At 38.3% G+C, this 144,179-nt stretch overlaps 2 protein-coding genes and 1 pseudogene across 4 annotated transcripts in view; 1 reads left to right on the top strand and 2 right to left on the bottom strand.

Moving 5' to 3' along the window:
- Positions 1–25,770: 25,770 nt before the first annotated feature.
- Positions 25,771–26,744, bottom strand: LOC117703925 (aldose reductase-related protein 2 pseudogene; annotated as a pseudogene).
- Positions 26,745–49,869: 23,125 nt separating this feature from the next.
- Positions 49,870–104,515, bottom strand: LOC143441153 (uncharacterized). Of its 2 annotated transcripts, none has more exons than XR_013108378.1 (4): positions 78,803–78,876; positions 66,951–67,150; positions 50,541–50,633; positions 49,870–50,104 (listed from the first exon to the last, which is right to left on the bottom strand). XR_013108378.1 is itself a non-coding variant. In XM_076928238.1 (4 exons), exons 1-3 carry the CDS (start codon positions 104,494–104,496, stop codon positions 50,551–50,553), a joined length of 369 nt encoding a protein of 122 aa, XP_076784353.1. In that variant the 5' UTR covers positions 104,497–104,515; the 3' UTR covers positions 49,870–50,104; positions 50,541–50,550. The 2 variants fall into 2 exon arrangements, 1 of the variants encoding a protein (XP_076784353.1); XM_076928238.1 differs by lacking the exon at positions 78,803–78,876 and adding an exon at positions 104,411–104,515.
- Positions 104,516–129,995: 25,480 nt separating this feature from the next.
- Positions 129,996–144,179, top strand: part of Zswim2 (zinc finger SWIM-type containing 2) — a 22,010-nt gene continuing 7,826 nt past the window's right edge. The window contains exons 1-6 of one of the 2 annotated variants that reach the window (XM_034496365.2): positions 129,996–130,230; positions 131,447–131,523; positions 132,762–132,802; positions 139,254–139,464; positions 140,674–140,925; positions 143,607–143,691. In XM_034496365.2, coding sequence (XP_034352256.1) covers positions 130,066–130,230; positions 131,447–131,523; positions 132,762–132,802; positions 139,254–139,464; positions 140,674–140,925; positions 143,607–143,691 — 831 coding nt within the window. In that variant the 5' untranslated portion in view covers positions 129,996–130,065. The remainder of the gene's footprint in view (positions 130,231–131,446; positions 131,524–132,761; positions 132,803–139,253; positions 139,465–140,673; positions 140,926–143,606; positions 143,692–144,179) is intronic. The other variant, XM_076928962.1, reaches the window with a different exon arrangement.

Here is a 144,179-nt window from a genome sequence, read left to right as displayed (position 1 = left end):
GACCATCCCCAGATTTTAGCATTCAAAGAAAAGTTTCTGGATCTTATTCCCTACTGACGTCAAGGGGTTATTGCAATTAAATCCGCCACTGAACCACAAAAGCAGCCATTTCCTATGTTTAATATTGCTGTGGTTATATTCCACTAAATCATTATTCATTAAAATGGGCAATAGAGTAGCGCAGACAGGCTATAGTTAACTGACCTTTCGTTTGGTGGAAAGAACATGAATTGTTTTACTCCACTCTCCATAACACTTACTATAATGATAAAGCCCTCTACTACTTGACTTACTGCCAGTGTACTTAACCAGATTCAGATGCTGCCAACGAGAGAAGGACCAACACTATTGCTGTTGCAATAAAGTATGCAGGGGCATGCTACATTATATACAAGTTGTTTGAAATGTAGCATACGAAATAATAATGGATAAGTTATCAATTGTGTTCCTACAAAGCTTAATAAGAGAAGTAAATATCTTAATTCCATGTAATTATTAGTGATATATGGGATAAATTAAGTCTAATATAGAAACACTTACAGTATTATAATTATAAATTTAAATTTACAAAGTGTAGTAAATCATCCTCATTCTCTGTTTCCTTGGTTAGATACATATTTATATTGATAATAGCTTATAGATAGGGTCTGGGCCCGAGCACTGAGAAGATCCCAGGTGGCAGCTCTGTCCCCAATCTCATAGAACTCAGAGGAAACAGGTCTCCAAGGAGCTCTAACCAGGGCAGTATCTTAGTTAAGGAGAAAGCAACACCAGCCCCAAACAGGGAGTAAATGGGACCCATTAGGACCCAGGAAGTTATTTCTGGCCGGGAACACTGGTTCCTTCCAGTCTGGGCCCAAGCACTGAGCAGATCCCGAGCAGCAGCTCTGCCCCCAATCTCATAAAACCCAGAGGAAGTAGCCTCCCAGGAGCTCTAACCCAGGCAGTAACCTTGGTAAGGAGACAGCAACACTGGCCCAAAACAGGGAGTAAATGGGACCAACTGAGACCCAGGAATTCACTCCTGGCCCAGAGCACTGGTTCCTTCCAGTCTTTGCTGGAGCACTGGGAAGATCTTGGGCCTCAGCTCTAACCCCAGCAGCAACACCCAACCCAAACTGTTCTGACACGACCAAGATAATAGGAAAGACAGGCTCCAGTCAGAGACAGCACAGGCAGCACTAAGAAGATCCAGATGGTGAAAGGCAAATGCAAGAACATAAGCATCAGCAACCCAGGGTACTTAGCATCATCAGAACCTAGTTCTCTAACACAAGAAAGTCCTGAATTCCCCATATCACCAGGAAAGCAAGATTCAGATTTAAAAATCACTTTGAATGATGATGATAGAGGACTTTAAAAAGGACATAAATAACATTCTCAAAGAATTTGAGGAGAACACAGGTAAACAGGTAGAAGCCCTTAAAGAGGAAACACAAAAATCCCTTAAAGAATTACAAGAGAACACAACCAAACAGGTGAAGGAATTGAACAAAACCATCCAGGACATAAAAATGGAAATAGAAACAATAACGAAATCACAAAGAGAGACTGCCCTAGAGATAGAAAACCTAGGAAAGAAATCAGAAGTCATAGATGCAGGCATCACCAACAGAATACAAAAGATAGAAGAAAGAGTCTCAGATGCAGAAGATATCATAGAAAATATTGACACAACTGTCAAAGAAAATGCAAAATGCAAAAAGTTCTTAACACAAAATATCCAGGAAATCCAACACAATGAGGAGACCAATCCTAAGGATAATAGGTATAAATGAGAGCAAAGATTCCCAACTTAAAGGACCCGTAAATATCTTCAACAAAATTATAGAAGAAAACTTCCCTAATCTAAAGAATGAGATGCCCATAAACATACAAGAAGCTTATAGAATGCCAAATAGACTAGACCAGAAAAGAAATACCTCCTGTCACATAATAAAACACCAAGTACACAAAACAAAGAAAGAATATTAAATACCGTAAGGGAAAAAGACCAAGTAACATATAAAGGCAGACCTATTAGAATTACACCAGACTTCACACCAGATATTATAAAATCTAGAAGATGCCGGATAGATGTCATACAGACCCTAAGAGAATACAAATGCCAGCCCAGGCTACTATACCCAACAAAACTCTCAATTACCATAGATGGAGAAACCAAGATATTCCATGACAAAACCAAATTTACACAGTATCTTTCAACAAACCCAGCATTACAAAGGATAATAGAAGGAAAGCTCCAATACAAGGAGGGAAATTATACCCTATAAAGAGCAAGAAAGCAATCCTCTTCCAACAAATCCAAAAGAAGATAGCCACACAAAGATAACTCCACCTCTAATAACAAAAATAACAGGAAGCAACAATCATTGTTCCTTAATATCTCTTAACATCAATGGACTCTATTTCCCAATTAAAAGACATAGGATATGTAAACAGGACCTAGCATTTTGCTGCATACAGGAAACCCACCTCAGTGACAAAGACAGACTTTACCTTAGAGTAAAAGGCTGGAAAACAAAATTTTAAGCAAATGGTCCTAAGAAACAAGCTGAAATAGCCATTCTAAAATCTCCAGCCTGAGAACACAAAAGGAGGGCTCCACCTGTATAGGTAGTTGAGGGTGGCCTTGCCAGGCATTAGTGGAAGTGGACAGCCTTGGTGCCTGAAAGTTAGAATTCCCTAGTGTTGGTGAATTTTGAGAGCGGGGAGGTGGGAATGGGAAGATGGTGGAAGCACACCTTCATAGTAATTGGAGGAGGGGGGATGGGGTAAGGGGTTAGGCATCAGTGGAAGTGGACAGCCTTGGTGCCTGAAAGTTTGGATTCCCTAGTGTTGGGGAATTCGAGAGCAGGGAAGCGAAAATGGGAGGATGACAGGAGCACACCCTCATAGAAACTCCCAGAATTATATGGATTAGACATAACAGAGGAAGGCCGCCAGAAGACTAGATTCCAGAATTCAAACAAAAAATTATCTTGATACTAAAACTTGTTTTGAGAATTGTATATTGCAAAATACACAGGTGTATCTACTCATCAGACAAGCTGAGCAGACCTGCTTGAACCTCTGATGTCCTAGAATTCCAGCTAGATGCAGTGAAGACACAGCGTCAGAGGCTTATCAATTTATTCTTCTCCCTGCCCCTCTTCTAATATCTCAATGCCCATAATCAACCTGAAGAAGTTAATAAAGAGTTGGCGCCCCTATTCCCTGGGCTTGGGGACTAAGGTGGTTAATATTGGGCTGTCTTTCTAGGGAAAAGCAGTGGTTTTGGTGGAACAGGGAGGATTAGCTAGGATTTATTGCATAGCCATAACCTATTGGTAGAAACAAGTATAATTGTTATTAAGATAAAGTTATAATTTCTTAAATGGTACAAAATTTACTTTGATTTCAATGTTAAGGTTTTCATTGGTATGAGCTTCTTATTAATATAAAAGTGAGATTAAAATGGTTACTCTCATAGGCATTGTGCCTAAATAACACATTTAGGAATACAAGGCTTAGACCCAGTCCTTCTTTAACTTTTCTAACCGATTTGAGGTGGTTAGACTGTGAGTTAAGGGACTATAGCAAATTCATGGCTCTGAGTTTATTGTTAGCGTGTTTTCTATATTTTATTTAGAAATAGTGGAGAGGAGTTAACAGACAACAGTCCAGATTGCCTTACATGGATAGTTGGTTTTCAAAATGTCAGAAGTCCACAGAATTGATATTACAAACATTTCTGTATTAATGTTCATTTTGATTAGAGACCTGTCTGCTCCTGACAGCTTCCTGTCTTGGATTCTAAGAAGAAATTGAGCATCTTTGGAGTTACTCCAGTTGTGGTGAGACAGCCACTAGGCAAGAATTGCCTCTTCATCTACAGACAAATTACTGTCCAGAAAAGGACACACTTGCAGAATAGTCGACTGATTACATCTGCCAAGACAGAGTAATCAGCCCTTAATAATTCTGCATCACTGGGTCTGTCAGATGATCCTTGGCCAGAAGGCTGAAGATCAGATGCTCCAACGTTTTGTAGTATAGGGAGTGTCCAGGTGTTCAGAGGTCTCTATAAATTGGCTAAGTTTTAGAAGCTATGCTTTGTGCTTCCCATAATTTCAGTTAACTCAGTCATTCTGGATTTCTGATGGGGTTGAAGACTTATAGTCTCATAGCCAATCCTGGCTATTTTCTTTGAGAGAAAAGATTTGAGACAATGGTTTTCAGCTGACATTCATTCTAAAGCCAAGAAAAAAAAGCCAGGTTCAGAACTTAGTCTCTTAGTTAGGAGAGATGACAGAGGTTCTGCTTAGTCAACAAAATGATGGACTGGGCATTATGTCTCTCTTGTACCTTACTGACACAAATTGGTATAGTTATGCTCTAATTGTATTTTGAGAGAAAAGTTTTATTTTAACAGAAAGGGTGATATGTAGAAGGAGCTAAGGTGGGAGGAGTAAGGAGAGAAAGAGCTAGGTGACGAGAGGGGGAGACATGGAGGCGAATGTTCGAGTGTCTCCTACGGTCAAAAATAGTTGATATATCTAGGTTGGGTATTGGGTTACACTTCTGACTGTATGGGCATCTTGTTATTGAGTATTACCAAACTTATAAAGCCTTTGATCAACATTTTTTAAAATTTGCATAAAATCAAAAAGGAGAAGGAAGGATGGGCTAGGGGTTTTCTAGGGAGGGGAAATTGGGAAAGGGGATGGCATCTGAAATGTAAATAAAATATCTAATAATAATAATGAAAAAATTGAAAATGATTAAAGGGAGGGTTTAGAGTACAGAAAATGGAGAAAAATACATTTATATTATAATTATAAAATTAAAAACATAAGAAAAAATTTTAATGTTTATAAAACTTCACATAATTTTTAACCTATACATTCTCTATCTCTATCTCTATCTCTATCTCTATCTCTATCTCATCTATATATCCATATCTATCTACCTAGCTACTATATATCTACTATATGTGTTTGGAATATATACATGCATGTGTACATGTGTTAATATTGTTACGTAAATATTACATAATCTTAAAATATAAGCATATTATATGTTATATAAAGTATTTTAATCCTTATATCTTTTACTGAAATTGTTTATATATTCTTTGCATATTTTTTTCAAATATTGAATAAATTAAAGAATGTTTTAAGTATAACGTATTAGTTAGGTGGCATAGAAACACCATGTTCACCTTTTTTGTTTTATGGATAACACTTTAGTCAACCATACTTCTTAATATTGCCGTCACTTGTGAAATTAAACTTCTATAGAAGATCAAAAAATAGCTTATAGGTAGATGATATTTTAAAATCCATCTTAGTAATATTAATAAACAATTAAAATATTTCTAGTTATCAATAAATGGTTCTTTTTATAAATGGTTCTTAATTAACTTATTAATTTCATTAACAGTGAAATTTACATGGCTTTGTCTGTTAATGATCTGAAAAGAAAACAATTCCTGTTCTTAGGACCAATTTCTAAAAAGTATTTTTCTGCTAATGGGAACCTAAAACTACCAATCTGAGAAAAAAGGCAAATGAACAATTTTTTTCATGCCACAACTATTTTTTAAAAAGCCGGTATTTCTGAAACCTAATTGAATACTTTGCAGAAATAAAAATACACAAAATGTTACTATAACTATAAAAATATTTAAATGACTTTACCCATGCAGTAATAACCAGAATCATTTGTCACCTTTCATAACAAGTGAACCATAAGAACAAAGATGTATGGGACTGTGTCCCCAAAGGAAGTGCCTCTGTCTGCAGGCTGTTTGTAATCCACTCCCTGCCAGTTCACCAGCCTCATCTCTTCAGGTAGGGAAGAAACTCTCACTGACTCACCAGCATATGGAGAAGTAGCTCAGAGAGACAGACTCTGAATAACCAAAGCAAGAGTCAGAATGGACAGTTTCTATTCCCCTAATAAATGCTGACTGTTCTTTGGCCATAGAAACAAGTAGCCATTGATCCAAGTGATCAATGACAGTCTCACACCAGTACACAGTCCTCTGTGCTTTGATCAGAGACACTGTGTCTTCGCAAGCTCAGCTTTTCTGAAGACAGTAAAATCAACTTTCTGTTTGAGATGCTGAGTGGTGGCCTCGCCTTTGAACAGGTGGCATGTATTAAGTTAAAGGAAAGAAAAGTCTATTGGCATTTTTCTTAAGAAACCTTAAGAAATGTGCCTTAGAGAATGAAAAGGACTTTCTAGAATTAAAATCATGGTTCTGCTTTTAATTTTAAGTCAGCATAGTGAGCAGAAAAGAAAATGAATGCAATGTAAAATTAAATTAGTGATTTAAGTAGATGAAGCACAGAAGCAAATTATAAAACTAAAGAATTGTACAATAAGGTAAATTAGTGTTCAGAAAGCCAAAACTTCTGGGTATCGTATAGGTAATCTTTTCTTTTTCTTTTCTTTTATTTATTGAAAACTATATTTTCCCCTCTGCTCTTCCCAGTTCCCCACAACCTCCATTCCCACCTGGATCCATCCTCTCTATGTCTCTTATTAAAAAACAAACAACAGGCTTTTGAGGCATTAAAAAAAAACAAATAAAATATAATGAGATAGAACAAACACTAACACATCAGAATAGGACACAACAAACAAACAGAAGGAAAAGAGCCCAAGAAAAGGAATAAGAAACAGATACAGATGCAAAGACACACTTGTTTACACACTCAGAAATCCCATAAAAACAGTAAACTAGAAGACATAATGTATATGCAACTGACATGTATATATGTAAAGACATATATACATATTATGTATATTATACATGTAATACATGCATGCATGCATATTAATTTTTTAAGTACTGACATGAGATTATGAGATGAAGAACCTCCAAAAATGTTACTGAGTTTCTTTTTCTGTTGGTTATGTTCTGCTGGACATGACAGCTTACCCTGAAGAGTAGTTTGTTTCCTCAGTGAGATTCTTACGGCAGCAACTGAATTTTCATTTGCAAATAGTTGTCAGTTAGAGACAGCTTTTGGGTCAGGGATGGGTACATGTGTTTACTTCTCCTTTCGGCTGTAGGACTCCATCTGCTGCAGACCCATGCAGGCCCTGTGCATGCTGCATGTCGTCAATCCTGTTGGTTTAGAGGGTGGTGTCCTCCTACATCTTACTCTCTGCCTTCTCCTCCTTTTCTTTTTTATTTTATTTTACTATTTTTATTTTTTCTGTTTTTAAATTATTATTATTTTACTTACTCACTTTACATCCTACTCACTGACCTCCTTCCAGTCACTCCTCCGCACAATTTTCCCCCTGTTCTTCCCTTCCCTTCTCCTCTGAGGTGGTGGGTCCCCCTGGGTATCCCTCCACCCTGGCACTTCAAGTCTCTGTGAGGCTAAGCAAATCCTATCCCACTGAGGCCAGACAAGGCAGCCCAGCTAGAAGAACATATCCCACTTACAGGCAACAGCTTTGGGGATCGCTCCCACTATAGTTGTTCAGGACCCACATGAAATCCAAGCTGCACTTCTGCTACATATGTGGGGAGGCCTAGGTCCAGCCAGTGTATGTTGTTTGGTTGATGGTTCAGTTTCTGAGAGCTCCAAGGGTCCAGGTTAGTTGATTCTGTTGGTCTTCCTGTGGAGTTCCTGTCCCTTTAAGGGCTGCAATCCTTCCTCCTCTTCTGCCATAAGAGTCCCGAAGCTCTATTCACTGTTTGGTTGTGGGTGTCTGCATTTGTCTTAGTCAGCTGCTGGGTGGAGCCTCTCAGAGGACAGCCATGCTAGACTCCTGTCTACAAGCATAACAGAGTATCATTAATAGTGTAGGGACTAGTGTTTGCCTATGGGATGGGTTTCTAGTTGGGCCAGTTATTAGTCTCTGTTCCATTCCCCCACTCTGCATTTCTTATAGACAGGATAAATTTGGGGTTGAAAGTTTTGGGGTTCCTGCCTGGCTACAGGAGGTGACCTCTTCAGGTTTCATATCCTCAATGTTGCGTATCACAGTTAAGGATACCCCCATTGATTCATGGGTGCCTCTATTATCTCTGGTCTTTGTCTCTTCCTGGAGATGCCCCTACCTCCCCAACCCCTTTAGTTGCAGATTTCCATTCATTCTCAGGGATGACCATGGCCATCCCACCTGTCACTCCCCACACTTTATCCTGCACAACCCCATTCCTGTCCCCATCCTCTCTCCCACCCAGTCACCTACCTCCATCTGCCTCTTATGACTATTTTATTCCTTCTTCTAAGTAAGATTCAAGCATCCTCGTGAACCTTCCTTCTCAGTTAGCTTCTTTGGGTCTGTGGAGTTTGGCATGGATATCCTGTATTTTATAGCTAATATCCACTTATAAGTGAGTACATATCATGCATGTCCTTTTGGGGCTGGGTTACCTCACTCATAATAGTATTCTCAAGATCCATCCATTTGCCTGCAAAATTTATAATGTCTTTGTTTTTCATAGCTGAATAGTATTACATTATATAGATGAATCAAAACACTAAAGTTAACAAAGGAGGTAAAGGATCTGTGCATTGAAAAATAGTACAAAATTGAGGAAAGAAACTGTATCCATTCCTAGATTATAATAATTAATTTTATTTAATAGCCAATAGTACCCAAAGTAACCTTCAGATTTAACATTAAAGGCAATATAACAAATTAACTTTTGTACACTGTAATTAATTTTACTTACTAGTCTAGAATTAGGCCAAGATCAAAATGAAAAATGATTCAGAATACCCTGTTTCAGCATGTAGCTAGGTGGTATTTAGACTAATAGAAAATAAAGTTATGTACATAGAAACAAATATGACACAGAGAAGAGACACCCCAGTTCTTTACAGCGTGGTTTGACTTACTGATGATTGTAACAATTAGCCTACTATGATTATTTGAAACTCTATTGCTCATTACAAGAGGCCACTACAGTCTGTGTACACTGCAGGTTCGCATAGCAATGTGTGAAGAAACAGTAAAAACTTAGCAAGTATAATCCTTCTCAGCATTCCAGTGTCTTTCAAAGAAGTAGAACAATCTTAAAGTACATATAGAATCACAAAGCTCTCAAGTAGTCAAAGCAATTTTAAGGAAGAATAACAAGCCAGGTGATATCACATCCCCATAGTGTGGGGAACAGAGTGGAATAGTTCCCTAAAAATATACACATGGATGAAAAGCAACAACAACATAAACAGAACACAGGCTCTGAGAAAAGCTTGGATACATCTATTAACCAAACTCCTAAAGAGGCACCAGAACTATACCATGGGTAAAAGAAATCTCTTCAGTTAGTAGAGCTGAGAAACTGGAATCCCACAGATAAGAGAATGCGTTATATTGTATTCAACAATGAACTCAAGTGCCTGACATAGTGGCACATGCCTATATTCTAGAACGAGTGGGGATAAAATAGGGTGGTTTTGATTTGAAAGGCATGCTGAGCTATATAGGGTAGTCCTATAACAGATTTTTAATAAAATAAAAATGTTCAAAATGGGTTAAATATTAAATTATTAGAACATGGCCAAGAGAATGGCCTATGGTGAACAATGACTTGGGGACATATGAGAGAGCTACAGGGGAAAAGGCAGAGGGCATTTACCTCGGAAGCATTTTTTCCCCTGATTGCTCTTAGATGTGATTTCATGCCTCCTGTAACAAATGTTTACATACAATGTGTAAAACATGCTTATTCTTGTTGGATGTCAGATCATAGCTACAAAATCCAATCTGGTCAGTGTATCCTAAGTCTAGATATGGCCTTCTTTCTGCCTTGCTTTTGTGCTTCTCAGATTTTAATCTATAATGTGTGTCATGCAATTTTTTTTAAATTGCTCTGTCCTAGAAAGTTTAGTATGTGCTTCCTGACATTTATGTACATGTTTTAATGATCATGTGTTTCTGAACTCAGACAACTATCCTTGGATCATGGCTTTCTTTGCTACTTTTGTGTATAAAAGTGCATTAAAACCGAGGTAAAGCTGTCTAAGCATTAGACTGTAGTCTGCTCCATTCTTTCATGTCCTTGATCCCTGGCCCAGCAGACAAGTTCTGCACAGGTCTGCTGAAAAGTCGACAGTAAATGTAAAATCTGCCAGTGTAGAAGTTCTCAGAGTTCATGAGGTAGGTTTCTTAACATCGGTCTTGGCAATAACTTTTCAGAAACACCACCAAAAGCACAGGCAATTAGATAAAAAAAAAAAATAAGAAAGACCACAATCAAACTAAGTAAAATAAAAAAGAATCTATAGAAAGTTGAAAATATTTGTAAATCTTCTACCTGATAATAATTAATAATGAAAACAAATAAAGAACACAATTAAACAAATAGACAATGTTTCGAAAAAATGGGAAAGTGGTGCTGGCAAGAGGCCTTAGGGCACAACAATCAGTTATGTCCAATCTGGACCACCTGAGTTCAAGCCCCAGAACTCATGTGATTCCCACAACTTGTCTTCTGACTTCTCTATGTGCACCATATCAAGTACATGCAAACACACACACACACACACACACACACACACACACACACAGATACACACACATGAATAGAAACTTAACAGACACAGAATCCAAAGAATACATAAAAATATACAAATACCTAGTATCCATAACCATCACAGAAAAGCAAATCAAACCCCAGGGGTACCCCACCTCACTCTAGTAATGATGGCTATTGCAAAAAGAGTAGAGACAACATGTGTTAGCAGAGTATGTCAAAAAGAGAATCCTTACTCTCTTATAGCTGAGATGGAAATTAGTACAGCCATTACAGAAAAGAATGCAGAGGTTCCTCCAAAAGTGAAAAGTAGAATCACAACCTAAAAATCCCAACACTGGATACATCCAAAGAAATGATAGCAACTATTTTGAAGTATGATCTGTATCTTCCATACATATTATATCATTATTTATAACAGCTAAAGTATTGAAACAATGTTACTGTCCATTGATAGGTATGCAATATTAAGACAACAAAGAGGAGTAAGGGGGTGAAGAAGAGATCTTGCCATTTTCCATAACACCAATCTGGAGGATATTATATTAACAGACATTTAAAAATGCAGAATAACCAATGCTATAAGATAAATTTTTATATGAATCTGATAGGCAAAACAGGTAGAAGCCAAGCTTAGTGTACATTTTCAGGAACGAGAGTATTTTGAAATCTGAAGGTGTTCATTAATTTGAGTTTATCAAAATTTCAGTTTGATATGATGAAAAATTCAGCCAATGGATAGTTGTGATGGTTTTCTACCTGTGAATACATTTAGAACCACTGGTTGAACACTTAAAATAGCCAGTTTTATGTATATTTTATCATGAGAAATAATATCTTTAAGAGTTCTGCTAGTATGTGTTAAGAAATAAGCCAGACTCATTTCCCAACTAGCTGGTTCATAACTAAGAGCAGATCCCAAGTTTCTTGTTAAAATAATGAGATTGAACAAAGAATATTGGGAGGAGATACCACCTCCTGACTGATGGCTGCTGCCGCCACACATAGTATGTGGCTACTTGTTTGCTTGATTTATTTACTTGAACATTTGAATTACCTGTGGCATCTTTCTTCTTGAAGGAGACATACTTTCTTCTGGTTAATGGATCCCTTCAGATCTTCAAGAATGTATTAGTGTTTCAGATCATTTGTTCCCACAAAGAAATAATAAGAGTAAAGCAAGGAGGCAAAGAACAATTAAGGAATACGTGGACAAACCAGAGGACAGACAACAGGTCAAAGGATCCAAGGCATGTGTTACCCCGTGTTAAAATTCAGACACAGAAGAGAGAGAATTTCAGTTTTCCAATAAAGAGCTGACAGGATACACACTAGAACAAAGACATTCATTGTCAGCTCATTGGTAACAAAGAAAAAGCTCCAAGAATGTAGACATGATATGAACCAGGACTTTCTCTTCTACTTTATTCTGTTTTCAGTCTTTTCATGTTGTATTTCTTTCCCTAGGAAGACATCTATTCAGCACAGATAGGGAAAAAGCAACCGATGAAAGAAATGATAACATAAGTCCAGCTAGGTGAAACAGTGTATCTTGGGCTTCTTTATAAGAACATGGGTGAGGAAATATTTACAGAAGAATAGCAGACTCGTAACATTTACATTACCGAAAAGTCTTACTCAACATGGATGACTACATTACAGAAGCTGCACTGATGAAGGTCGTCTTCAGTGCAGCTTCAACATCTTATACACTCTAACGCAATCCTCCAAGAGTATGTGAAACAGGGGCAGGTAGGGGCAGAGAGAGGCTAGACTCACAGGTAAAAGTCTGCTGACTGTTTTCCCTTCATCCTATTGGTATTTTAACATCTTCATTATCACTGTGATACACTCGCTGTTATTTTACTTATTTCATTTTCATGACTACTGGGCCACGATATTCTGTAAGTCACCTCTGAATTCTCTGCTCCATGATGACAAATGTCATGTTGTGTCCAGAGGAAACAATTATTCTCCAACACATGTCTGTTGTGTTCTAAATGACTTGATCTTCAAGATGACACTCAACGAGAGTATTCAGTAATGCTCCGGAACTCATGAAGATGAAGTCTCTGTGTACTCACCTAGCCCGTCTTCTTTGCTCAAACTCGGTATTTTATTGATATACTCCAAATTATCATAATGCTTTATTCTTCTCTTGTACAATACTGTGGAATTTTTTTGTTTACTTCTAAATTTTGGTTATATACTCGACACAGAGGTAAGCTACTGTTTTTTAATTTCCAGGAAAGATAAAAAGCTAAAACCTTTGAAAGTAAGATGTCTACATTTATTAGGTGAAAATGTTATATATGCATATATACAACTTTAACTCCAAAATACCCCTGTTCTCAGGTTCCTAACATTTAAACTGAGAAAGATATCTGTTTGGCAGCATGTCTTGATACATTTTTTGTGAACAAAACATATGACTAATAAGTCAGTTAGGAAAATAAGTTAATAAAATTCAAAACTTCTTATAGCTATTGGTGCTATGCATTGCATTAGTAATATTCAGATGTGTCCCTTTAGAAAAACAATGAAATTTTATTGTAGGAATACAGACGTATCTGTAGTTGTGACAAATAAGTAATGATTACACAAAGCATAAAAATGAATTTTCACCTTACTTATACCAAACTTCAGAGAAATTTCAAAATGTAACCTAAGCCCAGGTTTTTGTCAAAATTCTAACTAATCTTTCCCAGTTGAACAATCTCTCAAGTATCTATTTACATTTTTACAATTTTTTTGTTATAAAAATTCAAAATCAACCAACACCAAATCAACCATGGAATCATTATTAAAGACAAGCAAGTAGTGATGAGTTTATTGTCAAATTCTGAATGATGGCTATAGGCTTTCCAATATTCATAGTTTTAAATACTAGCCTAAAACTTCATAGATTTTGTTGTAACTCATTTCCTCCCTTCCTCTCTTTTCTTCTCTCTCTCCCTTTTTCCATCTCTGCCCTCTCCTCTTCTTCCTCCTTATTCCTTGAAAGTCAACTGTGAAGATCAAGTGGCCTCACTATAAAGCATTACCACTAGAGTTTACCTAGCACTTACTTCCAATTCATTGTACTTAAGACATTAGGAAGTATCTTCACCACACTCTCCCTAAAAGCCACCATTAAACAAAGATGAAATTCTATTTCAGTCGAACTGACTAGGAATTTACATTTGATGCTCTTAATTTACATTTGATACTCTTAATGAATATGTACAACAGATCCTTAGGCTTACTGGCCAGAGAGTTTATAAAAAATGCCATATTATATTCTGCTAATACTCCAACTATAGTACTGTGGATTGCACATAATCCCAATGCAAAAATCTATTCATCTTACAATGCCTACCAGATGTTTAAAAGAGTCACTGAAATCTTTTCCCCTGCACTTAAAAAGTGGAGTCACTCAGACTCATTTGTTCCAGATTTTTCCTAAGACATGACTAGAGCCATTGTTCTGTATTTACAGCAGCTGTGGGTCCTGGCCTCTCTCAAGATGCTCCTGTTCCCACCGTAGTGTTCTCCAAATGTTTGCAAGGGCTGTGTGGTAGAGAGGGGAAATCACCTCTTCTGTCAAGCCTCCTGACATGCAATGCCAGCTTAGAGACCAAGTAGAGACCTTAATAAGATTTCATGGAATATTCTACTATAAAATAAGACCAAATAATATATAAACATAAATTGCTGCCACATATATTTGTTATTATAGCTTATGTGTTGAGTGTTATTTTTAGGTTTCTTGGAAGGTATGCCTTCTTTGTCAGCCAGTCTCCTACCTCACACCACACAGGGGGTAAGTGATATAAATTATACAGATAAATGTGAAGCTAAAACCATGATGATTGTTAAAATAACTAACAATTACGTCTGTAAATATGGCATAGGCAAAGACATTTTAAAGAAGGGTGTTAGTAAATAACCTGTTGAATAATAAAGTTAGGTAAGACTTTATCAGAAAAAGAAGGTAGGGGGAGAGAATGACCAGAATATTGAGAATGCATACATATATGAAATGGTAAAACAACAAATCTTGCTAACAAAAAAATCTTGATTTTCTACTAGTTTCATAATGAAAGACTGTTTTTATTAAATAATTTATTTATTTTAAACTCCAGATTTTATTCCCCTCCCAGTCCACCCTCCTACTGTTCTGCATCCCATACCTCCTCCCTGCTCCCTGTCTCCATGAGGATGCTTCCACCCCCATCCCCACCCAACCAGACCTCTAAACTCCCTGGGACCTCCAGTCTCTTCAGGGTTAGGTGCATCATCTCTGACTAAACCCAGACCCAGCAGCTCTCTGCTATATATGTGTTGGGGGCCTCATATCAGCTGGTGTATGCTGCCTGGTCGGTGGTCCAGTGTTTGAGAGATCTCAGGGGGTCCAGGTAAATTGAGACTGCTGGTCCTCCTTCAGGGTCGCCCTCCTCCTAGCTTCTTCCAGCTTTTTTCTAATTCAACCGCAGAAGTCAGCAGTTTCTGTCCATTGGTTTGGTGAAAATATGACTCTTTCAGCTGCTTGTTGGGTCTTTTGGAGGGCAGTCATGGTAAGTCCGTGTTTGTGAGCACTCTATAGTCTCAGTCATAGTGTCAGGCCTTGGGACCTCCCCTTGAACTTGATCCTACTTTGGGCCTGTCCATTTCCATCCCTGAAGTTCTTTCAGACAGGAACAATTATGGGTCAGAATTTTGACTGTGGAATGGCGACCCCCTCCCCCATTTGATGCCCTGTCTTCCTGTTGGAGGTGGTCTCTATACCTTTACTCTCCCTACTGCTGGGCATTTCATCTAAGGTCCCTTTGAGTCTTGAGAGTCTATCACCTCCCAGGTCTCTGGTACATTCTAGTTGGTCCCCCCAACCTCCTACCTCCCTAGGTTGCCTGTTTCCATTCTTTCTGCTGGCCCTCAAGGCTACAGTCCTTTTCCTTCACTCAATATCAGATCAGGTTCCCCTCTTCCCCCAACCACCATCCACTTTCCCTCCTTAGTAGCTCCCTCACTCCTCACTTGTGATTGTTTTTTTTTTCTCCCTCCCAAGTGGGACTGAGGCATCCTCACTTGGGCCCTTCAGCTTGTTGACCTTTTTGAGTTCTGTGGACTCTATGTTGGGTATTCTGTACTTTTTTACTGGCTAATATCCACTTATTAGTGAGTACATACCATGCATGTCCTTTCGGGTTTGAGTTACCTCACTCCAGATAATATTTTCTAGTTCCATCTATTTGCCTGCAAAAGTCAGGATGTCCTCATTCTTAATAGCTGAGTAGTATTCCACTGTATAGATGAACCACATTTACTGAACCCACTAGTAGGGAGAAATTTTCTAAATAGAACTCCAATGGTGCATACTCTAAGATCAAGAATTGATAAATGGGACCTCATGAAACTGGAAAGCTTCTGTAGGGCAAATGACATAACCAGTAAGACAAATCGGCAACCTACAGATTGGGAAAAAATGTTCACTAACCCCACATCCTATAGAGGGCTAATATCCAAAATATATAAAGAACTCAAGAAGCTAACCACCAAGAAACCAAACAACCCAATCACAAAATGAGGTATAGAGCTAAACATAGAATTCACAACAGAGGAATCTCAAATGGCTGAGAAGCACCGAAAGAAATGTACAAAGTCCTTAGTGATTAGAGAAATGCAAATCAAAACGACCCTGAGATTCCACCTTACACCAATCAGAATGGCTAAATTCAAAACCTCAGGCGACAGCACATGTTGATGAGGATATGGAGAAAGAGGGACACTCTTCCATTGCTGGTGGGATTACAAACTGGTACAACCACTCTGGAAATCAATCTAGAGGTTCCTCAGAAAAGCGGAAATAAATCTACCTGAAGACGCAGCAATACCACTCTTGGGAATATACCCAAAAGATGCCCCACCATGTCACAGTGGCACGTGTTCTACTATGTTCATAGTGGCCTTGTTTGTGACAGCCTGAAGCTGGAAATAACCCAGATGTCCCACAACAGAAGAATGAAAGAATGTTTTTAGAAAATTACATATTCATTATGGTTGAAAGCTAGCTATAACTTTATCAACAAAACTGCATTTAATCTGTTACTGGTAGAGTGCAATAATTTGGAAGGATTTAATCTATAATTGTAGAAGCTTGCAGTTAGATTGGATGCTTACAAGAAATTTGCTCATACAGTTAAAAGAAATTCGCATCACTTCCCCAAATGATGGAATCACCTTGTTTATCTGTTATTAAGAACCCAATGCCAAATAATAACAAATTAAAATAGAAATCTTTTTTCAACTCTGGGGAAAAAAGAAAAGAAAAAGAACTATTTTGTAAAGAGAACATGAACAATATAGACATATGAAAAAGGTTATGTCCTGTAATTCAATAATACAATACATTTGAGAATGAGAAAGCCCAGTGACGCTTTGGAACAGGAAGCTGCATGAATGAACCATACATGCGTGAACAGCTGCCCAAGATCTTTCCTCATTAGCCTATTATTGGGTAAAATCAGAACTAAATGACTCACATCTTTAATAATGCCTGAAATTTGGTCACTGGGCAATGGCCCAGTAGGTAAAGTCCTTATCCCACAAGCAGAAGGTCCAGAGTTTAGGCCCCAATGCCCATATAAAAAAAAGGTGAATGAGGTAGCCCCTCCATAATCCCAACCCTTTGGCGACTGATATGGAAGGAGACCCAGGAAAAGGAAGCTAGTTAAATTGGCCAAAAAGAGCATTTTCTGCATTCAGTGAGAGACTTCACCTCAGAAAACGAACTGGAGAGTGATGGAGGTACATACCTGACATCAATCCACAGGAAGATGTGTGCACACTCACCTGCACACACACACAAGTCTACCCATGTGTAAATATACATACATATATTATATTATATTATAATATATATTACATACATACATATACACCACACATAATATTATAAATATAATTTATAATGGTAATTTATTATATATCACATATAATATAAATACATATAAATATAATATGTTAAATATAAATATTTAATGATGTGTATTAAATTTTAATATATAGAATATATTATATATTCTATATGATATATGGAATATATTAATTATAATTAAAAATAGAAATATATAAACAAAAATTTCTGAATTACAAAAACATAAAAGGCAACTTTTGGAAAGAATTTGGAGCAACTTATATTCACAGTATTCCAGATGATGGTACAAAATTGACGCTATCTCTGAGAAAATATATGGAAGTTTGTTATAAAGTTAAATTTACATTTACCCAAATTATCTAGAAAATTTATTCCTAGATCGTTAGTTATCTAAGAAAAATAACACATTTTTCAACAGCAAACAAAATTTTGCAGAATCTTTGGTCATTATAGATTTAAACAGTATTATAGCAACATCTTAAGGGTTCATCTAAAGGTGAAGACATTTTTTTAAATGTGGATTCATGTCAAGAACCAAAAAGGATCCCAACAATGCTATCACAACAAGGGAAATGATTTTTAAATGTATGCTCATTCTTAAAAGGCATTCAGTATGCACTACACTGTTACTGCAGGCAACACTATCCCAGGGTTAGAGAAGTCAGGAGACTCATCACTGTGGGGTGAGTGCAATGAGTGGAAAACATGCCTTTCTATGTCAGAGTTTATCCTATCTTTTGTTATATAAAGTATAATAGAAGGGTGGTTAAGAAAAGTACAATAAAGAAGCCAACATAATGAATAGACAAGGAAAACAGATGAGGTTCCCACTCACTCACCTAGCCAAGCTCAGAGTTAAGAGATTAAAGGACATAAATATAATCATAGAAAGATTCCTCGTCATAACAGCACAGAGATCATTAAATAACTGTAAAGTCTGAGTTTCCCTCCTCTTTATTTTCCTGATCAGAGTGAGCCACCTTGCATGAAGCTTACCATTGGCATATTCTTCCTTCCAAAAACCACCCAGAAGTCACTGGCTCTGCCTGTCCTGTAGGGAATGTAGATATGTGCAGAATAATCTGTCCACAGAGATTTGGACCATTTGGTTTTCAATAATGCTACAAGTCAGGTCTTTAGTAGTATTATATGCTGTGAGGAAAACCATGTGTGGTCCAAATCTATTTTCACAGACTCTTGAAGCATGGTGTCATGCCTGCCTGGCTGCCCCAGAAATTTCACTCAGCACCTACTCACGTGGAAGCTTTATGTTGCTGGTCAGTAAGTATCTCAAATGTCAGAACTGCACCTAACTCTGACACATTTGAGCATGTAGTGCTTTGGTAAAGGGCGTATAGCCAGCACCAGAGTTCCAGCCTGAGCAAGACTCCTGACACAAGCCAATTCTCCTACTCCTAGACCATACACTTAGTTTAGTTACTAAACTACCACTTAGACTGGGAAAACTGCTTGGAAATTAATGATATTAATGGCTGCTTTAAGGAATTCCATAATCCTAAGTCTTTTGTAGTTGAATTCATAACCTAGTTCTCTCTCTCTGATCATATCTCAGTATGCTGGACAGCACAATAGTCATCTCTCTTGGTTATCTTATCCACAACGAGGCTTTCAGGATCCGATGCCTAAACAGGTGTGTAGAAGCAGACAGGTTAGACATGGAGCTGTTTCTCTTTATTACTTGATAGTTGTTTTATAAGCATTCTAGGAAGGACCTTGGCTGTTTTAACTTACTCCCTAAACTGAAGAAAAATAACACCCACCTGTCTAAATAGATGCTAGCAAAACAAAACCATGCAAAAAAAAAAGTTCTCCCTCGAAAATCAAGTCTGTGAAACTGACTAAGAGAGAGTCATTCAAGTTTGTATTTTGGTCAGAGAACTTAGGTCTTTTAATGGCTTCAAGTTTTTCCCATGGGTGATTGATTGTCTATTGTTTTGGGGCATTTGTTTGGTGGAGTAGGTTCAGAATAGGAATCCAGAAACCACCTAAACCTAACTTTTGGTTTTCTTCCCTTCCATTGTTCCCAGCTTTAAAGGGAAATAAAACAGTTGTTTGGAGGTTAGAGTTTTTCATTTGTTTTTTTTTTTTTTTTTTTGGCTCGCCTCTTGCTTTATTTGCTTTGTTTTGGTGTTTTAGCTTCACCCCATCAATGTTAGGCAGAAAAAAAAAAATAGGAAAGAATGAATACCACATTTTTCGCTAGTGGACCCAGTTACGGGGGGGAAAAGTAGATTCCCTTGAAGAACGTGGGAGTTCTGCTAGGAGCCTTCTGGCTTACAGGAAACTCATCTTAAGTTTTAAGATCAAAACTGGACATCAGCTGACAAAACACAGAGAAAGGCCATGCCTGTTGTTTGTTTTTGGCCTTTTACTCTTTTTAAACAAATGGCAACTCTCAGTGTGTGAGAGAGTGGGGACTTCTTCACTCATGTTAAACATTGCCTTTGGGAGGCAGGGTGGTGCTGAGAGAGAGCAGGGGAATGAGATGGGAGGGGAATTCAGTCAAGCCAAGGGTCCCTTACACTCCCCATCTCTGCAACCATATACTGCTGTCATGTTCTTGACTTCTAGTCTCCTGTTCGTTAAACTGAGTTTATTGTTGTACCTGTCTAAGTTGCTCTAATAAGAAAACCAAGCAAATAGTAATTCTGCTCCTGACAGTAGCTAGCTTTCTATTTTTCTTTCTTTTTGAAAGAATTTACTTATTTATTTTTATCACATGTATTTTTTATAGTCCTGTTGTTATCCCCCTCCCAGTCTGCCTCCCATAGTTCCTCATCCCATTCCTCCTCCCCCTGTCTCCAAGAAGATGTCCTCACCCTCCACCACCCAGCCAGGCCTCCCCACTCCTTGGGGCCTCAAGTCTCAAGAGTTAGAAGCATCTTCTCTCACTGATACCAGACCAGACAATCCTCTGCTGTATGTGCCAGGGGCCTCACATCAGCTAGTGTATGCTGCCTCCTAAGTAGCTAGTTTTCTAATAATAGAATGTTTATTTCTGGTCATCCTATGGTTTGTAATTTTAGCTTAAACTCTAACAGTTGTAAATTGTGATGGAATTATTCAATTATTGTTTCTGTCATCCAGTTTAGAATTCCATGGATTTATTTGGATAAGTGCCAAGCAAAACATGGAATCATTCATATTACCTAGAAAGAAAAAAAATGTTTTATTTAAAGCTTCCAGCCCAAGCATGGTAGTTCATGAGTATTATCCTAGCACTGTAAGTTAAGACAGGTGAGTCACTATTAGTTCAAACCCAGGCTTAACTACAGAGTGAGTTCTGGGCAAGCCTGAACTATGAATAAGACTCTATCTAGAAATGCATTTATTGCTTTTTATTTATTTATTTCATAAACAAAAGTTCTACATTTTGGGATAGAAACTAGAGTAAAAAATATAATAAATGAGAGCCGTAAAAACAAACAAACAGCTCCTGCTTGAAGGCTAGGGATGAGAAATGACACAGAGAGACATAGCCTTAGTATGGTTCTTCTGTTTGTTTCTGCTTTTTATTTTGCTTTGTGTTACTATGCAATAAATAAAGACTTGAAGCAGACTTTGGGGACTTTGGAAACTGCTGTGCCTCCTAGTATGAGTGCTGCAGGCTAAACTGAATATACACAAACTGCTGAGAACACAGTACATGTGTTTCCTATACATTTTATGCAGCAAAATTTCTCCAAATAAAGCATAAGTAGATTAGAAGGTAAGAACACATGCTTTAAAAACAAGAAAACTCATTTGACAAAATCTGAAATTAGAAACCAAACCAAAGCAAAGCATCTGCCTTTCTGTAGCAGTCCTGTGAGCTTGTGCGAAGCCATAAATAGTGTTTCCGTCTAAACAAACACTTAGGCGACAAACTTCTAATGCAGAGCCATCATCCCTGGCTTCTGATCTCTTCCTTCTGGGGCACAGAGCTCTCTAGGCCATAGCTCACAGGCCTTTCTCCATCTCTGTGACTACTATAATATAAATTCTAACATATGGAAACTTTTATAGTCCTTCGTGTTAACGAGTCAATCTGATTTATATCTCTTGACCCCATCTGTGCTTGTTCCCCCCATAACACAGAAAGACCTCTTCACATTCCAGTCACCGTGAAGTGAACTCTAACAAAGAAAAATGTGTCTCTACTGTGGCAACAATCTAGCTAGCAATGTAAACAAACCCAACTGCTTCTACCTGAGGAAGGCAAAGAGAGGGATGAAAAGGCTGTTCTGCACTCCACACACACATATCTACCAAGGACAATAAAACCAGAAGATTTAAAAGGCTATATTCAGTAGCAGTGCTTTAAACTCACAGACCACATGAAGCTCATGAAGAAAGAAGAACAAGTGTGGATGCCTAGGTCTTTCTCAGAAGGAGTAACTAAATACCCAAGGGAGCAAATATGGAAACAAAGTGTGGGACAGAAACTGAAGGAGGGGCCGTCTAAAGACCATTCCACCTGGGTATCCATCCCATGTGCAGTCACCAAAGGTAGACACTGATGTGGATGGCAGGGAGTGCATGCTGACAAGAGCCTGATATAGCTGTCTCCTTAGAGGTCTGCCAGAGTCTGACACATTCAGAGGCAGATGCTCACAGCTAACCACTGATCTGATCAAGGGTTTCTCAATGGAGAAGTTAGAGAGAAGACTGAAGGAGCTGAATGGGTTTGTAGCCCCATGAGGAGAGCAACAATACCAATCAACCAGAGCTCCCCAGAGTCTAAACCACCAGCCTGGGAGTACATAGGGAGGGACCCAAGACTCCATCTGTACATGTAGGGGAGGATGGCCTTGTCAGGCATAGGTGGGAGAGGAGATCTTCGGTCCCATAAAAGCCTGAACACTGAGGGGGGGCGGGGAATTCCAGTGTGGGGAGGGGGGAGGGAGGGGTAGGTGGGGGGCACATCTTTATAGAAGCATGAGGAGGGGGGATGGGATAGGAGGTTCCTGGGTGGTGGGGGGAGTGGGGTAAGGGGATAAAATCTGAAATGTAAATATAATATCCAATAAAAAAGACAAAAAAGTATATCAATACTAAACTTGAAAATGTTCAACAGGTACACTTAATGATAAATTTCTTACACTGACTGATAGCATCTAATTTTCATTTGCTATGGCAAAAAAAAAAAATGTTAAAGGAGAAGAGGTTTGTTTCCCTTTTGTTAGTATGAGGAATTCTTCTAAGGGATAATGTCATGCACATTTTAAATGAATACTTCAAGAAGAAAATAAATAAAGAGGTTAAGGACCAAGTTGTACTACACCTGACACACTACAAAAACAATTGCAAGTACCGTACCGTGTCTCTGTGATAGACACAACCTGTGCTTTACTGACAGTATAAGCCCAAGAAAAACATAGGCACATTTTTCAAATAAAATCAGTTTGTTCATTTAGGATAACTATTTACAGAAGTGTGATATATCATGCATGAATATATAGATAGTATCTATAGTTCAAGCTATTCCAATACCAACCCTTTGTACTTTGGTGAAAATTTAAGCTGTTTCCTTTTAATATGATATTAAGGCAAAAGTTTATCACCAGACTCTATTGTGAAGACAGTATTGTGAAGACAGGCTACTTCAACACAAGGAAACTAAATTGTTTCCTTGTGTTTCCACCCAAATCATGTTTAGTCATAAGATGAAAAAAAAAATCCATACCATATTTTTTTTCTTATTGCTGTGACATTATGCTGAAAAAAAAAAGCAACTTAAAAAAACTAGTTTATTTCAATTTTTATGTTGAGGGGACAGTGGAGTCTTGCCCTCAGGAAACCGTTCTTACTGTCCCAGTGCAGGGCAAAAAAAAGTTTCTCTGTGACTGTGGTAATCTGTTTAACAATTACCGCCATATTCACACCCGTATTGTCAGAAATCCCAGACTCACTTTGTTCCTCACCAAACTTCACATTTAACGTCACCTTTCTGCCCTGTTTGAGGCTCTCTCACTGTAGACATGGATACGTTTAGGGAACACTAACAGCAGCACAGCCTGAATACTATGCCAACTAAGAATTCCCTCCTGCTAACAAATTAGTTCATTTTTATGTAATTCAGCCTCATTTATGTTCTCAGAGCATGGGCAAGATATTGCCAGCTGCTGTCCCAGAGTATAACATAAAAAGTCCCTGGTCTGTTCCTCCAGAGAGTCCTCTCTTACTCCCCTGTATAACCTCTTAAGCTGACTTTCAACCATCCCTGTTTATCTCAGTGTTCTGTTACAACTCCCTACTTAAATGTTCCATTAAACTCTGCTTATACTGTTCTGGGGATTTTCTGTCCCACAGTTCTGACGTCTGACATGTTCCTACCACAAACCAATTCCTAAGGCATAGAACCACATGGTCGGGTTTATCACTAAACTGTTCCATTTCTTATTATGAATTCTTTATCTTGGTTACTTTTCTCATTAGTGTGAGAAGATCTCTAGTAAACTCAACAGATGAAAGGATATACTTGGGTTCATGTTTGAGGAGTATATATCATTATTATAGGGAAGGCATGGTGGGAGTGTGCTACCATTGGCTATAGCATGTCAGAGTCCAGAAGTAAAAAGATGAATGCAAGTCAGATCACTTTTGCCTTTATATTCAGTCTGTGATCCCCAGCCTATGAAATAAATAGTGGTGTCCACATTCAGGGCAAGTCAGCATCTTTACAGGCTGGCCCATACATGTGTTTCCTTGATTATTCTTAATCTAGTCAAGATGACATTACAGTGAACCATCAAAACTAATTCAGAGCTTTCTAGAGTTTGCTATAGAACCAAAGTATAATAATTATTTTATAGGGACAAACTAAGTGCACATAAAGAAGTATTGATGCTCTAATTGGAGTCCCAATTTAGACTGTGGTATCTGGAAATACTGATAGATAATAGCAAAACTTAAAATTCTCTATATGTTTTTAATTAAAAATCTTTCACTTAACTTTTTCTTGATCCTCCATTTCAACACAAGTTTAAATATAAATCAATTTTTTAAAGTGGATTTCAGGCCATTGTTTTGAAACTAAATATAGCTGATCTTCATCACTGTGAATTCCTGATTAGTCACCCAAAATGTACATGTTGAAATTTGTATTGCCAGTACATCAGAAAGCTATCATATTTGGAAACAGAATCTTTTCAAGGAAGGAATTAGTTAAGATGAGGTCATGCTAAGGAGGAAGTGGGTCTCTTAAACTAGAATAATTGATGTCTTGGTAGAAAGGGAAAATCAATACAAACACACATGCAAAAATAATGCCAGGTAAAGATAAAGGCAGAGATAAGAGTGTTGCTTCTACAAGCCAAAGGGTGTCAGGCCAGGGAGACAGCAAAGCACATAAAGGCACTCGAAGCTAAGCATGGTGCCCTATAATGGCTTTGTCAGGACCTTCAGGGTGGAAGGATTGAACCAAGTCCTGAAATTGCCCTCTGACTGACACAAATACACATGTGTAATTCAATTATTTTTAAAAAGTGCCAAAGATTTCCAATCACTAGAAGGTGTGAGAAAACGTATACTAGATTGTCCCCTGCAACTCCTCAGAAGGAGTAAATGCTGCTAGCCTCCTGACAGAATTCTAGCTTCCACAACAGTGAGGAGTAAGTTGCTGCTATTTAAGAGAATAAAACTGCAAAGTGGTATTTAAGCCACACAATTTGTTGAACTTTGTTACCATGGCGATAAGAAATCTATAAAAACTGCCTAACAAATTACGTCTAGGTCTTTAGGTAAATTTTTATAAATTCATTAAGCTAAAACAAACATTTGCATGAATCCATTTTACCTAGTACACAAAAACATTTCTTGTGCACATTTCAAATTAAAAAGCTATGTGGACCCATATGTCAGTTTCATTTATATGTGTGCAGGCGGGGGGAGGGGTTGTAGGTATGTGCATGTGAGTACAGGTGCCTGTGAAAACCAGAGATATTGGGTCCCCTGGAGCTGGAGTTACAGGTAATTGCGAGCCTCCTAACGGCAGCGCTAAGAACAGAACTTTGGTCTTTGGTAAGAGCAGTACATCTGCTTCATGGCTGAGACATCTCTCCAGCTTCATTTTTTTTATGTTTGTTAATGTTACGATTCTTTATTATTTTATCTTTATACCCTCAAATGTTACTAGAGTTCCCAGTTTTTGACAAACATTTGGTCAGATCAAATAAGTGAAGGAGAGATACCTCGCTTCCCCGAGGCACTTTGGCTTGCAACAGTCTGTCCCTGGTCCAGTGTGGGGATTTAAACACAGCCTTGCCTACTGCATGGTGTCAGGCAGGCTGGGCTTAAACGGGACTCTGAGAGTGAGGTGTGCAGCATCAGAGAGGAAAACTCATGGACTGGTTCAGCTTCAGTATTCTGCATCATAGGGATATTATTCCATGTTTACTGTCTCAGGCAGGCAGGCCTTCCAGTTTCTGTTGAAGCTAAGGATAGTGGCCATCTCCTCGTCACTCAACTGGAAGTCAAAGACCTAAATGTTCTCCTGTATACGCGCTGGCTTCACAGACTTCGGGATCACCACCACATTCCTCTGGATGTGGGAACAAATCAGAACCTGGGCTGAGGTTTTCTTATGTTTGGCGGCAGTCTCTTTAATTTTGGGGTCCTCTAGTAGTGAAGGGTCCTCTGGCTTGGCGCTAGGCCTGTCTGGGGAGCCCAGGGGACTGTAGGCTGTGACAGTGATGTCTTTGGAGTGACAGTACTGGATCAGTTTTTCCTGGGTGAGGCACTCGACCTGGTTGGTCACTGGCTTATGTTTCAGTCCAGGCTTGTTCAGGAGTCTTTCAATCTGGAAGTGGTTGAAGTTGGAGACGCCCAGAGCTTTCACCATTCCCTGGTCCACCAGTTCCTCCATACCCTCCCAGACTTCCAAGAACGTTGTTTTACTGGTAAGGATATTGCCTTGATCATCTTTGGGGAATAACTCCTTTCCCGGCTGAAGTCCCTGTGGCCAGTGAATAAGATAGAGGTCCAAATAGTCCAGCTTCAGATCCTTGAGTGTCTTCTGAAAGGCTTCCTTTAGCAGTTTTTTCTCAAAGCAGGTGGGCCACAACTTGCTGATGAAGAGATCCTCTCGCCTCACAGCCTTCTCTTTGATCTCTTGGATGGCTTCTCCCACCTCCTTCTCATTGCAATATGCATACGTGCAGTCAATATGGCGATACCCAGAGTCAATGGCCGCCTTCACAGCTTCCTTGACTTGGTTTGGGGTAGACTTCCAAGTTCCCAGACCCACAATGGGCATCTTGGCTTTGGTACTGAGCTCCACGAAGGTGGCCATGGTTGCTGCCAAAATCTTTCTGTGTCCTGGTTAAAGAGGCGGATAGATCCAGCCTCATTTTTTAAAGCACTATTTTATATTATGTGTACAAGTCTTTTGCCTCTATGTATATATCTATGTGTGTGTGTCACATGTATTTCTTGTGCCAGAAGAGAGTGTTAGCTTATTAGAATTGGAGTCTCAGATGGTTGTGAGCCACCGTGTTGGCAATACAAGATTCTCTTTTTAAAATATAAATTTTATTGATTCTTTGTGGATTTCACGTTGTGAACCTCAATCCAATTCATTTACCAGGCCTTTCATATCTCCCTTCCACCCTTGTTACCTCCCCCCCAATAAGAAAATGAAAAGTAAATATTAAAAAGCAAAACAAAAATCTTTCTGTGGAAGCTGCCATATGTCACAGTGTGTTTTGCCCAAACAGCTTTACTTGCAAATGTTTATTGTAATGACTCATTGTCTGGTTCGAGGCCTCTGGCTTCTGATATACCATCCATACTGGACCCTCACCAAGACTCCTCTCAGATATCCTGCAGTCGCCTTGGGTCATGGAGATCCTGCAGCTTTGGCTCTGCAGGACCAGCCCATTCACATCTTCCAGCAGCTCATAGATAAAGTAGATGTTGGGGTGGATCAACTCTAAGCCCTGGATCTGGCCCTGGATGGTCAGCCCACCAGATCTCCAGAGCCTATGCCAAAAGGGCCAGCTCTCCTGCACTGCCCAGGTGAGGGGCAGATCTCTAATCTGAAATATTCTGAACTTGGATGTTCATTGAAATGTTTTCTATGTCTTTCTGACAAACACCAAGTGCACTGACTCTGAAGAAAACAGTGCCTTCTTCACCAAGAAGTCACCATAGCATTGACATGCTGCCCGTGCCATGAAAGATTCAGTCCCAACCCTTTAGCAGGAAGTGTTAACATAGTAACTAGATATGCAGGAGCTGGAGGGGGGGATGCCATGTACAACCAACTACTTTGCTGCTGAGATAACTAGAGAAACACTGTGATAGTTTGGTCTCCTGATGGTTAACATGCCCCTTTGTGAATCACTATCTTTGAAGAGGCAATTAGGCTCTTACCACCATATCTGAAATGAAACCATTAAGACCCTTTCTAAATACCATATATGCTTGCCAACAATTATAATAATAAATAGGAAAGAAAAATCATAAGGACACCTTGACCCTGGAGCATATACCATAGAGTAAGGATAAAGGTACTAATTGTGGTCAAAATTGGGAACTACTTGACAATGATCATGAGAGGAAAAAGACCAGAATCCAGTGCACTGCTACCCACCTCCATGTCAGTCTACTCCAATTTTTTTTCTGGATTACACTTTGCTTTGCTAAATAAACTTCCATTTAAACTATATTTCTTGGATAATATTTTTTCTTTGACAAACAGAGAAAAAAAAACTTCACCTGACAACATCTTTCTTAATGGTGTAATACAAATGACTAGCAAATTACTTCTAAGTATTTAAACAACTCTTGTAAACCTATTGCTCCAAAGACAAATATTATTAGAATTTCAACATTTTAAATACAAAAATCAATTTAATGAGATTATTGTATTTCAAGAAGGACATGCATATTTATGTTTTCTAAACTAAAGTGTTTAAGCTTACCTGAGCAAGAGAAGTGTCTTGCTCAGTTTGAGATGCCGTAGAAAAATATCTGAAACTAGATATTCCAAAGATGGATTTTATACAGTTCTAAAGGACAGTTGTTTAAGACCAAGGTACTAACAGTTTCAGTATTTGGTAAAGACACTCTCTTTACTTCCAAGATGAACCTTTTAAAGTCACACCTTTACAGAGCAAAGGGACTGGACTGGCATAAAGATGAAACCTAGCCAGTTACATTGTAAGCTCATGTGCTAATGACTTCTGAAAGACCATGCCTAGTTCTGTTGTACTAGGGATTAAGTTTCAATACAAATTTCAGAGGAGATGCAAATTTGCTAATGAGAGCAAGAAGAATATTTATTGCTTTAAGCATTGTGGTTTAATGTAAAGAGATTGGAGACTTCATACCCAGGATTAAAAGTGTTTTACTACTTTCTGGGTTGAGGACCTTTATTTTCTCCTTAGCTACTGTTCCACAATCACCTTATTGAAATTGATGGCATGGTAACTGATTTGCAAGAATCAGCTTGTCAAATAGGTAGGGACCAAAGAAAATGTCTTAATAGTATCTGACTTAATTGTGCACAAATTCTCAGCCTTGGGCAAGCCTGATCCGGTCCAGTGATGAGGAAAAGTCGCAGGCATTATGAAAACTCAACCTCTCCCTTCCTGAGGATTCTTATTCAGATGAATCTTGCTTTCAATTCCCAAGTTAAGAAAACAATGAAACTACTAAAACACAAGACTACTGTGAAATACAGGAAAATGACTTAAAAATAAGAGCCTAAGAGTCAATCTCACAAAGACTCATAAGTTAGTGTGCAAAGATGGATCTGTGGAGGAAGCACTGCTCTAAACAGGTCTGTGGTCTAAACAGAAGAAAAGTGGTCCTACCTGAAGTCTTAAAGGCTGATGTTTTTGCTCTTTTGCATTGGATTAAGGCAGGCATATAGGACATGTATGTCAAGTGAAATACTGTAAGGCAAGCGAGTCACTGAAGAATTGCAAAAGTAGCTGAAGCCAGGGCATACACTAGAATCAGATCTGAGGCTGGAGAGGACATAAAGTAGGTTTGAGAAGAGTCTGAGGTACTCATTTGCAGCTGTATATCTGAAATGCTTCCAGGGCATATTGTGGTAATTATGCCCTCACTTCTCACTCTAGAAACATTTGTCTGATTTGTCTGGAGGGTTAACCTGTCAAATACACTTTTTAGAAACATGTCAAGTAGCAGCTTGGAATGTGGAAAATTTTGATCACAGGGAAACTGAAATGTCAGAGACCCAGAGACCCCTAAGGCCAGTCTGAGGAGTTACAGGTTTCCTGTGAAGGTGGTGGCACACAACAGAAATACTGTCTTCTTCGGAGAGACAACTGCTAAGCCTGAGACCAAGGGCAGAAAGAAGACAGTAAGAGTTTTCTGGGATGGTGGGCTCCGACAATTTCAACTGTGACTCACATGAGAAATGAGTATAGTATCCTAAAACTCTACTTCCTCTTTGCCTTCTCAAACACATACTCCTTAATGATCCCAGTTAAAACAAACATAATGGGTGCCTTCATATGTGGAAAGACCTTGAAAGGTTTGGGTATGAAATGTCCCTCAAAGGTTCACAGGCTGTAAAGGACTGGTCTCCAAAGCAACTGCATCAAGAGGTGGGGCCTTGGAGACTCTGATCTCATCAATAGATTGATTCACGAGTTTAAGCTTAATTTTTTAGAGAGGGACTGCCAAAAAAGCCTGTACCTTCTCTACATCTTCCTGACCCAACCCCATGGTGTGTGTGTGTGTGTGTGTGTGTGTGTGTGTGTGTGTGTGTGTGTGTCTGTCTGTCTGTCTGTCTCTCTCTCTCTCTCTCTCTCTCTCTCTACTTCCTGGCCATCATAAAGTTAGCAGCTATGCCTCCATCCTTTGCTCCCTGCTACAGTGTTCTGGGTTACTTCTGAAACTGTCAATCAAGCTATTTCTTTCCTCATTTTAAGTTGATTTTGTCAGGTCAGGTATTTATTGTGGTAATGGAAAAGTTAACTAACATACCTCTAATAGAGTTCTGTTTGAATACTGGTTATATGTACTGACATTTGAAACAATTGACTTAAGATAACTACCAACTTCCTAGCTTTTCAATAAAAAAAAAAAAAAAAAACTATATGTCCCTAAGACATGGGTTATAGGCAAATGAAGGAAAGGAACATTTGGGAGGGAGAAGATTCACATTGGCTACATTAATGATTTTCACCGACAATGCTTCATTTGCTTACTTTTTATATCATTCAAATAGGTAATTATTATTTATAAATAAACAAGTTATAAATATAAATATTAAGAAATTAAGGCTCACAAACATTTGGTGCCTTAAAAAAATTATACAGGCAAAAACTAGAGAGGAGTTTGAAACTCAATTTTTTTTTTTTTAGCTCTTTTTGCAAGAACCCCTTTGAGGTTAACCTTGCTTTAAAATATAAAAGCTGGGGATATACACAAACAGCCCTATTAGACATCTAGCTGTATGCATGGTATAACAGGACCAATGCTCTGTCAATTTAATTTTATAAAGTACGTATTACTTACTGGTCTTTATTTGTATAACAACTGTTCTTCTTATGAACTTATATTCTTATTAAAATAATAAACCGAATCATAATCCTGTTTGTTCTCTAGAGCCGAAAATGAGATTCCTGGACTAAGCTTTCACCGTATTTACCTTTTACATGGGCCTTTTTAACTGCAAGGCTCTGTGGAGACCATCTAGTGAAGACATCCTGCTCCATCCCAGATCAGAAAACTAATCTTACTTGTGTACTGGCAGAGCTGGGTGTGTAGGAAACCCTAGTAAATCATGTGTTCTGCCTCTTAAAATTTCCAATTATTATTAAACTACACTCGCAGACCCCTCCGCAAACATTCCAGTTATTCTTTCCAGACATAAAAAGGACATAAGTATCTCCCAAGTGCCCCCATCACAAAGAAGAACACAAGCAAAAAAGATCCAAGTACAGGAGGAGGAAAGGGTGGAGTGGTTAACATCCTCCTTCTTCCTCCAGTGGGTTCAAAGATGAGTGTTTCTGCCACTCCTACCTCAACCCAGACAAGATTATCTATATGTGGGGACCACCCTGTGTTATCTCCATTTCCTGCAGAAACTAGATTGTTATCTCTCATTTCATGTTTACTCTTAAGAGCCACCATCCCAAAACAGTTGCTTTCTCTTTTACCCTTTGGGTTTTCTTTTTCTTCCCACCTTATGAAACAGCATTTTATATATAGTAGGGCAAGGCATGTTTGTTCTGGCTCTGTCTCCATCAGGATGGCACATCTTCATAGTCCTTGCTTGTAAGGGAAAAGAGAGGAAAAAAAAAGAAAAAAATATATTCTGTACCGGTTATCAATTTAATTTGGCATTTCATATTTGAAATTCTTATAATCAAATGTATATAAAGAAGCCAAAAATTTTAGTAACTCAAATCCACTAACAATATATTCCCTGAGGTAGAAGCTATAAATTATACTCACACAAACTAATTCTAGAAAGGGAAAACAAGCCTAAACTCTGTATGGCTACATGTTAACACATGATTTTTAAGGCAAAGAAGAATGGTGCTTCCTAAGCCTTCTCCTTTCAGGTTCTTCAGAGTTCTGTTTAAATATGGATCAAATAGGAAGAGTGACTTTTATGTACAGACAGCAAACCTATTTTCTGAAAAACCTGTTTTCCAGCCAAAGAACTTGAAGAACCTCTGCAAGCCAGAAAGCGGGGACGGTGTGCAAAGGCCAGGCTGTTGAGTTTTTGTGTTTATTGACTGTGCCAATGGCAGCAGCAATGAGGTCTAGACTCCTCAGACCCTGAGGCAGGGGGTGTGTCTAAAAAAATGAACATGGCTACTATGTAGAAGCTGTGCTGCAAGAATCCCCATTTTTATTTTCTGTGTTTTCTTTCATTACTGCACCTCCAGGATGCTTCACAAGTGTATGGGAGCCGACACTATAGAGAAGGCTTTCTTTCTGGCCTGGCATACATATTGTGGGGTGGGAAGGGGATCCAGAAATCACAGAGTTAGAAAAGAAAAGAACAGAAAGGAAAGAAAAAGAGGAAAGAAAAGAAAACTCAAAGGAGAAGCAAGAAGCAATTCCCAGGCTCACCCCAAACTCTACCTGGAACAAAAAAGTGTGGCAGAGGCTTTGAGAATGGTCCTGTTGACCAGCTCCAGGTCCCATGTAAATCCCAAGTGCCTCTCATAATGATCAGATTTACCATACTCCGGAGGCAAAGAGAATTGAAGCTATAATCCTAGCTTGACTGGCTGACTAGCAAACCAAACCTTCAGCCTTCAGAGGATTTTCATCAATGTGTGAAACTGGAAAACATATGGCTTAAAGTCGTAAAGACATAATAATAACTAGGAAAACTGAGCCAACATTCCAAAAAGAGAAAAATCAATAGATGTCAAACTGAAGATGATGACCCAGATGTTGTAATAAAAATTTTAAGGCATTTAATATAACATTTCTCCATGGGACAAAGAGGAACACCACTGAAATAAACAGAAACAAAGCCCTTAACAGATAAATAGAAAATGCTATTTAAAAAAGAAGGAACCAGGGAAAATCTAAAATTTGATAAATGTAGTAACCTTAACTTTCAAAATCTATAGATAGATTCAGTAAAATAATGGAGAGAACAATATCATGCCTTGGGTTCAAAGTACATGGATCACAAATTTCCAGTAATCAACAGAGCAAAATTGAAAAAAAAAAGTTGACAGGTGCTACTAAAGCCTGAGGATAACATCAGGGTAAAATCTTCACTTTGTGTCACTGGAGTCCATTAGACAGAGGACAAGGAAGATGACAGAGCATAGTCGTAAGGCCTGGTGGATGAGAACTGGCCTCCCGAGTCTCTGAAAAACACATTTTCAATTTTAAAACACGAGAAGCTGAGAAAACCACAAAAAGTTTACCCAAACAAAGGATTTAATGGAAATTATACCAGTGGAAAACTTAGAACTGTAGAACTGTGGGAAAAGCAACAAAAATGGTAAGTATGTGAATAAATACAGTGAGTTATTTTTTTTATCTTAGTTCATTAAAACACATATGAACTTTGAACTCAGCATTTATGAGACTTTACATGAAGATTTCTCTGTGTGTACTTGTAATTCACATGACAGAACAGATAGAAAACCAGAAGAAACACAGAAACCATGAGCAGAAGTCAGCCAACATAACTTGACTGAAATGTAGAGGACATTTCATCCAATAACACCAGAGTATGCATTTCTCCCAAGCCCACAAGGAACTCTCATTAAGACAGGCCCCAAAACTAATTTTAATAAAGCTGCAGTAATGTGGGTCATGTAAATTATGTTCTCTAAATATTAGTAGCAGAAAATAGCTATAAATATTTAAAGATTAAAAGATTAAATAATCCACAGGGCAAGCAAGAAGTTATGTAGGAACCTGGAAAATCCTTGAATTAAAGGAAAATGCAAGTTAGCAATAAAAAGCCCGAGATGAGGGGCTGTTCTCACAGAGACAACAAAAAGAGCAAGGGTGCCCCTTGCTTCAACAGTTCAGACGAAAACCACTTCCTTGACAGATAAAAGTGATCAAGACTCAGTAGTAACATCCTAGATTTTCATCTACTAGAAAATTGATTTTGTACTTGTAAAACTTCCATAAATGAAATCTCTAGTAAAATTTATCCAGTTTATCCGATTTATTTAAATTTAATTTTTAAATGTATTTAAAATTTATCCAATTTATTCCACTGGTAAATGCTGCCAAATATTTAAGAAAAAGAAACAGTGGTAATTACATACCCTCTCTTGTAAAGACATAGCTAGGGATTTTTCTCAACTTATATTATAAAGCAGGATTACTGTGGCATTAAAATCAATCAAAACCAGCACCTAAAGATTGTAGAATACTATTCCTGATGATATAAACCAAAACATTGCCAACAAGCTTAATCAGGTAGCATATCTTTAAAAATGTGGAAAATTAGAATCATGAATTACCAGTTCACATCTCTTACAAGTGTTTATAAAATCAAATGAAATTAACTCCTTTGGGGTTTAAATTTTGTTTCTCCCTTTATTAACATTACAAGAACAAATGTGGTTGGAATCCTATTTGGCTGTGTTTTTCCACTTCAATGTTTTCCACTTTGCTTCATAATCATGTTTAGATGTATTTCTCATAAACAATATATAACTGGATTTTTGAAAATCCGATTTGAAATGGCCTCCTGCCTTTTAGAGGTAAAATTAAGTCATTAGCATTTATTGTTATCACAGTTCTCTTTAGACTTGTTTTTAATCTTATGTTTATTTTACTTCTCTAATTTCCCTTTATTCTTCCTCTTTCTTGAATTGAGCCTCGGAGTCTGACTGGTTTATGTTTGTTTTATATTCTATTGCTTTCTGTATAATGTTTATCCCTAAACATTTGGCATGGATTCTTGACCTCACAGAGTGAAAGTTTTTTCAGAGTCATTCCCTGTTTCCCTCCAGAAAACAAAAACCTGGAAAAGCTTGAGCTCCAATTTTATTATTGTTGTTTGTGTTCATTAATTTATTCTTTGACAATTCCATTCATATGCACAGTACATTCTGGTCCCTCTCATCCCTCCACCCTCTTTATCCTCCTTCCATTCTCACAAACCTTTCCCCTCTCTTCCTTTCATGAAATCCCCATCCTACTTTTATGTCTTTTTATGTTGTTTTTTGCTTTATGTCCCACTAGGTTTAACAAGATACTCACATGTGCATAGATGTAAAGCTATACATTGGACCATAAGTAACTCATAGGTGGCCACATCGCTGAAGGTAATGATTTTGTCTTTTGCAGCACCCCTCTGTTGGGAGCCGACTTTAGTAGAAAGTGGCTAGATCAACTTTGCAGCCATCTGGAACCATATACCATGATGAAAGACTTGGTTGTTAAAAGCCTATAATAGCTGAAGCACACTCGGATAAATATATTGTTTATCCCACATAGCTTATTTTGCTGTTTAGTGACCTCAGCTGTATGGTGCACATGGTAAATTGTTTTCACCTGTGTCCTCCTGCTTGTGTATATAAATACCTCAGAATTCCCTTCAATAGAGAGAGACTCAATAAAGGAGACTTGAGAAAATAGAAGAGAGACTTGATCACACCCTGCCAACACACCACTAAAACTTGTTTTGAGATTTGTATATTACAGAATACACAGCCTTGGTGAATGAATCTTCTTATCACCTGCATGTTCACTGATGCCCTGGACTTCCAGCAGGATGCAGTTAAGACAGACGTCAGAGGCTTATCAATTTACCCTTTCCCTCATCCCTCTTCTAATGTCTCAACGCCCATGTTCAGCTTGAAGAAGTTAATGAAGAGTCGGTGCCCCAATTTCCTGGACTTGGGGACTGAGGTGGTTAATATTAGGCTGTCTTTATCTGTATAATTGTTAACTAAGCTGATGCAAAATTCATGGATTTCATTGGTATAAATTTGTGGGTACAAGGCTTAGACCTTTCACTTCTCCAACAGGGGAAGTTGTGTGTTGCCTTAAAGAGTGTTGCTTTTATATCAACAGTTTAGATATTAAGTCTCTTGTCTCTTGGGTTCATGCTGTTCAACAAACTGATGGCTTTGGTAAACCAATACAGGTCCGATATTACAGGCTGGAAGTAGGGGACTCTGACAGGCACGGTTTCCATAAGTTTTCCCAGCCTTCCCTTTTGAAAAAAATTTAAAAAGGGGGACCTGTTGGGAGCCGACTTTAGTAGAAAGCGGCTTGATCAACTTTGCAGCCATCTGGAACTATATACCATGATGAAAGACTTGGTTGTCAAAAGCCTATAACAGCTGAAGCACACTCTGATAAATATATTGTTTATCCCACATAGCTTGTTTTGCTGTTTAGTGACCTCAGCTGTATGGTGCACATGGTAAAGTGTTTTCACCTGTGTCCTCCTGCTTGTGTATATAAATAATTCAAAATTCCCTTCAATAGAGAGAGACTCAATAAAGGAGACTTGAGAAAATAGAAGAGAGAATTGATCACACCCTGTCTTGTCTCCATTCTTCGAGTCTCTTGCCCCAAGAGCCCCACTCTCTCTCTTGATCAGAGCACTTAGCCCCAAAGTGTTGAGGCAAAGCGTTGAGGCAGAGTACGGGTGCCAACACCCCTCGACTGCTCCCCTGAATGAGGAGAGCTCCTGAATCACTCTCCCATCTATGACTAAATGCCTACTAGCTCAGGTTTATGCAGGCCTTATGCAGGCAACAACTGGTAGCTCATGATGATGCCATGCCCATATGACAGCATTTTGATTTTTACCCATCATTTGGCTCTTACATTCTCTTCATCCCTGCAGTATTCCTGACCATTGGAGTAGGTAACATGAGCATCTTGTCTAATGCAGAGAACACAACATTCACTTGTTCTCATGTTGCAGCCCGAGCTTCCCCACGCTTGGGGGCCAAAGTGTTGTGGACTGCTCTGTCAATGTTGGAACCCTCACTGCCAAAGCCTTGGGGGCTAAATCGTACTGCCCCAAGCTGCTCCAGTCCACAGGTTGGGGTTCAGCAAGAAAGAGAGTGAGGACAGACTCAAAGAATGAAGACAAGGCAGAGTGTGATTCAATCCCATTTATTCTTCAGATTCTCTTCTTCTCCAAGTCCCAAGTCTTGAGTTCCTAGTCCCTAGTTCCTAGTTCCTAGTGCCTCCAAGTTCCAAGTTACTTCTTCCAAGTGCTAAGTGCCTAATGTCTAATTCCAAGTTCTTCCCCCAAGTGCCAAGTGCCTAATACCTAATAAGTCTTCTTTCTCAATGCCTAATTCCTACTCCAAGTTGTACTCTACTCTTCTGTCTGCCTCTTGCCTTTTATATGTCTCACTTCTAAGCCACGCCTCTAAGTCACACCTTTAAGTCATGCCCTTAGGCCTTGTCTCTAAATCGGACCTCTAAGTCACACACCTTTAAGTCTCACACACCCAAGGGAAAATCTTGGGTATCTAAAAACAAGATGTTATCAGAGTGTGCTCAGCTGTTGTAGGCTATTGTAATCAAGTCTCTTATCAGGGTATATGGCTCAAGATGGCTGCAAGGATGATAGCCACCTTCTGTCAGCTCCCCACATTCTCACTTATAACTTTTGCAACAAGTCTTTGCAAAAGGAGCCCTGTCTTTTTAGATTTATTTATTTTTATGCGTGTGAGTGTTTTGCCTGTGAATAAATGTGCACCATATGTGTGCCTGGTGCTTGAGAAGGTCAGAAGATGTCAGATCCTAGAGCTAAAGTCACAGATGGTGCGGTGCCATGTGGTGATAGGAACTAAACTGTGGTCCCCTGCAAGCAAGCCAAGTCCTCTTAATTGCTGAGCCACATATCCATCCCCCAGAGCACTACTCTGAAGGCAATCAATCACTCATTACCATTGATATTTTTAGTATTGCATTTTGCATCCGTTGTTCATATAGATTGATCTACAGGTTACTCAACATCTTTCAAAGCAAATTAACCCCCACATTAATCAGTTTCTTTTTTCTTGCATCTTATTCTATCCTATCTATGCTTCCTTCTCTTTTAAAATGCATCATTTAATGTTTCTTTCAATAATGTCCTGAGTAATAACTCTAATTAATATTTTCAGTCTTAAAGTATTCTGAATAGGTTTAATTTTTTCTTCTCTAACAAGATGTTTATTGGTCTTGAGCATGGCGAGAAGATTTTGAACCTCATGGCTGATGTGAGAACATTATGGGTTCTAAACCTCAGTGTTCTTACTTTCCAGCCATTGTCATTCAGCTCTGAAAAGATCACTAAGTTCAGTTCTTGGGAAACCAACACTACCACATCCCTCTTAACCCACTGAATAAGGAGGGCTAAAAGAAGGGAAGGAAGATTTTTGTGGGATGTACAATTCACAGATCAAGACTCAATTTCTCCACACATATATCTCCATGTATAAGAAATACAATATTCTTCCTTCTTGAACTCAGGAAAGGTAGATAAAAAGAAAATCACTAAAGCAAATTGGAGCTATCCAAACCATGATTCCTCTATGAGTCAGCGATGACTTCCTTTCAGCTAAACTTGGCCGAGGTATTTATCTTTCAAGATGGACCCGATGTGACAATGATAGGAGAAATCACTAAGAAAGAAAGATCAGTGAAACCATTAACACTTCCGAAATTTGGTTTCCTTTAAGCTATAAGGGAAATAAGGTAGAAAAAAAAAGATAAGTATGAGTGTTTTAAGTAAAGATATCTAGACAGTGGAAGACCATTATTTTTATAATGCAAATTTAGGTTTTGATATTAAGTTTAGCTTTTCTAATTGTAAATTATGTAGCATTTCTGATCAAAAGATACAGTTAATTTTGCATTTTCCTAGACTTTGATATGCATTTCAGGCAAAAGCCAGACATCAATAACTTTGCTAGGACATAGCTGCAAAACTGTCCATGGGTGTTACTAACATATCAAAACAAGACTGGTCCATTATCACATAAAATACACAAACTCGTAAGAAGGAACATTTCCTATATATATTTATTTAACTATAATCTAAGGTAGTCCTTGTTTGTATTACATTAAAACTGAAACCAACCAGGGAACCTCAAGTAACAATAGAAAGAATGGGACTCTTCCTTTAAAGATAATTTTCTCCCATCAGGAAATTAAATGTTTCTCCTGGCAGCAAATAAAGTACACAGAAGAACGTAGGCTCACACGTATACCTCCTCAAAGCTAATCACAAGCCAGGGTTATCCAAGGTTCAGACCAAAGGGAGGGGTAGCCTCAGTCTTCCATGTTACTTGAGCATATACACCAATTTAGAAGTAGTAACTGAAAAATGATTGTGGTATTAGAAAGGTTTTGTTAACATTGTACATGTAACAAATGAACACTACAACTTTTACTATGTGTAGAACAGAATGTCATCTTTTTAAAAAATTATCTTTAATCTTTTTTTTTACAGTCCATACCTTATACCTGTCCTTGTCCACCTTCCCACAGTTCCTTATGCCATTCCTCCTCCCCCCAACCCCTCATGCCCCCACCCCACGCCCACCCCTGTCTCCAAGAGGATGTCCCCACCCCACCAGACCTCCCCACTCCCTAGCGCCTCAAATCTCTCAAAGGTTAGGTGCATCTTCTCTCACTGAGTCCAGACCAGGCAGTTCTCTGCTGCATATGTGTCATGTGTCGTGAGCTTCATTATCAGCAGGTGTATGCTGCCTGGTTGGTGGCTCAGTGTCTGAAAGATCCCAGGAGTCTGGGTTAGTTGAGACTGCTGGTCTTCTCCATGGGGTCTTTTTCCTCCTCAACTTCTTCCAGCCTTTATTTTAAGATTTTAATTTTTGTTTTTAAGCATGTGTATATATGGAGGAGTGGGGTATGTGTACTTGAGTTCAGGTACCCACCGATGCCAGAAAAAGGTGTTGGATTCCCAGAAGCTGGATTTTAGGTGGTTTCGAGTAGCCTGATGGGTGCTGGAAACCAAACTGGGGTCTTCTGTTGTTGGGGTCTACATGTTCTTAGCATCCTCTCCAACCCTAGGAAAAAATGTGTCTTAAAGATGGACCAGAGGAGAAAATGAGGAAGTGCCCTTAGGGTCCTCCACTAGTTCTTAAATCAGTTTCCAACTGATCTGCAATATTGCTGGGTCTCTGTTTCTCAAACTATAAAGACAAAGATACCGCATGGTTTCTAAGATTGTTGTGTGAATGAAATGGTATGTGTCATATGCTCTACATGTTCTCTACTGCTGTACAAACATCTGTCTGTAGAAAAGAGGCATGCCTGAAACTCAACCACAGGAGCACGTCGATGTTAAGCAGGAACACAGTACAGAACCTGAGGCTGTCTCTGCCTCCTGAGAGGTGATGTGGGTAAATGAATGTCTCCTTGCTATGAAATCCAGGCTCTCTGAACATCACTAGAGAGACATCTAGTGTTTGAAGTAAGAAGAGAACTGGGATTTGTTCATTTGTTTTGTTTTCTAATAGAATAAAATAGTCTGTGTTCAAGGAATGAAGAATGCAGTACAAAAACTTATATCAACATTACACATCCATGCCCCCTATATACCATAGCAATTTTAAGACTTTTATGCCTAAATTTGAAATCATAATCAGATATTTTAAAGGAGAAAGACAAGGATGTTAAAAAAAAATCCTTGCAACTTCCTCTGTAAGGTATTTATTACCCAGAAAGAGTTTGGACAGAGCTGAGAACATAGGGGTCTGGACAGAATTACAGAACAACAAAGGGAAATCTCTAAAGAAAAATCGTTTGTACTGCTTCTGTGGATACAATGTGAAGAGACCGAAGGGAGACTCAACAAGAGTTCAGGCTCTTAGTAATACATCTGCCATAAATCAACCTGCTAAATATTACTGAGAAAACTTCAAGAGTAATTCAGCTTTTAAGTTTTAATAACTAAACATAAATGAAAGCATTGTTACAGTTCCAGCAGTTAACAGATACATTTAAATTCTTAGGGTAATCTAGGAATCATCAAAATATTTAGAATGGATCAATTAATAAATCAAAGGTCTCTGCCCTTGAAACTTAACTAGAGTAAGAAAAGGGCAATTAAAAATTGAAGGACATTATTACGGTTTGGATGTGAGATGTCTTCCGTGGGCTCATGTGTGTTAGCACTTTGGTCCTTGGCTGGTAGTGATGTTTCAGAGAGATGTGAGCCTTTGGGAGGTAGAACCTAGCTAGAAAAAAGTGGGCCACTATGGAGCAGACCTTGAGATTGATAGGCCAGCTTCACTTCCTGTTTCCTCTCTACTAAGTATTCACTGAGGTGAGTTGGGGAAATCCAGCACACTCCTGCCATCATGGGGTCACCTGTTACTGTGCCTTCCCTACCACGGGAACTGTATCTCCTCAAACCACCCTCTCAATAAATACTTCTCTTCTGGTATTTGCCCATAACAACAACAAGTAACTATGCACATGGGATATATTAAAAATAGACAATCCAAATGGAGAAAAATAAAATGAAGGAGAGGCAGAGAGAAAGCAACTCTGATAAGGTGACTACATATTTACTGCCCCTAACCAAGAAGTAGAAAATGAGATCATCATTTAAAGTTATCTTTAGGGCTGGAGAGATGGCTCAGTAGTTAAGAGCACTGACTGCTCTTCCAGAGGTCCTGAGTTCAATTCCCAGCAACTTCATGATGGCTCACAACCATCTGTAGTGGGATTTGATGTCCTCTTCTGGTGTGTCTGAAGACAATAACAGTGTACTCACATATATAGAATAAATAAATCTTTTTTTAAAAAGTTATCTTTATGCAGATTCTAATTCTTTCTCCTCACATTGTAAAAATAACTGGCACATATCTCTCAGCATTTGGCATTCAAGTTTTTATATAGAATAAATTAAGTAGTTGAGACAACTATATTTATGTATAAATATAGGATTTCACCAAATCTCAAAATTCTTATGCGACATTTTTCAATTGCTTTTGTTTGAATTTATGCTTTTTATCTGAATTCTCTATGGCCACAAAATAATCCAAAATTTTTTCCAGTAATAATGTAATCATTGACCTAGAACTACTTCATATTAGTCAAGAGGTGAGGAGACCTCAGAAACTACCTCAAAGACACAACTTAACACATACACAAAAGAGCTTTATAATGTTCACAATTTTGTATAGACCCATTGTTTTCCATTAACTAGGGAGAGCAACTTATTGATTCAAAATAACCTGTATATTGCTTACACTATTATATTGCCAGTTTCCCATCAACCTCTGACCATTTAATCATATTCAAAATTCAATAGTCACTTAGTGGGAAACATTTAATTATATGATAAAGAAAAATTGTACTTCATTTTTACTTTCATTCTAATGCTAAGACCATTATCCACCAAGCATTCTTATCTTTTCTCATTTACACATACACAAACATTCAAGCATAATCATAAACATAAATATAGAACAGCATAGAAAAGTATGTGAACTCTTTTAAAATTCAGATGACATGGTTTTGTTATTCTGAAAGAAGCTAATTTTCAATGTTGTTATATCTTTAATTGCTGATGAGTGAGAAAGTCACTTGTTGAGTCCATAATTTATTCATAAAACTCTGAAGAGTTATAGAAAATAATTCATTTCCCATGACTTACACATGTTGCCATCCGAAGCAATGGGAATACACCATACCCATATGAACTAAAAAGAATTATTGACATAAATTTACCTGGCCATTAGAAATGTGCTTTTAGTCACCCCTATATTCATAAAAGAATCTGCCTAGAACCTTCTCTGAAAGTTCTCTAGCCGAACTGATGCTTCTGGACTTCTACTAACTCATGCAAGAACTTTCATAAGGGAAACCAAAGACAAGAGGCATCTGGCCACAACATAGAAGTGATTCTGAAAACGTAGTTTTCATTTTGCTTTGTAATTCAACTTTATGTCCCAAAGTTCATCCCTTAAACAATTAGAATGAATGCTGTGCTATAGAAAGAGTTTTGTATTCATAATCCACATCATAGCTGGATACAGATACTTATTACATGTTTGAGGACATTGGAAAGTGTTTGTTTGATTGGTTGGTTAGCTGGTTTTGTTTTTTATCCAAAAGCATCTTCCTTGAAATAATTGGTCAAAAATAGGATACCAGAGACACTAACAACAATGCAGTATATTGCCACCGGGATTTGATAGTAAGATCCTATTGTTAAAGACAAAAACAAAAAACAAACAAAACAAAACAACAACAACAAAAACACTTTGATCACAGGACTTGGGCAAAAGATTGGTACTGTTATGGAAGCTGCTTCTACTGGCTACCTTCCATAGTAAAAGAAGGTGCTGAGCAGGATGCTGAGGGCAAAAAGTTAACAACACTCTCTCAACCAGCTATGAATCCTGAGACTACAGAAATGACTGACCCTGGCAAGATGTTTCCAATACTGGCATGAATGTTGTGAGGGTAACGATCCACTTTCTGATTAGATTTAAGAGTCTCTCTTTAGAAATAAACTCGAGGCTAGTACTGTAAGTCTATCCAAAAGCCTGTCTTTGGCTTGAGAACTCAGAGACCCTAAAGATGAACCTTTCACCATTATCATGGTATATAGAAATAGTATGAAACTGCCTTCTAAATACATATCTCTAAAATCATAGATGAATTCAGCACTCGGCTCTTATCAAAGACACAGCTTATTAGAGACAGTGAATAGCTGTTAATACTCAGTCATAAATGGGACATTATATCACACATGTCCGTTTCTCAAATACCATCATGAAAAGGAAGCAGAAGATTGTAAGAAGAGAGCTTGTGGAGGACTGAGATGAAATAGTGCCAGACATTGCAGAGTTATTGCACTCATGAATTCACAGCAAGACCTGTGTAAGACCTGCAAAGACCAAACCAGTCAACAGTCCCAAATGGGCAGGAGAGGGGCACACAGGCTCCACCTATAGCTGAGGAGCTAGTGATGGTTGAGAGCTGCCACGAGTAGAGAAAAGGGAGCTTTCCTTAGGAATGTGGCCTCTGGAAGGTTGATCATGTTTAGTACATGGTCCCACACCCATGCATAAATGGGTAGCACTAATTAAACTTAGTCAGTTATAAAAGAGACAGAGAGCAAATAGAGAATGAGAGAGAAGGGAGACTTAAAGTCAGGAGGGAGGTGTAAAAGTACCTGGGGGAACTGAAGCGGGGAGTGGAGATGAATATGACCAAAATATTTTGTATGAATGTATAAAATCCTCACATAATGCATTAAAAATAATATGTTTTGTTAAATCTTACTAGTGATTTCTGGTCTGATTTCTGTGATAACGTTATACAAAAAATATGTTGGGGTGCATTTTCAGCGATTCACTTATAATTACTGATTATAAAAATAATGAACTATGCTGTGAGGTAGTAGCATAAACCAATTAGTATATAAAATCTCTATAGGACTTACATTCTTCACAGCTCACAATAATTATTTGAGACAGATTCATTGTTGTATTAAAGGTGAGATTAAAATACTGAGACTATGAGAATTTAGAAAGTTTATCAAGTAGGTAAATTTGCTTGAATTCACTCTGAATTTGTTTTCTCCATTATTATTTAGTATCTTGAAATAAAATTTATATATATGTTCATTTTGAATATATATTTATTTGAAATAAAATGAATATATATTCACTTGAAATAAAATGAATATATATGTACATATATATTATACATAATATAGTATACACACACATATATATATATATATCAATATGTGAACTAGTGAAGAACAAGAAGTTCACAGAAGAACCATAAATGGCCAGCAAGTATTTTGAAAAGAGCTCAACATCCCTAGTCATCAGTGAACTCAAATTCAAACTACTTTGCAATATTACCTCACCTCCGTTAGAATGGCTATCATCAGGAAATTCAACAAATGCTGGTGAGGATATATGCTTATCAAGTTAAAATTTGCTACTGACACATAGAGAAATAAGCCATAAAGTAAAATAAAGTAATGAAATTTGCAGAAAAATAAATTTATCTCAGATATTTGAGACCTTGAACAGCCCAGTTTTCCAAATTTTGAGGATGTTTAAGAGAAAGTGCTTCAGAGTTTTATTTTTTATTTGATTTTATAAAAATATGTGTGTGAAATATTTCATGAATTTTTGTATTATTTGATACTATCTCAAACAAAATAAATTTGATCTAGGAGAATCTGAAATATTTTATACTAAGTGGCTTAAAAACGAATTTTTAGATACAGCTATACACATTTATAATCTTAGTTTTCAAAACTTTTTGTTTTCTCTCCACATTTTAGTTAAAAATACTTTATTTTTAAAAATGAAAATGCAAGAATCTTTTACTTTGATAAAAACATAATATTTAACCTCTTCCTATATAATCATTTTCAATTTAATAGAAAAACTCTAGACTGACACCTTTGAAAGTGATACCAAGTGTAAAATTCAGAAGATTAATATTTAGTCCTTCCGCTGAAAAAGACTGAGTGTTGACATTTCTGCTCCGGAACTAAATGTAAGAGTTCTTAGATTGAGTCAGCAGCAGCCTGTGACTCAGCAGTAGTAGCTCTGCTCCTCCGACTGCAGCAGATCCAATGCTACATTTTGTCCTCCTTCCTAAAGGCACCTTTAACCTACTGCTAACTATTCAATTCTGCTTTTTTTTCTTCATTCCTTGTTACTGTCTTCTAACTGTTCATATATAATCTTCAGAACAGTAAGACGTTACTGATTTACTGGGCCGTTTATCTCCATTGACTTCGCCTTTACAAACAGCTCCCATTGACATACACTTTCTTATGTAATATAATCAGACTTGGCCTTGTACCTAAAAATGTCTATTGCCTGCCTGGCTTCTTTTATATCTTCTATTAATTTTCACATTTAAATAATTGCTGACTCTGTCAATCAGAAAGACAGAATCATGTCTTATCTCCTGTGGGTTCACACAACTCAGATATTCCTTGTTTAGGCAGCTGCTGGGGCATGATTGAAGACAGGCAGCTGGAACTCGTTTTTAGATTATTTCATAGTTTCAGAGAGCATTTCATTTCATACACAAAAACCATAACATTGAGCACATAGGGAGAAATAGAAGGTAAATGATAATATAAATATTAGTGTTGGTGTTAAGGATCAAAATGGAAAACCAGTAATAATGTTATGTGAAGAAGAGGAAGACTATATTTAGAGCATGAAGATTGTATCTCAGGAGGCAATTTCGTGTATTTGTTTTTCAGATATACTCAAAGTCCCCAGAACAAGAGTTAGTAAGTTATACACACTCTGTGACTGTCAATGAGAAAAAAAGCCAAAGCGCTTCATCGACAGGCTAATCATACACTCAGAAATTCTGGTTCGGTTTGGTTACTTCAACCTTTGCTTCCCAAGTCCACTGAGTCAGCTTATTCTTATTTCAAAACACCATTGGAAAATATCATCTCTGAGAAACAACTTTTCTAGCTGTAAAAATATTTTTGTTTAATGTTACCAGAACCTAGATTTGCCTTCAGATTTATGACATGAACATTTTCCTCTTCTGAAGAACACTCATTAATTGTGACTAATACTGACCTTATAACTTGTAGCTGTGTAAATAGTGTCGTTTCAGTAATTTAGTTTTTACTAGACCAAGGTACTGTTCATGTATTTTTAACTAGACCAGGATAATAAATATGAACATTAATATTTTCTCAAGTTGTTTAATTTTTGCTTCATGAAAGTTTTAAAGTTGTTATTGGCTTTACAAACCACAAGGGAGTTAACAGGGCTTAGCCACATTTTAAGTCATATATTCAGAAGTAAAAAGAAGATGAAGAGATTTTAGATTCTCCTCCCCCCCCCCCCCGCCTCAACTCCCCTATCTCCAAGAAGATGTCCCCACCCCCACCCCACCAGACCTCTCCCCTCCCTGGGGCCTCAAGTCTCTCAAGGATTAGGTGTCTCCTCTCACTGAGGCCAGACCAGGCAGTCCTCTGTTGTATATGGCGGGAGGAGGGGCTTGTATCAGTGATGTATGCTGCCTGGTTGGTGGCTCAGTGTCTGAGAGATCCCAGGGACCAGGTTCTTGAGACTATGGTGTCGCCCTCCTCCTCAGCTTCTTCTAGCCTTTCCATAATTTAATCACAGGGGTCACCAGCTTTTGTCTATTGGTTGGGTATAAATGTCTACATCTGACTCTTTCAGTTGCTTGTTGGACAGTCATGATAGGCCCCTGTTTGTAAGCACACCATAACATCAGTAATAGAATCAGGTCTTGGGGCCTCCCCTTGAGCTGGATACTAATTTGGGCCTGTCACTGGGCCTCATTTCTCTCAGGCTCTTCTCCATTTTTGTCCCTGTAGTTCTTTTAGGAAGGAACAATTATGGGTCAAAATTTTTGACTGTGGGATGGCAACCCCATCCCTCCAATTGATGCCCTGTCTTTCTACTGGAGGTAGACTCTACAAGTTTCCTCTCCCTACTGTAGGACAGTTTATCTAAGGTCCCTCCCTTTAAGTCCTGAGTCTCTCACCTCCTAGGCCTCTGGTATATTCTAGAGGGTCCCCCTGCCTCTTACCTCCCAAGGTTGCCTGTTTCCATTCTTTCTGCTGGCCCTCAGGCCTTCAGTCCTGTTCCCCCCACCCAATAGCTGATCATTTTCCCCTTTTCCCCTCCCTGTCCCCTCTCCGACCCAAGTCCCTCCTTCAGCCCTTTCTCCAACTCTTCCACTGGGGACTGTGTGTACAGTCCAATGGTTGGCTGCAAGCATCCACCTCTGTGTTTGTCAGGCTCTGGCAGAGCCTTTCAGGAGACAGCTATATCAGGCTCCTGTCAGCAAGCACTTCTTGGCATCTACAATAGTGTCTGGGTTTGGTAACTGTATATGAGATGGATCCCCAGGTGGAGCAGTCTCTGGATGGCCTTTCCTTTCGTCTCTGTTCCACACTTTGTCTCAGTATCTCCTCCCATGGGTATTTTGTTCCCCCTTCTAAGAAGGACCAAAGTATCCACTTCCTTCATCTTGACTTCATGTTGATCTGTGGGTTGTATCTTGGGTATTTGGAGCTTTGGGTTAATATCCACTTATCATTGAGTACATACCATGTGTGTTCTTTTGTGATTGGGTTATCTCACTCAGGATGATATTGTCTAGTTCCATCCATTTGCCTAAAAATTTCATGAAGTCATTGTTTTTTATGGCTGAGTAGTTCTCCATTGTGTAAATGTACCACATTGTCAGTATCCATTCCTCTGTTGAAGGACATCTGGGTTCTTTCCAGCTTCTGGCTATTATAAATAAGGCTGCTATGAGCATAGTGGAGCATGTGTCCCTGTTGGATGTTGGAACTTCTTTTGGATATATGGCCAGGAGTGGCATAGCTGGGTCCTCAGGTAATACTATGTTCAATTTTCTGAAGAACCGCCAGAATTGCTTTCCATAGTGGTTGTACCAGCTTACAATTCCACCAACAATGGAGGAGTGTTCCTCTTTGTCCACATCCTCACCAGCATCTTCTGTCACCTGAGTTTTTGATCTTAGCCATTCTGACTGGTGTAAGGTAGAATCTCACGGTTGTTTTGATTTGCATTTCCCTGATCACTAAGGACTTTAAACATTTCTTTAACTGCTTCTCAGCCATGTGAGATTCCTCTGTTGTGAATTCTCTGTTAAATTCTATACCCCATTTGTTGATTGGGTTGTGCCATTGCCCTTCTCTGAACTTTACCACCATTGCTACAGTCCACTCTACTTTTCTTTCTTCTTCATTTCAGCTGACATGACACTCTCTGTCGTCTAGGGTGTCAAAATCCAAAATGTCAATTAAGAGTAGAGGTTGAGGAGAAAAAGCACATTTTCCTAAATATTTTATTCAGTTAAAATATTCTTAACAGTTCCATGTTTTTCTAAATGGAGAAATAAACTAAGCAAAATTTTCTAACTGAAGTTTTCCAGTTAGTCAAAAAAGGTAAAAAAAAAAAAACAAACCAACTTTATTTATACAATTTTAAAGTAAAATAGTGGTTACCAGAGAATAGGAAAGTGGTGGAAAAAGAAGTCTGTGGAAAAGCTGATTGGTGAGCATAAAGTTCCGGTCAGAAAATCAGAGAGAAGCAAAAGTTATGTGCACAGTAAAAGAGTTGTAGCCGATAATGATGTGCTGTATATATGAAAAAGCTGGAAGAAAACTATTGTAAAAACTTTCATTATAAAGAAATATAGAAAGAAATTTAAATATGTAGAGGGCAGATATGTTTAATCTAACAGAAAATAAAAAAAATCAACCTGTGCATTGAAATATCCCATAAATATATACAAATTTTGCTTTTTATGATTTTAAAATAAACTTAAGTCATATACAAAGGAACATGAGGGCTGTGGCTAGACTACAGTAGCTCAGTGCATCTCAGGGTCACTAGGATGCACTGGAAGAGAAAGGATATGCCTCCTATTTTTGCAAAGCTATGTCTGTAAGAGTTGCTAAATATGTAGGTATCTAAAAGAGGCATATAAAATAATTTTCTTCTCACAAATAGAATAGAAAAATTAGATAAAAAACAAAGCAAACTTTTTCAAAGCAAGATACCAAGATAGAAGTGATAAAAGTAATAATAATAATGAGATTTCAGACATCTAAATCTTTATGGCAGAAAAAATAATTAATTAGAACAAAGAGATATTTCTATGATTTTGTTATACAATACTGATGGGCATAAATTATTCCAACTTTTCCAGGATACTATTTGGTTATATTTATATAGTTATTAATCTTCTTATATAATCAGAGATAATTATTAATAATCTAGACCTAAATAATAGATTCATAGGAGAAATTTTATATTAGAAATATTTCAATTAACCTAAACATACATCTGAGAAAAGCAATTTAAGTAAGCATTGAATATTTATGCCCATTCTGAGTAACAGTGCAACTATTATGTAGCCGCCTGCAGCCACAAGTCAACTGGGTTCACCTGAAAGGGGGGCTGGGAATGAAAGGGGCTGGAGGGCGAGAAGAGATGAGGCCAAGACAAAGTTCTCTGATCAAGGCCCAAAGCTTTAATGTTCGGCTCTCAATTTAAAGGGGAAGACCCAACCCACAACCCCTCCTGGTTCCAGATGGGTGGGATAATCCATAGTCGTTCTAGGTCACGGTCAGAGATGTCTCAAGGCAAGCCCAGGGGCAGTTCTGCTTCTGTGTTCCGGGCAGCCAAGGTGGGTAACTCCACCTAGATCCCGTCACTTGACCTTGCTGTGGCAACCAAGGTCTCTCAGTCCTGCTCATGGGGGGAGAGTACATATTAAAGATGTTACTGTAATCCTGTTTTTACAAATATGTATCATGGTTTTGAAATTCTAAACCAATATATTTAAGTTGCATTATTTTCACTTTTTCTTAAAAGATTATGTATTTGTAAGTGTAAGTAAACATAATACTTAGATTACTTTGAAATAAAGAATATCAAATACTAAAGGTGATTACTATCATCATCATTATTATCATGGTAAGTGAGTGTTCTAGTTCCCTGAAAATCAGATTACTTCAAAGAAACATCACAATTTTACACTGGAGAAAAAAAAGCAGCATATAAATTCCAATTAAAAAAATTCTTTCCTGAAAAAATATGATCCCTTTGAATATATTGTCTTTCTATAATATTAAAACATTTTGTCAATCTGCATGGATTAGTAAAATTAATATTGTGATTCTACCATAATAAACTTAGAGGTCCAATGCAATCCCAATGGAAATCCACTTGACATCTTCACAGAAATAGAAAAACCTCTTCCAAAATCCATATGGAACTAGAAAACAAAAAAAAAAACAGATAACCAAAGCAATCCTAAGGAGAAACTTTATGCCAGAAAAATTGCCATACCAGACTTCCAGCGGTATTACAGAGCCATCATAATAAAACCCACATGGTACTGTCACAGAACAGACATGTAAGCAAATGGAACAAAGTAGACAAAATAGAAGACCTAAAAATGAGTACAAGTAACTGCAACCATCTAATATTTGACAAAGTTGCCAAAAATACACCCCGAGAAGAGACAGCATCTTCTGCCAATGGAGCTAGAAAAACTGGATGTCCGCATATAAAGGAAAGAAGTTAGGCTCTTATCTACCTCCGAACACAAAACTGAACGTAAATATACTAAAGAACTAAACGCAAAACCTGAAATGCTGGAACTGCAAGAAGAAAACACAGGCAGTAACCTACAAACATAAGTACAGAAAAGAGTTTCTGAGTAGGACTCCATTCAGCCCTGAATTAAAGTCAACAACTGACAAATGGGTCCGCATAAAACTAAAAAGCATCTGTCCAACCAGGAAACCCAAGTCAGCACATCAGACTCCACACAGTTTTCTCTCTTTGCTTCCAGTTTCTCCTCCTCGGGGGAGCAGGAGCAGCAGCAGCAGCAGCAAAGGACTGCACCTCCTGTTGGCACATTCCCAGTTGCTATATCAGGTCCACCAGCTTTCATGCTGAAAGTGGCCAGGGCATTTGCAAGGACGCCAAGCCAGTAAGGCTCCATCCTTCCGTAAGCTGTTTTAATAAAGCCTTTACCCTTATCCTCCACAATGATCATTTCATTGTCACATAAGATAAAGACAGAGTAAATTAGGAGGCACAGTCCATGTCGTGGTTACTGGATAAGCTGATTGGTTTTTGTTGTCAATTTAACATGTGCTAAATCAACCTGGAAGAAGGACCCTCAGTTTAGAAAACACCTCCACTAGATCGTCCTATAAGCAAGTCCATAAGGTGTTGATTGATGTTTGCTGTGGGAGGGCCCAGCCCACTTAGGACAGTGCAACCTCTGGGCACAGAGTCCTTGGTTGTTTAAAAAAAAAATCAAGCTTGAGTGAGCAATGAGGAGCAAGCAAGTAAGCAGCATCCTTCCTTGGTCTCTGTTCTTGTTCCTGACTCTAGGCTCCTGCTTTGAATTATTCATACCGTGGCTTCCCTCAGTGATGGACTGTAATTGGTGTATGTAAGTCAAATAAACCTTCAGTCATGGTGTTCATCACAGCAACGGAAACCTTAACTAAATCACTGAAGGTAGTACTAGTTAGTGAGCAGATAAAGGAAAAGCCTTTCCATACTTTCCTTGGAGGGATCAACCAAAGAGCCAGCCTTCCTCTATCTAGGCTTTAAAAACATCTTATGCTAAAGACAAACTAGATTCGTACCTGTTTATGATTAAATCTGTCTCTCTAGGATTGAGCTATGCCCCACCTGGAACCTTGACTACAAATGGTTCTGTACTGTCTGTTCCAGAAATGGCAATCATGTCTTTATTTCAAAAAGTTCTTTATAAGCATCTTGTGATCCTACTGACCTTTGTTTCAAATGGTTATATGACCGCCTATGACTACCTTGTTATGATTTCCTGTTGCTATAACTACTTTATTAGAAGCCTACCTTGCACTCTTTTTGTTTCAAGAAGGACTACCTTGTTATGCTAATGTTCTGCCCCGGTAACCCCATCTATTTTGCCCACTTACCCCGACCTATAAAAGCCTTGTCTTCCTCATATCCAATGCTGACTTCTCAAACCCCACATTAGGGGGAGGCAGCCAATGTACATGAGTTTAAAAGCTTGCTTTAATTAATTTCTTGCTTTAATCAATTTGGCCATGATAATTTGGGTCAGTGGTCTTTCTTCTATCTTTGGGATTAACATAACCATTTTAGCAATGGCTGAAGCATAGAAGGATAAAACAGTACTACTTTATTGCTTTCTTTCATTAATTACCTGCTAGAAAATGAAGCATAGATCTTTGTAAGGATCTATAATGTAGGCATAAGTGACCTCCTTCCTGTCTGCGCCCGAGCACTGAGTAGTTGGGGTGGGGGGGAGCAGATCTGCACCCAATCTCACAAGACCCAGAGGAAGCAGGGCTCCCAGGAGCTCTAATTCCCTGCAGTATCTTAGGTAAGGAGACAGCAACACCCACCCCAAACAGGGAATTACTGGGACCCACTGGGACCCAGGAATTCACTCCTTGCCAGGAGCACTGGTTCCTTCCAGTCTGCACCAGAGCACTGAACAGATCTTGGGCCTCAGCTCTATCCCCAGCAGCAACACCCACCTCAAACTGTTCTGACACGACCAAGATAATAGGAAAGACAGGCTCCAGTCAGAGACAGGGCAGGTAGCACTAAGAAGATCCAGATGGTGAAAGGCAAAGGCAAAAACATAAGCATCAGCAACCCAGGGTACTTGGCATCATCAGAACCCTGTTCTCTCACATTAGAAAGTCCTGAATTCCCCATATCACAAGGAAAACAAGATTCAGATTTAAAATCACTTCTAATGATGATGTTAGAGGACTTTAAGAAGGACATAAATAACACTCTCAAAGAATTTGGGGAGAACACAGGTAAACAGGTAGAAGCTCTTAAAGAGAAAACACAAAAATGCCTTAAAGAATTACAAGAGAACACAAACAAACAGGTGAAGGAATTGAACAAAACCATCCAGGACATAAAAATGGAAATGGAAACAATAAAGAAATCACAAAGAGGGACTACCCTGGAGATAGAAAACCTAGAAAAGAAATCAGAAGTCATAGATGCAAGCATCACCAACAGAATACAAGAGCTAGAAGAGAGAATCTCAGGTGCAGAAGATACCATAGAAAATATTGACACAACTGTCAAAAAAACTACAAAATGCAAAAAGTTCTTAACACAAAACACCCAAGAAATCCAGGACACAATGAGAAGACCAAACCAAGGATAATAGGTATAGATGGGAGTGAAGATTCCCAACTTAAAAGGCCAATAAATATCTTCAACAAAATTATAGAAGAAAACTTTCCTAACCTAAAGAATATGCCCATAAACATAAAGAAGATGCCCATAAACATGCAAGAAGCCTACAAAATGCCAAATAGACTAGACCAGAAAAGAAATATTTCCCATCAAATAATGATCAAAACACCAAGTGCACAAAACAAAGAAAGAATATTAAATGCAGTAAAGGAAAAAGGCCAAGTAACATATAAAGGCAGACCTATCAAATTTACACCAGACTTCTCACCAAATATTATAAAAGCTAGAAGATGCTGGACAGATGTCATACAGACCCTAAGAGAACACAAATCTCAGCCCAGATATTCCACAACAAAACCAAATTTACACAATATCTTTTTACAAATCCAGCACTACAAAGGTTAATAGTGGCAAAGCTCCAATATAAGGAGGAAAATTATACCCTAGAATTATGCTCATACTAAACCACACAAAGACCCAACAAAGAAAGAGAACTTCAGACTCCCTTATGAATATTGATGCAAAAATGCTCAATAAAATTCTCACAAACAAGTCCAAGAACACATCAAAACAATTATCCATCATGATCAAGTAGGCTTTATTCCAGAAATGCAGGGTTGGTTCAATATATGGAAATCCATCATTGTAATCCACTATATAAATAAACTCAAAGAAAAAAACCCACATGATCATATCACTAGATGCTGAGAAAGCATTTGACAAAATTCAACACCCCTTCCTGATAAGTCTTGGAAAGATCAGGAATCCAAGGCCCATACGTAAACATAGTAAAAGCAAAATACAGCAAACCAGTAGCCAACATCAAACTAAATGGAGAGAAACTTGAAGCAATTCCACTAAAATCAGGGACTAGACAAGGCTGCTCACTCTCTCCCTACCTATTCAATATAGTACTGGAATTCCTAGCCAGAGCAATTAGGCAACAAAAGGAAGTCAAAGGGAATCAAATTGGAAAGGAAGAAGTCAAAATATCACTATTTGCAGATGATATAATAGTACACTTAAGTAACCCTAAAACTTCCACCAGAGAACTCCTAAACCTGATAAACAACTTCAGCAAAGTGGCTGGATATAAAATCAACTCAAACAAATCAGTAGCCTTTCTCTACTCAAAAGATAAACAGGCTGAGAAAGAAATGACACCCTTCACAATAGTCACAAATAATATAAAATACCTTGGTGTGAATCTAACCAAGCAAGTAAAAGACCTGTATGACACGAACTTCAAGTCCCTGAAGAAAGAAATTGAATTGGATCTCAGAAGATGGAAAGATCGCCCATGCTTATGGTTTGGAAGAATTAATATAGTAAAAAAATGGCTATCTTGCCAAGAGCAATCTATAGATTTAATGCAGTCCCCATCAAAATTTCCACTCAGTCCTTCACAGAGATAGAAACAGCAATCCTCAAATTGATTTGGAATAACAAAAACCCCAGGATAGCACAAAGTACTCTCAACAATAATGGGGGAATCACCATCCCTGACTTCAAGCTATACTACAAAGCAATAGTGATAAAAAACTGCATGGTTGCCCGGAACACTGGTTCCTTCCAGTCTGGGCCAGAGCACTGAGCAGATCTTGGGTGGCAGCTCTGCCCCCAACCTCCAAGAACCCAGAGGAAGCAGGGATCCCAGGCACTCGAACTCAGGCAGTATCTTAGGTAAGCAGACAGCAGGGCCCACCCTAAACAGGGAGTAACTGGGAACCAAAAGGACCCAGGAAGTCACTCCCAGCCTGGAACACTGGTTCCTTCCGGTCTGGGCCAGAGCACTGAGCAGATCTTGGGTGGCAGCTCTGCCCCCAACCTCCAAGAACCCAGAGGAAGCAGGGATCCTAGGCGTTCTAACTTGGACAGTGTCTTAGAAACTAGTTCTCAGATCTGAGGCCTGGATCAGACCTCTGCCAGGTCTGCTGTTGTGTGGACCCCAGATTCCACCTGAGACCTACTGGAAGGTCCACTCAACCCAGAGCCACAGAGGAACAACTGAACTCAGAGCATCAGACAACATATCCTGAGATATTCTAGAGGAGACACTGCACCCAGAACAGCAGATACCTAGCTGGACTGCTACCTTGGAGGCACCATATCCTGAGGCATCCTAGAGGTACCACTGTAATCAGTGCAGCTTGAAAAGATCACAGAGATATCTGGACCCCTAGGAGATCAGACACAAGCTAGATAACTGGAAAGACAGGCTTCAGTCAGAGACAGCAAGTACAGGCAGCACTAGAGTTAACCAGATGGCAAAAGGCAAGAGCAAGAACGTAAGCAACAGAAACCAAAGTTACATGGCATCATCAGAACCCAGCTCCCCCATCAGAGCAAGCCCTGAACACCCCATCACACCAAAAAAGCAGGAATCAGAATTAAAATCACTTCTCATGATGATGATAGAGGGCTTTAAGAAAGACATAAATAACACTCTCCGTAGGAAGCCACTGTTAGCAGTGGTATAATCCGCCATTCCAAGATGGCGCGGACATCGTGTCCTCCCCACTAGTAAACAATTAACTGCTCAGGTGCAAAGGCAGAAAGCCTGCCAAAGTCACTGGCCAATCCCAAGGCGTAATATTGGGTGATGAGTGAACAGCCAATCAAAAGTGAACACGTCACTCTAGGGTGTATTTAAGCTGTGCCTTTTCCTGTCTTTGCCCCTTCCACGGCCTTTCTGCTTCTGCTGTTACAAGTAAAGCCTCGTCTGTGGTAATACCCGAATACTGTCTCTCGTGTCCTTGTTCGCGGGTGGAGGGGACACAAGAGGTGCGCAGAACAACTCTCAAAGAACTTAAGGAGAGCATTGGTAGACAGATAGAAACCCTTAAAGAGGAAACACAAAAATCCCTTAAGGAACTGCAAGAAAATGCAACCAAATGGGAAAAGGAATTAAACAGAACCATGCAGGATCTAAAAATGGAAGTAGAAACAATAAAGAAATCACAAAGGGACAATACCCTGGAGATAGAAAACCTAAAAAAAAGATCAGAAGTCATAGACACAAGTATCACCAACAGAATACAAGAGATGGAAGAGAGAATCTCATGTACAGAAGATACCATGGAAAACATTGACACAACTGTCAAAGAAAATGCAAAATGCAAAAAGCTACTAACCCAAAATATACAAGAAATCCAAGACACAATGAGAAGGCCAAACCTAAGGATAATAGGTATAGATGAGGGGGAAGACACCCAACTTAAAGGACCAGTAAATATCCTCAACAAAATTATAGAGGAAAACTTCCCTAACCTAAAGAAAGAGATGTCCATAAATATACAAGAAGCCTACAGAACTCCAAATAGTTTAGACCAGAAAAGAAATACTTCCCGCCATATAATAGTCAAAACATCAAATGTACAAAACAAAGAAAAAATACTAAAAGCAGTAGGGGAAAAAGGCAAAGTAACATATAAAGGCAGACCTATAAGAATTACACCAGACTTCTCACCAGAGACCATAAAAGCCAGAAGGTCCTGGACCAATATCATACAGACCCTAAGAGAACACAAATGCCAGCCCAGACTACTATACCCAGCAAAACTGTCAATCATTATTGATGGAGAAACCAAAATATTCGATGACAAATCCAAATTTACACAGTATCTCAACACAAATCCAACACTTCAAAGAATAATTGGTGGAAAACTCCAACACAAGGAGGGAAACTACAACCTAGAAAAAGCAAGAAAGTAATCTTCCAAAAACCCCAAAAGAAGATAGTTACACAAACATATCTCCACGGATGTTAGCCCAAAAGCTTGGATTAGCAAAGACTCAACCCACAGACCACATGAAGCTCATGAAGAAGGAAGACCAAGAGGGGATGCCTCAGTTCTACTTAGAATGAGAAACAAAAATGCTCAAGGGAGCAAATAGGGAAACAAAACATGGAACAGAAACTGAAGGAGGGACCATCAGGAGACCATTCCACCTGGGTATTCACCCTATGTACAGCCACCTAAGCTAAACACTGTTGTGGATGGCTGGAAGTGCATAATGTGAGGAACATGATATAGCTGTCTCCTTAGAGGTCTGCCAAAGACTAACACACTCAGAGGACGATGCTCACAGTTAACCACTGATATGACCAGGGGTTTCCCAATGGAGAACTTAGTGAGAGGACTGAAGGAGCAGAAAGGAATACACAGCCTTGGTGTATCTATTCATCAAGCATACTGAGCAGACCTGCCCAAACTCCTGATGTCCTGGAATTCCATCTGGATTCAGTGAAGACACAGCATCAGAGGCTTATCAACTTACTCTTCCCCCCACCCCTCTTCTAAAATCTCAACGACCTTAATCAGCTTGAAGAAGTTAAAGAGTCAGTGCTCCTATTCCCTGAGCTTGGAGACTAATGTGGTTAATAATGGTCTGTCTTTCTGGGGGAAAGTAGTGGTTTTGTTGGAACAGGGGGGATTAGCTAGGACTTATTGCATAGCCATAACCTATTGGTAGAAATCTGTATAATTATTATCAAGATGAAGTTATAATTTCTTAAATGTTACAAAATTTACTTTGATTTCAAATTTAAGGTTTTCATTGGTATGAGCCTCTTATTAATATAAAAATGAGATGAATATTGATACTCTCATGGGCATTGTGCCTGTATAACACATTTAGGAATACAAGGCCTAGACCCAGCCCTTTTTTAACTGATTTGGGACGGTTAACCTATGAGTTAAGGGACTATAGCAAATTCATGGTTTTGAGTTTATTGTTAGGGTGCTTTCCATATTCTATTTAGAAATAGCTGAGAGTAGTGAACAGACAACAGTCCAGGTTACCTTACATGGATAGTTGGTTTTCAAAACATCAGAAGTCCATAGAACTGACGCTACAAATATTTATATATTAATGTTCATTTTGATTAGAGACCTGTCTGCTCCTGACAGCTTCCTGTCGTGGATTCTAAGAAGAAATTGAGCATCCTTGGAGATACTCCAGTTGTGCGGTGACAGCCACTAGGCAAGAATTGCCTCTCTTCATCTACAGACAAATTACTGTCCAGAAAAGGACACACATGCAGAATAGTCGACTGATTATATCTGCCTAGACAGAGTAATCAGCCTTAATAATCCTGCATCACCAAGGTCTGTCAGATGATTCTGGGCCAGAAGGCTGAAGATTTGATGCTCCAACGTTCAGTAGTATAGGGGCTTTTCAGGTGTTCAGCGGTCTCTATAAATTGGCTAAGTTTTAGAAGCTATGCTTAGTGCTTCCCATAACTTCACTTAACTCAGTCATTCTGGATTTCTGATGGGGTTGAAGACCTATAGTCTCATAACCAATCCTGGCTATTTACTTTGAGAGAAAAGATCTGAGTAGATGGTTTTCAGCTGACATTCATTCTAAACCCAAAAAGCCAGGATCAAAAGTGTTTTAGTTAGAAGAGATGACAGAGGTTCTGGTTAGTCAACAGAATGATGGACTGGGTATTAGGACTATCTTGTACCTCACTGGTACAATTAGGAATAAGTATGCTCTAATTGTATTTTGAGAGAAAAGTTCTACTTTAACAGGAAGAGTGATATGTAGGAGGAGCTAAGTGGGAAGGAGTACTGAGAGCAAGAGATGGAACAAGGAGAGAAGATGAAGAAGAGGAGAAGCTAGGTGATGAGAGAGAGAAAGAGAGAGGGGGCATGGAGGCAGATGTTCACATGTCTCCACCAGTCGAAGATAGTTTTTATATCTAGGTTGGGTATTGGGTTACGCTTCTGATTGAGCATTACCAAACTTATAAATCCTTTGATTAACATTTTAAAAAAATTGTATAAAAGCAAAAAGGAAAGGGGGGGCATGGGACAGGGGTGTTCGGGGGGGGAATGGGGAAAGGGGATGGCATCTTAAATATAAATAAAATATAAAATAAAAAAAACTGCATGGTTATCTAAAGGCTGGGGGTGTAGCTAATTAAGTTATTCCCTTCCCTTTTCACCCTCCCTATAAAAGTCAGGCTCCCCTGGCTTTTGGGGGGAGCGCACACTATCTACACCCATTCACCACGCCATGGACAATAAAAAGTTTGGAAAACCAGAAAAAAAAACAAACTGCATGGTATTGGAACAGAGACAGGCAGGAGGATCAATGGAATAGAACAGAAGACCCAGAAATGAACCCCCATACCTATGGTCACTTGATCTTTGACAAAGGAGCTAAAACCATTCGGTGGAAAAAAGAGCATTTTCAACAAATGCTGCTGGTTCAACTGGAGGTCAGCATGTAGAAGAATGCAAATTGATCCATACTTATCTCCTTGTAGAAAGCTCAAGTCCAAGTGGATCAAGGACCTCTACATAAAACCAGCTACACTGAAACTAATAGAAGAGAAAATGGGGGAAAGCCTTGAACACATGGGCACAGGGGAAACGTTCCTGAACAGAACACCAATGGCTTATGCTCTAAGATTAAGAATTGACAAATGGAACCTCATAAAACTGCACAGATTCTGTAAAACGAAGGACACTGTCAATAGGACAAATCGGCAACCAACAGATTGGGGAAAGATCTTTACCAATCCTACATCTGATAGAGGGCTAATATCCAATATATACAAAGAACTCAAGAAATTAGACTCCAGACAACCAAATAACCCTATTAAAAATGGGGTACAGAGCTGAACAAGAAATTCTCAACTTAGGAAACTTGAATGGCCAAGAAGCACCTAAAGAAGTGTTCAGAATCTTTAGTCATCAGGGAAATGCAAATCAAAAACAACCCTGAGATACCACCTCACACCAGTTAGAACGGCTAAGATCAAAAACAAAGATGTTGTCGAGGATGTGGAGAAAGGGAAATACTCCTCAATTGTTGGTGGGATTGTAAGCTGGTACAACCACTATGGAAATCAGTCTGACGGTTCCTCAGACAATTGAACATTGTGTTACCTGAGGACCCAGCTATACCACTCAGGGGCGTATACCCAAAAGATGTTTCAACATCCAACAGAGACACATGCTTCACTATGTTCACAGCAGCCTTATTTATAATATTCAGAAGCTGGAAAGAACTCAGATGTCCTTCAACAGAGGAATGGATTCAGAAAATGTGGTACATTTACACAATGGAGTACTACTCAGCTATTAAAAACAATGAGTTTATGAAATTCTTAGACAAATGGATGAAACTGGAAAATATCATCCTGAGTGAGGTAACCCAATCACAAAAGAACACACATGATATACACTCATGAATAAGTGTATATTAGCTCAAAAGCTCGCAATACCTAAGATACAATGCATAGACCACATGAAACTCAAGAAGGAGAAGAAATACCAAAGCGTGGGTGCTTCGGTCCTTCTTAGAAAGAGTATCAAAATATTCAACCAGAGCTCCCAGGGTCTAAACCTCCAGCCTTCGAACACAAAAGGAGGGACTCATGGCTCCACCTGTATAGGTAGTTGAGGGTGGCCTTGTCCTGCATCAGTGGAAGAGGAGGGCCTTGGTCCCTGAAAGTTTAAATTCCCTAGTGTTGGGGATTTCGAGAGCAGGGAGGCAGGAATGGGAGGATGGTGGGAGCACACCCTCATAGAAATCAGAGGAGGTGGGAGGGGATGGGGGGGGAATGGGAGAGGAGATAACATTGAAAGGTAAATAAACAAAGTATCCAATTTTAAAAAAAACAGATAATGGGTCTGGCAATGGTAGTTGAGCAGTTGAGACCTTTTGTCAACAATTTATTACAGGGATTTCATATAATCCTCAAGAACAAGGTATTGTGGAAGAGGCCAATGGAACTTTAAAAAGATTGATGAGACTGTTGCTGAGACAAAGAATGATGCTGACCTGTGAGCTTGCAAAGTGTCCTGACAAGGGTGACTGGGGAGCTGTATTGGACATATGTTCCTGACCCACCTTTGCTTGACTATATCCCGGCTGGGACAAGCAGCCTTGCCTCAAGTTTTTAGACCTTGTGGGATAGAGAATCGAAAAGAGAAATTATGTCTCTTGTATTCTTCTTAAAGGTGCCCAGCTATTAGAACTCAATAATGCACTGGTCTAGAAATCAATCCAATATGGGAAATAACAGTCTACTTTTGGAACACTGGATTTGGACTTTGTCAGAGACATATTTGGAAGCTGGCTGTAGCTCACTGTGATGTTACAATAGCAAGAGATAAAGTTGGGACAGGATCTGGATTTCAAACAAGGGTTAGTCCATGTTTTAAGGCTCTTTTAATTGCCAAGCAAAAATTGGTTTTGTCTCTTCTACAATATTTATTGTAAGTTGCATTGACTTTATAATTTCCAATTATGTTAGTGTGTTGAAACCTGGCATGTCTGTTACGAAGGTCTATCAACCAGCTTTTGTCTCACTGCCTTGAGTATTAGAAAACCTTGATTCTCTGAAAAAAAACTTGAAAGTGCTAGAAGAAGTGAGTTAGGCTTTAAGCTGAAGCAAGAGAGTAGCAGGCTTGATTATTGCTGGTATAACAGCTTTAACTCTATTAATTGCTAGCACCACTGCTTCTGCAATAGCATTGACACAAGTAGTTAAGACAACTATTTTTGTTAACCATCTAGCAAAAAAATGTTACTAATGTATTGGGTATACCAAAGGAATTTTTTTTTGTTTTGTTTTGTTTTTCGAGACAGGGTTTCTCTGTGTAGCCCTGGCTGTCCTGGAACTCACTCTGTAGACCAGGCTGGCCTCGAACTCAGAAATCCGCCTGCCTCTGCCTCCCAAGTTCTGGGATTAAAGGCATGAGCCACCGCTGCCCGGCACGAAAGGATTTATAGAGGTATTTGGAACAACGAATGATGCTCTATAACTCATTCAAATTATCTGAAGGAGGATCAGGGTTCAAGAGTTAGGAGCCATCCCAAGTGTCATGACAAATATCATTGGAGTAGTGTTACTTTTAAAATTCACAATGATTGTCATTATAACTAGAAAAAAGTTTAAAGATACCTGTAGGATATTTGGCATAATCCTAACACCTCTCTGGGTGTGTTAACTTTGCATAGTGAGATTATGAATTTAAAGAATTCTGCTCTGTTGACCTTTGATGCTGCAGATAATGCGGATAAAATTATCCATGCCCTGAGCTCAGTATTTCCATTTTGGTCAAACCTCAGAAATGGCATATAGATAGGGATGTAGGCTCAGATACTTTGGTCATCCTGATAAGTCTTTAGAAACAGTGATCACGGGAGTGTTCACGTAATTGGTTTTATGCCTTGCTTTTCCTTTGACTATTTGTGCTTATTGTATTGCTCGTACTTCAACTATTTGCATCTAATGTATTGCTAGACCCTCAACCTAGAACTGACCTTAATACATGCATGTAATCAAAATGGTATAAAAACATAAAGGAAGAGTGGGTATAGAATAGGGGGCTCTAGGGAGAGGAAATGGGGAGAGGGGATGAGATCTGTATTGTAAACAAATAAAATATCCAATTAAAAAATGAAATGATTGAAAAAAGAATAAAGTATTACTTATATAAGACAAAAAAGTGACTTAAATGTAGTATTTATCTAATTAATCTTTCAATTAAGATAACAACATTAATATTCATAAGTATCCCCTAAATTTCAACTTACTTTTAAAGAAAAATATAAAGGTTTACAAATATTAAGTACTTAGCCAACAGAATGGACATCTTTTCTCTTACTCACTCCTTTCCTTCTTACCCACTACCTAGCTGAACAAAAATGGCCAGGTAAAATATGGAGGTTTGGAAGAGTGGAAAATGAAATCCACTTAAAAATTTGGGGTCAATGGAGAAGCTAGAGAAAGTACTGAAGGAACTGAAGTGGTTTGCAACTGCATAGAAAGAGCAATAATACCAACCAACCAGACCCCCCCCCCCAGAGTTTCCAGGGACTAAACCACCAACCAAGGAGTACACATGGAGGGACCTGTGGCTCCAGCTGTATATGTAGCAGAGGATGGCCTTGTCAGGCATCAATGGGAGGAGAGGCCCTTGGTACTATGAAGGCTCGATGCCCCAGTGTAGGGGAATTGGAGGGCAGGGAGGAGAGAGTGGGAGGGTGGATGAGGGAACTCCTCATAGGAACAGGGGAGGAGGGGATGGGATAGAGGGTTTCCAGATGTGTATGTGGGGGAACCAGGAAAGGGTATAACATTTGAAATGTAAATAAAAAATATCCAATAAAAAAATTTGGGGTCAAATAAATAGGATAGAAAAGTAGACAACTATTGCTAACCCCTTACCTTACAAACGAATTCAAGGGAAATGAAGGTGCTGTGGTTACTTATTTTGAATCATGCATAAAAATTGTTATTCAGAAATCACTTTGAGAACTTAGTTTTCAAAAAGAATTTCCATTTAAAAGAAAATTATGCAAATGCATAAAGGTTGCTGATAAATTGGAGTCACTTATTACTCATTATGATAAAAAACCAAACAGGTATCACGTGTTTGGCTCCTTTGAATCTAATTCATGTGTAAGCTGAATATACCCTATAAATTACTTAATATGAAGTCTTTTCCTCCATTTCCATGGAGATACCATGGAGATAGAGGATTGAAGTTTACTACAAATAAAAGCATGTAGCTAGGATGTTTTTTGCCTGTTTGAATTAGATATAAAGGTTCAAGTCAGCATACAGTCTGCAGTGGGATGGAAGGGAGAGGAAAAGAATTTTTAAAAGTCTAGATCATTCTATTTCATGCCTCAGGTGACAAGTGGTCATTGTTATTGTTTTTCCACTGTCAGCCAGTTCACGCTCCTTGCAGGATTTTCTTCCAGAATAGCTGACGTTGGAGGACATGCCTCATTCCTTGTTGAAAGGATGGTGTGTAACTTGCCTTCTTCTATTGATGCAAGTTTCTCAGTGTCTCCTAGGCTTGGCTGAATCTTCAGCCCAGCTTCTGGAGCGACTGGGCTTTCAAGTGTGCACCATCAAGGCTTAGGGGGACTTCACTTTTTTTTCATCTGAATTTCTTCTGGATATCCTTAGGAAACCTGTCAAGTATTTGTGTTTGTGTTTGAAATAATGCCCATGAATGTCACAGGTGCTGTGACTTGTATCTGTGAAGATATTTACATTTCAAAATGTTCGTAGAATCATTGTAACAACTCTATGGAAGAAGCAGGGAAGGGTTTTTATACCCTTCTGGGTGAGAAATAGGTTGGAAGATGGGCTTCCATGGGCTGTATCAAGGACACACCCCAATCTGGTGCTTTGCCTCTTCTGGGACCTAGCACACATGTTTGTATTAATACAAATTTAAAAAACAGACACTATTTGTAATAGTACAATAGCACAAGAAGATGAAGGAGGAGGAAGAGGAGGAGGAAAAGGAGGAGGTGGAGAAGGAGGAAGAGGAGAAGGAGGAGGAGGAGGAGGAGAAACAAAGAAAGGAAATTGTAACAAAGACCAACTGTATGGGTTTTTTTTTTCTTATCAGCTTCTAAGATTAAATTAAGTATCAAGTATGTAAACTGTTTTGAAACTTGCAAGAAATTGCTCAAAACAACAATCCTGGGTGTTTTGGTGTGTGTGCATGTGAGTGTGTGGTTTGTTTGTTTGTTTGTTTGTTTGTTTAATGGAGCATACAGTACTTTGGCTCAAGCAAGCTATTTCTCACCCTTAATTCAGTAACAGACAAAAGGATACAAGTCAAACAACAAAAGGACTTTTTAAATTCATAGTGTTTTCACAAATCCTCCCACTCTCTTAACACAGAGGCTGCCTCCAAACACAAGTGCCACCTTTATCTTAAAGGTCCAGGACATGTGAGTATCAGCAAAAGTCTGCTCAGCACTTCTCTCCCAGTAGGAAGCTGTAAAATTCCAGACACACTGTACAATGCAGCTCTTATTTAGAAAAGGAAGGGAAACCAAAGGCATGAGACAATATGTTATTTGTTTTTAGTGTTTCTTACACTTAAGTTATTTAACTTAGGCTGCAAGAAGCAAAGAGAGATAACCCCACTTGAAGCTCCTCCTAAACTTCAAAACTCGGTCAAGGGTTTGAATAAAGATGGAGGATGTCTGCTGCCTTCGATAAGAAAGTGTAAAAGACAGGACAGAGCCTTAGGAAGTGGAAAGATACACAAAAGTGTGTTCATTACTCAGCCTCACAAAATTATGATAAAGAACAGTTGCCTTATTTGTGTGAGGATAAAAATGAAAATTCGTAATTATGGAATATATGTGCTGGCCACAGCAGCAATCTAGACTTTTAGTAATAGAACAAATAGATATGCTTGTTTTTTACATCTTTTATTAAATTTGAGGATATGTGCTTCACTTTCATTAACTTTACAACCTAATTATGATAATGTCACAAAGGCTATTTAAAAATTTATTGCAGGATTTCGTTAATTAAAAGAAAATATTTGAATTAAATTCTATGACCCTAAAGATTATGTCAGAACATGCCTTGAAGCACGCTTCTCCTTAATGGACGTGGGAGGCAAGATTCAGTTATTATGTTCCTGGGATATTATTCCCAAATTTATTAATAATTCACTAAACATATTAAAATAACCACTATAACCCAGGCATGATGGTTGTGGTGGACTGGTGAAGAGTTGGAGCCACTCATGGTCTTTATTATTGAGGCATCCTCCTTAAACCCTGGCTGTAACTCTGGAAGTGCCTGTCATCCTTTGCTCTTCATTGACAGGAAGCACAGATGAAGTTACATCAAGAATCTCTTCAGTAGAAAGCATACTTAAAGCCAAAGTAGTTTTCTTCCAAATTCAGGTCTCTGAAACCTGAACAACAGCCTAAAATAAGGTCAAGGCTTGTTATTTTCTATAATTTAATTCACAAAGGCCATAAAGCACATCTTTACAAATCATATTATATAACATTAAAGGTTTTCTATTTTCATCATATTAAAAGAATTCTACCTGGTTTTTGTTTTTTATTAGAAAACAATTTGTTTGCTTTTTATTGCTTTTTAAATTTTTAAGTCTATTTATTTATTATTATAGATGTATAAATGTTTTGCTTGCGTGTATGAGTGTGCATCCCACGCACGTCTGATGCCTGGAGAAGTCAGAAGAGGAAGTAGGATTCCCTGAAGTGGAATTATGAATGGTTGTGGACCACCATACAGGTGCTGGGAACTCAACCCAGATCCTCTGCAAGTGCAATAAATCCTTTCACCCACTACGCCATCTCTCTAGCACTGAAATTTTTTTACTGTAATTATTGTTCTTTCTTTCTTTTGAAGGATTATAATTACATTTTCTTCTTTCCTTTTTCTCCCTCCAAACCCCTCCTTGCATTCTTTCAAATCTATGGCCTCTTTTTTCACTATTTGTTGGTATATAGATACATGTATATGCATATGTATTCCTAAGTACAACCTGGTCAGTCTGTAGAATGTTACCTCTGTGTATATTTTCAGAGTTGGCCATTTGGTATTGGATAACCAATTCCTGTGCTCTTCCTTGCAGAAGACTATTTCCCAAATTCTCAGGATTCCTTGTCTGTAGTTCTTTGTGTAGAGCTGAGGCCTCGTGCACTTCCTCTGTCCGCTTTAGCATATCCGTTGTTATTGTCTTGTTCAGTTCATGTTTAGGCAGCCATCTAGATAGATAACAGTTTACAGCTGTAGATTCCGACATTTCTAGGAGATACTATGTCACAGAAAACTCCATGATCCTCTGTCTCTTGCGATCTTTTTAACCCCTCTTCTGCAATGATTTTCTGTCAGAAGAGAGCTCAACTGCCTCTTGAAGAGTGCACACCAATAGTCGGGTGGGCAGACCAATGATAGGGTGTGCACTCTCCTTTCACTAAGCACCCCTCAATCAACTGACTCCCATGTTAAATTTATGTTTAAATCTCTTTCTAATAAACTATAACTCAGTTTCATTTTTAAAATACCTAATATAAATGCTCTTAAAATCTGTAGTCAATGGCTTGCTAGACAGGCATTTAAAAGAATCCTTTGAGTACTGATTTCATATTAGCTCAGATAATCTCCCTGATTCTAAATTAATCATGCAGATACATTAGGCATTCTCTCTATGAGTAATAGAAAGTATTCTAATCCAGTCAGATAAATGTTTAAGTTTTAGAAATTTAAACATAAGATAATTTTTCAAGCTTTCTTATCACAATAATTATGAAGTATTTTGTTGCATGAATAAAAATTTAGTGTTTGATTTTTAAAATCCAGTCTGAACTCAATAGCCCATATAGAATCCCATATTTTTAAATCACATTGTTACATATAAATGAATGACTATAGGCTAGTAAATCATAATTTGAATGACTGTTTTACACACAAAGTAGTAAAAATACAACATTGGGATGAGCGTTTTATGTGATTCTGCAGTTAGTTAAGTTAGCTGCTTAATTTTGTCTTAAAAATAAAGGTAAAATGTCTTAACAATATCGAGCTCATCCTAACTTGCGAATGCCTTAAATGTAGGAATGGTGTGATACAGACTTTTAAATGACTGCCTGGCACAAGGCTTTATAATTACGTTCAAACTCAACAAAACTTTAAATTGATGGACCTGACCAAAACATAACAGTAGCACTTGCAGAGTGCCTATAATATAATGCACACACTTAAGTGTGAACTAGTTTTTAGTGAAAAATGAGAGAACCATGTGGGAAAACATAGCAAAGGCTTCATAACTCTGGCTGGCCAGTAGGGTGATGCAGAACTAGCGAGAGGCCAAAAGTGTCACAGCAGTGCAACCCAGATCTAAAACGTCATATAGTATAAAAAGCAGCAGTATAACACAAATGAGAGCCAACAAATGCCAAAGCATGCTGACTGGGCCATCAATATCAGAGGCATTGATGTGGTCATTAATATGGAAATTCCAATAAGATCGTCTATTAACAGCTCTCATTGAACCTGTATGTTTTTAACGGGACCCTCAGACAATTTTCATAGAAACTTCAACTTGGAAATCACTTGTTAAAACCTTGTAAGCTAGCTTTAAATTTTCTCCACCATTTATATGAAATCTTAGAAAAACTGCTTTATTTTTAAAAAAAAACTGTTAATAGTTTCCACTATTAAGTGGAAATAGTAATACCTACTTCATGGTGAATTAAATAAAATAGCATGTTAAGTGCTTGGCACATTTTCTAGTACATGATGAATCAAATATTAGTTAATATTAATAAGCTAGAAATAGATCTGGACATCTAGAGGTGTCAAGCATGTAATCGCTGCCAGTCTGTGCACACAATGTGCTGACTCAACACTTTGTAATTGGATGCGTTGATGTGGTCCTTTGTAGGCTATTCAAAACTGGCCATCAAAAAGCTAGTCACAGATGACTGGCTCAGTTACTGAAGTGCTTGGCTCACATTTAGAAGGACCTGAGTTTGATCCCTAGAGACCATGTAAAAGGCCAGACGTGTTAGCATATGCTTATAATTCCAGCAGTTGGGAAACTAAGATGGGCAGATTCCTGAAGCCTATTTGGCAGGCAGTCTAGCCTACTTGGTAAAGGCTTAGGCCAATGAAAGATGCTGTCACAAACAAATAGTAGAAAGTGCCTGAAAAAATGATACCCGAAGTTATCTTCTAAACGCTGGATGTGCATGAACATACCTGTATGTGACCACACATACATACACATGTACACATACATATGAACACATATAAAAACAGATACACACAAAAAAGCTAATCACAAAAGACTACAACTTAAATTATTTTAATTATATGGAATACTCTCCAGCAAGATTCAACAAAGAGTTGAGAAAAATCAAACCTGAGAGAGATGTACTGCCATCATACAGGAGATGATTGCAACAAAGATAAATACAAAAAAATGCAAAATAACATTATGAAGATGTGTGACTCAAATCCTCAGAGAGAGGAGAAATGACATTATTTCTGTATTAAATCATCATCTATAGATCTAAGCTATTCATGATAGATAACTCAGCATATCTACTTCTCCATAGAAAACCCAGCAAGCACCGCCATGACCAAGTGATAGCTGTTAAAGCTCCCAGTGATGTCATGTTGATGGCAGTCAGCCCACCAGATGTGATAGAATAGGGCACTTGGCTTCTGTGAAATACTTTACAGAAACTAACGACTCCAAACTAATAATGATCAAAGTACCATAAAATCTTGGGAAGCTTTCTGTGAAAACCATCAGCCAATACACCTTAAAACTGTCAGCATCAAGAAAAACAAATCTGCAAATTGTTAAAGACTTGAGAAACAGAGGAAACTTAATAACTGAAAACTGGTGTGGAATCCTGAATGGAGTTTCACAGTAGAAAATGGAGAGCCATGAAAATGGAGAGTCATGAAATTTAATTAAAGACTAGAGCTTGGTTTGTAGGTACTTAGTCCTGCAGATTCATGGGAATTATATAAGATGTCAACAAAAGAGAAAACTGGCTGAAGGTAGACAAGATGCTTTTACTGCAATTGCAGCCTTTCTGTAAATCTGAGAGTAGCCCAAAGTAAAAGGTTAATCTTAAAACGTCTTATTCATCTCTAGAGCTGAAAATAGGGACCATCAAGCAGTGGAGAAATGGAAATATGGGTTAAGATTTTAACATGACCTTCTATTCTAAAAGCTTCCAGTATAAACATCTGGACTTTGGATAAACCATTTTTTAAATTATATTTTACTAATACATAAAGTTAGACACATTAACAGGGTATGATGTAACATTCAACATGTATACATTACATAATGTTTAAATAAAATCAAACATATTTATCTTCTCCAAATATTTATTATTTCTTCATGGTAAAAACTTGCAAAATCTTTTGAATTTTATAATCTATTTCTGGCATCCTTATTTAACATGTTTATTAGTGTATCAGTACTTTTTATAACTAAGTTTGAGTGTATGTGTGCATGTGTGTGTGAGAGAGAGGCAGACAGAGACAGGCAGAAAGAGAGAAATAGAGTGAACACCATACCCTAACTGGATTAAAATTATACTTGGAAACATCATAAATGTGGACTTTTTCACCATCACATGCATGATAGACACAAGAGTAACAAATTTCTAAAGGAGTTTTAAGAAATTCTTAATGTAATTATAACTTAAATCTTATAACTTTCAACATTTAAAACCATCTTAACTTTTTCAGTAGACTCTAATCTCAGAAGATTCATTTACTTAAGTCCTGCCAAGATTTAAAAAAAAATAAAATCACTTCCCTACTGAAAAAAACAACCAACCAGTGACCAGCACAACCAGCACAACTTGGGATCCATCCCATGGATGGACACAATCCCTTATCTATTCCTGATGCCATGTTGTGCTTGTGGACAGGAGCCTCAGCATGGCATTCCTCTGAGAGGCTCTACCAGTAGCTGACTGAAGGAGATACCCACAGCCAAGCATTGGACAGGGGTTGGGGACCCCTATGGAAGAGTTAGGGGAAGGGGTAAAGAGGATGGTCACTCCAAAGGAAGATCAATAGTGTCAGCTAACCTGGACCCCTGAGAGGTCCCAGAGACTGAGCCACCAGCCAAAGAGCATACATGGGCTGGTCTAAGGCCCCAGGTACATATGTAGCAGAAGGCTGACTTGTCTGGCCTCAGTGGAAGAGGATGTGCCTAATCTTGTAGAGAGTTGATACCCCAGAGTTGGAGGATACCTGGGGGTACCCTGTCAGAGGCTAAGGAGGGCAGGAGGAAGAACTCAGTGAGGGGGATCAGTCAGGAGGAGGGGCAGTATTTGGGATGTAAAAAACTAAAATAATTAAAAGAAAACACTCTCCTAGATTAAAAAAAAGGTGGGGTATCAAAAGAGTGGAAGCCTTCAAATGATATAAAGCAACAGAATTTTATATATATATATGATGTTGAATTTAAAGAAAAGCTTTAATGATCTTCGAGTTATACCTAAGACAGCAGCCATGGAAGCTTTCATAGACAAAAATAAATTACTCAGAACATTTATAGTAAAAGTAAAATTAGTTGCCATCCTGAAAACACGCATTAATCTTCACTATGAAGTGTTCATTAGAGACTATAATAAATGGCCATCACTTAAATACGACTGTATCCTTTGCCACAGAAGGAGATAATGCCAGCACATACCTCCGCTGCCTAGACAGTAGATAGTGAGCCTTCCTCAAATGAAGCTTGTGCTCAGCGACACACTGAAAATTCTGCCATGCTTCTTAGCTCTAATACCTATTAATAATGTTAAAACTGATTAATTTGGAATTTCCTTTAATAACTTGGCCATACAGGATGCATTTACAACACTAGAGTGACTTGCAACTTATCCAGTTCAATTGAATTTTAATAATTGTGGTGACAAATATTTAGAACCAACTAACTCTTAAGCTTTAAAAAGAACCTTCCTTTTCTGTAATGTAACAAGCCATTAGGCTTTGAGCTTTAAAAGTGTCGGAGCTGGCAGCAGCTTTGAAAACCTAGCTTCCTCTCTAAATTATTATTATAAAGTGTTTCCCAAGCTCGTTTCAGCACTGGGTCAGAATTAGAAGGTTCATGTGATGTGAGGTTAAAGGTGAGATAATTACAATAGATTGGCATGCTGGAAAATAAGTGTGGCTGGAGGGCCAACAGGAGGGAGAGTTGGTGAACTCTATTACCAAAGCTCCCTGGAGAAATCAAGCAGCCCCATAGCCTCATCTAGGATAATTGCAGCACTGAACAGTCTGCCCGAGAGTTGATTCCCATACTCAAAGGGTGTGCCCTCTTGGAACAAATACATGTAATGTAAGCAAATGGCAGAAATAGCATCAGGAATCCCTTTCACGAAACTTTCTATGGTAGGAAGGAAGACGTGAAAAGATGGAAGTGTTCCTCCAATCTCAAATTTAACATCTCAACCACACAAAGAAACTACAAGCAGATTATCAGTACTGTTTCAGACATTAACAGTTAAACATCTCAAAGCATTATTTGTAATGGATGCTCTACAGAGCAGTCATTTCTTGTGGGAACAATGTATATATAAATCCTTATATGAGGACAAATTAATCATAGCTTAAAAAAAATAAAACAAAAATAGAATACTGCTAGAGAGGCTATGTGAATGTTTTTGAGTTGTTCTGGATTTAAAAAAAATTGTTAAAAGTAAAACTGAACATCAAAACAGCTCATGATACCAATCAAAACATAAAAAATGAGAAGGTTGGGTTATTAATATCATTTAAATCAAAATTACCAGACATCAAGCAGCAGAGATAAGATGCTGCTGATACAGATACAATGTTGATACAAGTCAGCATTGACTGGAAAAAGAAGGGGAACAAAAGCCTAGCCACTTAGATCCTGATCTCTGTTGTCACTTGAAAGTCTATGTTCCCACACTGAACAAACGTAAATTTTTTATCCTCTCCACTTTTTGCTACTTACTTTGGCATCATAGTATGATATGTAGCTACTGTGACTTTACATATCACACTAAAATTTTAAAGCAAAATTCATACTCAAGAAACAAAATTACACCACTATATTAAGTGCTTTTCTTTGCAGCCCAGGCTAAATAACTGTGAAGTCAATAGATTTTGTGAGCAGTGACAAGACAATGTTCAATCTCTCAGCACATAGCTTCCTTTGGTTTGGACGTCATCTTCTTAGTTCTACTCCCCATTGCTGAAGGTGGAGAAGAAAATCAAAAGCCTCAAAGATGCTCCGTGTGCTGAAAGAACATAAAATCATACAGACTCAGAAGAACCTTTTGGTTTTCACAGGCCTAGCCTTAGTGGGACAAGCTTATTAGCTAGGTTTTTTCTCCTGAATTTTTCCTCTCTTTGCACAGAATCTTTGATTAAACTAATACGAATGGCCTCAGCACTGGCGACAGGTTAAATTACGAGCTCTGTAATACGTTACTCACAGGCTTACGTGATCTGATCCCAGACTCACTCTACACGACACATAGTGTTTTTGTCCTATTTTTTTTGGTAGTCACAGAGCCCAGCAAAGACTCCAGAATTAATGACTACCACTCAGCATTAAACAAATCAAATATAATTATCACAAGAAAGTTTATCTTGCTGACTCAGTAGGTATATAGATAAAAAATTCTTTCATTTCTGCCACTCCCTACTTAGCAATTCTTCTCAACTAACATCAAAAGGCTTCAACTTGCCTCACAACTCTGCAGTTCCTTCCTCTGCTCCTCTGCCTGATAATACACTGCACTCTTTTTAATATTCACTTGAACCTCAGGCTGGAAGCGTCCTCCAGATCTTCCTCATTGCTCTGGGCTTCCGAAACATCCTGTTAAAACTTTTAGATGGAATTGAAGAAAAAAGAAAGTTATTTAATCCTTTATTTTTAAATTATATATAAATGCGAATATAGGATGTATACCTAAAATCATAAAAGATTTACATATTAATGAGATCACCTTTGATGCAGATATTCCAATGCTATTCTCTCTGACAATCGTGTCTCATGCCTACATTATAATAATAATGTCATGTAATAAAAGACTGAGTCTAACCTGTCCAATATTATGCAATATTAGGTGGTAGGTAAAATTTACAAATGCTGTGTCTTATACAGAACACAAAAACTGGTATACATTTTTATTCAAGATAATCAAAAACATATTGGTAATATTTGATTTTCCATATTCAAATTTTAATCAAAGGCTTATCATTTCTATTTCTGTCAGTATTCTGTAAGCCCACAGTTAATAATATAATTTTAATTTTTATGGTGCTCTGAAATAACAGTATATTACATTATGGTTATTAGATACCTAGTATACCTTTCATAGGTCACATTTGTAGATGTCATCTTGACTGTTCTTCAGTAAAATATGTAGTTCTTCACTATATTGGTAGAAATGAAACCTCATAAGCTGCTTTCATGTGGATATCAAAGAAATTATGATCTTTCCAGTAAACCCAAACCTAAAGTTCTTTCATAAGTAAACACCAAATGTATAAACATAATATTAGCAAGAGAATTTGACTATATGCTTAATGGATATTTTCTAATAAAAAATTGAAAATTACAAATGCATGTGGCATTTTCTCTAGTTACATAAGGGCAGGGAAGGCTAAAGGAATGTTGCTTTGTTTCAGCAGCTGAATTCCTTGGTCCAATATCATCTAGAAGTGTCACTGAGCTTATTCTATACACAAAGCACTAGAAATAGGAGGAATTCAAAGACTATGTGCTCAGCAATTTTATAATTTATATGGTTGTTGTTTATGGTTTGAACATATACAAAATGTAAGAGAGGAAGAGAAGCTTGAAAATCATATTTAAAAGATGGATAGATTTTTATGAGCTTAACTGATAGATCATTTATGAGCTTACATATAGTAAACATTGGGAAGCACGTAGTTAGTAATACTTTGAAGGGTAGTCAAGGGCAGCTAGGATACAACATAGTAACTTAAGAATAAAGCAAACAGACCTGTGACTGTGGCAGTAAGCACAGAAGATGATGGAATTATGTCCAATTGGAACTTTTTGTTATTGTATGTCACTGAATAATAAAAACTTCAGTTTTTCTTTTTTTTAAAAACAATTTATTTATTTATTTATTTATTTATTTATTTATTATATGTAAGTACACTGTCGCTGTCTTTAGACACCCCATAAGAGGGCATCAGATCTCATTACAGATGGTTGTGAGCCACCATGTGGTTGCTGGGATTTGAACTCATGACCTCCGGAAGAGCAGTCAGTGCTCTTAACTGCTGAGCCATCTCACCAGCCCTCAGTTTTTCATTAGAGACATTTTGCTCCTATTGTCTTACACTTATATTTTATCTGCGTCATATAACTTACTGCATTCTATTTTAATAAGTATTTACATACCTATCTCCTCAAAGTCTTTAAAATCATGCGTATGGTTGACACCATCTTTGAATTCCCAGTGTTTGGATTTAAAATTGAAATGAACTTACACATATACTTTTCTCATTGTTGTCCAAGAAAGACAAACCTTTCTTGTCCTATGTGACACAAATTTACTTAATTTTTCTCATACAAACGTAAGTTCTACAGCAGAAGCTTCAATTCAGAAAGCAGGTTTGACCCCTGCTCCCATGGGTACTGTGCGTCATGTTTGTGCCAGGGTACGTGTAAAAAAAAAAACATTTTACAAAGGGCGATTCTAATCTATCTCTGCAGTTCACTAAACAATATGAGATTTTACAATTCTACCCTCTAAAAGTATGTGTGTGCTGTCAGGTGAAACAATCCTGTGTTTATGGTTCTGAGACAATATAAAGTCAATGCTTTTGAATGCTTATGACAACCCCAAGTATTGAAACTCTAATAAGTGTAAACAGCATGAAGGGAAAAAGCTGTGGGAAACTTTAGGAGTGGTGGGTGGGGTGGGGAAGTGCTAGTATTTCTTCAGGATTCCCAGAAGTTTTCATGGAGAAAGCTGACGTGTGTCATAGCTGTGGCATTACAAACAACAAATGCTTCAGGCCGGCAACGTGAGTTAAACTAGAAATGACCTGTAGCCAGTCCCACATTATAACTGAATACTTTGTCCAGATAGTACAAAGAGGAGACTTTGAGTGCTATGTAGGATATGTATATTTAGGCCACAATTAGATTTTATTAAGATACATTATATTAGTAACCCTTGTCATGCACACTTCATTCTTGTGAGAATTTCTGATCAAGAAAAAATTGTATAGTGTATGTGTGTATGTTATCGCTTGCAAACATATTGTGTGAGCTGATTGGATGGCTCAGCTGGTAAAGGTCCTTGCTGTATAACACACACACACACACACACACACACACACACACACACACACGCGCGCGCGCACACACACAGGTGCATACATGCATGCACACATCTTTAAAATTTTAAAGATATGTTGCTTTAGAGAGATCAAGGGGCTAAATGGGAGAGTTGGACAGAGGAAAGAGAAGGGGGAAATGATACAGTTACAATGTTAAAAAGATAAAATTATTATAAAAATTTAAGAATTTTTAAAACATATTCAATATCACTTTCTCATTACATCTGTCGTCATGCATAAGGCAAAATATATACATGACTCATTTTATTTTAAACTTGGGGGCTTCTTTTATTAAATAACTGAAGGTTATTCTTGAAGGTTAGCCCACTGTTGACTCCCTGAGCTGGAAGAAACAATCTTACAATCTTGGGGGAAATTATACTCATCTGTCAAAGAATTCACAACAAGCATTCAGATGTTGTCTTGTGAAGACCTACATTTTGAAGAGGAGATTGCCTACATGTTCCTCTCTTAAGAAAGTTCACAGTGGTCAGTAATGCTGTTCTTTGTATAGGAGATATTTTAAGCTTTTATTTCCAAACTACCTGATAAACTGTGGAGTATCACAGAACACACCATTACTGACTATGCTTCAGTATCTTCTCTTTAAAGGAAACAGGCTATCAGAAGGAGAAAAGCAAATTCTCTTAGGTTACAGACACCTTAGAAGAGGAACTTCAGATTATCTCTTTACTCCATATGTTCTGTTTTTGCAGCATCTCAGCATTCTGTTGTATAACTCTGCCACACCCACTGTTGTTGCCATAACTGAGCTGCTGAGAGCAATATCGTTAACCCAGGCTGATCATACCAGCTCTGTGTGTGTGTGTGTGTGTGTGTTTGCATAATGACACAAAATATAAAGAGTCTAATATTTTCATGCACTTGGTTTTTATTATGAAAGTATGTGGTAAGGTCAGTTTGAACTTGGTGTCAGATAAATAGGTTCTATTAGAACTCACTGGCCTGTGGTTGCACAACTTGGGAAAAGTTGGAAACATTGTAATCTTTCACAGACCTCTTACTCCCTCTTGTGATCACTACGTGAAATGTAAATACTGCCTACCAGGTTCAACAGAGCTCTTGAGTCCCCAAACCTAGACTATAAATCCTAAGTATAATGAAGCAGATACAGAATAAGTTACACTGCTTCAAACCTCACTGAAAAGAAAATTCACCACGATTCAGTGACATTAAATTTTTATTTTTTGTTCAATAGGCACATATTTAAATGTCTCCATTTCTTCATATATAGGACTAAATTACTTGACAAAAAATATTAGAAATCTTTAAGAGGTGAAAACTAGGATCACCGGCTTACAAGTCATACTTTTACTGAATACAGTGGTACCTTAGTCACTTAGTGACTGACTCCGTTATCAGATCAACTGTCATCTTGTTTTTGTGTTCAAATATCACATTTAACTTACCAGTGACTGTAAACCCAGGAGTTAAGATGATGGCAATTCAGATATCCCAAGAGAAACTATCAGGTGTTTAATTTAAATAAAAAGAAAGTATAATAAGAAGTATCAAATGATCTTGATGAAGACTACCTTCTCAGAGACTTTATGACAGTACATTGTTATAATTGCTTTGTTAATAGGCATTCTTGTCAATCTCTTACAATGGCTTAATAAATTAAAAGTTGTCATAGGCATATGTGTATAAGAAAAATGTTTTGTGTATATGATATTTGGTATTATATGTGATCTCAAGCAGCAAATGAGATGTACTAAAATATATCCCTTATAGAAACAAAGGAATTGTTGCTTCCCCGGACATCTGTATTTGATATAACTGGGAAATGGAACAAAGTGAGGTGTGACGGTACTCATCTATAATCCCAGCTGTTGTGGGATAGAAGCAGGAAGACCACAAGTTCAAGGCCAACCTGGCTACAAAATTAGCTCTAGGTCAGCCTGGCAATTGACAAGATTGGTCTGTAAGCCAACAATCAAAATTCTCAACATAAATGGTCTCTTTGAGGTTCTCAGAAACCAACTGAAGCAATCCAGTTGAAACCACCTTGGTTTAAATTTTAAATTAAAATGTAACTTAGACGTATTGTTCTCTGCTTACCATCATTGCACACAGCCTTTATTTGCCTTTCCAAGAATTTCAGTGTTCCCTATAGAAGCCCAGGACCATCTGCCTAAACCTCCCTCTATCTAATGCCGTATGCCCCTTGTCTAACACAGAACACAATTCCACAATGTATCCTATTTGTTTCTTTATGACGATTTCCAGTATATAACTGCAATAACAACAACTCCACGCTCACATTTGCATACCTACAAAAACGGGAGCCACAGTGTAAATGTTTGCTTCACCTATGGCAGTTGCAATCATAAGCGCGTTGCTGGATCTAAGTCTTTAACCTACAGTGATAATTCACATCACAGATAAAAGAAGGTAAAGTGCTAGGCCAAAGCTTCAGCGTTTGCCGTATTAGGACTATCCCCGATACTGCCTCAGTTGACCTTCGTGATGACCCCGACATAAGTTTAAATTACCTTTGGTTTATAGATGAAAACTTGAAGGCCTGATAACTGACTCACCCACGGTTGTATGTCTCTCTCAGTGGCTCCAGTTTTTACAAATTGGTTTGTTTAACTCTCAAAGCCAGTGCTGCTTACACATACCAAATAAGGACATAATTCTGGCCCATGTTTTTTTCGGCTGAACTTTGGGTCTCAGATAAAGATAGCTCTCCTCTCTTTCTATGTCTGACAACCTTTCTCTTGAGTTCTGAGTTATTCTCAGTCTTTAAATATGGAAACATTCTCAGAGTAAACAAATGAATATGAGGTCATTAGACCAATTTTCACTTCAGTCCAAGAATTATCATTATTATTATTTATAGCTTTTTATTGGGTGTTTTGTTGCATGATGGAATTCTGTAGAATTCTAACCGAAGGATATCATGTATCATTGAAAGCATTTGGACAGTCGAGTAAGTTACTCTGTAATTATTTATTGAAGGCTATGAGCCAATTCTATGTTAAACATAGGATAGATCATGAACCAGTCATTGGAGTTTCTAACTGTGGAATCCTAGCAGTGGAGTGGAGATCTAATGGGCTAAGCATCACAGTCGACACTAAAAACAAGGAGGAAAGAAGCAGAGCAGGAATCCCACTAGTCCCAGGCATATCTGGAGGCTTGATCTCAGGAAGTGTCCAATGAAAGAGAAGATGAAAGAGTTCCATGCAAAGAAAACAGTACAGGGATTTGGACAAATTCAAGATAGACTAGCAAAAGTACTTTGTAGAATTTGGTATGAGAAACCAGAGAAAGGACAGGTTGAGAGAGACATTTAAGTTGAGGAATTGAAGTTTTGTTATGAGTAAATTTGTGATTACAAGAAAAATGAAACATCTTGTAAATTTTACCAATAGCTCCACTGAATTGCATGGAATAAAACCACAATGTCGGTAAGACACCTACAGGGACTTCTTCAGCACCAAGCATAGAAGCCTTTAGCTGGTTAAAGGACACAAATGGAGTGGTACTCGAAAAATAGGAAAACTGTTAAGACGGATAAGTGATGGGATTATATATGTGCAGATACATATATAATATAAGGCTGGAGTGAAGGGACAACTCAAAGGCCAACTAGATAAAATATCATATGTAAGATGTAAAATAATAAAGAAGAGGGTCTAAGTAAATGAATGAAATGTAAGTACATTTGATATTTTGGGAGAAACTGTGTTAGTCCTAATCTTAAATTTAGATATTTTATAGTTTGCATAAAGAGAAGGCTGTTTTCAATAGCATTGTAGAGAATGGGACCTGGAATGACCATTTTAAAGCCAGTGTGTCATTCCTAAGGATTGGAGAGCAATTAAGAATGAAGAAATGGTCTTTCCAACTTGGGCCCGGCATGAATGGCTGCCTTGAATAAGGGTGGAGAGAACAAGAAGGGCCATTCTAGAACCAAGGAGGTAGAAATCCAAAAATACACTATCAACATTCACAAGCACATCCATGGAATGGACATGAGAAGCATGCCCCTCAGGCACTCAAAGGAATCTACAAATTTGTCATGAAGGAGGTGGAGACGTCAGATGTGCATATTGATGCCAGAATCAATAAGGCCAAGAGAATAAGGATTGTTCCATATAATATCCATGTACATTTGCCTAGAAAACATATTGAAGATGGAGATTCACCAAACAAGCTCTACACATTGGTAAGCTGTTGGGAGCCGACTTGTAGCAGAAAGCGGCTGTCAGCTTTGCAGCCATCTCAAGCCATATACCCTGACATGAGACTTGTTTTTCAACAGCCTACAGCAGCTGAAGCACACTCTGATATCCCACATATCTTGTTTTGCTGTTTAGTGCCCCCAGCTGCAAGGCGCATGTGGTATCCACGCCTACAAGGTATTCGGTGCACATGCTATCCTCGTGCTATCCACGCCATACGTGCCTGTAAGGCACACATGGTATCCATACGCCTACAAGGCACATGGCAAAAGCGTATAAAAACCCCAGATTTTCCTTCAATAAAAGAGACTTGATCAGAACCTCTGTCTTGTCTCCATTCTTCATGTCTCTTCCCCTTTTTCCACTCTCTGTCTCTCTCTCTCTCTCTCTCTCTCTCTCTCTATCTCTATCTCAATAGACCCTGACCCCTGGACCAAAGCAGCAGAGCGGTGAGGGACATTTTGGCCCCCAAGTGTGGAGTGGAGAGGGCCGCAACAGTAAGCCTGTATCCGTGTTACCATATTAAAAATTCTACAGTCAATGTGAATGAGAACGTACGACTGAATGTCAAATAACGTTATAGAACCAATGACAACAGCAGCAGAAAAGAATGATGAATAAGTATTGGTGAGTACTCAGTGAATTTACAAAAGGTGGGGAGGGAAGAATGCAAGAGACAGTGGACAGGACGAGGAGCTACAAAATGCTGTCTTCTGGGGATGAGATATGATTGCATAGCAACTACAGCTGCCTGCACTGGGCCTGTAAACAGTCATGGATCATGAATCAAGGAGGTGTGCCCAAGGCCCTACCATTTTCTATCAAATTATTGGCTACTAATGGATTCTGGGGCTGGGCGATAGGAACAGACATAATCCTCAGTTGTATTCCCACTGATGAGCCCATCAGGTCCAAATGGATAGTTCCAAACCTATTGTCACAGATGGCCCTGCTTAAAGTCATTGGGTCACAAAAGACACAAATGTGGGAAAGGCATTTATAGAGAGGGGGGAAGGTTGACAATGGCAGAGGAAATAAGAAAATGGAATAAAAATCAGAATGCATTTATGAGATTGTCAAAAAAACCAAATTTGATTTTAAAAAATATTTTTAAAATATAAGAATTAAGAGATGACCCCTGACCTATTGTGTAATTTCTGTTACTGCTTAGCTGTCTACTTTCTGAGGCACACAGAGGAACAACTTGATGCAGAATAAGTGCTGTCATCTTAGGGTTTCTATGGCTATCATAAAACACCATAACCAAAAGCAAGTTGGTGAGGAAAGGGTTTATTTCAGGTTATAGTTCCATGTCAAAGTCCATCACTGAGAGGAGTCAGGGCAAGAATTCAAAAAGGGCAGCTACCTGGAGGCAGGAACTGATACAATAGCCCCAAAGAAGCACTGGTTCTTCACTTTCTAGCCAAGGCTTGCTCACCCTGCTTTGTTATACACCCTAAGACCACACGCCCAAGGCGGCACTACCCACAATGAGCTAGGCCCTACCACATCAGTCATTAATCAGGAAAAGGAACCACTGACTTGCCCACAGGCCAATCTGATGGGTGCATTTTCTAAACTCAGGCTTTCACTTTCAAATAACTTTAGCTTATATCAAGTTGACATAAAACTAGCCAGGACAGTGGTGTTGGCAAATAAAACAAATAGCTGGTGGAGCAGAGAAGTATTCAAACACACACACACACACTCACACACAAATACACATAAAATTTTTTTTAAATGTTTACTTGACTTTAACATTTAGAATAAGAGTGGTAAATGCCCAAAGCATCCAGAACACTGTTGAAGAAATGATGAACTGACATGTTATAGCAGGAACAAATCACCAAAGACAATGAACTCCAGGGGCTGAAGTGCAAAACAAGTCAGTTTATGCACAGATACATGAAAGTTACCCAAGGTAAGGGCAGAAAGGTAGAAAAGACTGTGAGTCAGTTCTATACTTGAAAATCATCATAAAAGTATAAACAAAGTGCTGGGAATTCACTTTAAATACTGCACAACAAAGCTTCTGAAGCAACCTCAAAAAAATGTTATTCTGTGGCTATGTATTTAAAAATCAGAGCCAGCAGATGGCTCAGTGGGCAATACTGCCAGACCTCCACATCTAACAACTTAATTTTATCCCCAGGTCCCACATGGTGTAGAGGAATTTTAATCCAGCAACATGGCTGTCTAGCAAGGGATCACATCCAAAGACCTTTTAGGTCTATATAAAATGGCCAGAATGTAGACAGTCCCTAAATTACAATATGATATGGCTGGAATACACACACACCCTTAGTACACACTTTTAATCCCTAACATAGTAACAAATTACTATGTTAATTTGTAGAAGAAAGCAGCCACGTTTTAAAGTGATGTGTAATTGAGGGGCAGACAAAATCAGAAAAAGGTTTGACAGGATAAGTCGGAGATAGAATGTCCCTAAGTCATAGCAAGAGAGGCAAGTTAAGAGCAGTGAGAGAGGAAAAAGAGGTGTGGGGTATGTGTATGGCAGTTTTACCAGGACAGTTTTACAGAGATAAGTTGCATAGAAAACAAGCTAGACACAGGTGAAAACAGAATGAACCAGAAAATGAGAAGGAGCCAGAAGATTAGTCCATATTGCCAAAGATAGTATGAGGTCAAGCATATTATCAGTCAGAATTCAGTCAGAAGCTGAGAGAAGCCAGATTGGATCAGTCAGCTTGGAAGATTGTTTAGTGTTTCTGTGGGATTCCTGAGTGTGCAAACAAATGGGTCTCTGATTCCGGTGACTTCTTTGGCCTCTTCTCCTTCTATTGGTTTGTATTCCCCAGCTTTGGTGTGATAGCTTTTGTTTTATCTTATTGTATTTTTTTGTTGTTTTAAGTTTTAAAATGAACGAATGAATAAATGAAAACCTAGCCACTAGGGTAAAGGGTGTGAATTGTCACACCTGCTGACAGAGGGAAAATGAGTTTCCTTCAATAGAGTGACACTGGATATCTTAACCACTCCAGAACAGGCTGTAGCTAACCAACACATAATGAACTCCACAGGGTTTTGTTTGTGTGCTTTTATTTGGTTACAGTTTAGGGTTCTTAACGTTTTTTTGTTTTGTTTTGTTTTGTTTTGTTTTGTTTTGTTTTGTTTTGTTTTGTTTTGTTTGGGGGGGTGGATGTAGTTTTATTTTGTTTTCTTGGTATGAGGAGATGTTGTTTTATTGGGGTTTTGTTTTTGGGGAATGAACCTAAAGTTAGGTGGGTAGGGAGAGGATCTGGCGAGACTTGGAGGAGGGAAAGAGTATAACCAAGATATATGTGAACTTAAAATTTTTAAATAATGAAAAATATAATAATATATAATTATATATTTCATATGCTATGAATAAATTATAAAATAGGATCATCTACAGTGGCAAATCTATCATATTCATAAAAATAAAACAATTTGGTGACTTCCTATAATCCTTGAGGTAGGGAGGAGAGTATCGTATCAGTAACCTACAAAATACATCATATATAATAAGCACACTTCAGACTAAATGAAGAATCATGTGTGAACTTTGCCATGAATTGACACATGACTTTTTTCAGACTTTATATATACCTTGTAGGAGCCTTCCAGAAAGTTGGCCTTTTAACTTCCTCAGTTCATCTTCTACAGCATTTACTTACCTGAAGCCAATTTGTCAAGATTTATAAAGAAGCAGAAAATATCTAGAAGTTTGTACCTGATTCCAAATACCCACTACTACTTCCCAATAGTTGGTCCACAGCAGAAAAACAAAATAAATCAAACACTAGATATTATCAGACAATGATATAAGAGAAGCGGCTTAGAATTACATTAAAGTACAGCTGTGAGGCCCCGAAAGACCCTTGCATTGGGCAAGAGTGTCAGAATAAAGGTCCTTGGGGTTTTAGTAAACAAACAGGTAATTGTTTGTGATAGAAGCTCATCGTACACAAAAGCGTTTAAGTAGTTGATGTAATTATGAAATATTCATCCTGAATTTTAGCATTAGCTTTACTTAGAAACTGTATATTATGGATGGTTTTAGGGACTTCGGGGGCTTCTTGCTTTTCAGTTCTGCTTGTTTTCCTTTTATGGCTTCACTCTTTCAGCTTTTGGTAATTTTTCTCTACTGTGTTATACTTCTGTACCCTGTTGACATGATTGGCTGAGAATAATTACAGAATTCAATTTCCAAAGTACGTTTTCACTGCGAAATATAGCTGCTATCAATCCAAATCAAAGAGATCAATAAAACCTTTGTTCTTAGAAGCACAATAACTTGAATTCAATGTATAGTAGGTTGTTTAAAAAAATATAGATTGTAACCACAATAAATACGTTCAGGAAAGGAAAGGATGGGCTAATCGTGAGTATAGTAAATCAAAATGACAACTTTCTACCTACCCATCCAAGAGATGTCAAACACATAGGTTTACTAGCCAAGGTAATCCTATTGACAAAGGCTGTTAAATCTTCGAGTCAAATGTGTAACCTCATAAAGCAAGTGTCCCAAGTCTATTCCTGGTCGTTTGGAAGGAAGAACACTCTGGTAGAGGAAGAGTGTTGGGTTATATTGTATTTCACTATATTATTTGTTGTATTCTTTATGTCAAATAACACAATAGAGTTCCAGTTTGTATATTTCAGCATTGTATGACTTCAATCCATGTAAGTGGTCTAACATTTGACTAATTGTGTGTTATTGATGTGATTAACTCTGGTTTTATTAGGCTAGGTTGGAGAAAAGATGTCAATGTTTTATCTGTACTTCCTGTTTCCCTTTGGCTTTTTGAAATCTCACCAGGTAGGTACCTTTACTAACTGAAACAATGTATAAGAGAAGATTAGACATTAGTCGAAATACCCAACAAAGGGGAGAGAAAACCTGTAGAAACCATATCCAGTGGTTAGACACTGGTTGAGGGATGGGGCCACCCACCCATCTCAAAAACATTAACCCAGAATTGCTCCTGTCTAAAGGAAATGCAGGGACAAAGAGTGGAGCAGAGACTGAAGGAAAGTCTATCCAGAGACTGCCCCACCTAGGGATCCATTCCATCTGCAGACACCAAACCTAAACACTATTGCCGATGCCAAGAAATGCTTGCTGACAGGAGCCTGGTATAGCTGTCCTCTGAGAGGCTGTGCCAGAGCCTGACCAATACAGATGAGGATGCTCACAGCTAACCATCTCACTGAGCATGGGGACCCCAATGCAGGTTAGAGAAAAGACTAAAGGAGCTGAAGGGGTTTGTAACCCCATAGGAAGAACAATATCAACCAACCAGACCCCACAGAGCTCCCATGGACTAAACCAACAACCAAAGAGTACACATGGAGGGACTCATGGCTCCAACTACATGTGTAGCAGAGGAATGCTTTATCTGGCATCAATGGGAGGGAGGCTCTTGATCCTGTGGAGGCTTGATGCCCCAGCCTAGGGGGATACCAGGGCAGTGAGGCAGGAGTGGGTGGATGGGTGGCGGAGATCCCTCATAGAAGCAGGGGATGGGATAGGGGTTTGTAGAGGGGGGGACCAAAAGGGGGACAACATTTAAGATGTGAATAAATAAAGTAACCAATAAAATTAATTTTCTTCCATATTTAACAGAAAAAATGAGATTAGATACAACACTAACCTAATATCAATAAGTTCTTGATCAGTGAAGATGTTTCAGTGCTACCAATAGAACATTGTAATTTGAATCTTTGCCTCAAGACTTTCTCCTCACGCCATCATTAGGAAATGACTTTTCTTATAACAATACCTTTATGAAACCTAAATCCTTGTGTTTTCTAAAAGTCAAACTTTCTTGAGTATGATGAAGAGAAGGAGAGACATGTGGTATGTGTGAAGTAAAACATCCTAAGATAGTTTACTGCTAAGGCACACACAGGAATGGGCAAAGCTTGCAGTTGAGCCTCCATTCTCCCTTGTTGGGGTGGTAGGATGGAGTCATGTGAACAGACAGCAGGGCCAAGGCAGAATGAGACTGGAAGCATGGCTTTGTCAGAGAAGTCCCCCCTCACTCGGAGTGGATCCCTGCTCCTTTGATCAAGAGTGAGACTAGCAAACCCATGGCAGACCCCAATATTCCCTTTCACAAAACTTCAGTTTCACTGTCTCTACTCACACAAACAGGCTTGGGTATGGACGTTAAGATCTCAGGGCTCTCTGAGCTTCAACATGAATAATTATTTTTCAAAGTTAAAAGAAATAGAAACTGATCCAGACCAAATCATCAGGCAAGTCTTTTAAAGTGGAAGTAAAGAGAACTGCACTTAAGTGCATGCCTTCCCAGGAATAGGGACCCTGCCCACTTCGTTGTGTCCAAATAAGGTTCACAAGTTATGAATGGTCATGCGTGAGCTTGCAGAAGCAGGATCGGCCCAGAGCTCATGAGCTGAAGCTCTCCCTAATGCTGTAATGTAAAGTAAAACTCTCAGATCTCAGACCCAGATAGGCCTGAACTCATCTGCAATTAGCTTTATAGCTTCTAATTGATAGTTGATTTTCTAATTTGTGAAATATAGACAGAAAAGTCTACTAAAGGTGTTGTAAGTGTTAAATAAATACCCTGATCCCCACAGTAACCCACATAAAGTACATCCTCAGCAAATTTGCTTTTAAACCATACATTCTTTGTTGAAAGAAGAATTTATCTAACTGGCACTATTCACAATGATCACAATGTTTAATCAGTATAGATACACACCAAGGGATGAATGATCCAAAATCAATGTATGTTGCACCATGGTCTCTTTATTAGCTGTAAAAGCAAAATTATCTCACTTGCAGAAAAATTGTATGCAACTGGAGTCTGTGATGATTAGCAATGTTATCCAACAAAGAAATAAATCGTGTTTCTCTCATGTATGGAAAAGAAAAAAAAGAAGAGAAATAGGCTAACAGAGAGACAGAGAGAAACACAGAAAGAGGGGAAAAGAGAGAACAAAAATCCGGGGAAAAGGAAAACACCTCAGGGGAGGGCAAAGTGAAATGATGAAAACTAAGTGCTCTAGATATACACACATACACACAGAGACACACAGAAACCCACACACTAAAAGTCACAGTGACATGCATTAATTTGTACAGTTAATTATAATAAAAAGAGTATATCTAAAAGAACCCCAAATCTCTTCATGCTGGGTAATGATTTTCTTAGCATTTTATTCTGTATTAAATGGGACTTTAAATGATTTTGTGTAAGAATAACTTCCTTCTTTATTAGTTATTTACTAAAAAGTTACTCTATTAAGATCTTAAATTTTCTCTTTTTTTTTTTTAATTCTCCACATCAACCTAAAACTGAGTACCTCTCATGTGTACCTCTTACTACCAATACTTAGGAGTTTCTAAGAACAGTCATCTGGGATCAGTCTAGTCACTAATGTCACTAAACCAATTGTGCTGGGGTAAATAGTCTTGCTCCCGGTTACTAATTCCGTTATTTCATTGGCATAAGATATATACTGGACTCTCTCATTGAGTCTAAATATTAATTTAGACTCTAAATATTAATTTTATTCAACATTACCATCCCCTAGGAACTAAGCTGATGCCAAAAAGTGCACAGCATTGAATTATCTCATCATAGAATTGTGAAATGAGTTGTTCTGCCAGCAGCTCCTTGTAGACAGCAAGTCCAACACTTGGTTAGTGACGTACGTCCTCAGCAGCTTTCTCATAAGACATCAGTAGAGAAAGCCCCTCAGCAAATCTTGACCCACACGACATTTTAACTAGCTGCCATTCTTCATGGTTACTATTTCTCACACATTGACATGAATATCCGGACAGACTGTGAAAGAAAACCTAGTTTGGAAAGAAAAATTTCATGAGACTTGGCATTAGAAAATGTGAGATTTATTCTGATATAATAAACTCCAACTCTGTGACTTATAAGTTCTCGTACAATTTTTTTTTCTTTCTGTGGATGATTCATTCATTCTAGTGGTATGGAGAAAAAAGGATAAAGTGTCTGGAAGAGCCTGGCCCCTCGTAACTATTCAACAAATGCTACTTCTTTTGGCTTCTCGTTCTTTTCCATAATAACTGCCTAATCTGCTTGATGGCTGCTGTTAAAATAGGAAGAACGTGATCAAAGGCAAGCCTACTTTAAATGCATCGCTTTGCTCACAGACCATTGATTCCATTTACCTGGCTCGACAATATCAGTCTTGCTTTTAGAGAGCATTTATGCATGTCGAAGAGCTGGGAGGAGGATAAGAGTGATTTTCCAAAAACATTGTGTTTGTGTGCATTATACATATGTGCTTATGTGGGTGTGTCCACTTCTGGGTGTGGGTATACACGCATGTGTGTGCATGTGCACGCGGTGACCAGAAGCCAACATCAAGTGTATGTTCAATGCTCTCTTCAATGTTCTCCACCTTATTTTTTGAGATAAGGTCTCTCGCTGAGCCTGTAGTTCATGGGCATAGCTAAGCTGGCTAACCAATGAGCTACAGTGACTTTCATGGCTCCCTCCATCCCAAACCCTAACAGCAAGATTGCAGACTCATGCTATCACATCTGACTTTACGTGGTTGCTAGATAGAGAACCAAACTTAGGATCCGTGCTTGTGCAGGACGCATTTACCAACTGAGCAACCTTCCTAGCGCTCAACCCCAATACTTTTTTTTTTTTGCAGCACTTTTATCCCTGGAATTTAAAATGGATGACAATTTGTTATGCAAACATTGCCTACTAAAGACGTAATGAATGTGAGAAAGAATCCACGTGCTTAATAAATCAAATTCCATACATACCTATAGATTTCTTAAAATCTAAGTAAATCTATTTGGTTAAATCTTCCACTTCGTATCCTTTCTCTTGGTTTTATTTGAGCAGATTTATCAAAAGTGAAGCCTCTGGTTTCAAATCAGGAGACATCATTAATAGACTGAAATTTTATGTACCAATCTGAAGACACAACAGTAGCCATTAATTGTTCTACTTATCAGTAACAACAATGTGTTAATGTAATAGTGCCTAAGATATCTAATGTTTGTCTTAACGCTATCACAACAGTTTTGCGTGAAAACCTTTATCTTTAGTAACTTCATGAATGGAGTCACAGTATCTGTTGTTTCAGGATACTTGTTGCCATTGTTCTGCTCCCTCTGGTGTAAGGCTTTAGAAATGCAGTGCTTCATGACTGTGAAACTTAATCTCATGGGAAATCTCTTCCTCAAGGGAGACTGGAGAGGAGAAAGAGGAGAGGAAGAGGAGTGGGGAGAGGTGACTCCTAGTAGACGGAGCAATCATAAAACGTAATGTCTTTGGATCCACAAGAACATGGAATAATGTTCCTGTGGACCATAACAAACACTGTCTGACAAAGTGTTCACTGAGCTTGCAAGAGCACCAAGTCCTTAGGATGCTGAAACATCTGCTCCACGGGTCACAGAAAAGCTAGGCTAAGTGGATTGAGGATTCAGATGTGTTCTTAGTGAGTTTTATAGGAGGACTATGTGTATTCTTGATACCCAATACTGTGATTAATGAAACATCTGTGAAATTTTAAACTGACAGCTAAGTTTGAGATCCTTTTCTGAAATAAAAGATAGATACTTCCGTTTTTATGGGTTATGAGACTCCTGTAAGCTACTGGAAGATTTCTCCGACTATCTGACAGCTGCTAGCTACAAAGACAGGATTGCAGAGAAAAGCAAAGCCTCCTTCAACATCAGGGTAAACACAGCAGGTTACCAGCAGACCTCAAGAGATTACTCTTCAACTTCTCAGGGTTAGGGTGGGAAGAGAAAATAACGTACCCTTGACCTGTACCCACAAACCCAGAGCTCCAGTATAAGCACTCCACCCACACACAGCTGCATGGCCCAATTTTAAGCATGTGATCTTGAGAGGGAAAAGCTGGAAAAAAGAAACAGAGTGATTGCACAATTCCCAGTGTTTGCCAAAGTGCTCTACAGCTAGCACTAGACACCCTCAGTCTGGCTCTAGACAGGCCAAAGGGCTTCCCTTGATCTCTACAAGGCCAAAGGGAGGCCAGCGCTAGCAGGCAAATGACTCTCCTGGGTCTGTCAGACTCAAGTCCAGCAGCCTTGTAACATCTGGATGCAGCAAAGACCCTTTGTTGCTTGTGCAGCATCAGCCCAACATAAAGTTAAATGAACTAAGTTAACAGTCAGCTTTTTGATTGTTCTCTTCCCACGTAAAAATGGTTTGTTTCCAATGAAGCTGGACTAACAGGCTTCTCTCTTATATTTTGTCTTTTCAAAAAATAATTAGCTCGAAAAAAAGCATTAAACTATACTTAGTCAATGAGAAACTCTTATAAATATGGCCTTAAATAATAAAATATTCATTTTGCCTACATTGGAGAATGATAAATCCTGTCAACATAAATGTTGTTACAATAAAATAAATGAGGATGTCATTATCTCTATGAGGATAAAAACACCTCTTTGTTTCATATTATTCCTTGTGGGGAGATACATGCACACACACATGCTCACAGACACACACACACACACACACATATATATCATGTACACACACATATATATATCGTACACACATAGACATATATATATGTGTGTGTATATATATGTGTGTATATATGTATATATATGTGTGTGTGTGTGTGCATGTGCATGTGTGATATGTGCATGTGTGTGTGTGTATAAATAGCTTCAAATAAACTGGTTTTGAAGTCTTCACCTTTAAACAAGTAAAGATACAGGAGTAGATTGTAAGAAACAATAGGAAGAGAGGGGGTGGGGTGGAGCTCAGGGGTGGAACACTTTATCAGCATGCACAAGACCCTGAGCCCAAGACCCAGAATGAGGGTTGAAATGGAAAGAAGAGAAGAAAAAAAAATAGTGATGACCATACTTGCTTTCTTGGTATCACAGGGCACATAATAATGCTCCTGAAATGAGGCCAACCTCTTACTGATGAAAATAACATGAGCATTAGGGTATTTGGTACATCATTACAGAGTAAATAATCAATGTGTGACAATGACAGTTATATTTGGTCCCTAAAAAGATACTGAAGAGACTCTGGCCAGCTCAAGTGTGGTGAGTATGGCTACGACAGGCCTCGCCCTTCTCTCCCATTCCCTACCTTCCTAAAAACCATTAGATTATGTTTATTAAGTTAGCCACCAAGACCTATTTATTCCCTTCTTTAGCAACTTTCTCTTCCTGAGGCTGACTACCAAGGTCCAGCTATCAAAGTATGAAAGTCCAGCAATCAAAAGCTCTCTTTGGCTCGCCTAAGTAACATGCCAAATTAAAATTAAAACCCCTTCCTAACATGGGGTTTACCCTTGTACCTTTATAAACAGCCATTTTCCTATGCACCATGCCTGTCTCCTCTCTATCCAGAGGAAGTCCTCTGGGACAAATATCCCTTCTCTCACTCTCTTGTTCCTTCCTCCTTCTCTCTTGTCCTCTATCTCCTGACTTTGTTTTTTATTCTCTACCTTCTGTCCCTCTAGGACAAATAAATCTCCTTTGTGCTTGGTCTTGGATGTCCTGAGCTGATACTTTTCCTTAGAAAAACTACATGTCTTAGGTTGCTATAATAAAACAAGGACCAAAACCAACTTGGTGGAGGAAAAGGTTTCTTTCCTGCACCTTCAGCTTATTGTCAGTCATCAAAGGAAGTTGGTGCAAGAACTCAAAGCAGAAACCTGGAGGCAGGAACTGAAGCAGAAGCCATGGATGGATGCTGCTTACTGGCTTGCTTCCATGGGTTGCTCAGCCATTCTTTCTGTACAAGCAAGGACCACACGCCCGAAGTGGCTCCATCCACAATGGGCTGGACTCTCCATATCAATCATTAATCAAGAAAATGCCCCATAGACTTCTGGTTGGTACAGACCAATCAGATAGAGGTATTTCCTCAATTGACGATCTCTCTTTCCAGATGTCTTTGGCTTATGTCAAGTTGACAAAACAAAACAAACCAACAAACAAAAAGCAACAAAAACTAAAATAATTAGACATGTGGAGATTATATTTTGCCCAGGTGAGGATGTAACATACCCTAAAAGGAAGGTGTTCTTTAAGGACTAAAAAGACAAGCACCATTGGTAAAGTGCTTGACTTGCAAGTATGAAGGCCCGAGTTCAAGTCCTGGAACTCACATAAAAATGCAGAGCATGGTGGTATTTTTTATAAGCTCAACTCTGGAGACTCAGCAACTGGAGGATCCCTGGGACTTCCAGTCAGTCAGTCTAGCATGATTGGTGAACGCCAATTAAAACTCTATAAAGGAGGTAGGCATAAATTTTGAAAATGACAACCAAATCATTTTTAATCTTTTCAATGGAAAGGATTTTCAAAACACCATTCACACGTCAACAAATCATAAAATTGTATTGATAGCTAACTCTGGAATATATTGACTACAACGAAGTTGAACCAGACGAACATCCTTAAGGAAGCATGAGCCACTCTGAGGAAAGCAAACACTTTGGTTTTCCAAAGGTACACCATCTTTTATTCATTACAAAAGCATAACCACAGCATGGAAATCCCCTTATTATTATTGAAAGAACTGAATTTTATTATATAAAACAGAAGGGAATAATTTTAATTATTAAGAACTTTTTTTTGGAGAAATCTTAGCACATCCTAATGTTGCTATTTTTAATTTCACTGTTATTTGTGCTTTATCATCTCAGATCATCGTTCTAGAAAAAGGATAGGGACGCATACATTACCTCACTAGGGATTTCTAGGTATTTGATGCTAAACTCTGCATATCTTCAATTCTGTGTGCAATATTATTAGCAGAATATTATCCCAGCATGGCTCTGCCAGCTCTTAACCTGCGGACACTTTTCCTGTATTTGTACTCAGCTGAACACAGTCAGCTGCAGCTTCCTGTGTGATGGTGATAACACATGCCAGGCTTTGTTGTTGGCTGCTAGAGTGAAGGGGAAGACAGTGCCCTTTGACCTGAGAGAAGTACAATAAAGCTTATCAGATCCTTGCCAGACATCATTAAAGGAAGTGAGTTGAGGAGGCCACCTCGGTAGGAAGCATATATTTTAGAAAGCTGTCACTGCTAATCTTCTGTGTTGTGGCATTAGACAATTGTTTCTGCAAATATCAGTCCTTCCAGACAATGACACTCTTCTAAAGGCACACTGCAGTAGGCAGCAAGGAAAGCATACCAGGCCGTAAATTACTCTCACCAGAACAATATTCTCATGATAATTATTGGAAAGTTATATCTGAACTCCATTAAGTAAAAAGGTCAGTGACTAATGCAAAATTTTATAAACTTTAAAACAGTAGGGTCCAGTGTCCGTGCGCGCGCGCGCGTGCGTGCGTGCGTGTGTGTGTGTGTGTGTGTGTGTGTGTGTGTGTGTAAGGGTATTTTGCCTGCATGTATGTCTGTATACCACATGTGTGCCTGGTGCCACTGGAGGTCAGAAGAGGGCATTGGATCCTCTGGAGGGACAGATAAATTTGAGCACTGTATCGGTGCTGGGAGTCTTCCTCTGGAAGAGCAACAAACTCTCTTAACTGCTGAACCATCTCTCCAGCCTTCTACTTAATTTCAAACTGTTGTTACTTTAGACAGTTTCAATTCACTCCTACAGACTTTCAGCTTATTAAGAGAACTCCAGAATGCATGTCTCTGTATAAAACAACTCAATTTTTGAAGTGTTGACAATAAGTTCAAAATTTCTTATTTACAAACATTGAACTAGACACACAAAACAAGACTGCTGATTTTAGTCCGAAGAGCACTATAATGCACCAGCTAGTCTAGACAATTACTGCAGCAATAAGCAACTCCAGCATCACATGGAGTTCCTGTGGGGAAGTAAATTGTATATCCTTTTTTTAACAATATTTTTTGTAATACTGTAGAAAAAAATGGGATAAATACCTCCAAAAGTTTCTTGTACCTGAACTGATACCAAATGATATACAGAGCTCAAGTCTCAGTTCTACACCTAGGGTAATAACTAAGTGCCTCTGAGACTGTGGTGGTTTCTAATTGTACTCATTAAATGAGTCAAAAATATAAGGATTTGGGCAGAAAATCATGACCATAAATGGATTTATGTTTGTTAAATGTATATAGAAGCATGTGTCTTTCAACCCCAAAGTATAGTAGAGTAACTGACTCGGCATTTGTTTTCCAAGTTTAAGCTTTGATGGAACTCTTTTTAAAATTCTCTATTAAAATATAAAGAATTTAGAAGAGTAGTTAATACTATTAAAAATAGAACTGGAAATATCTAATATCTTACTAATATTTTCTACTTTTTCATCCAACCAAATGTATAAGTAGTTAAAATTGACAGTTTTATCAAAAATGGCACTTATGGAGAATGTATACAGGTGTAATCACTATTAGATTTCTCAATTCTCAAAATACTACCAAATGTACATGAAATAGGACATAATGGGTAAGTTCTCATTAATTAATTTCTACATACAATATTTTAAGATTTCCATTAGGATGATATCAGCAAGATAAGAATAGTAAGAATTTCTCATACCTGCCCTTTTACAGTTACATCAGATCATCAATTCCATGAACGGGAAATCTGGAAACCAGTTAAGAGGTTCTTATATCCCAAACAAGTATGAGCTGGCTGCATCAAAGACAGCAAGACACTCTGTCCCCTCATCACAGTCTTTTCTGACTGACCTACATGACCTACAAGAGGGAGCTCTCAGCTTCCCACTTCTCTCTTAAGACTTGGGATAGGAGGGTGAAGCTAGATTTTACATTGTGCCTTCTTGACAAGCCATCTGAGGTTCTGGTTTATGCCACAGCCTCAGGAACCAAAGTTAGGACCCAACGTACTTGAGATGCATGGACAGAGCTGGGCAGCATGCTGCTGCCTCCAAGAAGCCCACAGAAGAACAGACAAGGTTTATACGGTTAGGTAGCCACTAACCCAGAAGCTAAGACAAGAGTAAAGCATGTATTGGTTTTTCTGGACATCATCCAAATGACTGACTCCTGTCTTAGCTATATAAGAACTGTGATGAAACTGAACAGATTCCAATGAGACATACTCCTGCTTCAGAGGATCCAGCAAACAGGCTCAAATTAACTCATGGGGGCAAGAAAGGAGTGGGAAATCTGTTTCAACTTTATGGTAGACTCACAGAGGAGCTGGTATGTCTCTACCTTGGCAAATAGTCAGGTCCTTGAGTGACTTGGATGTTCAGAGCCCACTGAAAGCAAAGGACAGTAGTTGATATACTGCTGTCCTCAAGACACTGTCCAGACAGACAGTGGCCTACAGACTTTGGTGGCAGGAGAAAGGTGTTCTAGCTTTGGGAAAAGATCCATGAAAGACTGATTCCTATCACACTATACTATCTATAAGATGCTAGTAAGACAACAGAATATTCCAGAGGCCTGAAAGCAGCCAAGAACAGAGTTGGATGTGTACTACTTCTTGAGGAGACCTGTGGTATAACAATAAAAGAGAGGAGGTCATTGAGAACATCTAAGAAAAACAGTCAGGTATCTCTGGTGAGCAATATACATGGACAAATTCTGAGGAAGACACAGATGTTCAAAATCTCTAGCCAATTTAAAGGCCGAAGGTCTTTCTGCATATAAAACTCATCTACAAAAAAATAGTAAAAGGTATTTTATTTTCAAATGAATAGAAGTCAACATTAAAGTTACAAGGAGCATGAATAAAAAGAGTAAATCGGGGATGGACTGGAGAGATGGCTCAGCAGCTAAAGGCACTGACTGCTCTTCCAGAAGATCCAGGTTCAAATCCTAGCGCTCACATGACAGCTCACAAGTGTCTGTAACTGCAAGATCTGACACTCTCACACAGACATACATACAAGGCAAAACACCAATGCACATAAAATAAAAGTAAGTAAACTTAAAGAAAAGGGGGTTAAGTGTCCAATCAAAAATACAAAATATTATAAATATTCAGAAACCCACTTTTAAAAATTTAAGAATTTTAATTAGCTGTTAAACCATTCAAAATAAGGATGCTCAGTGAAAACTGGTGACATAGCTCAGCAGGTCGAAGTACTTGCCACACAAGCCTCATTATCTGAGTTGGTTGGCCTGAATCTACGGTAGAAGAAGAGAAACTATTCCTGAAATAGTGGGGAAGGGCAAACGTATGGTTTTTCTATAGTTGAACCCAAGTTATTAACAACTTAAATTTGATTGTTATAACTATAAGAAATTTTAGGGTAGATTTATTAGAACCAAAAGGAAAACAAGAAAAACAAACAAACAAAAAGTATAAAGGTGTTAAATCATGACCTTGCCAAAAAATATCAGCGGGAAAAAGAGAGCAAAAGAAAAACAGAAGAATTACACAACCAAAGGTTTAACAAATGGAAATAATAAGTCCTTCTCTGTCAATAATTAGTTTGGAGGACTAAAGAGATAGCTCAGCAGTTACAAGCACACACTGCTCTTGCACAGGACCTCAGTAGGTTCCTGGCACCCAGATGGGACAGCTCACATACTCTCATAACGCCAGCTCTATGGGATCTGAAGCTCTGCACCTGCGTTCAAACAACCACAGATCAGCATAGGCACACACAAACACAGAATTGGAGTAAGCGCCAGAGCCATTGGATCAGTCTATGGAAACAGTGTCTTCCAGACACAACAGTGCTGATATACGGATGAACTCAGAGACTGTAGCAGTATACACAGGGCCTACACAGGTTCAAGATAAATGAAGTCCTAGCCTAAGAGGAGGAAGTAGACACAGACTCCTACCCCAATCAATATGCTATTTCCAGTTGACATCCACTTGCAAAGAAAATAATTCTTTCCAATGGAGTTTCAGTGGATATATTACCAATGCCCCATGCTCATCAATAGATGGTCAACACACACACACACACACACACACACACACACACACACACACAAAACCCTCAATGGTATTTTGGAGGAGCTTTTGTCTCATATTACTTTGGGGTTTGTTATTGTTATGTTTTGTTTTTTTGTTGTTTTATTTTATCTTATCTTGCATTACTGTTCTTTTGCTTGTACACTATGGTTTTATGGTTTCTGGTTTTGTGTTTTCATAGTGTGTGTTTTTCTTGTGTTCTTTCTTTCTTTTTGTTCTTTTCCATTATTCAGTTTGGTTTTTTGATTTAATTGTGTTTGCCAGTTTGTTTGTTTGTTTGCTAAAGAGAAATAAAGGGCATAGAACTGGGTGGTGAGGAAGGCAAGGAGGATCTGGGAGTAGGGGTAAATGAAATGGTGATCAGATTATATTGTCTGATAAAAATTCAGTTAAAAAAGAAGCTAAAACAATTGTAGTAATATTCAAGAAAAATGAAAAAAGGAAAAATAAACTTTAAAATATAAATATTATTTAAGGTATTTAAATATATATTAACTGAACTCAATTAAGTAAATTTTTTGGTTTTTAAAATCAAATCAAGTTCAACTAGAAGCTGTCTGCAGAGTGGTCGCTTTTGAGTTAAGAACATATGCTGAAAATAAAAGAAAAAAGATTCTAGGCATACAGGAGCCAAAGGAGACTAAAAATGGCCAAACATACATCAGACAAACCTGACAAGTCAAAAACTATCACAAGAGACAAAGGAGGACATTTGCAATGACAGCTGGGTCCACCCATTAGGAGGATATAGTAGTCACAAGCTTGTGTACCAGCATCAGAATGCCTGCATGTGGAAACCACACTCATGGAACGATAAAGACAAACAACACAGCAGTGTGACTCCTTGATCCCTTACCTTCAAAACAGGCAGGAAAAGCTAAAGAGAAGACCTGAAAACCAGTATAAACCAAATGCTGCAGGATGTGACTGTGAGTGTGTGTGTGTGTGTGCGCGCATGCGCACATATGAACATTTCACCCAATTCTACCAGAATATACAATTGTTGCCATTTGGACCATTCTCCACAATAAGACATACATGAGGACACAAACCAATTTCTAAACAATGAAAAGAGTATTGAAATTATACCAGAAACATTTTCATTTCTAGCTCCAGTGGAGTGAAACTAGATATCAATAGCAGAAGGATACATGGAATTTAACATACTATAGAATGAATACTTTGAAAAAGAAATAAAAAATAAAGTTAGAAAATAGTTTAAAATAGGGGAAAACAAAAATATGAAATAGGAAAATTCACAGTACACGTACACACACACAAAGAAACAGTCCCAAAATGGAAGTTTATAGCAATAAAAGGATGAAGTATATCAAACAATGTAATCCCATTCAATGCTAGGATTGTAAAATGAACAAATTACGTTTAAAGTTAGGAGAAATATATTAGGGCAATGGTGGCACAAACTTTGTAGAAATAATTAGCCAATATCTGATTTGACTTAAGGCCAACTCCATGAGGTAGAATCTGTACATGACACTGCTTGCGTGACCAAAAACCAGAGACTGGATATCCCAGAGAACTTACTACTGTGAGAAAGAAAAAGAAGAAAGAAGGAGAAGGAGGGGAGAAAGAGGGGGAGGAAGAAGGAGGAGGAGGGAAAAGGAGAAGGAGGAAAAGGAGGAGGAAGGAGGAGAAGACAATAATGATATTCTGCTATAGGCACAGATGTGTGCCTTATTGAGCCATCATTAGAGAAGCTTCCTCTTGCAGCAGATAAAAATATATGCAGACACCTACAGCCAGATATGAGAGAGAGAGGGGGGGAGACAGAGAGAGGGAGAGAGGGGGGAGACAGACAGGGAGAGGGAGAGAGAGAGATAGGGAGAGAGAGAAACATATAACTCTGAACAGGATGCCTCAGTCTAAAATCCTTTCCCTCAACTCAGCGAACCCTGCAGAAGAAGAAACAGAAGTGTGGAACAGGGGGTAGAGGACAGTAGAAGAACATGTCACTCTAAGTCAACTGATCAAAGCTCATATGAACTCACAGAGACTAAAGCAGCATGCACAGGGCATGGGTCTGCACCATGTACTATAGCTTCCAGTTTAGAACTTTTATGAGACTCCTAGATGTATAAATAAGGGATTATCTGATTGCTGTGCCTTCTCTTTTCTTTTTCTGTTGGCTTCCCTCATCCAACTTTGATATGATGGTTTTGTCTTGTCTTATTATATTTTATTTGTTATGTTTTGCTGTTATCTTTTAGATGCCCGTTCTTTTCTAATGAGAGAAGAAAAATGAAACCAGATAAGAGAAGAGGTGGGGAGAAACTGGGAGGAGTAGAGGGAGAAGAAATTGTATGCAGGTTATATTGTATGAGAAGAAAATCTGTGTTTAATCACAGGGGAAAAAAGAATGATAGTGCTAGAAAAAAACTTAAATGGCCACTTAGAAGTTTCTTCATAAAATCTCTACAGAAACTTAAAAAACAAACCAAAAACACACTCATACCCATCTCCTGACTAAAAAAAAGAAAAAAAAGGAAAAAAAGCTCACGGGATGATAAACTTCAAAGCTGACCCTATACAAACCTGTGAAACACTGACTATATACCCTTCTAAGCCATTCGGAAAAAAAATGGAAGTCTCCCTAACGCACGCTGTAGGGCCAGCCTAAAAGAACAGTACATTCAGCTCTACAAAGGAGGGAAATCTGCTATACACAACCACAGAGATGAATCTTAAGAGTCTATCAAATAAAATATACTAATCTCAAGACAAACACTGAATGATGTCATACATGTATTTGTGCAGAGTTAGCACTCAATGGATGCAAAGTTTCAGTCATGCAACATGAGAACACCCTAGAGATCAACTTCCAACAAGAGTCAGATGTGTGCTTGAGGTGAAAACAAACTCGTCATTACATAGCACGTGCTTCACTTCAGTGATTTAGTCACAAGCCAATGACATAATCCAAAAATTCACTGGAACATTTGTGTGAACAGTCTAGTTTTTTTTCTTAGATAAAACGCAGTTCTTCTTGTACTATGTGCCCTGAAGTACTTAACGTATTTTAACATCTTACAAGCAACAAATGAGACAGTAACTTTGATTTAGACCCTCCCAACAACTGACTCCCCACCTTGGGTCCTAGAATAGCTTTAAAATTCTGAACATACCTCAAGCACTATCCTCCAAATTTTGGACTTAAACATGCCTGTCACATTTAGATCTCTATTCTTTTCATTTTTTCCATACCCCCCCATAAGCCATGTATCTAATCATTTCTGATAAAGTGGTACCCAATCAGGAACTCCACATCCCATGGAAGTAGCTCAATAATCTGCTATAAAACTTTTCTGCAGTCTCTACTTTTGGTAACAATATCCCGACACTTATTGAAAGCTCTTTTTGTTTACAGAACAACTTGATTCATGCTTTAAAAGGTGGAAAAGGTTCTATGGAAAAACCACATAGAACCTACACCATGAAAATTGTACTCTTACAGAAAACCAAGCCTAGAAACTGATGGCGGTCAGCATTGGCTACTTCTCTTACTTACAGGAAATATGTGTCTAGCTCTAACTATCAAAGTCTACATTGTTATTCCATCTTTTCTGAGCCATGCGAGTTTAAATAAACTATTTAACTTAGCTAGGCTTTATTTTTCCCAAATTAAAAAAAAAAAGATCTAAATTTTACCTCCAAATAAGGCTGTTGGGACATTGGGGACCCACAGTGCTAAGAGAGTTGTCTGTAGGAAGTGAGTATTCCAGAAATGGATGGCCTCTGCTTCTTTCTGTGTGTGCTCCCAGTCACTGCAGCTGAGCATGGCTTCTGTCCTCTACATTACTATCACAGTCACCCGGCCCTCCTCTCTGAGTGGATACTGGACTAGCTCTCCTCCAGTGGCTGAAATGATTAGTGGCTACAGCACGGATTATGAAGTGTAGGGTATGAACCATTTCAATATACTAAAACCTACAAACATGGAGTCCTGAATCTGTTCACTAAATGTTTGTGATCAGTTACTGTATGCAGTTTGTGTCATTCCCCCCCCCCCCCACACACACACAGGAAAAATTCTTTTTTTTATTGGATATTTTATTTATTACAATACAGCTGTCATTCCCTTTCCCCATTTCCCCTCCCTAGAACCCCCTATCCTATATCCCCTCTTTCCTTATGCTTTTATACCATTTTGATTACATGCATGTATTAAGGTCAGTTCTAGGTTGAGAGTCTAGCAATACAGTAGATGCAAATAGTAGAGGAACAAGCAATAAAATAAGCACAAATAGTCAAAGAAAAAGCAAGGCATAAAACACAATTACGTGAACACTCCCGTGATCACTGTTTCTAAAGGCTTATCAGGATAACCAAAATATCTGAGCCTACTTCCCTATCCTAGCCCAATGTCATTTTCATGTCTGAAGCCTACTTCCTTGTTCTAGCCTAAAATTTAGGTTCTTATCTGAAATTACTTCTTTGTTCTAGCCTAATATTTAGATTGCTGCCTGAAATCGCTTCTTTGTTCTAGTCTAATGTCAGATTCCTGTTTGGAGCCTGCTTCCTTGTCCTTGGCTAATGTCATATTCCTGCCAAGCAGCCCCTTTCCTTGTCCTTGACCCATGTCAGCTTCTTGCCAGGCAGCCCCAAAGGCTCTCCATGTCTCCCCCTTTTTCTATTAATGTTTCTAACAATTTGATGGCCCAGGTAGTGCTAATACACGATGACTCGTCTTTGTTTGATAATTCATTTTTCTTATTCATCAATGCCACTACTCTACATTAAGCAGGAGGCTATTTCACCTCTCTAGCCATTGGCTCTCAAATCTACAGTGTAATTTTATGTAAATCAGTGTTCCTTAAACCCTTTCTTCATATATCCAGATATTGCAGACTTTCTCCTGTGAACTAAAGAAAACAATACAGACAAAAGAATATCTATGAACTCTTTCCCTTTTTTTCAGAAAAGAATATACCTATTAGTGGATAAATCAGAAGAAACAGCAGAAAGATATGATCTGGAAGGCCTCTCTCATTCAGACAAAACTCAAGTTCTGGGAGAATCCTTCAGGTGTGTTCACCCTCGACATTACAACACTTTGCCATCTTCACAGTTCATACTCAAGAACCTGCCATTGTCATAGCAATTTTTTTTTTCATGTTTTAAATAAGTTTGTGATTTGGTGTTGGCTAGCTATCTTCAACCTCGTGAGGTTGCACCTGTTATCTAGCAGGTTGAATACTCCTGCTAAACAATCTAGCCACAAAGATCAACTACAATTCTCTGGTGATCTAACAGCCATTTATGTTGAGGAAGCAAAGATTTGGGATAAGCACTCTCAAGAATGAGCCTTCCACTTGTACTCCAAAGAACCACGGTGACTGTCCTGTCCATTAGGCTGTGTAAAGGACTAATAAGACAAAATTATTCCTTAGTTATTTATATTTTTGCTAAAGATATTGGCAAAGATGTGTGGAGGTGATTAGTCAATCCTAAACTTAGGCTATATTTATATTCTTAACACTAACTTTTAAAAATATTATGAACATCTTGGTTCTAGAATAATAATTCATTTCTAAGATCACTTAAATTTACTTTAGGGTAATAGTTGAGTAGGGAACCTTCATGAATTATAAACAAACTTTCACTGGTTTTTTTTTTTAACAGTTTTGGCATAAAACAGACTTAACTCTAAAGTTATTTTCAATCTAAATTATCAGATAAAAACGTTTTATTAACAAAAACATTTCACATCTTATCTTCTTACACTATTTGTGTAGGGCCAGTTACCCTGCTGGGCTATTCCCAGGGGGTACATCCCTACATTAATGGCAAAGAGAACAATTCTTTAAGCACAGGATTTCCTGTTCAGTGGCTGCAAAATCGCAAGGACCTTGATTTGGAATCACTTCAAGCCAAGTACCAAATAGCAAGTAATAATAACATATATTTGCAGACTCCAGATAAAAGCTCAAGCCTAGATAAAACATAAGTTTCATTTATTTCTATTTGTTTTAAATGCATTCACTTAAACATTTCCTCAGCTTTGTGGAGTAAGTAATACATAATATTCTTTTTAAAGTGCATATTAATTTCTTTTTTCTTTCCTTTCTTTCTTTCTTCCTCCCTCCCTCCCTGCCTCAGTTTGTCCTTCCATCCTTCCTCCTTTCTTCTTTCTTTCTTTCTTTCTTTCTTTCTTTCTTTCTTTCTTTCTTTCTTTCTTTCCTTCTTTCTTTTTAAATAACAGGAACCAAATCTGAGGCCTTTTTTCTCCTAGGCATGCACTATACCATAGATTGAGATAAATTCACAACCACTTAAGGGTATCAATATATATTCATATATTCTTTTTATGACAGGCTAGAGCCTGTCATTAGCCTATTTGTTAATTGGCAGTTTCAAGATTTTTTTGGTGTTTAAATTTAACAATTCTTGGTAAATTCTGACATTAGCCCCGTTGTGTGAAGTATAGTTGGTAAAGATTCTTTCCCATTCTATGGGAAAGAAATTAAAACAGGATAAAAAACACAGCATATGTACCACAATACCTGAGCTCAAAAATACACTACAGAGCTATTGTGACAAAGACAGCCTAAAAGCAGACAGAAAAAACATCTAAACAAAATACAAGATCCAGAGATAAATCATCAAAGCTGTGGTCTTTTTAAGGTGCTGAAAACATATGCTGGGAAAAAGATAGCCTATTTAACAAGCAGTACTGACAAAATTGAATAGCCACCTACAGAAGGATAAATTTGGATCCATATCTTTTACCCTACAGAAAATCAACTTGAAAAAAAAATCCTGAGATTCTGAAACTTCTAGAGGAAAATATATAGAATGCACTTGTAGGTGTAGACAAGAACTTTCTGAACAGAACCCTTGTCACACAGCTGATGGGAGTCAGCTCTTTCCCTTCATCATGTGGGTCTCAGTCATCAGATCTGGCAGCAAAAGATTTTGACATAAAAACAACTCTAAAATATTTTAAATCTGTTATTAGACTGAATTGTTCCAGTAACACAACACTTTATGTCTTATCTTATTCTGTTGAGTAGTTACCTTCTTGGAGTATTCCCAATGGACATACACCCTACATGAATGGCAAATAGAACAATTCCTTCAGGGCAGCTTTCCTTTGAGTCCATGCTGAGCCATCCAGCTGGTCCTCCATAGTGCTCTTGACACTTCCTCTATGGTTACAATAGGACATCCTTAGTGCCAGATGACACTGCTCTAAAGGTAGAATTGTGGAAGTGAGCAATCAGTGGGAGCATAATTTGTGTCCACCTCCATTCCACAAAAGACGAAATGACTTCGCTAAATCTTCTCCAGCAAATTTCCTTTTATTTCATATTTGTTTGAGCTGTCACATTGCTATTTCTGGGTGTGCAGAAATAAAGGAAACGGACTGCTTTCCTAAGAAAGCAATCTTGCCCTGAGAGGTTCAGAACACTGAGAATCTGCACAAATAAAATTTGGATAAATTCTGTAAGCATTAAAAGCAGTAATCCTCTCCAATAACACACAATATTCAAAAGCATCAAGCTCTGTGAAAGAAGCCAGACATAAAAATCACTTATTATATAATCTAAGTTATGTCATTCAGAGATAGGCAAAACTAGATGTCTTTTCATCTACAATAAATACAGTGTGTTGAGGGGAGACATGAAGGAGACTATTTCTGATTCTATAAATGTTCTTCATCTTGACCACAGTCATGGTTTCCACTACAAGCATCACAACAGTCATAAAACTGCACTCCTAAAAAATCCTGTACACTATATGTATGTCATGCTAAAATAAACTAAAACGACAATAAAGGCTTCTCTTGCTAAGTTGAGCAGAAGCATGGTACATCTCCCTCTGGTATGCTTGTCTCTGGGTCCTTCAATGTGTTTTGAAATTCTTATCTTCGTATCTAGAATGAAATCTTTTACTTAAAGGACCTCCCAGAAAACTAGCCTCATCCTGGAAAATCATGTATATCATTAGAGACTACTTAGCTTAGAAGACATCCAGGTGCTCCAGAAAGTTCCTGGAATAATCTTAGCATTTGTCTCAGCCAAAATCTGTTTCCCATGGCCAATAGCAAAATGTAGAGCTAGATTTGGCTAGAAAACGGTCCCCTGGCTGTGCTTGGTGTACAGAGCACTGAGAAGCTTGTGTGCCTGGGGAAGTTGGCTAATTAATACAAACTGGTGATCTAATGTGCATAATAGCAGTCATATTTCAGTAAGAAACTCTTCAGAAAATGTAAGCCTTACTTAATCTTACCACACAGAAATTTCTTGCACAAAACTCTGTGTTTTTAATTCTCAGTTTTGAGTCTCTTTATGCTGCTTCAAATATATTATTACTATTCTAGGTAAAGAAAGTAAAATACTTTATGTCTTCTTGTAATACAGAAGTGCCAGTGCTTACTCTCACTGACATGGATATCTCTTTGGGGTGTAAAGAATACCTCCTCATTGACACCTGAGACACTGCTGGATAAAATTGTATGTTTATTTCCAAATGAGCACAGCCAGTGGTCCAGCGTTTAAATGAAAGCCATGCTGGCTAGGCAAGAAATATGCAAAGTAAACACTGAAATAAACCACAGTCGTTCTGTCTGATATACAACCGTCCCTGTAACACACATGTGGGCTGACATATGACTGTCTCTGTGATATACATGTGGACTGACATATGACTGTCTTTGTGACATACATGTGGACTGACATATGACTGTCTCTGTAACATACATGTGAGCTGACATATGACTGTCCCTGTAACACAGATGTATTTGTTTTCTTGTCTGTTTCATTTGCAGTTTTACTTTAAGAAAGCTAATAACATGCTAGCTAGCCACAGTAGTGAATCTTGAACCCAATCATGACTTTAGCCTCTTTTTCATCTCAAAAGTCTTAAACAAACGTTCGGTTCTCTCTGTTACTTTATACAGAAAGTTTGAAATGTTAGAGGAAAATGAGGGATGAGAAATAATGACTCCAAAATAATCCGAGTGGATTTTTTATTTTAAGATTTCGAGAAAGTCATTAGACATTTGAATGAATATTTGTCCTTATTGAAACAATGGACAGTCTCCCATGTGTACTGCCACAATCTAAGCCATGGCTTGCTACCAGCATCCAGCGCTCTTTGAATGCAGTTAATCTTGGAAGAAAGAGCACTTTGCAGACAGAGTTGCCTTGCTTTTAGAATGTGTCTCAGCTTCCCTCGTGAAGACTCCCCATGAAACTCTGAGAAACATAGTGGTTCTGCTGAAAAACCAACCTTAAACTCTAAAAACAAAGCATTTCTATTAAAATAACTTGTTTGGCACAACATTAGGTTTCTGCTATTATTAGTGTTTAGCAAACAGATGTCTTCCTGGGTAAAATCCAAGCCAGGAATTTTTTTTTTTTTTTTTGGCAAGTGGGTAACATGTTAAATTATACTTTTTCCAGAACTTAAGTCACTTTTGGGGGAAAAAAGTTGCAACGAGGTTAAAGAGTCATTTTGCAGACAAAACAATCTCAGAAAAATATTTAGCTTACTGATGTTACAAAAGATGTTAATATTTATACTCGTGCTTTTAATTTTAAAAATAAAATAAAAGGAATTTTATTCAAAAGAAGAGATACAGTCTTGCAGTTCCATTAGAATCAAATTTTTCATATACCTCTTTGTAACAGATGTCATTATAATTTGATTCTTTATAAAAGCAAGATAGTAAGTAGCAACTTTTCTTAAAAGTCAGACAGGCTATTTATAATCACTTAATAGCATGATTTTCCATTCCTTAAAAGCTGACAGATATGTGTTAACATTCTTCCTAAAATGTGCATACTAATGTCAAAAACTAAAAGAACTCCCAACAGAATCACCATGCATAAAGGCTTTGACTGGATTGGATGCTGTATTAAAGATACTGCAACTTTCTGTCTCAATACAAGGACATTTCCTTTTCCATTTTTCCACATAAAAATACAATTTAACATGTTTTCTAAAGTAAAAGTAATTTTTAACATTTTTTTTGTAAAACTTGCAATTTTGTTTGTAAAAACATTAAATGTTTATGAAACTAAAAGAAGTATAGAAACTGGAATACATTTCTCTTTCCTTTTGATAACAGAGTATTCCTACGTTTGTAGGAATACATGATTACCAATATAAATGACATTTTCCTATCACCAGCAGCCATATGACAACATCCCAGCCTATGGAATACACAAGGAAGGATGGCAGCAAGTTTTAGATCATCTCCTTAAATGGAATAAAAGAAATATCCTCTATCTCTCTCCCTTCATCCCTGGTACTCCTGCCAATGAGATTGTTCACCTCTGGCAGACAGGAAAGGCAAAGTGGAGGAAACGTTAAATCCCGATTGACTGTAGAAGAGCTATTTAACTTCCCTAAACTGCTTGCCTACATGTAGAAAGTTTCTAGATGGGCAGGCTAATCCCAGTGTCTGTGCACTGTATCATCTATTTGGTGCATCAAGTCTTACAGTGTAGTTAATTCATGTGTAGAGTATGTGAAATGTTCTGGCGATCACATTAATTTGCTTATTAGTCAACTGACAAGGGTTTTTAAGCCATGTAATTCAGCTATGGTTTATCACCAATAGCTATGGTTTGGCACAGTGAACTACATAATTTATATTGAACCTTAATTCCCAAAATCATTATAGTAAAAGGTACAGACCTTGGGAGGTGACCAGGTCATAAACTCCCCTCTTGTGAGTAGAATAAGCATCTTATTAAAGTGTCATTTAAGGATGGAAGAATCATGCTCTTGTAGTTTTCTCCCTTCTGAGAAATGAACAGTGGGTAAAATAGAACTAGATAAAATAGAAAATAAGAATTATTCTGGAAGTATAGACAAGAGTAGTCCTTATCATATACCAAACCTGCCAGTACCCTGATCTTGGACTTCCCAGTCTCTAGAATCATGATATTTCAATCATTTATAAATTATCCATCTTATAGTCACTGTTATGGTAGTACCAATGGACTACAACACTAAACTTTTCTACAGAAATAAACATAACCCAAGAAGGTAAGCTTAGCAACTCTTTTTTTTTCTCTTGACTGTTTTTATATTTTTAATTAATTAATTTACATTCCAAATGCTGCTCCCCTTCTCAATCCCTCCTTCATACAGTCCCTCCCCCACTCCTCTTCTCCTCTGAGAGGGTGGGGTTCCCCTGGGTATCCCCCCTACCCTAGCACATGAAGTCTCAGCCTGATTAGGTGCATCCTCTCCCACTGAGGTCAGACAAGGCAGCCATGAAGGCTGTATATGAGCTAGGGGCCCCGTTCCAGCCTGTGCATGCTCTTTGGTTGGTGGCTCGGATTCAGAGAGCTCCCAGGGGTCGAGATTTGTTGACTGTGCTGGTCTTCCTCTGGGGTTCCCATCTCTTTTAGGGTCATCAATCATTCCCTCATCTCTTGCATTAGTGTCCACGACCTCCATCTAATGTTTGGCTGTGGGTATCTGCATCCGTTTCAGTCTGCTGCTAGGTAGAGCCTCTCAGAGGACTGTTATGCTAGGGTCCTGTCTGCAAGCATAATAGAGTATCAATGATGTCAGTGACTGATGCTTGTCCATGGGATGAGTTTTGAATTAGGCTGGTTATTGATTGGCCTTTCCTTCAGTCTCTGCTTTATCCCTGCATTTTTTTTTAAGACAGGATAAATTTTGAGTTGAAAGTTTTGTGGGTAGGTTGGTGTCCTTATCTCTCTGCTAGGGTTCTTGATGGCTACAGGAGGTGGCCTCTTCAGGTTTCATGACCACACTGTTAGGCATCTCGGCTAAGGTCACCTGCATTGATTCATGGGAGCCTCCCCTACAGGACTTCCTAGATTATTGCCCTCTGCCACCAATCTGCTGCAACTGCAGATTTTCTTTCATTAGCCTGGCCCTCTGGACCTCTCTGCTGTCTCTCCCCTCACCTGATCCTGCCTCTTCATTGCCTCTCACTTCCCTTCTACCACCCAGTTCCCTCCCCTCCTCTGCGTTTTGTGACTATTTTGTTTCTCCTTCTAAATGAGATTCTTGCTTGGGCCTTCCTTCTTGTTCAACTTCTTTGGGTCTGTGGTGTATATCATGGGTATTCCATACTTTATGGCTAGTATCCATTTATCCGTGAGTACATACCATGAATGTCTTTTTGGGTCTTGGTTACCTCACTCAGGATGGTATTTTCTTGTTCCATTCATTTGTCTGCAAAACTTCTGATGTCCTTGTTTTTGATACCTGAATAGTATTCCATTGTGTAAATGAACAACTTTTCTATATCCATTCTTCATTGAGGGACACTTGGGTTGTTTCCAGTTTCTGGCTATTACAAATAAAGCTACTGTGAACATAATAGAGCACATATCCTTGGGTTATGGTCAAGTATCTTTTGCATATATGCCCAGGAGCAGTATAGTTGGGTCCTCAGGTAGAACTATTTCCAATTTTCTGAGAAGCCACCAGATTGATTTTCAGAGTGATGATTTGCAAACTCATCAGCAATGGAGGAGTGTAACCCTTTCTCCACATCCTCATCAGCAGAGGTATAAGGACATCAACCCACCCACAAAACACTTGAGGTTTTCATCTTAGCCATTCCGATGAGTGTAAGGTGGAATCTCAGAGTCACTTTGATTTGCATTTTCATGACTAAGGATGCTGAGCATTTCTTTAAGTGTTTCTTGGCCATTCGAGATTCCTCTGTTGAGAATTTTCTGTTTAGTTCTGTACCCCATTTTTAATTGGGTTGTTTGGTTTTTTAGACCTTAACTTCCTGAGTTCTTTATATATTTTGGATATTAGCCCTATGTCAGATGTAGAGTTGGTAAAGATCCTTTCCCAATACTTGGGCTTTCATTTTGTCCTGTTGACAGTGTCCTTTGCACTTACAGAAGCTTTTCAGTTTCTTGAAGAGTCATTTATTAATTGTTGATCTTAGAGCCTGAACCACCAGAGTTCTGTTAAGGAAAATTTCCCCTGTAACAATGTGTTCAAGGGTATTTCTCACTGGTTTTATGTTGAGGTTCTTGATCTACTTGGACTTGAGTTTTGTGCAGGGTGATAAATGTGGGTCTATTTGCATTTGTCGACATGCAGACACCCAGTTACACTAACACCATTTATTGAAGATGCTTTTTTTTTTTCATTGTATGGTTTTGGCTTCTTTTTCAAAAGCCAAATGTCTGTAGGTGTGTGGGTTTATTTCTGAGTCTTTGATTCTATTCCATTGATCAAACTGTCTGTTTCTGTACAAATATCATACAGGTTTTATTACTATTGCTCTGTAGTACAGCTTGAGGTCAGGAACAGTCATTCCTCCTGAGGTTTTTTTTTTTTTATTGTTCAGGATTGTTTTTGCTATCCTGTGTTTTTTGTTGTCCCATATGAAGCTGAGAATTGCTCTTTTAAGGTTTGTAAAAATTGTGTTGGATCTTGATGGAGATTACGTTAAATCTGTAGATTGCTTTTGGCAAGATGGACATTTTTACTAAATTAATCCTGCCAATCCACGAGCATGGAAGATCTTTCCATCTTCTGAGATCTTCTTCGATTTCTTTCTTCAGGAACTTGAAGTTCTTGTCATACAGATCTTTTACTTGCTTGGTTAGAGTTACACCAAGATATTTTATATTATTTGTGGCTATTGTGGAGGATGTTGTTTCCCTTAAATTCTTTCTCTGCCTGTTTATCACTTGTATAAAGAAGGGTTAATAATTTCTTTGAGTTAATTTTATAGACAGCCATTTTGATGAAGGTATTTATCAGCTATAAAAATTCTCCAGTAAAACATTGATGATTGCTTATATATACTGTAATGTATATCATCTGTGATACCTTGATGTCTTCCTTTCTAATTTGTATTTCCTTGATGTGCTTTCATTGTCTTATTGCTATAGCTAGAATTTCAAGTACTATATTGAACAAACAGGGAGAGAGTGGGTTATTGGTGTGGGTTATTGGTTTGTTGTATATTACTTTTATTATGTTTATGTATGTGCCTTGAGTCCCTGAGCTCTCTAAGACTTTTAACATGAAAGGTGTTGGATTTTATCAAGGAATTTTTCAGCATCTAATGAGACAATCATGTAATTTTTGTCTTTCAGTTTATTTATATAGTGGAGATTATATTGATGGATTTTCATATTTTGAACCATCCCTGCATACCTAGGAGGAGGCCTACTTGATAGTAGTGAATGGTATTTTTAATGTGTTCTTGATTGTGTTTGCAAAATTTTTATTGAGTATTTTTGCATCGATGTTCATAAGTTAAATTGATCTGAAGTTCTCTGTCTTTGTTGAATCTTTGTGTTGTTTAGGTATGGGGTTAACTGGGGCCTCATAGAATGAATTAGGTAGTGTTCCTTCTGTTTCTATTTTGTGGAATAGTTTGAGGACTGGTAGTGTTAGCTCTCCTTTGTAGGTCTGGTAGAATTCTGCACTAAAACCATCTGGTCTTGGCCTTTTGAGGGAGGGCATTGCTAATGAGTGCTTCTATTTCCTTAAGGACTATAGGCTTGTTTAGATAAATATGTACTCATATCTGTTAAGATTGCAACTATACTGTAGTAGAGTTCCATAGGATCCATTCATCACATATATTGTGGTGACTTTCCACTTGTCTTTATTCTAGCAGGGAAATTAGTCACAGATATTTGTCAGTTGACATCACCTGAGCATCACTCTGCATCACTGAGAATTCTCAGTTCCTAAGACATTCTTCCCTTCTATCACGATGACCATTTCAGCACAAAAACGCAGATCCTACAAGTGGCCTTGCTTCTGTGTTTCCATTCTCGTACCTCTCAACCTGCCCAATTGCTCTGCTCTTCCTTAGCATTTTCCCTTGTATTCTATGGGATTCTTTCTCCCTTTTGTCCTGTAATTTATTATATGCAGCAATTAAAAATATTACAGTGGGTGACAATATGCAACCTGAATTTAATGACTAATCTAGATATGGTACTCCTTGCTCTATGATTTCAACCCAGCCTAGTCTACTTTGAGAGTTCCAGGTAAGCCAGGTCTACATAGTGAGTCCTTTTTTCACAACAAAACAAAATAGGTGAATTATTGGGTTTTTTGTTTTTATGCAACTGAGAAAAGTGTAACAGTGTAGGATGGGATAGATGGGACTCAAACTTTGGGTACTAGCAATATAATTCAACTATTAGCTGGGCAGTGGTGGCGCACGCCTTTAATCCCAGAATTTAGGAGGCAGAGGCAGGCAGATTTCTGAGTTTGAGGCCAGCCTGGTCTACAGAGTGAGTTCCAGGACAGCCAGAACTACAGAGAGAAATCCTGTCTCAAAAAACCAAAATAAATAAATAAATAAATACTTCAACTATTGACCTCTGTTCAAGTTATATGCCCAAAGTCACAGTCATGTTATAAAAAAAACATATCGACGTTTTTGAAAACAAAGAATCAGAAAATTTCTTTTTTGGTTACTTTCCTCATTTCTATGACAGTTCATGGCATTGAGAGTGTGGTGATCACATTACAGCTGTAGTTGGGAAACAGAGAGAGATGAGCACTGGTATTCAACCAGCTTTATCTTTCATATATATTCTGGAATTGCAATCTATAGGGGGTGCTGCTTATATTTAGGGTGAGTTTTCCCTGTTCTGTTAAAGCTATCTAGAAAGACCAATACAGACAAAATTATAGTTGCTCCCTGCATGTTTCTAAACCCAGTTAAGATGCCAATGTGGATTAACAACTAGCTTTACTTTAAAAAGGGAAGTATCCTCTAGCAGCAGATGGGAGCGGGTGCAGAGACACATAGCCAGACATTATGTAGAGAGAGACAGTCTAAACTGGATGACTCCATTGGGTTTCTCCCCATAGAGATCTGGGAGTCTCGTGGAAGGAGGTGGGGAAGAAGGCTATAGGAGAGGACATAGAACACCAGGAGAACATGGACCACCAAGTCTACTATGCAGGACTCAGGTGGGCTCACAGACACTAAAACAGCAGGACAAGGCACACATGGGTCTGCACCAGGGCCTCTGTATATGTATGTTGTAGCTGTTAACTGGATATTCTTATCAGAGTCCTAAGAGTAGTTGTAGGGTTATCTCTGACTCTTTTGCCGGTTCTTGAGACTCTTTTCTTCCTATTAGGTCGCCTTGTCCAGCCTCAATATTAAGGCTTTTGCCTTGTCTTGTTGTATCTTGTTCTGTCCTATCTAGGTGTCATCTCTTGGAGACCTGTTCATTTCTGAAGAGAAAACAAGGGGTGCAGGCTGATCTAAGGGAAGGGAAGGTAGAGGTAGCTAGAAGGAGTGAATGGGGGCTAAACTGTGGTTCGGATGTATTGTATGAGAAAGTTTATTTTCAATTTTAAAAGTTTATTTTAAAGATTTATTTTTGCAAATTTGGGAGGTATTTACTTTATTATAACCATTAAAATTTTTCTTTTAATTGCTGTCCTTGGAGTGTAGTAAGTCAGGCAGTTTTGAATCACTATGATCAAATACCAGAGTTTGAATAATATGAGAAATGATGTATTTGACTTACAGTTTCAGAGACTTGGGTCCATAAATTGTGTTTGGTCCTATGGTAAGGTATGACATCATTGTGGATAACACATCATGGAGCAACACTCTTCATCACCTCATGATGCTTATAAAACGTCAAAGGATGTAAAAGATGCTGAGGTTCCAATGTCTCCAGAGGGACTCCACTTTCCTCCACTGGATTCCACCTTCTAAGATTCTACCTTCTATAAAGAGTGTCACCCATAATCTGGGTACCTAGTTTTTAGCTCCTGAGCTTTCAAGAGTTTAAGATCCAAACTGTAACAAATGTGACTTCTAGTTCTGCTTCATCAAATGATAGACCTGTGATTGCAAATCAAAGTGTGAGGGGAAAAATAAAAAGTTTTCTAACTTGAGTCCTCACACCGATTAGTATTAGGAAATTAGTATTAGTGTGTGGAGGTTGAGGAGCTAATGCTTAATCTTTTTATGTTACTGAACCCTGTGCACTTGGTAAAACCTTTCTGGACCTCAGCAATGCATATGTGTATGTATGAAGACTGCTGATCCACTAAACCATTGAATCCCAGTTTGAACCACTTTGTTTCTCTGCTCCTTTCTTTCACTACCCAGAATCCCATCAAGTTATAATACACAATTTATATTCCTGTCAATTCCTCAGCTCTACTTGGTCCTTGGTTGTCTCCATGACTTTACAGAAGCTGCTTGTGTATGTATCTCCAATGGCTTCCCGATTAAAAATCCATTCATTTATTTATCTCATAAGATTAGACTTCTTTGTGGAATAAGATGCTGGTGATCATTCTACTTCTCTTGAAGCACATTACTCCATGGCTACTGCTTGACTTCTTTCTGTCGAACCTGTTTTCTAAGACCTTTCGTTTCATTTCTAAAATGTTCTTTTGCAAGATTTCTGCTTCTATCCTTTCCCCCTCCTTGTTGAATAAATTCTTGGATTATGACTTTCAATCTTTGTTGTCAAGTTGACTGTATTTAGAATCACCTACTACAACTTAAGTGGGGGTAAGCAGCACCCAGTCATTTCATCCACTTCGACTGCTGTCTTAGCATTTCTTCTGCTGTGAAGAGACACCATGGCCACAGCGACTCTTATAAAGGAAAACATTTAATTGGAGGCGGCTTAGAGGTGTACACATGTAGTCCACTGTCGTCATAGCGGGAAGCATGCCACTGCACAGGCAGACATGATACTTGAGAATGAGCCAAGAGTTCTACATCTGGGTCCTCAGGTAGCAGGCAGAGAGAGTGAGCCACTGAGCCTGGCTTGAGCTTCTGGAAAGTCAAAGCTTACCTCTAGTAGCAACACTCCAACAAGGTCACATGTCCTAATCTTTTCAAATAATGCCACTCCATATGAGCCTATGGGGGTCATTTTCATTCAAAAGACAACTGCCACTTTCATCTGAAATGTTCTCACTAATTCCCATGTTGACCACCAGCTCCTTTAAGAAAGTACACGTATCAGTCTCTATGCCACTTTAAAATCCCCAAATCTAAACAATTTCCTGCCAAATCTGTATCTCTTCTTGAACTCCTAACTGATTATAAAATTTGCCACCAAGGTCTCTAAATTAAAAAGCGCCAAATGTTTCTCTCAATTCTTCCAATTTCTGCTCCCATAAGAAATCAAGTCTCCCATGTTCATGGATTGGCAGGATTGACATAGTAAAAATAGCCATCCTACCAAAGGCAATTTACAGATTCAATACAATTCCCCATAAAAATCCCAACACAATTCTTCAAAGACATGGAAAGAGCAATTCTCAAATTCATCTGGAAAGGCAAAAAACCCAGAATAGTGAAAACAATATTTAACAATAAAAGAACTTCTGGGGGAATCACCATCCTGACCTCAAGCTTTATTATGGAGCAATAGTGATGAAAACTGCATGGTACTGGTACAGAGATAGACACATTGATCAATGGACTAGAATTGAAGACACAGAAATAAAACCACACACTTATGGTCACTTGATCTTTGACAAAGATGCCAAGAATATACAGTGAAAAAAAAGAAAGCATCTTCAATAAATGGTACTTGTCTAACCAGCTGTCAATATGTAGAAAAATGAAAATAGACCCATATTTGTCACCTTGCTCAAAGCTCAAGTCCAAGTGGATCAGGACCTCAATATAAAACTCAGATACACTGAGTCTAATAGAAAAAAAAGTGAGAGTCTTGAACTCATTGGCACAGGGGGAAATTTCCTAAACAGAACTCGAATGGCTCATGCTCTAAGATTAAGAATTGATAAATGGGACCTCATGAAACTGGAAAGCTTCTGCAAGGCAAATGACAACCAATAATATAAATCGGCAATCTACAGATTGGAAAAAAATCTTCACTAACCCCATATCCAATAGAGGGCTAATATCCAAAATATATAAAGAACTCAAGAAGCTAACCACCAAAAACCCAAACAACCCAATCAAAAAATGGGGTGTAACCAAACTGAGAAGTCACAAAAGAGGAATTTCAAATGGCTAAGAAGCACTTAAAGAAATATTCAAAGTCCTTAGTGATCAGAGAAATGCAAATCAAAATGACCTTGAGATTCCACTTTACACCAATCAGAATGACTAAGATCAAAATCTCAAGTGACAAAACATGTTGGAGAGGATGTGGAAAAATCCTCCATTTCTGGTAAGATTGCAAATTGGTACAACCACTTTGGAAATCAATCAAGAGGTTTCTCAGAAAATTGGAAATAGATATACCTGAAGACCCAGCAATACCACTCTTGGAGATATACTCAAAAGATGCCCTACCATGCCACGGGAGCACGTGTTTCACTATGTTCATAGCAGCCTTGCTTGTGATAGCCAGAAGCTGGAAACAACCCAAATGTGCCATGACAGAAGAGATACAGAAAATGTGGTTCATTTACACAATGGAATACTACTCAGCTATTAAGAACAAGGACATCCTGAGTTTTGCAGGCAAATGAATGGAACTAGAAAATATTATCCTGAGCGAGGTAACTCAGAACCAAAAGGACATGCATGATATGTACTCACTAATAACTGGATATTAGCCAAAAAAAAAAAAAAAAAGTGCCGAATACCCAAGATACAGCCCACAGAACTCAAAAAGATCAACAACCTGAAGGGCCCAAGTGAGGATGCTTCAGTCCCACTTGGGAGGGAGAAGCAAGCAACCACAAGGGGGAGGGAGGAACCTGGGGGGGGAAAGGGATGGGGGGCGGAGAGGGGAACATGATCTGGTATTGGGCTGGGGGGAGGGGGGAGGACTGAAATCCCTGAGGGCCAAAAGAAAGAATGGAAACATGCAACCTTGGGAGATAGGAGGTTGGGGGACCCTCCAGAATTTACCAGAGACCTGGGAGGTGAGAGACTGTCAGGACTCAAAGGGAGAGACCTTAGATGAAATGCTCTACAGTGGGGAGAGGGAACTTATAGAGCCTACCAACAGAAACACAGGACATCAAGTGAGGGATGGGGTTGCCATCCCACAGTCAAAACTCTGACCCAAAATTCCTGTCTGAAAAAACTGCAGGGATGGAAATGGAGAGAAGCCTGAGGTAAAGAAGGTCCAGGGATAGGCCCAAAGTGGGATCCAGCTCAAGGGGACGTCTCAAGGCCTGACACTATTACTAAGGCTATGGAACACTCACATAAAGGGACCTATCATGACTGCCCTCCGAAAGACCCAACAAGCATCTGAAAGAGTCAGAGGCAGATGTTTGCACCCAACCAATAGACAGAAGCTGCTGATCCCTGTGGTTGAATTAGAGGAAAGCTAGAACAAGCTGAGGAGGAGGATGACCCTGTAGAAGGACCAGCAGTCTCAATTAACCTGGACCCCCGAGATCTCTCAAATACAGGGCCACCAACCAGGTAGCATACACCAGCTGATATGAGGCCCCCAACACATATACAGCAGAGGACTGCTGGGTCTGGGTTTAGTCAGAGAAGATGCACCTAACCCTCAAGAGACTGGAAGCCCCAGGGAGTTTAGAGGTCTGGTGGGGTGGGGGCAGGGGGTGGGAGCATCCTTGTGGAGACAGGGGGTGGAGAGGAGGTATGGGATGCAGAACAGTTGGAGGGTGGGCTGGGAGGGGAATAAAATCTGGAATTTTAAATAAATAAATAAATAGATAGATAGATAAATAAATAAATAAATAAATAAGAAATGTAAATAAATAAAATATCTAATTTTTAAAAAAAGAATAAAAAAAGAAATCAAGTCTCACTAGCATTTGGATGACACTTTTCAGGGGCCTTTGATACATCATTTTAGCAAATATTTGTTGCACATTAAATATGTTCCTTGTACTGTTTTAATCATAATTAACAGAGATAAACATAAACCTACTCCTATTTTAGATGTTTTTACATAGTGTACATATATATTCTCTGTCATAGAGTTCTTTCTCATAAAAGGTAGTCAGTATAAATTTACTAAGATTATTATGCCAAAAGGAAAGGGCATGTAGACATACCGGCTTGCTAAACATGTCTCTGTGTGTTTTCTCTAATCTATGAAATAATTTAATATCTCCATATTATGATAATTTGAGTTGGTTTCTCTGTACTAAATAGTGGCTTTTCATAAAATACAGACTATTCATGCTACATTCCACAGACCCAAAGAGCTACACGAGAAGGAGGGCCCTATCAAGGAAGCTTGAATCTCACTTAGAAGGGACATTAAAATAGTTATAAGAGGCAAAGGTAGGGAAGGAGATGGTGGGAGAGGAGATGGGGAGGAGAATGAGGGGCTCAGGATCAGGTGTGGGGAGGGACAGGAGAGATGGCCAGATGGCCATGAAAATTAATGGAAATCTGCAACTGAAGGGGCTGGGGAGGTAGGGGCATCGCCAGGGCAATAAGGAATAAGGGAAGCATCCAAGAATCAGTGGGGGTGACCTTACTTGTAATTCACAGCACTGGGGATATGGAATCTGAAGAGGCCACCTCCTGTGGCCAGGCAGCAACCTCAGTGGAGCAATAGGGACAACTTAGCCACAAAACTTTCAACCCAAAATCTATCCTATATACAAGAAATGCAGGCAATGGGGAAAGAGCAGAAACTGAGGAAATTACCCATCAATAACTGACCAAACTTGAGACCTGTCTATAAGAATCAGTCTCTGACACTATTATATTCTGTTATGCTTACAGACAAGAGTCTAGCATGGCTGTCCTCTGAGAGGCTCCACCCAGCAGCTGACTCAGACAGATGCAGACACCCACAGCAAAGCAGTGGATGGAGCTTGAGGACTCTTATGGAAGAATAGGAAGGATTGCAGATCTCGAAGGGGATAGGAACTCCACAGGAAGACCAACAGAGTCAACTAACCTGGACCCTTGGAGCTCTCAGACACTGAACCACCTACCAAAGAGCATACATGGCCTGGACCTAGGCCTCCCACACATATGTAGCAGATGTGCATGTTGGTCTTCATGTGGGTCCTGAACAACTGGAGCAGGGGCTATCCTAAAAGCTGTTGCCTGTGCATGGGATATATTCTTCTAGCTTGTCTAGTGGGAGAGGATGCACCTAGCAGAGATGTACCAGGGTAGGGAATACCCAGGAGGGTCTCCAGTTGCTCAGAGAAGAAAGGAACAGGGGATGGAGAAAGAATTGTGGGAGGGGTTGACTAGGAGGTAGTCAGTGAGTAGCATGTAATGTGAATAAACAAAAATAAAATAAAAAACATTGACTTTTATGACATTACTATTGTGGGTACATTAATACTGAAAAATAATCTTTACTGTAAAAATATAGCATGGTAGAGTAGAATTTCCCCACAATTTTAAGAAAATTTAAAAGAAAAAATACAAACACATACCTAACAATCACTAATAAGTTTAAGATATCTCCTGAAATATCTGAATATCTTATATTTCAAAACTTAATAAAAATATTGACTATATTAAAAGCAAATGTCCTAAACTGTACATTTTAATGAATTTTGTGTCCTGTTATTTGAAAAAATGCTTAGGCACATTTGTTTGTTTATTTTTTCATTTAATTTATGAGATCTGGGCATGGTGATGCATATGTTTAATCTTGGCACTTGGGAGACGGAGATAGGTGTATCTCTGTGGGTTTAAGGCCAGTCTGGACTACAGAGTGAATTGAAAGCCAGCCAGAGGTACATAGTGAGACCCTGTTACAAAACAACAGAAAGTAGCTAAACAAAAAAGCTCCGACACATGAAGGAGACAGAATGACTTTCCCACATCTAATCACTGGCTTCAGGCATCTTCTGTACTTAATGTAAGAGGAAGGTTACATTCAGATAAGTCAGGGCCAAGCCAACACAAAGCTAACACAAATGATGTTTCTTTAGGAGTCAGTGAGGGAATGGTTAAAAATACCTAGCTTCCAAATGGCACAATGTGTCTGTCCTCTAAGAAGGAGAGTATCATTCCTCACGGCATGAAGCTACTCAATTACAGCTCAAGTCCTTTAGAGCACATTTATAAACGAAACAACTGAAAGAGGAAATGTTATACGTTTGATCTTCCCATAGTTCAAATGTTTTTCATAACCTCTAGAAGAGAAAAGCCACCGACTGAAAACCCTGAGCTCAGAAGCAGGAAGTGCTCGCATTACCGTCTTTCCTGAGCTTTGGGAGGGAGGTTGTTTTCTTTTCCAGTTCCCTCCGCGGGGCTCAGCACCCAAACTTTTTATAAGGCTGACTCTAATCGGAATGGTTTTTAAGAATTAGGCAGAGAACAATTATTGCAATGCAAAAGATAATTGCATTGTCGAGTTTCAGACTCATATGTCATTATTCAGGAGACAAGTAAAAGCTGTTTATTACAAACAAAAGCAGTGACTAAATGCTCATCAAGATATTGCGAGCGGTGCTCTCCTGACACCTAGTGGAATAAACATAGAACCCCAGCGCTGCTTTGGCTTCACCTTTTACTCTATAGAATCACATACACACTTGGTGTCAATTCAACTACTTAAAAGAAATTGAAAAACAGAAGCCATTAAATCTCTAACAATATAACACCAAAGTCCATGCTAATGAAAGTGAAAATTAGCTTACTTAAAAGCAGTCAGTAGATTTTGTTTTCATCCAAATTCTAAATTTAAAACTTTTCATTTGCTAAGACAAAACAGCCCTTCATTTTCCATATTCTGTCACTCATTCTCCAAACGTACATGTCAACTAATATACCTGTGTTTTATTTTCATGTCTATATCCTGTAATGGCTTCTTAAAATGTTTTATTTGCTTCCCACAAGTGGGTTGAGGACTTACCTTTTTCTTTGCAGTCCTGCTGTTCTCATGAGAGAATTGCATCATACTTTCTGTTATTACAGATAAACCCCATCCTGAACGTGTCAGGGGTGCTCAGAGACTGCCGGATGGTAAACTGTAATTCCATTTTGTGTCTCTCAACAACATTTTGTCTAATTAACTTATTGTTGCTGACATGGTCTGTTTCCCTCTAAGCCCAGTTCTCTGGATAAGAATCTAAAATAAATTGCAACGGCAATATTTTAGGTGGACGTGTAGGTGTGTGAAAGCCCCTGGAGAAAAGAGGAGGAAGGAGAAGAGAACTCAAGAAAAACTGAGAGCACGCATTATTGAGCGTTATTTTGGCATCAAGCAGAGATGGAGCTCCACACGTCAGGGCTGTCTTCAGAACCGTATTTCAGGAAAGTCAAGAGTGGGGCATTAAAGCTCCCAACCTTTTCAATTATGCCCCAAATTAGTCCTAAAAGTTCTCCTTCCTTGCTACTAACTTCATCCCAAAGAAATTAGAATGATTGATCCTGTAAGCAATCTCTCAGCCTTACAGTAACAGGTCAGCCAGGTAAACAGGAGGCCGGGGACACAAAATAAGGCCCTGTCAGATTGGGCTCCTGTGAAGTTCATCAATCACATTGCTACTGGGTTGAAACTATGACCCAAAGAACACCTAAAACGATGCACCCAAGACCCTCTGGGGTGGTTTGTTTCTTACATTTCTGTCTGTATTACTGATTTAACACGCTCTGAAACTATCTTACAAGGAAATCTACTCAATACTTTTGACACATCCTCTGTTCTTCCAATAGTTCTCCTTGAAAATAACAAATCTGGAACTTTCTGAACTGCTTCAGTCTTAGATACCTGCGTACAGATTACCCTGATCATCTGTATCTCTGACAGAATTCACTGTGGCTGTGACTCTCCATTTGTTTGCTTTCGTAATTAGAAGGCATGTACTCCAGTAGCTTCCAGAGGGGAGTCCAAAAGAAAAAAAAATGATAGGAGATAAATATTCAAAATGTTTGCCTATCTACAAAGTGTTTATTTTATTTCCACGATACTATGCCAGTTAGCTTTCTATTTTTTGTGACTAAATGTCTAAGAAACTTGAACGTCTTCAGAAGTTTTCAGCTGTGGCTTCTTGGCCTCATTGTTTCTGGTCCCATGATTAGAAAGAAATCATTGTGTTTACTGCTCATCAGAGGGTGGGACCTGGGAGAATGGAGCTGATAGATGAGGCAGACCAAAGTCTCATGCAGTAGCCAACACTAGCTAGAGCATCAGACAGTTTATACTCTCTGAGTTATATGGAATCACTTTAAAGAATACAATCACAACGACAAGCCACACATCGCAAAAACTTGTTTTTCCATTGAGGTAAATAACAATCTTAAGTGAACTCACTCCTATCTGCTACACTGGAGGGAGCATGCAAACTCATCCCAAGAACACCTTCAGAGGATGGTACAAACTAAAGTCACAAGACTCTTGACTTGATTTCTCTGAGTTTTCCCACAAGCACAAAACAAAACAAACAAACAAATCCCTCATACGACTCCGTTCTTGAACCCTGTTCTGACATCTCCACATTTTTAAATGCAGGATAGTCAGAGTATTTTTGATTTGATTTGAGATGGGCAAAAATCTAATTGTCGTTGATGGACGAGAATCCTATAAGCAAGCAAATTCTAAACATGATGAATAATATTAGAACAGTGGAAGCACTGTATATAATACTCCGCCACCGAGAATGAAATCAAAACCATGTCCAGTATTACTGGTTACATTATTATATTGATGGGGAACATCCAAAGCAGAGGTTCTCAATCTTCCTAACGCTGTGACAATTTAACACAGTTCCTCATGTTGTGGTGATCCCCAACCATAAAATTATTTTTGTTGCTGCTTCCCTCTAAGCCCCCAATTCTAACTGTAATTTTGCTACTGTTCTGAACTGTAACGTAAATCTCTGTGTTTTCCGATGGTCTTATGCAACTCCTATGAAAGGATTGTTTCACCACCACCACCACCAAAGGGGTTGTCACTCACAGGCTGAAAACCACTGATCTGTTGAATGGCTTAAAAAGAGATCTATATTATTAGCCCATATTTGCCCTTTAATATTAAGGAACTCAAATATTATGATGTCCTATGCAAATTGGGGGTGGTTTAAATCCTAAGGAAAAATTAAACACTGTCCCTCCATCAGATGAATGAATGAGTCCATTACAATTCCAAGGTTCTGGTATAAACATGGAGTCATTAGTAAAAATAACAGGAGCAGGATCCACCCAATCCACAAGTCGAAGCGAAGGAGGATAGGAACATAAGACCAATATATGAATGCTCAGAGGCACTCGTTGCAGATACACAAGTCAAAGCAGATGACATCACCAGAAAAAGATTCCTTGGTAACACACGGCTGTGAGTATTTCATAGATTGACGTCTCCCTTGATATAGGGCCTTGACTTAGCCCCAGTGCTCAGACTGGACTTCTGATGATATGGTTCACATCACCTTTTGCCCATTAGCAGAAGGTTTGCTATGTTTCCGATGACTTCCACTGTCTCCTTGCCCTCCACCATTGTCCTTGACCACCTGGAGCCAGAGGAGCCAGAGGAATCCATAATGTTTCTGTAGATCCATCTGCAATGATACCCCTTCCCAATTTTTTTAGAAGTAAAAGTAGAGCGGATCAATTCGTTGGCTTGCTTGTTTCTTTCTGCAACAAAACCAGGAAAGATACTGTGTTCACAAGTATGAGGCTATTGCTGGAAATGACCCTAGAAATTAAGCAGAATCTGGAACAAGAGCTTATAAATTAACCATAATAGATGATTAAACCAACCAGTTATACCTGTTAAAATGAGGGAAAGAATTTAATAGATTGATGAATATCTGGGCCATAAATTCCTGCTAAGGGTTTAGATGAACCATCAATAGAATAAGTATCTGCCTATGAGATGGAAGAAGGTTGGACAATTTTTATAATCACAAATTCAGTTTGCATGAGGAAACCCCATAGCTTTTTAGCTGGATAATGATTTCCTATCCTCCTATAGTAATCTAAAAATAAAATTTGAAAACCCATAGAGTTCAATAATACACTTAAAAACTGATTGTTAGTTAAGGGTACTGTAGTACAGGAAGACTCAAATCCATATAATTGTTCATACCAGGTCCTCCCTGATTTACTAGTTGAGCAAGAAGAGTATAAAAGCAGTAAGTATTTTATGGCCTTATGGTATAAATAAATCCATTCCAAAGGTTTATCCTTTTGTGCTATAATACCTGTAGGAGATAACTTAGTTGAGAAAATAAATTTAAAGCCAGTGGGGATCTACACAACACAAAAATGCTTCTTTTAGTCTGGATTCTAATAGCTGTAGTTCTGGAGATAATATGCAATAACTATCCAAACTGTCTTTTCTTCTAGAGTTTTAAGTAGATTAGTCAGTGCATAATTGGGTAAACATTTTGATGTTGCTGAAGTTGCACTGAGACTTAATGTCCCAGAGAAGGGGGATGAGGGGGAAAGAGAGGGGAGGGGTGGGGAATTACCCTTTCAGGGGCAAAGTTGGGGTGGATTGTGTGAAGAACTCTTGGAAGCAGGAACCAGGAAGGGGGTCAACATTTGGAATGTAAATAAATAAAACAATTAAAAATAAACGTTTTACAAGCTTAAGATAAGGCAAAGCCTTCCCTGGATTTTCCCATTGCTGTCATTCACCCCTTTTCTCTAATCTCATTGCCAACTTCAGGTTTCTCCTCCAGGTGCCACTTGTTTACTGCTCTGGAGGCTGGAGGTCCTGGGAGAATGGAGCCGGTAAATGAGGCAGACTAAGGTCTCATGCAGTAGCCAACTTTATTCAGAGCATCAGACAAATGAAACTCTGAGGGTTAAATAGGGGCACAGAGTAAAGCGTGCATCATAGTGACTAGCCCTACAACTAAGCAAGTCATACCTGGCAGGCAAGCTGCATGTGGTGGGCAAGCCACATGTCGCAAAAACATGTTTTTCCATAGAGGCATGTAATAGGTAATCTGAGGTAAACACTCCTATCTACTGTACCTGGGAGAAGCAAGAAAACACATTCCAAGAACACATAAGTGACATCACGAGATTCTTGGCTTAGTTTCTTGGGCTTTTCTCACAAGCACTCAGAAATAGTCTCACACTACTACATTTTTGGACCATGTTTGAACAACAGTGTGTTTCGTCTGGTATAGAAGAGCTGTTTCCTTTACCCAGCCTAGGGAATGGAATGAGATGAAAACAGAGTACCAAGCTATCCCTAATGGCATGGCCCCACGGGCCTACTTCCTTCATTGAGCCCTACTCCTAGGGTTTTATCACTTTAAGCATATTTCCTGTGAGGGATAGTTTGGTCTAGCTATGAACCATAGGGTTTAGAATTAGACATCACTTTCCCTGGAAGTGTAGAGTATCATTTGTCTTACAGTTTCATAGATGTTTATGACAAACACCACACACACACACACACACACACACTCACACTAATCCGTTTTTACTCCAGACCCTATAATCACTCTTAGTCTTTATTTCTGCAACTGTATCTCTCAATTTCTTCTTTCATGGAAATAGCTTTTCTCCATAAAATGACTCAATCACTTTTGCTAGCCTCCGTTTTCCTTAATTACAAGAAGAAAAAAAGTAATTTGCTAAAAATAATTTGGTATGATTTAACAATTAAACAATTTTGGCTAAGTAATATCTATTGTCAAAGAAAACTGTGCTGAGTAGAGTTGAATACACACAGAAGTCTTTATGAAATGCTATTGCAGTAAGGAGAGAGCTCAAACTCACTGAGATGAGAACAGGAATTCCTAAGCATTTGGATGAGCTGTGGGAAAGCATTGCCATGTGGGAAGAGAGGTATTAGTCACTGTGACTCGGCCATTGTGTTTACTGCTTGACATTTTACTAAATTGAGACTGCATTGTCATCAAGATACAGGAGTCTGAGAGAGAGAGAGAGAGAGAGAGAGAGAGTAGAATTCATATTCTCCAGGAGTATTTAACTATATTTTGATGCCATCAAAAGACTAGAAGAATACTTGCATCTCAGAGAAGTGATAATTTTCAATTGGGAATTTCGAAGAAAGTCAGGGATCTGAAGCCAGCCAGGAAGGTGTTCTAACTAAACAGAGTACTAAGGCCATTGTAACCAACAGAGAGAAGAGGCTTAGGATCTCTTAATTCTTACTCTATTCTAGTTTTGTTTCTGTTGCTGGGATTAAAATACCCAGACAAAAAGCCACTAAAGAGAAAGCTTATCTAAATTCACAATCCCAAGTTAGAGTCCATCAAAGCAGGGACTTAAAGCTGTCGGACACACCACATCTACAATCAGAAAAAGGGAAACAAATGCTTCCTCGGCTTGACTTTTTTCACTCTTTACATAATTCAGGGCCTAGCCCATGAAACCTTGCTGCCAATATTGAGAATGGCTCTTCACATATCAGCTAAACAATTAAGAAAAAAAGAAAAACCCTCACTAGCATGTCCACCGGCCATCTTTATCTAGAAAATCTTTCATTGAGAGTCTCACTCCAGGTGATTTAAGATTGTGTCAAGTGGACAGTTAAAATTATGATACAATCCACTCTTATATTTTCCCCAAGAAGGTATAAAGGACACAAGGAAACTGAAATGTGTATAAACTTGAGTCTGATAACAAAAGCTGAGGACCTTAAGTTCATAAATGTCTCCTAGATTCTTACTAGTCGCTTCTTCGATAGGTGTTGCCTGTTTGTGACCTGTTCCTGTTGTGATTGAAACTATTTTAGTTTTCTTAAGATGGCATGTTGCTGTCACCTTCTACTGGACTCAGTCTTGAGCTCAATGAATTCAGTATCTTCTTTTTTCTTTTGTGTACATTTACTAGAGGAAAACATAACCTCTAATATTTTTGAATGTTTTTACTCATTCTAAGTTGGCCTAGTTAAGATTACTACTGCTGTCACGAGGTACAATGACCAAAGTAAACTGGGCATGAAAGGGTGTCTGTGGCTTACACTTCCACAGTGCTGTTCATTTTTTAAGAAAGCCAGGATAGGAACTCAAACAGGAACCTGGAGGCAGGAACTGACGAAGAGGCCTGCTCCTCATGGCTAGGTCAGCCTGTGTCTTAGTTTGGGTTTCCATTCCTGGGAAGAGACACCATGACCAGGGCAACTCTTATAAAGGCAAATATTTAATTAGGGCTGGCTTACAGTTTCAGAGGTTTAGTCAGCCCATTATCATCATGGCAGGAAGCTTGGCAGCATGTTGAAGGAGACGAGAGTTCTACATCTTGATCTGAAGGCAGCCAGGAAGAGACTGTCTTCCACAGGCAGCCAGGAGGAGACTAGATTCTATACTGAATGGAGCCTAAGCAAAGGAGACCTCAAAACCTGCCTACACCGTGACACAGTTCCTCTAACAAAGCCATACCTCCTCCAATAAGGCCACACCTTCTAACAGTGCCACTCCCTATGGCCAAGCATTCAAAGACATGAATCTATGGGGGCCAAACCTATTCAAACCACCACAACCTGCCTTTTTATAGAACCCAGGACCACCATCCCAGAGATGGCACCACTCACAATGGGTTGAGACCTCTCCATCAACCACTCATTAAGAAAATTCCCTACCACTGAATCATATGGAGTCATCTTTTCCATGATTAAGGTTCCCTCCTTTCAGAAGACTTCTGAATACTCTAACTTGCATCAAGTTGACACAAACTAGCCAGGGCAGAAGCCAAGCATTATATCCAGTTTATTCATGTTTCTTCCTTCAATACCTCAGCATATTTCTTACTATGTGTTAGACAAGGCAGAAATTGATGATTTCCAGTAGATTAGCCCTTGCTAGCTCTGTCCCCCACGTATTTTCCCCTACATACCAGTCGCAGGCATCCTCAAGTCATCTGAAACCAATCTGTGTTCACCAGTCCTATGCTAATGACACACATCCATGGAGAAAGTAACAGATGACGTCTCCCTCTGACTTTACTCTTCTTCCTTCTATGCCAGCGCTGTAAGGCTAGCTTTTTTATATCTCAAGTTGGAAATACAGTCACTTACTAATGCCTGTCTTTTATGGTCACCTGCATTAATGATTCATTCATTCATTAAACAAATTTATCAATTCATGAAGCTCAGTCAACTTCCCTGGGTGGAAATATGCCTTGACTTACAACACGAGAGATAATAATGTACATTTAAGGAGAAATTTTAATTCTTCAAGTTAAAATATTTGCAAAAATATTACTCCTGTCATCAAAATTTCAAAAGATGAAGAAAGCATATGGACCAGTCCCCTGACTCTAAAGCTGTTTCTAAAGTTTTAACTGACAGTTATAAAAGTAAATGTCGCCCAGCTAGACTACAGTTCTGTTTAGCAATCTGTACTTTCTGTTTTTAACTTGCATGAGAACATGAATTCTGTACTTTTACCAATCCTCAAATAGAATTAATGAATTACAGTCAACTTATATAATTTATAATTTAAGTATGTGACCTTTTTGAAAATAGTACTTATCACACATGAAGCAAATATCACTCTAAATAAAATGAAAAAGCTTAAATATTTGTTGCTGTTTGGTTTTTAAATTCTCAAATAGCTATATGCATACACACACATTCAGGCACATGGAGGATGATGGGTGAATAGTAACTACATAAAGTTCCTTCACTATGAAAAGAAATTCATTCTGTTAAGGAGAAAATATGAGCTGACATTCTTTAATTCTGAGCTTTTAAATAATAAATACTATTATATAAAATGAGTTTACAGTTTATCATGTTCTCTCAGGGGTTTTCTTAATGTATAATGTTTTCCTTTGCTAACACAATGTTTGACTAATGCTGATGTTGGAAGTATGATGGTGTAGCTGTTAGTTCTTCATTACTTAGTAAGGTAGCAAAACAAAATTCATTTTGTTCAAACCCTGGACCTGAGGTCCCATGGTGTTTATGCAGCTGGCTCATGCCTTGTCAGAGCTGCCATAACCACCTTCTCTACGCTGGGCTGGTGCCTTTGCCATTTTCTTTTCCGGTTCTTGACCTAATCTAGTTGTGGTTTCCTCTCCTGATAAGATAGGATCAATGCCTTCCTTCTTCCTGTGACCAAGCCACCAAACAGAGCTCTGTCCTGCTTTCAGTTTCTTAGAAAAAATCATCACGGCTTTTCCTTCAGTAACCATGACTCAAACTGTTGGCTAATATTTTAGGATAGCTCTCAACTTGGAATATAGAAACAAAGTTCAGAAACAACTTGCAGGTTGTTGGGTCAGCCTTGAAAAATCTTACTCCTTAAAATAGAGCTCTGTCAATTTCGAGGGTGTGGATACTGATAGCACATCCAATATCCAAACACAACATGAAACTTAAGAGTTTCTCCTAGCTTCAAGACCGGCACAGCAAGAGGCGCGCGCGCATGTACACACACACACACACACACACACACACACACACACACACACCTAGCTGGTCTGCTAGCCCTATTTTCAACATCTTCCCTCAGCGACTTACAAATTGTATGTTGTTGTGAGCCATTGGAAAATGTTTGTGGAATATCAACAATCATGGTAAGACATGGTATTTTTATTGTGAAAGAGAAATTCTCAGAACATAACTTTATTCTCTGGAGCTCGCACTGTGACTGGGACTGAGTATGCCTTAATGTGCAGATCGACAGTCTGACCTGTGAGCAAATAAAAGCAAAAAGAATACAAAGTTTGCAGCTGTACCTGTGACCTCAGGTTTGAAAGTCTAAGCATGGACTTCGAAAATTTCTCCAACCCCAACTAGAGCAGAGCAGGCTGGGGCGCCTAGGACAGAACTGCCGTTACCACAGCAACTGCGCTGCACGCTGTTGCCATAGAGACCCAAGGCGCCTCAGAAAGCTTAACGTAGAGGCGCCACGGCCTGCCAGGGATGCTTCGCGGAGGCTGTAAAGCCTCAGAAAAGCGAAGACATTTAAGTGAGAGCCTCAGCTGGCAGCAAGACCAGGCACTGAATAGCAGCATCTATCTCCTACGACAGATCGGCCCCACAGGCTTTCTACTGAGGGAGGAGGAGCCAGAAAACGGGGATTTCCGAGTAACTACCGCACCACCAATCTCCCTTGGGGATTGGGGGATGGGGAGTAGGAGAAGGGCGGGAGGGGCGGGGTAGGGGAGGTGCCCCAAGCCAACTTCTCAATTCCTGCAAACAGACAGGCCTCACAAGAGGAATCATTCCCACAAGTGCGCCCAGACTTTAAAAATGAGCACGTTACAAAAGGAAATAGAGTTTGCCAGAAAATGTTCTTCCTTGATAGTTAGGAACTCGAATTGCCTCCAATTCTTGTAAAATGGTGGACCTCGAGTTTTAGTATTAAAAACAAATATAGGAGAGGGTTATATGAATATTTGGTTTGTGGTATGTATTCCTGGATGCCTTGTTCACCAGCCCTGTAAATCAAATGAGAATCATAATATTTTCTAAATATTTGCTCATTAAAATCAGTTTCTCTATAATGGTTTCTATGATCATTTTCTTTTTGCTCACTTTTAAAACTGTAACAGCTGTCATTAAAGGGTAATTTAAATGTTGATACTTTGAAAGCGTGTGTGTGTGTGTGTGTGTGTGTGTGTGTGTGTGTGTGTGTGTGTAAGAGTTCCATTTCATTTTGTTAAAAGAGAACAGATGTCTCATATTTACATGTTCTGCTCTTGTCTGTCAAAAATGAGCCACTGAACACTCCCTTCCCTGTTGCTTTAGAAATTTTAAATCTGTTGCCTCGTAGTTCAGAGTACTGGGTACAGTTCATCACTCTGCGATTTGTCCAAATTTATTGAGTTTAACAGTTTTAGCCTATATGGCCTTAAATAAAATTAATCCTCTCTACCGAAAGTAAAATCCAAATGCAAAAGTCAATCAACTAATAAATCAATCAATACATAATCAAAGTGAGCAAGCCAATTTGCAAAAGCCATTTAACTTAAAGCCATTTAAAAAAAAAAAAAGTAATGGTTTGGAGGGAGAGCTTTTAATTTTAGATTTAATTTCACCTAAGTATAGACGACCTTTAGAAAATGTGTTAATTCACAGTGCCAGTTGTTAACTAAGGCCACAAATAAAGGAGTAGAAACCCAGTTTCGAATATTAAGAGAGACTATTTCTCAGAAGGCCCTGTTCGATCATATCCAATGTTCGGAGCCACTAAACCAATCAGTAATTTAAATCTCCTTTAATCTAGTTATTTTATCAATTTAGTTTTACCCTAACTCTTAATGGGATTTATTTATTTATTTATTTTACTTTTACTTTAAAGGTTCTGCTTGGGAACCCACACGAGTGCAGCTGCCCCACATTTCTGAAGAGGGGGGAACTATGCAAGCACATATGCTGGTGAGTAACTGTTAGCAATGGTCCTCCACAAAGAAACATGCGTTACCGCTGTTCATGGTTTGAATACACCAAGAATAAGGAAGTTTGCTATTGAGGGAACTAAAACCTAAAATGGCCATAATCTACCAGCATGTTTCTTAGGACTGCAAGCATCCCATTTCAGTCTAGAAAATGAGTAAACCAATTGAGAAACATTTAATAATATAAAGCAGAAAAAATGTTAATACATATTATGTGCAGAAATGTGAAATCTAACTATCAAATCTATGCTTACTCTTGAAACATTGCTGTCTTCAACAACTTCCTGTCTCTTGAAACACTGTCATGAAAATTGTGTTGTTTTCTATATGGCAGGTTTCAGACATTTTTTTGTTTTCAATATAAATATTTTGCAGATAAAAATGAAATAAATATTTTTATAAAATAAATATATAAAATAAATTTTTTGAGATAAATTTTGAGATAAAAATGAAGACTCTAATTGAAGGATACTTCTCAAATCTGAAACTTGGACAGTGTTAGGGAAGACTCTGCATTGGATAATTATTTTCCACGCATAGAAGATAACCTCACCGTTTAGTTAGTAGGCCCTACTTAACTTTGCTTTGCCTTCCTATACTCACACCAACAAATCAGTAAATACACCCTTTAAAAAACATCTTAGGGGTGTGTGTGTGTGACAGGCCAGGGTATGGTTATTCCTTTCTGCTTTTAATATACTATAACTCATTTCATATGATATTTTAAATATAAACTAAATGGAAATATTACCCAGGTGTATAGTATATATTAGTGTAATTAATACTGAAGGACATTTATTATATAGTTTTTAAAATATGTGTTTTCATGCTCTTGAAAGTCATAGTTTTAGTGAGATTTGAAAGTTTTCTACGGTACATTAAAATGGTAGATGTGGAAAAACAGTCACGTGACAGTCACTTGTAAGGAAGTTAGAAGAAATATTGGCAATACCTGAATTTCTTTACTATTCCTTGAAGGACTGTGTCTTGAGAAAGAAAGGCATTCTGTCTCTAATCAATCCCTTTAGCATGACATAATTTGCCTGTCAATCTTACATCAACTTATCTTAAAACATAACTATAATTAACAGAAAATTGATTGTTTGTTTATAACATTTTCGGCATTAAATTATTCTCTTTATAGTTTACATGTTCAAACAATGTTTTAAGATTATATCCAAATAAATGCTTTAATTTTTTTCTACTTGTGAATATTAGGGTGTTATTGAAAAAATTCAAGCTTCCAAGGAATCATGAATGTAAGTTTCTGACTTTTTATTTTCTAATCCTTTACTAATTTGAAATTAACAAAACTATAAGCCTTTCATTTAAACATATTCTAAACTTGAATGCTTATTTCTTCTAAAGAATCAAGGAACTATCTCTTCCCAAACTTCTTGCAGTTCAGAAAGTTGTTTCATCTTAAGTAAAAATATAAGTTGGTATATCCCACTCAAAGTCAGATTCTTAATAAAAACATGGATGAGGACCACAGAGGTGGCTCCGCAGGGAGAACTGCTTGCAGGGCACGCCTGAAGGCCTGAATTCACTCCCTGAACATAGTGGAAGGAGAGACCCAACCCCTGAAATGACGTCTGAACTCCACATGTACAATTGGTGCATGCTCACATGAAGGAGTAGGCATGTATTAATAATAAAAATACATAAAAACTGACTCAAATTAAAAAAATGTTTTCTTGAAAGTTTGCACAAGATTTAAATTTAGAAAAAAAGCAGAGATGAAACAATAGTATTATTTGGAAGAAAATAACTTTCCTTATGCTAAGCAAAGGTTCATAGTGGTTTTATATACAAAATTTGTATAGAATAAGTAAAAATTTTCAGGTCCCAGAACTACCATGACACATACATTCAAAACTACCTTTGCTAAACCAGGCATGGTGGTACATGCCTTTAATCCCAGTGTTCAGGAGACTGAGACAGGCAGAACTCTGTGAGTTCAAGGCCAGTCTGTTTTACAAAGTGAGTTCCAGTACAGCCAGAGCTATATCATGAAACCTTGTCTCAAAAAATAAATAAATAAATAAATAAATAAATAAATAAATAAAAATAAACCTAGAAAAATAATTTGGCTGAAATTTTTGTGCAAAAATGTTTTTACACATTTTATACTACTAAAATTTGGTTCTAATGACCTCAAAAATAGAAGAAAAACATCTTACTTTGTATAGATACTGTTGTTTGTACAAAAGTAATATCTATAACTGAGGAGTTGTTTAGTATTCAACCTAAGGACTAAATTTTGAATTTTAGTAATTAATGTTCATAATATTCATGAAAAGTCAAAGTGACAATCTCATTAAACATTTTTAATTCAAAACTTTTATTTAGGCAAATCCATTCCCCCACCCCAACTATTATACAAATGTATTTTAATGGTACGTTAAAAAATAAATTAACATTGGTGTTTTCTTGTGCTTCCTATAATTTTAGTTAACTCAGCCATTCTGGATTTCTGACGGGGTTGAAAACATATAGTCTCATAGCCAATCCTGGCTATTTACCTTGAGAGAAAAGATCTGAGTGGATGGTTTTCAGCTGACATTCATTCTAAAGCCAAGGAAAAAGCCAGATTCAGAACTAAGTGTTTAAGTTAGGAGAGATGACAGAGGTTCTGGTTAGTCAACAAATGATGGACTGGATATTAGGATTATCTTGTACCTCACTGGTACAAATTGGCATAATTATGCTCTAATTGTATTTTGAGAGAAAAGTTTTATTTTAACAGGAAGGGTGATATGTAGGAGGAGCTAAGGTGGGAGGAGTACTGAGAGGAAGAGAAGGAGTAAGGAGAGGAGAAGAAGAAGGAGAGGAGAAGCTAGGTGATGAGAGAGAGAAAAAGAGAGAAAAGGGGGGGGGATATCGAAGCAGATGTTCACGTGTCTCCAACAGTCAAAGATAGTTGATATATCTAGGTTGGGTATTGGGTTACACTTCTGATTGAGCATTACCAAACTTACAAAGCCTTTGATTAACATTTTTAAAAAGTGTATAAAAGCAAAAAGGAAAAAGGGAGCATGGGATAGGGGTTTTCTGGCGGCGGTGGGGGTGGGGGGAATGGGGAAAGGGGATGGCATCTGAAATGTAAATAAAATATCCAATAAAAAATTTTTTTTTTAAAATTGGTGTTTTCACTCTTGGTCACTTAAGTCTACACAGTCTCTCAGAAATGTCTCCTACTTTTTACAACTCCAGCTGTTAATTTTGTACTGCTGATTGCCACTTAGCCACCGTCCATCATTTTCAGCTGCCTTCTGGAAAGCTCCTTTTGAAGGCCCCACGGACATTTTGAGCAGCAGATTTCCCTGATCTGTGTTTCCCTCTCATACGTCAGATGTCACGTGACCAAGGGGCCTGCTTACAGCTTCAGGAACTTGTCCTATTATCATCAAGGCAGTAAGCAGGCAGGCACTGCGGTTGAGAGCTACATCCTGATCCGAAAGCAGAAAGAGAGACACTAGCCCTGGCATGAGCTTTATGAAACCTCAAAGCTCTCATCCAGTGACCCACTTCCTCCCACAGGTCCACACTTATCAATCCTTCTAATCCGATCAAAGAGGACTACCTGGTAACTAAGCATTCAAATATATGAGCCTAAGCTGGGTATTCTTCAAGCCATCACTCATTCTGACTTCCCATTTTATTTCCTTAATGAACCTAGAAATCATGAGATTCTTCATTTGTCTTCTCATACTCTTCCGTGTCGAGTCGTTCTCCCGACCCTGTTTATTCTGCACCCCATTTTTTCCTAAGGTTTCCTGGCTGTGGTGTTCTTACCATCATTCCACTCCCTTACTCCTGTTCTCAACAGCTTCACTGTTTTGTACCTCCTCAGTCACCTCTGCAAATCCTTTCTGCGTGTTGACAAGGTTGTATAACCTCATACATATATATTTTTTCTATTTCAACATTAAGTTAAATGTTGACTTTCTCCAAAAGTCTCATTCTTGCTGATCTTAATATTGTCTTTACATATGATAGTCACGAGCTTCCAAGTTTCAGTTGAAGAGCAGAAATGAAAGACGAGCCATATATGAAATTTTGTAGCTGGAGTTTTGTAAGAATCAAAAAGAAACTGGGAAATAATGAAAAAACATATTTCAACTTAATACAGCAAAATAAACTGTCCTGCATTAGGAATAGAAATTAGAAATGTTATTCTTTTGTTTTTGTTTTGTCTTCAAAATCTAATGTTTTATAAATTCTCAGGATCTGTACTCAAGCATTATATTTCAGTTGCTAACATTAGAGCTGCGTAGTCCAGTGTATGAAAATATCATAAGAAAACCTATTACTTCATATGCTAACTTAAAAATAAATTACAAAAAGAAAATATAGACTTATATAATACCCAAGTCATCACAAACATACTCATAAAAGCATTGTTAACTACAGATAATCAGCTGTAAACATAAACAACAGAAAATTTACTTCACTTTTTTTTCAGACATATTAGCTAAATCCAGGCATATGACAGTTCCTATTGCCAGTGGCTAAAATATTAGACAGCATAGCTTTAAGTATATGTATTAGGCACATTCTCACTTCAAAAACAGCATTTTACAATGGATTTTTCTAATATTTCATGTGCTTCATACTTGGTGAAGGCAAAAGCCATTATTTTTCTGTTGGTACAGAAAGTATTTAATTATTAAATGGTTTATACTGACTGTATACATTAATTTTGAAACTTTATACTTCCTAACTAAAATAAATATTTTGAATATTGAACTCTGTTTCTCCCAAAAGCATATTTCTAATCAAACTTAAATATATCATAGAGTGGTTTGTTTTGAACTCAATGGTGTATAAAGTTATCTGTTAAATTATTCATTGATAAATAAAAAACATTTAAAAAGAAACTTTCAAAATTTCACATAATATACAGAATTTTATTTTATATGTTGCTCTTATGATTATATATACACACATATACTAAAAATGTAAAAATATGTACACCTATTTTATTTGAATTCTGTATTCTGCTTTTCCCACACAATTTGTATCACTTTCTATTTTTAATGTTATGTGTTTGTTGTAAATTTGCCAAGTGGCCGATGTTCCACTCACTATAGCATATCAAAATTAACTTCCTATTATTCAATATTTATTTCACTTCTACTTATTATATTCTTTTGTATGACACCTTCTTATTTTAACTTTTGGATCCTAGCAAGTTATTAATTTTAATAGCCATATTAAGAATTTTTGTTTGCTTCTCATACAAATTGCTCTTTTAAATACTTTCACTGATTTACCATGAGTTCAGAAGTGCGTCAATATTTTGATGTTCGTGTTTTAGGTTCATGTTTAATAGAACTTATAGATATTGACCACATATTTAAGTCTCTCCTAGAAATAAAGATACGGAGAAACATTTTGACCTGTTAGTATTACTGTAACTTTAGGACGAAACAGACTAGGTCATAGAAAATATAAATAAGAGCAGATGCAAATTGATAGTGATTTATTCATGCGTACTAAATTAAGCAAGAGATTATTTTCACTCTCAGATGTCAAACATTCCTATGCACAAATCCCAAATGCCTCCAAACAACATATTAAGTATAGAAAGTTTATGCTTTCACTCATTATTATTTATTTCATAGATTTAATTTTAATGTCTTTGCATTATTCTTGTTTTAATTCACTTGAAAGAAGGAAGAAAGAAATTCTTTCAGTAATTTACCAATCAACTGTGTGGTGATGCAGAGATGATCAATTCAAACCAAACACCGTCCTCCACCCTGCAGCAACACATGCAGACGCCACATTAACAAAAACCATAGGAGAGCCAGCAAAAGAAATTCCAAAAAACTATTGCCATTATAAGATCGGCGTTATGAGATTGCCATTATAAAAGATTGTTCAAAAGAGCTGAGACAGTGCACATGAAAAGAAAAGAAATCGTTTTCACAGTAGGAAGAAGCCACAGAGAAAGCATACAGAATGCAAGGAACACACGTTCAAAGAGGTGTCATTTCTGAAACAATTTTGAAAGAATTTTTTAGTTTTATTCCAATAAACTGCTAAAGGATAATTTATACATAAAGGAATGCACGTGGAAAACGAGGAGCTGGATGGTAGCCTTGCAAATCTCAGTAGAATCAGAAGAGAGGTCAGCTAAAATAAGAGACGAACACACACACTAAATAAAACATAATAAATACGCAATGGATTTGCTTGCCTCATATTCTCAAGACCGTAAGACCGGTAACTAAGTAAAATTTTACTCTTGTAATAGATTGAGGTTGTTAGACAAGGCTAGCTCCCTTGCTCTTGTCTTACGTAACATTACTGTTGGTCTCATATATTGCTTTTTCCGTGTGATCTGGCAGTGCTTCTATTACTGTCTAATTCATTTTATACCACACAGAACAGTTTCTGGGCAGCCTCTCTTGTAAAATTCTTAAATGTGCAATCTTTTGTTCATTTTCTTTTTTATGTTCTCCCTTTTCTTTTTTAAAGATAGCAGATGTTGCTGTTTCTCTATGACAAATAGCACTCCTCCTCCAAGTACTGGGTAATTAAAGTTTGATTTTCTCCCACAGCCCACCTGCGCCCGCCACGCCACCTCAGACAAGAAACAAAAGGTTTCTGTATTGAAACAGAAATACCATTTTTTTGCAGTTCCTTCAGTGTTTAATTGGGGGGGTCTTTCCAAGAAAACAAGAGCTTTCACACCCCTGCGTAAAATATTTAACTTACATGTATTTAAAACATACAACATAAACAGAACTCGGGAGACTAACAACCAGAATTTAAACTGTGCTATGTTAGGTAGAGAAGGCAGATGGGGGAAGGAGCCCTGGATGGGGAGAAAGAATCGCAACTTTTAAGACTAAAATGACATACAAGACAGTTGTTTGTAGAAGCAGTAGGATGTGGGAAATCCATAACCCAAGAATGTGCATCCCAAGGGTACAGGCAATGGCAGTGTCCAAGTCCGCCATGACAGAGATGACCAAAGCTCTCTCTTCAGGGATACAAAAATAAAACAGAAAAAAGCCACAAGTATCATCTAATAGAGAGCCCCCTGTCTGTTGTGCACTCATTAACAAACACTAGCCGTGTGTACATATCCATACTCTCCTGTTTTCTCTATGTATTCTTCCTGTGGCTTAATTCATTCAAGCTTTTATTCATTTTCTTCATTTATGTTTGTGTACATGTTTGTGTCTCTATGGGTGTATGACTGACATGGGGGTGTCCACTGAGGCCAGGAAGAGGCTGTTGGAATCTCTGAAGCTGGAATTGCAAGGGTACTGGGAAATGAACCTGTGTCCTCTGCAAGTTCAATACATGCTCTTAACTAATGAGCCATGTCTCCCACCCTTATTGTAAGACTGCTGTATATTGACGAAGTGTTTGTTTGCCAGCACATGAAAGGACCAAATGTCAGCACCATGACAATCCTAGGGTAATAGTATCATACCCCTAGCCCGTGATGCAGGCTGTACTAGCTTCAGTAACAAGGTAGGGGGAAGGCAATTGTATTGTTTCTATAAATTGCTCTTTTCTAGCCGTTTTCCTCCCATTAGAACACAAAGAAGTGGTCACCGTGACTAGAACATTCCAACTAGTACTATCTTTCTCATATTTGAAGGAAAACTATAACTCAGCCTGTTACTACATCTTTATGTTTCCTCTCCTGCCACCAAATTCCAATGCTTCAACATTTTTCACCAGCTGCTTTCCAGTTGGGTCTTACTGAAGGAGAAATAAATGACTTGCTACGCGGGATACATCAGGTCCAAACTCCACAGCTTAGAGCAAGTGCTGAGACTGCACATGTGGAAGACGACGGCTACCTTAAGCAGAAGGACATCAGTGCAGGGGATATCTGCCCTATTTGTCAAGAGGTGCTGCTGGAGAAAAGGCTCCCTGTCACCTTCTGCAGGTAATGATGCCTTTGCCTTTGTATTCTAAAGTCTTATGAAAATTCTCAATTAGTATTCCTAGGAAGTTACATTGTGAGATTCCTCGATAGAAGAAATAAAAGCCTCCTGTGTGTCTAATGTTTATTTCCTTTGTGTTCTTTTGTTTCCTAGTATGTATCTTATGAGATGTCCCGCTCTTCTAAATATTTCTAGGCTATGTTTTAAAGGTAAAAATTGAACGTATCAGTCCATAGTTGTTCATCCCTCTGCTTTAATTCATTAAGACTAGGAAGACTTTTCTTTATTAAGCGTTTTTTACATTTATTAATTGACTGATCGAGTGATTTGGTAGGTGGGTAGAGTCACACGCCTTGGCACATGTGAAGGTCAGAGGGCAATTGTGGAAGCTGATTTTTCTCCTTCCACTTTGTGTGTTCCAGCGATGAGCTCACTACCCTGACCACTGGGCACCATTTCCCAGCTCACCAGTCCTTGGTTTTTTCTTCATACAGGGGAAATGATATGATGACAACAATATTTTCTGCATGTAAAGATGGTTTTATTTTGAAGTTGTAAATGTTCTTTTCAATCTTTAAGAAATTCTATCTTCTAATTTAAGGTGTTCAGTGTTTTTTGCTAATGAGCAAAGGTCATATTACTCTTCATGGCACTCAGGCTGGACTTTAGAGGGTGCCATTTGCAGATTAAATCTCTTCTTTGTCTTTTGTCTCCTGTGTATTTGCCACATGTTTGACTCCTATTTTGCACATTTCCATGTGACTGCTTTTATCAAATATTTAAAAGGTACAAACTATTTCCCCAAACATTATTTCTTCTCCCCCCAGAGATTGCTCACATGTTTACGACGTCTCATGATTTCTCAATAAAGCAAAAGAGAGAAAAGAAGGGGAGGATCAAACCCCCTCTGCTCAAAGAATTAGCGTTTTAACTTTGATTTGTGTTGAAGCTACACTTATTATGGCCTTATGAGTGAAAATTAATTTTATGATGTAAATCCTGCACCATTTCCTCTAAAGGCAAAATTTGTATTTGGAATTCTGGTAAAGATGGCAAATTAGACTTTTGTGTGTTTGTAATCCAGCTGTATCTAGAAATCAGTTTGAAGTGCATCTTATAAGGAATAAAGATGATCCCAGAGAGGTCTTTACTTAAATATTTATAACAAATATATACAATAAATGATAACACTTGAATTTTATTTCTGATAGATTTGGTTGCGGCAATAACGTTCACATCAAATGCATGCGGATCTTAGCTAACTACCAAGACACGGGGTCAGACAGTTCCATGGTAAAATGTCCGCTGTGCAGAGAAGAGTTCGCACCATTAAAAGTTATCCTGGAGGAGTTCAAAAACTCCAACAAACTTATGACTATATCTGAGAAAGAACGACTGGACAAACACCTCGGAATTCCCTGTAATAACTGTAACCAGCTGCCAATCGAGGGGAAGTGCTACAAGTAAGTCTCCAATGCTCACAGCTCTGAGCATTAGTGCACCTGCCCTTTAGACTGCCCCCCTCTCTCCTTCATGCCCTGTGTTTGCCTTATTCGATGCCAGCTTGCTTGGGATTTCATTTTATTTTCCTTGCTTTTGCAAGAACATTGGCTTTGCATTCTCACATGCATTGGCTGTGAAGCAATATCTGGAAACTCTGGCATTATTCTTATTTCTTTGCCCTAGGTGAGTTTCCATGTTCAGGAAACTATAACACTATAACTATAACACTGTGGACCACAGACGAGAGGGCCATGGCCAAAGTCTCCTAATAGTCACAGAAGGATATTGATTAGATAGGCTGAACTTTAAATCCACTTCCATCTACCCCAAATCACAAACTATATCTCCATCAGCCTTGAGCGTTGTTTTATTTTCATTCATATTCACCTCAGTGCTAGCAAAAACAATATTATTCATAGAGAAAACAGTTTGACTGTTCTATGTGTAATCCCAAACTTTCCTATAATTGCCACAACTATACAATTGCTATGCCTTGGTAACTATGATTTCTTGAATAAAATTTTGAGTTGTATATTAAAAAAAAAATGCTTTGCTTCAATCTTCATTAAAATTTTCCTGAAATATATCAATGTACTTTTCTATTTTCCTAAAATTAGACTATGATCAGTCAAATCAAATATTTAGTTTAACTTTCTGATGGAATAGAATTTTTTTTAACCTCAGCAGTACTTTGTACCTTTGTTCTTCAATTTTAAACCTACACTACATAGAAGAAAATTAATCATGAACAGAAATCAGTATTGGAAAATGGCTAGCCAAAGAGGGTCCCACGGAGGCATCTAACTTGAAAAAAGGACAGAACTTGCACAGACTTTTAGCACAAGGTGGGCTAGCTCAGTAATGTTGGTTTTAGGAATGCTGGTCTTCAGCAGCTGTTGCATGGATACTTTAAACATTGTTGTAAACTGTGCATTGGAACACTTAGGGACCAAATGTCCTGTGTGAGAGAGAAGGGTGTGAAGAGGAACCATGGGGACAAAACGGAAAAAATCCCTGGCACTTGTACTCACAAATTCCTCAAAGGGTTGATTAACTGATTCTATCAAAGATGATGAAATGCTATTGCCCTGTAGATGTTGATGATGGGCAAGTCCTCAGCCAGGGTGTTGTCTGTTTTCTGTCCTGGAGGATTGTCCTTCCAGAAACAACTAAGTTGATTCCCTCTGGACTGTGCTTCCCTGCCCCATGCTCATTCTCATCTGAGGGAAATTTCTCGTAACTTGTCTTGGGATTTGGCTAACAACTGATTACAAATCAGAATTGTATCTGTGACATTTGTGACTCCACCTCCTACTCTTTCCTTCACGTACTGAACATTTCAGTCAGCCCCAAAATCAAATTCTACTAAATGTGAGCAGTAGTTTACCCTTCGTTACTGTGTCCTGACGAAACTGATTCATCTTTTATTTTAGTTTATAAAACATCAGATTATGTTCAAGTGCAGTTACTTAAGCTCTTATCCCAGCCTACCCTGATGTATCTAGCAAACTGCAGCATTTCTGGTTCATGATCTTGATTATTAAGAATCTACACACATGGATAGATATAATAAATAAACTAGATTATGTGTCTTCTGAAATGTCTGAGGGCATATTTTTCTTATTTCTCAGAGAAATAGCCTTCTAAACACAAGAAAATTCAGATTTAAAAAAGCTTGCCTGGCCAGTTCTCACAAGGCTGAATTTTGCAGCAAGGAAACTAAAATCCTATGTGAAAAATATTTACTAGATAGCATAAGCTTGAAATTCAGTTTCTGTGAAAATTAAAATTTTAAATTATCTTAATAGTTTTTGTTGAGACATCATAAATTATCTTTTCCATTTTATGTGAAAGAAAAAATACTATTCTGTGGCCAAAGAATCATGCTAAGTGTCACCCTATCCTTCATGAGATGACTGAAGAGCAAGGCAGCACAGAAGAAATCATCTGTCTAAGGGCTTATGGGCTTAGGTCACATGGCACACTAGAGAAAGAAATCACTGGGGACTAAATTGATCTGAAAGCATCATGGAAAGGACTTGGAGGAGACAAAGTAATAGCGGTCTCCCAAGTATACCCACGGGCTTATCACTAATCTGAATGTCAGGTTTCGTGACAACAGGAGTCAAATTTGCCATAGTGTCTCGGTTTCTTATCAGTTGACCCTTAAGTAGGATGATCCCGACCTGAATAAACCCAAAATAATCACATGAGCTCTTGAAAGTGAAAGAGGAAGGGGAAAGCGGGAAATATGGCCATGGAAGAGAGGCAGAAAGTGAACCTAAAAGATGGAGCAAGGACCACAAGCCAGGAAGTGTAAGCTGCCTTTAGAATACGGTACAGCCCAGCAAACAGATGTTTTTCTGCAGCCTCAAAAAATGACACAGCTGGGCCAACACTTTATCCCCTTGAGAATCACCAAGCTTCCATTCTACAGAACCCTCTGATAATCAGTGGGTGCTATTTAAGCTAACAAATGTATAGGAAACTCTACAGAAGCAAAGGAAATGAATTCACAGTGTGACCAGAGTGGGCTTTGCCGTGTGTGGATCATTCACTGGGATGTGTGTCAACTTTCTCACCTAAAACAATGACAGTGATCGGGTTTTTCTCTCCTGTGTCTTGACGTGCTGTGTTTCAGGTGCACTGAGTGTGTGGAGTATCACTTATGCCAGGAGTGCTTTGACAGCTGCTACCACCCTTCCCATGCCTTTGCATTCCGTGAGGTAAGTGCCCACCAAAAGCTGATGTGCCATTTGTCGTGCCGAAAAAAACAGCAAATCTAAGAGCATGAAAAGCAGATAACACTCCAGAAGGAAGGGACTGACTTTTAATTTAGAAATTACATTTAGAATTCTCCTGTAAGTATGTACAAAGCAACTGACTTTTGTACTGGTGCTTTATAAATTCTATCCTGGTACCAAGCACTGAGTGTTCTAGCAAAACCTTAAGAGCAGACACTGTAACTGTCAGCCTGAATATGAGCTGTGGAGACCCGAGCCTGTGGGTAGGCTTATCATAACATTTCTGATAACCACTATGGTTTTCCCTTAAAATTTCTCATGCCTACAAATAATACATAGAACTTTTATTGATCCTTTGAATTGTACATTTTAAAAGTATCTCCTGAAGTCTGGTGTGCTGGCACAGACCTGTGATCCCAGCAATGTGGAGTCGAAGGCAGAACAGTCACATGTTTTGAATCAATCTGGGC

Source organism: Arvicanthis niloticus, chromosome 2, assembly GCF_011762505.2.
Source record: "Arvicanthis niloticus isolate mArvNil1 chromosome 2, mArvNil1.pat.X, whole genome shotgun sequence".
Lineage (NCBI taxonomy): Eukaryota > Metazoa > Chordata > Mammalia > Rodentia > Muridae > Arvicanthis > Arvicanthis niloticus.
Note: the sequence above shows the minus strand (reverse complement) of the source record. Positions and strands in the feature narration are given on the sequence as shown.

Coding starts and splice junctions, on each gene's coding strand:
- LOC143441153 (XM_076928238.1), bottom strand. CDS start 104,496: ATGGACTCAAAGGAAAGCTGCCCTGAAGGAATTGTTCTATTTGCCATT. Junction 67,151..104,410: donor ATTGGGAATACTCCAAGAAG/GTAACTACTCAA, acceptor TTATCTATCTAG/ATGGCTGCCTAAACATGAAC. Junction 50,634..66,950: donor CTCTGAAAATATACACAGAG/GTAACATTCTAC, acceptor TTTGTTTTCTAG/TTCCATATGGATTTTGGAAG.